Source organism: Euleptes europaea, chromosome 21 (genome assembly GCF_029931775.1).
Source record: "Euleptes europaea isolate rEulEur1 chromosome 21, rEulEur1.hap1, whole genome shotgun sequence".
NCBI lineage: Eukaryota > Metazoa > Chordata > Lepidosauria > Squamata > Sphaerodactylidae > Euleptes > Euleptes europaea.
The window spans coordinates 4,793,254-4,905,722 of record NC_079332.1 but is presented as its reverse complement, the minus strand read 5'-3'; the positions used below and the strand labels follow the sequence as shown (position 1 = coordinate 4,905,722).

The 112,469-nt window shown below is 50.4% G+C and overlaps 3 protein-coding genes and 1 non-coding gene across 4 annotated transcripts in view; 1 reads left to right on the top strand and 3 right to left on the bottom strand.

Annotated features, from left to right (window-relative positions):
• Window positions 1–493: 493 nt before the first annotated feature.
• On the bottom strand, window positions 494–13,904 carry ANKS3 (ankyrin repeat and sterile alpha motif domain containing 3). The gene is made up of 16 exons (XM_056866380.1): window positions 13,735–13,904; window positions 11,856–12,054; window positions 11,503–11,624; window positions 10,552–10,633; window positions 8,818–8,953; window positions 7,579–7,737; window positions 6,606–6,734; window positions 6,200–6,321; window positions 5,902–6,063; window positions 4,736–4,860; window positions 4,072–4,213; window positions 3,620–3,792; window positions 2,612–2,697; window positions 1,726–1,809; window positions 1,432–1,526; window positions 494–584 (listed from the first exon to the last, which is right to left on the bottom strand). The coding sequence occupies exons 1-15, from the start codon at window positions 13,902–13,904 to the stop codon at window positions 1,444–1,446; spliced, it is 1,974 nt and encodes a 657-aa protein (XP_056722358.1). The 3' UTR covers window positions 494–584; window positions 1,432–1,443.
• A 7,824-nt stretch (window positions 13,905–21,728) lies between these two features.
• On the top strand, window positions 21,729–72,625 carry DNAAF8 (dynein axonemal assembly factor 8). The gene is made up of 24 exons (XM_056866574.1): window positions 21,729–21,857; window positions 23,103–23,216; window positions 24,614–25,101; window positions 25,737–25,861; window positions 27,534–27,675; window positions 29,484–29,630; window positions 32,563–32,658; window positions 33,895–34,254; window positions 34,618–34,762; window positions 44,739–44,933; window positions 50,629–50,784; window positions 52,940–53,137; window positions 55,346–55,462; window positions 56,594–56,738; window positions 57,078–57,318; window positions 58,513–58,610; window positions 60,068–60,222; window positions 63,080–63,218; window positions 64,713–64,844; window positions 65,500–65,721; window positions 67,610–67,942; window positions 69,338–69,400; window positions 70,621–70,674; window positions 72,357–72,625. The coding sequence occupies exons 1-24, from the start codon at window positions 21,729–21,731 to the stop codon at window positions 72,623–72,625; spliced, it is 4,263 nt and encodes a 1,420-aa protein (XP_056722552.1).
• A 24,160-nt stretch (window positions 72,626–96,785) lies between these two features.
• On the bottom strand, window positions 96,786–96,857 carry TRNAC-GCA (transfer RNA cysteine (anticodon GCA)). Its single transcript has one exon. It is a non-coding gene; the product is annotated as a tRNA-Cys (tRNA).
• A 15,055-nt stretch (window positions 96,858–111,912) lies between these two features.
• SBK1 (SH3 domain binding kinase 1) overlaps window positions 111,913–112,469 on the bottom strand; it is a 3,938-nt gene continuing 3,381 nt past the window's right edge. The window contains exon 3 of the mRNA XM_056866271.1: window positions 111,913–112,469. This exon is cut by the window's right edge and continues 245 nt beyond it. Within this exon, the coding sequence (XP_056722249.1) occupies window positions 111,926–112,469 (544 nt within the window). The 3' untranslated portion in view covers window positions 111,913–111,925.

Below are 112,469 nucleotides of genomic sequence, written 5' to 3'. Positions count from 1 at the left end.
GGTTGTGGGGAACCGGTTGTGGGGAACGTGCCCCAAGTCGATGAGGAGAGACCCCCGCGGACACCGCAGGAGACCTACCACTTCAGAACACCGAACCACTCCGCAGAACCAATTTGGTGTCTCTGCGTGGGCCCCCTTCCATTCTTGCGCCCCCTTTCTCGTTTGTACTTTGAACTGCGACCCAATGGGGCGGGACCAGGGAAGGTTTGTCAGCTTCGCGGAGGTAACAAGGAAAGAGCACTCGGCTCCAGTCATTCCTCATGGGGGCGTACGGTGAAGGGGACTGAGAAAAGAGAGACACCCCCCCCTTGCTAAACGGGATCCTGTGCAATGCCAAACCGCCTTCAGCTGCTCACTCAGAGCCTCCGGCCTTGAAGGGGCACACTCACAGCTCTTCTGGCTTCCGGCCGGGACTTCGACCTGTCCCCACTTTGCCCAGCAGACTGGATGTCCCTCCCGAGCAACAGCCCGCCTCCTCTCCCTTGAACCGATGGCTCTCGGGGCAGATGGTCAAGCGGCTGTAGTGCTCACGCTCTCAGGCAAACACAGCTTCCGGGTGGAAGAGTCACCCGACGTCAGAATCCCTGCGAAGAAGAAGTAGTTTGTTTTTATATGCTTTTTCTACCCCTTCAGGAAGAATCAAACCGGCTTACAATCGCCTTCCCTTCCCCACAACAGACACCCTGTGAGGTAGGTGGGGCTGAGAGAGCTCTAAGAGAGCTGTGAGTAGCCCAAGGTCACCCAGCTGGCTTCGTGTGTAGGAGTGGGGAAAGAAATCCAGTTCACCAGATTAGCGTCTGCCGCTCCTGTGGAGGAGCGGGGAATCGAACCCGGTTCTCCAGATCAGAGTCCACCGCTCCAAACCACCACACCAAGCATCAGGGCCCTTCAAAGCGTCAGCGAATGTACCACCTGGATCAGAGCCAATCGTTCAAAGTGGCAAGCACATGCAGGAGGAATGAAGCGCCGGGCAACATGGTCTGAAAGGGATGCTGTAAGGGCAACATTTTGGGGCTCAGCTGCACGACCCATTTTAAACCCCACTTTCGCAGCCCTCCGTTTTTTGTTTTTTTTTTGCAAGGATACCGAGACAGCTCGGGGAAGGCTTGTCCATGTAGCGGATTTAAAACAGGGATCAAAGTCGCCCCGTTATCGTGACTCCCCATCCGGGAATCCCAGATATCAAGACCACCCAAGGGACAGAGTTATCACAGTGCTTTCAACAGAACTGCAGCGCCTGAAGAAGAGTGGGAGTGAGTCTGCTTGAACCGGGTTCATTAAAGGGTAGCACAAAGGTGTCTGTGCTGCTGGTTTTGCAAATTTGTCCTAATAATGTCACAGCAGGGCAAGCAAAAGGAATCAGAGCGCTCGCCAGCCACTATGCCACTAGCCAGCTGGACCCGGATCCACCGTCGGACCGCCCCCACTCACCTTCCTCTGCTGCTAGGGCTGCTTCCGGGGGGCCTTGCCCTTCGGTGGACTCTGGAGCCTCTCGAGATTTTGGCTGACAGAATGAAGGGCTGTCCCTAGGGAAACAGACAAGCTGTTATCACCACAGGTTCCAGAGGACAGAGATGTTTTCCAGCAGCCAGAAGGGGCATCGACACACATATGGGCCCGGGCATTACTCTGCGGGGCCTCACAGGAGTGGCCCCTTCCTGCTCATCCGCCATCGCAGTGGTTAAGTGAAGGGAGCGAGCATCTGACGACCTTTTCAGACCTTACCCATTTCTCCCACATGCTTCTCCAGAAGAGTCGACAGCTCGGGCACGCTCAGGGCTTTCAGGGTGGAGGGCCATTCCGCGGGATCTGGGAAGAAGAGAACGAGTAGAGAGGATTCTTGGCCTGTCAGCAGCGGGTCCCTATCATGCCAAACGAGGAGGTGAAACAGGGAGAGGGTGGGCAGGTTAGGGCTGCGAGTTCAAACAGGGAAGGCCTGCAGGTTGAATCTGGGCCCCAGTGCAACTTTATTGAACACACTGAACACATGAAGCTGCCTTCTACTGAATCAGATCATCAGTCCATCAAGCTCAGTATTGTCTACTCAGACTGGCAGCAGCTCTCCAGGGTCTCAGGCAGAAAAAGGGTCTTTCACATCACTTACTGCCTGATCCTGACTGAAGGTGACAGGGAGTGAACCTGGGACCTTCTGCTTGCCAAGCAGATGCTCTGCCACTGAGCCACAACCCCTCCTCTGGGAGGGGGAAGAGGAAAGAAAAAAACCCTGCACGTGCTCAGAGGCACTTCTCCTTACTGTTATTTCTCAAGGGAGAGATCCCTGGCCCTTACTGGCCCCCACAATCTCAGCCCCGCTCCCCCTCTGTCAACACGCTCCTACCCAACCCTCCTCTGCTCTTTATCTGGCCCTTAGTGGATTTCCCAAATCTGAATCTTAAGACGCGGTGAAAAGCTATCTTTGTGATTTCACTTAAGGAGAGAAATCCGTGCCTCCGTGCACTGCTGCCGGGAAAGGGCGAGGTAGAAATCTAATAAAATAAAAAATAAAAATTTCCATATGAACAAGCAGGCCTCCAGGGGGGGAGAATGTCAGGGGGGCTGTCGGTCTTGGGGGGAAGCCGTTCTCCGCAACAGCTGACGCCTCCCCACTTACCAGCTCCCACTGGTGCTTTGACCTCCATCAGCCGGCCAGCCGCATGTTCCTGAGCCAGCCGAGAAGACAGCTCTGCCTGGCAGGCCCTACCAAAAGAAACCAAAGGCCCTCAAGCGGGTGCTGCAGAAGTGGACAGAAGCCACGCGAATGAAAGCCGGGACTGTACCAGCGTGGTTAAGAGCGGTGGTTTGGAGCAGTGGACTCTGATCTGGAGAACGGGGTTCGATTCCCCCACTCCTCCACATGAGCGGCAGAGGCTAATCTGGTGAACTGGATTTGTTTCCCCACTCCTACACACGAAGCCAGCTGGGTGACCTTGGGCTAGTCACAGCTCTCTCAGCCTCACCTACCTCACAGGGTATCTGTTGTGGGGAGGGGAAGGGAAGGTGATTGTAAGCAGGTTTGAGTCTCCTTTAAGCGGTAGAGAAAGTCGGCATATAAAAACCAACTCTTCTTCTAAAACATACACTTTAATGTAATAACAAGAATAGTTCCTTTTTTTTTTGGGTAGAGTGCCCCAAGACCTGACCTGCACAGGCCAGGCTAGCCCGATCTCAAGTCAGATCTCGGAAGCGAAGCAGGATCGGTCCTGCTTAGTTCTTGGATGGGAGACCACCAAGGAAGTCCAGGGTCGCTATGCAGAGGCAGGCAATGGCGAACCACCCCTGAACGTCTCTTGCCTTGAAAACCCCATGGGGGTTCCCATAAATTGGCTGTGACTTGGCTGTGATATAAATTCACTGCGACGCATTCCAACCCCCCGCTCCACACAAGACAGTTCTCTTCAGAGACGGGTTTTAATTTGTCGTGCCGTATTTTAATGCCCCCCGTTTTGTATTTTATCGTGGACTTGTTTTGGACTTGGCTCAAGACCTTTGGCCAGAGGAGCATAGTAATAAAAGGGAAGGAGCGCCCTCAAGCTTTAGCATTTTGCCTCATTAATTCCACAGGGACAAGAAGCCTGGAGAAAGTTGAGTAAAGCGGGGGGGGGGGGGGGGAGAGACTCACTGCATGTGCTCGAGCAGGGTCCCTGCCTTCCAGGAGACGGCCTGCATCTCCCGCAGCTTGGCCTGGGTCTCGCTCCAGGCCACGTCCCGCTCCATCAGGCAGCTCTCGGCCACGGCACGCAGCTCCTGCTCCTGGGACACCTGGCCCTTCAGTGCTTCTACCTCCTCACACCTCTGCAAGGGATGCATGTGAGTCAGCAGTGCCGTGCAAGAGGGGCCCGCCTGAGAACCGCAGGCTCCTCTCGTGCTTCGCTCAAGGGCAAGAGGGAGGGACGCACAAACCCAGCTCGGTGAGGGCTCTCCGACGCCACGGAATCGGACGTCTCAAATATCTAACCGTAGGCACCCCCCTTTCTCTGAATGCCCGAAGCCGCCTGACTTCCATCAGCCCACCCCCCGCGTCCAGAACCTGCCAGGCGACGTGACGGCCAGTGGGCCTCACGGAGGACTGACCTTGTGCAGCTGGATGGCCAACTCCTGCATTTCTGCCTCCAGGCGATCAGCGTAGGCCAGCTCCAGGGCGTCGCTCGGCGGCCGGGCGCTGCTGTGCCATCGGGCGATGGCGGAGGTCATCTTCCTCTTCGGTCCGAAGAGGCTAGAGGGGAAGCGGCAGCGAGGGGTTAGTGGCATGCCCGTCTCGGCGTCTCGTTGCTTTCTTCTTTTCCTCCTGACCCCCCTTTGGCTGCCTGTTAACAAAGCTAGAGAAAACCCTTTCGTTCGAACGAAAGGGGCAAATACCAATCCCTGCCTTACAATGGCCCCACCCACTTTGTGAAAAGCTTGGCAGGTGCCCCAAGCGAAGTATCGGTGGGCACCATGGAACCTAAAAGCCCCACACTGGGGAACGCCATACTGCAATCTGCAAATGGAAGGATAAAAACTTCTGGAGGTAGAGAAATATCCCAGCATAAGTTGTAACGTGTCTTCCCCAGGAATACTTCTTGTGAGAAAGCAGGCTGCAACCAAGAGCCCCAGAAGTTGCCGGGCAGATGTGACCCAACAGGGCAGGCGGATAAACGGCTCTGCTGGGGAGCCACATCTGGGGAGGAAGAGATTCAGCGGCCAAAGCCTCCTTCTGGCTCGTGGGGGGGAGGGGAGTGACGTGTGGCAGACTCACGTGATGCCGATCTCCTTCAAGTCGCTCTCCGTTAAGGTCAGGAAAATGCGAAGGTCAACGTCTTGCTCTTCGAACACCGGCAGGTACTTCAGGCAGCCGATCTGCTCCAAGAAGGCGGCAAGGTCCTGGTGGCCATCCACAGCAAGCAGAGAGAATGCGAGAGACAGAGAGAGAGAGAGAAAGAAAGAAAGAAGAAAGGCACAGCTCAGTACTGGATGGCCCTTGCTTATATCAACCTGCGTCACCAGTGGTTTCCTGGGAGCTCAGACTCTCTCCCCACGATGGCTTCTCTGATGCCAGGAGGATTGCGCTAAAATCTGCAGCACTATGAACAGGGCATCTTTGAGGATGCTGGTGGTTGTTCCGAGGGAGAAGGCAGCCCCCCCAGCCACCATGTCATTTGACCAACGCAGCTCTGTTTCAAAGGACCCTCGTTGGGAAAGTGGCCGTTTCCCCTATCGTGTGCCCTATTATCTACATTCCTTTATCTGTGTTTTTTTAAAAAGAATATTTCATTGCATTCCTATGCCTGTGTTTGTTTTAAAAAAAGATTTGGTTGCATCCAAAAGGTTTCCACGGCCGCTATTTTGTTCCCGTTGCATTCAGTAGTAGAAGAAAAAGAGTAGGTTTTTATATGCCAACTTTCTCTACTACTTAAGGGAGACTCAAACCGGCTTACAATCGCCTTCCCTTCCCCTCCCCACAACAGACACCCTGTGAGGTAGGTGGGGCTGAGAGAGTGTGACTAGCGCAAGGTCACCCAGCTGGCTTCGTGCATAGGAGTGGGGAAACAAATCCAGCACACCAGATTAGTGTCCACCACTCATGTGGAGGAGTGGGGAATCAAACCCGGTTCTCCAGATCAGACCCCACCGCTCCAAACCACCACTCTTAACCACTACACCACACTGAAATGCGACTTTGTTATGAACTCGCTTATTACTCCTGGCACATTTCCCCAGCCAAAGCAGCAAAGATGCTCAGCTGCATCCTGGAGGGATGTGCTCATCACCTCAGATTCACTTCCTCCCCACTCCACAGGGTCCTCGTTTTTGTGCCTGGCTAGATGGATGGTGCACACTTCTAACAGCACAGTGTCTTGCACCCGGACGCTGGCCTCCAGCTCCTCTTCCAGGATAGTTTTCCAGCCATCTCACGGTGGTTACCTGGGGTCCCGTGTAAGGCGGCGCCTCCAGCTTTGGGGGCGCACAGGGCTGACTCGACACCCTGGGCCTATGGGGCCGGCGGCTGTCACCATCGTGGTTCTTCGCCCTCGCGGAGCTCTTGGCGTGTTTCCACTGGGAGAGTTTTGCCGCGTGGTCAGAATCCTGTGAAACGCAAAAAAAAAAAAAAAAAAAGCGGCACGCTTGGGGGGAACAGGAAGACGCCACCGCACAGAGCTGCAGGGGAGGCATAGAACAACATCCGAGTCCAGCAGCGCGTTCGAGATCGACCACGGCCTACCTCGTTGCTCTCCATGGAGCCTTCGCTGCCGATCCCCACTGCTTTGGGCAAGCTTTCGCTGCTGCTGCTGCCGCTGGTGGTCCGGATGGCGGCCAAGTTATTGGCGAAGGAAGAATTATCCTCTGGGAGGGACAGAAGGGAGGGGACAGTGAGACTCCACGGTTTGAGGCCTATCAACTGGAGGCTAGCGGATCATTTATCCGAGGGGGGAAACCGACTCTGCTGCCATCGAGAACGCTTATGAGAAGGGGTCACTTGTCACTGACCTGGATTTTGAGACATTCTTGGATGTTTCTGGGACCGAAAGCCCGGAAGGGAAATTGAGATGACCCAAAATAGCAGGCTGGATCAGCGGAAGCAGAGGTGTAGCCTTCCCCCCCCCCCCACAATCCCCGTGGGGCTGTACCTCGGCTGCTGCTGCTTTCCACATCGTGATCGTTGATGGGCGAGGTGACATCTCTGTACCGGAGATCTCCCCCTTCAGTGCCGCTTCCTTCGTCGCTGAAGGTCACGTAGCCTTCTGGAGGGACCTGCTCTGTGTGGAATATGGAGAGAAGGAGAGAGAGAGAGGTGAACAAATGAACCAAATGCCTATTAGGTGCTGTGGAGCACAGGCAGGATGGTGCTGCTGCAGCCGTCTTGTCTGGGGGCTTCCTAGAGGCACCTGGTTAGCCACTGTGGGAACAGACTGCTGGACTTGATGGGCCTGGGTCTGATCCAGCATGACTTTTCTTAAGTTCTTAATACCAAGATGCATTCTAGTCATTCACTGTCTGGCACACCTTGTCAGGGAGTGGGGTGGGGGGAAGTGTCAGGACAACTGCCCAACTGACTGAGAAAGGCAACGTCCAGAATGGAAAAAAAATTCAAAAATTTAGAACGTGGAGAGGAAGACGAGTAATGTTTTTTGCTGGCTTTAATACGTGTAGCTGAGTTTGTTATCTTTTATTATTATTACTTTTATTTGTAACAGTATGCAATTTTGATTGATATTTTTTGTTTCTTTGTTTCTATTTCTTCCCCCAATTTTATGTACGTATGTAATTTTTATGTGTGTAATAAAGTTTAAAAAAAAACAACTAGTAAGGGCTGATGAGCCACAATTTGAACACTGCTTTTTTATGAAGAACAAACCATGCACGTTAGCTGCTTTTCTACAACACACCGGCATCAATGTACCAACACAGCTATGTTAACAAGTTCAGAAATGGCAAGGGAATTGGAATCCAGGACACCCAGGCTCTAGTCTGACACGAACTGTTGCCCCACGCTTCCTTGTGCATGCAGACCCTGAGTTCTCAGCAGTCCCACAGTACAGCAGTGTGTTGTCCCAGTGTCGAGAGGGACATCGTGGGACGGGAAACGGAGCCGCGACTCACCATAATGTGACCGGCTCCTCCCTCCGATCCTGACTGCTGTTATCTTGGCCAAAGCGTGGGGCCCTTCGTGGATACTGGGGCCCTTGGACTTGCGGGCCGGTCTCTGCCTCTGCGGGGCAGAGTAGGATTCGTCCGAGGAGCTCAGATCTTCGTATTTTCCTGGAGGCCCAAAAGGAAAATGGTCAGCATGGGTGATGGGAAAGACCCCTGCCTGAGACCCTGGAGAGCCGCTGCCGGTGTGAGTAGACAATACTGACTGTGATGGACCAAGGGTCTGATTCAGTATAAGGCAGCTTCATATGTTCCTCTTTTCCTGCTGCCTTCAACTTTTCCTAGCAAGGTGACGCTTGTCTTCTCATAATGTGGCCAAAGTACGACAGCCTCAGTTTAGTCATTTTAGCTTCTAGGGTCAGTTCAGGCTTGATTTGATCGATAACCCACTGATCTGTTTTGTTGGCGGTCCGCGGTATCCGTAACACTCTTCTCCAGCACCACATTATGAAGATACCTACTCTCTAAAGCCCCTGTGCAGATTACCAAGGGAGAGTCTGATAACACGTGGAGGGGGCTAAGAGGCTTGAGGCTGAAAACTGGTGGTGGGAAATGCCATCAAGTCACTGCTAGCTTATGGCTACCCCGTAGGGTCTGCAAGGCAAGAGACATTCAGAGGGGGTTTTGCCATTGCCTGCCTCAGCGTCACGACCCTGGTATTCCTTGGAGGTCTCCCATCCAAATACTAGCCAGGGACAGGGCTGAGAACGTATGACTGGCCCAAGGTCACCCAGCAAGTTTCCATGGTGCGAGAGGGGATTCGAACCTGGGATTCCCAGTTCCTAGTCTGACACCTGAACCACTACACCACACTGGCTCTCTTCACTAGTCTAGCTTCAACCGGTACAGACTGGACGTTTACTCATAATATGCTGCTCTTTCTTTTTTTGCTTTTTTAATTTTTTTTTCTTTTTTAGGGAATACAGAAAGGAAAGAAGGGGAAGGGGAAAAGTTTGCATCCGTTTGCAAAAACGACATTGTCTCAATCATTGAAAAAACGCCATGCTCACAACAGAGAAAAACATGACTTTAAGGGGAGGAGGAGGAATCTGTAAGTCATAAAAGAAGAGTTCATCTTCAGTATGGTAAAAAGACTGAAGAAACCAAGAGGTGAGACAAAAATCCTGTCGAAGCAAGGCATGCCCCCCTCTTTCTGACAAGGAGCTCTTATAAAGTATCTCAAGTTACCTGGGCCCCTGCAAAGAACCTTGGGCACGGGGGCCATGTGCAAGTCGATCAGCCCGACAATCTTGGTGTATCTGTACTGCATGGCCAAGGTCCGCGCTGTGGCCCCCGTATTGTCTCTCATGTCCACTCTCACGCCCTGCCGGGAAGAAACACACCAGGGAAGTTCACAAGCAGCTCTGGAAGGGATCCGTGCGGCTCGAGGACCCGAAGGGTCCATTGGTAGATACAGCACACAGTAGAATACACCAAAGAACACACATTCCTTGTATCTTCTAACCACTACCCCACCCAACGTCTCATAGAAGACCCAGGTTCCAATCTCACCGAGGTGACTGTGGGCCAGTCCCTCTCAGCCTATGCTACCTCACAGGGTTGGCATGAGGATAAAATGGGGAGGGGAGAACCACGTGGGCTGCCCTGAGCTCTTTGGAGGAAGTTTGTGCCTTCCAACTTTCCTTAGCATTATTGTCTTTTCTGGTGATTTTGGTCTTTTCAGAGGAAGGGCAGGAAAAATTTAAGAGATGCTGACTAAAACCTTCCTTTTCCACCAGGTCTTTAACACTGGCTTTTGCAATCTGCTTCTTTACAAGACGTTTTAAATTCTGATGGCTGTTATAGAAATGATGGAACATTTTCCTTTTTTAATTAACTTCAATACCAAGGGTTTCCTTGTGCTCGCTGAGCCTGGCCTTGGCTGGGGAGGGTGGGATGGTAAGTCAAAATAATAAAATATAAATAAATAAAAATAACTCTTTGTCAGTGACCTGTGATGGATCCAGAGGGTTCATTTTGCTGTGGGCCAAGGCGGCTGCCTACTTTCAAAATTCACTTTGGGAATATCGGAACGCAGCCAGTAAAGAAAGGGGCACTTCAAGCTAGAGGACAAGAAACGTGGAAAATTAAGTAGGTGATAAAAACTGGCACAGTTCACCCAGAGAAGAAAAAAGTGCTCATGAATAAATTGTACGCCAGAAAGACTGTCTGCCAGATGATTCTCAAGGGGGTTGTGGCTCAGTGGTAGAGCATCTGCTTGGCATGCAGGAGGTCCCAGGTTCAATCCCCGGCATCTCCAGTTAAAGGGACCAGGCGAGCAGGTGATTTGAAAGACCTCTGCCTGAGACCCTGGAGAGCCATGGAGAGGGGCCGTGTCTCAGTGGCAGAGCATCTGCTTGGCTTGCAGAAGGTCCCAGGTTCAATCCCTGGCATCTCCAGTTAAAGGGACTAGGCAAGGAGGTGATGTGAAAGACCTCTGCCTGAGACCCTGGAGAGCCGCTGCCGGTCTGAGTAGACAATGCTGACTTTGGTGGATCAAGGGTCTGATTCAGCAGAAGGCAGCTTCATGTGTTCAAGAAACCCTGGATGCGACATTGAAGGTAAGAATGTTTCCAGAGACTGTCACAGAAGTGAAAATGGGAATGGAAATGATTTGTCAGACTGGCTCATTATCTCAACAGGGAAGGGAAGGAAAAGCCAGTGTTTCCATACAAAGCTTTCTAAAACAAATGTTTACAAAGAAGAACGGAGGGGGCTTCAGTCTGGGTAACAGAAGTGAGTCGGAGAAGGGACAAGCTGGCAAAAGAAGTTTGTGTGGACGAACCATCTCTTTTCTCCCCTATTCCAACCCCCCGCCCCAAAGTCAGAAGGAGAGGCAAGAAATATTATTGGCAAAGGGAGAGCCAGGCCTCTTCACACAGAGGCTGGGGCAACGTCGCCTGGGACTGAGAAAGCACTTACATGATTGAGAAGATACTGGACAATGATCTCGTGGCCAGAAGCTGCCGCTTCCATCAGGGGGGTGTATCCACAGAGGGGCTCCCTGGACAACAAAAAGAGAACAGCCCACACGCCAGGGCTGGGGTCAGGAGAGGTGTAGGTAGGGTCACCAGGTACACGCTGGTCGCACACAGAGAGAGGCTCGTCAAGGGCCAACACCAGAACACAAATTCGGAGTTGCTTGGTTCCAACATTGTACTGTGGAGTTAAATAGTTAAATTGTGGAACTCCCTGCCCTGGGATGTGGTGATGTCTGCCAGCTGGGAAGGCTTGAAGAGGGGAGTGGACATGTTCATGGAGGAGAGGGCTATTCATGGCTACTAGTCAAAATGGATACTAGTCATGATGCACCCCTATTCTCTCTAGTATCAGAGGAGCATGCCTATTAGGTGCTGTGGAACACAGGCAGGATGGTGCTGCTGCAGTCATCTTGTTTGGAGGCTTCCTAGAGGCACCTGGTTAGCCACTGTGTGAACAGACTGCTGGACTTGATGGGCCTGGGTCTGATCCAGCATGGCCTTTCTTATCTTCCTTCCCTCCTTCCTTCCTTCTCTCCAGGACCAGACGAGCGTGCCTATTATCTTAGGTGCTGTGGAACACAGGTAGGATGGTGCTGCTGCAGCCGTCTTATTTGTGGGCTTCCTAGAGGCACCTGGTTGGCCACTGTGTGAACAAACTGCTGGACTTGATGGGCCTGGGTCTGATCCAGAATGGCCTTTCTTATGAGCACACTGGTTTGGCTTCTGATTCGCCCACCCAATTGTGAAGACAATAAGGCAGCTTCCCTGCTGTTGCATTTTCCCTTCCTCTAGCTCCATGCTGCTACGACGGCAGGCAGGCTGGCTGGCTCGTTCAGCTCAATGCGCACACCGACGTTCCCCCGCAAAGCAAGCTGCTCCTTTTCTCCCTCACCTGCAGTTGGCGTTGGCTCCGTTGTCCAGCAAGAACTTCACCATTTGCTGATGGCCGGCGCTGGTGCAGTGGAAGAGGGCAGTCCAGCCGTGGATGTCCTTCATCTCCAGCTCGGCACCTTGCTGCAAAAGAGACACAGAGGGGCGGTTATGGGTCTGCTTCTCCCACTCCTGTGCCACGGAAGACAGTGGGGGAGGGAGGAAAGCCAGGATATACAACCACAGACTGGCGTTCCCTTCACGCTCTGGGCAGCAGCAGGTTTATACCCACGTCTAAAGTGGTAGAGAAGGTCGGCATATAAAAACCAACTCTTCTTCTTCTGCCTCTTGAGGTCGCCAGCGCTTGCCCCCTACCTGAAGAAGCAAGTCAGCGACTTTCTCGTTCCCACAACTCGAAGCCAGCATGAGCGGCGTCTGCCCTTCTGGGGTCGGTACGTTCAAGTTCGCGCCGGCCTCCAGCAGCAGCTGTACAATGGCGCCATGGCCGATGTAAGAAGCGTACATCAGAGCGGTCCAGCCACCCCGGTTCCGCCGATTCAGATCCAGGCTTCCACTGGAAGGGACGGGGAAGAATTAGTACCCCCATGGGGAGCGCACGCGATTGGCGCATTTCTGGTGCTAGAGAAACTGCGGCCAGCGTGGTGTAGTGGTTAAGAGCGGTGGTTTGGAGCTGTGGAGTCTGATCTGGAGAACTGGGTTCGATTCCCCACTCCTCCACATGAGCAGCGGAGGCTAATCAGGTGAATTGGATTTGTTTCCCCACTCCTACACACGAAGCCAGCTGGGAGGCCTTGGGCTAGTCACAGCTCTCTTAGAGCTCTCTCAGCCCCATCTACTTCACAGGGTGTCTGTTGTGGGGAGGGGAGGGGAAGGCGATTGTAAGCTGGTTTGAGTCTCCCTTAAGTGGCAGAAAAGTCGGCATATAAAAACCAACTCTTCTTCTTGTGTTTTTACATTTTCAATGGCCTACTTTTGTTTCTCGTTTGGTTCTTCTTCCCAGCATGCCAGAGGTATTACCTGATACCAGCAAGCCACACCCCGTGCTTCCTGAAGTCAGCTAAGCATCCTACAGTTGTTCTATAGAATGCAGACAAGACTGAGCAACATGCGTGTAAAGTGCCGTCAAGTCACAGCCCACTTGCGGCGACCCCTCGTGGGGTTTCCAATCCAAGAGACATTTAGAGATGGTTTGCCATTGCCTGCCTCTGCATAGCACCCCTTGTCTTGCTTTGGGGCTTCCCATCCAAGTACTAACCAGGGCTGACCCTGCTTTGCTTCCAAGGTCTGACGAGATCAGGCTATACCATGTTGCCTTCCCTCCCAGCCTTAAAAAAAGATGCATTTTTCTCCTCCCATCCTCCTTCTTGGTTTCTATTATCTAGCCTGGTGAAGCGTTCCGGAGAACTTGAAAGGTGGCACGCAGTTTTGTGTCACTCGGGTTGGTTCTAAGAAAAGACATCGCACAGCTTAAAGTCTTTTGACATATCAGAAGGTTGGTTTTCTAACCCTGCTCTGTTGAACCACTTCAAAAGGGTCTCACAATTTTTAAAAAATTTCATCGACTCTCTTTGGTAGGTGTGTGTGTGTGTTATGTGCCATCAAGTCGCTTCCGACTCACGGCGACCTTATGAATGAAAGTCCTCCAAAATGCCCTATCTTTGACAGCCTTGCTCAGATCTTGCAAATTGAAGGCTGTGGCTTCCTTTATTAAGTCCATCCATCTCTTGTTGGGTCTTCCTCTTTTCCTGCTGCCCTCAACTTTTCCTAGCATGACTGTCTTTTCCAGTGACTCTTGTCGTCTCATGACGTGACCAAAATACGACAGCCTCAGTTTAGTCCTTTTAGCTTCTAGGGTCAGTTCAGGCTTGATTTGATCTAGAACCCACTGATTTGTCTTTTTGGCGGTCCACGGTATCCGTAACACTCTCCTCCAACACCACATTTCAAAGGAATCTACTTTCTTCCTATCAGCTTTCTTCAACGTCCAGCTTTCACACCCATACATAGTAATAGGGAATACGATGGCATGAATTAATCTAGTCTTGGTGGGCAGTGACACATCCTAGGAGTACACACATTTAATGATTAGGTGTTTTAATATTATTAATATTATTGATGACTAGGTTTTATACGACAGATTGTAATGGGGCTTTGGCCACAGACGATGTACTTGATGCTGCTAAAGATATTGAACAAAGAGCATAATTTTCCTCTCCAGGCTTTTACTCCTTACCATTGAATGCAGGCCTGCACCACCTCCTGCTGGCCGATGGAGGCGGCTGTGTGAAGGTCCAGTGGGACGTCCAGCTCCTGGTGACCGGCCGCCTGACCCAGCCCGTGCCACATGGACAGGCTGCGGTCCAGCAGCTCCGACTCACTGGCTTCGTCGCTCAGTTCCGACATAGCGGCCTGGTGGGGAGGGAGGCAAAGCAAACGGTCAGGCCTTTGCTGCTAGCAGGAGTAAAGGTTCTTGACATGAGTTAGGCCATTTTCTGGCTACATGTGAAGTCCTTGGTTCTCATGCTTGTAAACTCTGTGTACAGTTTCGCTTGTCCTGTTTCCCACAGCTGTGCTCTGATGTTTAGTCTTCCTTCCTGGGAACCGCTTATCTCGGGATTGCTTAGCCATGTTTACCTTCACAGCCTGTAGTGCTTTTAAACATGTAATCTGCCTATGTTTTGCCATTACCAGTCTCACCTGCCTGTAGGCAGTCAGTCCTTTAATCCGTCTTTTTGCTCTTAATGAAGTATTACTGCTTCAGAGCTACCTGCCTGGATGAGTTTGCTTAAGGGATGCTAGGGACAGATGCCTGATCCTGACACAGTCAATTACTCGGGACCAAGACCGTGCAGTCTCCAGTAGGGTTCTCAGTAGGGAGAGCCAGCGTGGTGTAGCGGTTAAGAGGAAGAAAAGCTGGTTTTTATATGCCTACTTTCTCTACCACTTCTCTAAGGAAGACTCCAACTAGCTTACAATCACCTTCCCTTCCCCACAACAGACACCTTGTGAGGTAGGTGGGGCTGAGAGAGCTCTAACAGAGCTGTGACTTGCCCAAGGTCACCCAGCTTCACATGTAGGAGTGGGGAATCGAACCCGGTTCACCAGATTAGCCTCCACCACTCATGTGGAGGAGTGGGGAGTCAAACCCGGTTCTCCAGATCAGACTCCATCACTCCAAACCACTGCTCTTAACTACTACACCACGCTGGCTCTTCCATCAGGGGCTACTAGTCTTGATAACTAGAGGCAGACTGCCCATCTCGAATCTGAATACCAGGGCTGGTAACTTGCCACTGATTCAATTATTTTTGGGTTTTGCATGGTCATAAGATAGGATGTCCTTATTTCACCAGAGAGCCATTCCTTGTTTACGAACAGTGGGTCAATGAATTGGGATTGGCTACAAGCATAAAAGCGACAATTAAAAAGGATATGCACAAGGGATTCAGTTTCACCATTCTCGCAGGGGCAAACTCTGTCCCCAAATGGGATTTTGTTAAATCTTCCATATAGCAAGACGGAGGGTAGTGCATTTAGCCTGGCAAGCATTTATGCTCTATGCTGTTGTGGTGCAGTTAGACACGTAAAGTATAGTGCTATATGTTGTCTATTTGGCCAAGGCTCCCAACTCAAGGAGGGCTGGTACCTTTATGTTATGTTTGTTGGCCCTCTAGGAAAAGTGGCTAACTGCTGTATGAAACAGCACTAGGCAGGCCACTGGTCTGATCAAGCAAACGTCCTCTTCTGTTCTTAAACCCCTGGCTAAATTACCACTTGGAGAAGTGACAGAAAGGGTTCCCCGAAAGCTCACATTACCAAACGTATTATTGCTTCCATTAGGGAAATAAAATTCAGCCTTCTAAACCTTTGCGCTGAAATCACTGCCTGCCACTCAAGAGCGGCGCCCCAACGCTGCGGCGTTAATAACCCCATTGATAGAGAAGGGCTCTTGACTCTGTCTGGGCAGCCCATTTTCAGGGCTTATGGGCTAGCATAGCAAGCAAGTCTCGGGACTGAACAGAAAATGCAGCTCCCCACCCGGGATCAGTAAGAGAGCTAAGGACAAAAGGAAGGCAGAAGAGAACATGGAACATGACAGACTGAAAATCTTAGAGCGAGAGAATGAATAGAGGCGGGTGTTTGGGGGCAATTATGTTAACCTTGTTCAGCCAGTGAACCTTTCATAACACGTAGCACTTAACTGCTCGCTAGTCCATGTAAACATGCCAAATTTGCTCCATGAGTTTCTGAAGAGCAAAGTACTCTCTTTGGGAATTCTGAGGAAACCATACCACAAACAAATAAGACGCCTGCCAGTTAATCCTGAATAATCATCATTTTGTAGGTGGTAGCTATTTAGCTTCTTTCATTTCAAGGCTACAATTTAAGCATCAGAAGATGGAGGCTTTCTCTCTGGGAACAAGTGCTTCTCAAGTGTTTCCATTCTTCAGTACAGCCACTTAACTACGCTTGACGCTAAAGTACTTCTCCCTGGCATCATTCAGTATTGTATTGCAATCTGGCATTACACGAAGGGGCCTCAAATGAAAAACGTCATCCATCGCCTCTTCTTTTACCCTGCAATGCTTTCCAGTTTCCAGAAAATAATTGTTTGCCTTTCCATCCTAACCAGCCAACTACGACTTGCGGTTCCCCTCCAAACCTGAACTGCAATCTACAGTCGAACCACAATTTATGATTCTGGCTTGGAAGAGATCGACAAACCATAGTTAGCCAGTTTGGGCAAATCTGTGGTTTGCTGACAAATCAGGACACGTGCCAGCTTGAAGCCTGTTTGTGCAGCTTGCGTTACTTCTGAACCAAGACTACAATGTAGTTACGCAGAGAGTAGTTACTCAGCACAGCAAAGAGGGGTAACTTTCATATCAGATCCAAATCCCTACTTCCCCGGCTGCAATGAACCAAACGCTAGAGATCAGTTCACACAACTTTCAGAATCTAATCTGACCCTCAGGGAGCTGTCCAGCATGGGTATGGGCTATAAGTACCATAGTCAGAAGTATGTACTCCTCCCTCAAACGATGGAGTGACCCTCAATACAGAAAGGGGAAAATACAAGCGATTTCTAAGCACAAACACTTTATAAGACCAACCAAAAGCAACACTTCTGAGCAAACGTTTTGAGTTCTCCAGAACTCTTCATTAGGCTGCATTTTAAAAAAGAAGAGGAGCCCCATGGCGCAGAGTGGTAAGCTGCAGTCCTGGAGTCCAAGCTCTGCTCACGACCTGAATTCAATCCCAAAGGAAGTTGGGTCAGGTAGCCGGCTCAAGGTTGACTCAGCCTTGCATTCTTTCTAGGTCGGTAAAATGAGTATTTAGCTTGCTGGGGGTAAAGGGAAGATGACTGGGGAAGACAACGGCAAACCACCCCATAAAACAAAGTCTGCCTTGGAAGCGTTGGGATGTGACGTCACCCCATGGGCCAGGAATGACCCAGTGCTTGCACAGGGGGGCTGCCTTTACCTTTACTGTGCATTCCCTCACAAAAAAGACGGGGACCCAAAAAGACGGGGAGAGCCACTGCCGGTCTGAGCAGACAATACTGAGTTTGATGGACCAAGGGTCTGAGTCAGTAAAAGGCAGCTTCAAGACCAGGCTCAAATCCCCACTTGCTGCAGTACCGGGACAATCATCCTCTCTCAGCTTAACCTACCTCGCAGGGTTGTGAATGAATGAATTTTTTTAATGGCTGTCGGCCATCACAATTTGCTAAAACAAAGAAATAAAATACAAACACAATAGATTAGCGAGTAAAATATTAAATAACGAGATATACTAAAACATTTCAAATTTAAAAGAAAGGTAGCTGCTTATTCCGATACCGCGTTAGACCTTATTTTCTTTCGCAGGGTTGTGAGAATAATTCCCAGTGGGTAGCCGTGTTAGTCTGTCTGCAGTAGTAGAAAAGGGCAAGAGTCCAGTAGCACCTTAAAGACTAACAAGAATATTTCCTGGCGGGGTATGAGCTTTCATGAGCCACAGCTCACTTCTTCAGATACAGCTAGAATGTGAATCCATCTGTCTTTGAGTTGAGGAGAGTGAATTCAGACAAGCATTAGTATGTAAATGTTGTAGAAAAGGGCAAGAGTCCAGTAGCACCTTAAAGACTAACAAAAATATTTTCTGGCAGGGTATGAGCTTCCGTGAGCCACAGCTCACTTCTTCAGATACAGCTAGAAGGTGAACCCATCTGTCTTTAAGCAGAGGAGAGTGAATTCAGACAAGCATTAGTATGTCAATGTTGTAGAAAAGAGCAAGAGTCCAGTAGCACCTTAAAGACTAACAAAAATATTTGCTGGTAGGGTTTCGTGAGCCACAGCTCACTTCTTCAGATACAGCTAGAAGGTGACTCCATCTGTCTTTAAGTAGAGGAGAGTGAATTCAGACAAGCATTAGTATGTCAATGTTAACAGTATGTACATGTGAATAGCCGGCGTGATGGGATTAGGTGTGGTATGCAGAAGAGTCTGTGATGTCCGGGGGAGAGATGGGTGTGGAGAAATCAGCATTGGTAACGAGCCATGAATGCAAGGTCTTTATTCAGCCCAGGTAAATGCAGTGACTTTAGTTTGAATATCAACTGTAAGAACAGAGGGTTGTGAGAACAGAGCAAAGAAAGAACAGGGATACTCTCTCTCTCCCTTAAAATGAACAAAATATTACACCGTCGTTGACGTTTGGATAGTAAACAACCGACAACCCTGACAAGCTAGCTTTCTACGTGCAAGGGCTTCCCCCCAAGTTAACTGGTCTGAAGCTCCCCATCTCGGCCCGGGGTCTCCTCGCCCCTCAGAAGACTCCAGCTACACGGCCGGGACCCGTAAGGCCAAGGCCTGGCACCGGGAGCCCCAGCAAAAGGAGGCCCCCACAGACCACCCCTCAACCCGCCCTTCGCCGGTCCTCACCTCTTCGCCTCAGTTCACCTCAGGTGAGAAACGCCTTCACTTCCGCCGCGCAGAGGAAGGCCGGAAGTGGGGAAGCCGCTGTTCGCGCCCGGGGGTGACCCAGCGCCTCCTTGAAAACTACAACTCCCAAGCCACCCGCGCGCAGGGCGCGGCTGAGTACACCGGCCAATCAGAAAGCAGAGGTGCCGCCCCTCCCCTTGCTTCCCTTCACCCCCGCACTGAGGAGTTGGACAAACAACGGAACGGTCTGTCCCCCGCGCGCGATCGGGGTGGGCAAGGTCCTGGAAGAACCAAAAAAACAAAAGCGGGGGGGAAGGAGAGAAAAAGATTTTTAAAAATATATATTTGATCGGCTCTGTTCAGAATAAGTCGCCGGGTGCCTTTTTTCGTTTTTCTTAATCTGTTGTTGGAGTTTTATGCTTTGTGGCAGGGCGAATGAAGCATGAACCTTCCGGGATTTAAAAAAAAGGGGGCGGGGCGAACCGCTGAAAGGCGCCGGTTGCGAGAGGTTGGGCAGTATTCGCGGGGAAGAGGAGGAAAGAGGCGGCCATAAGGCCAGAAGTGCGAGGTCTGAGGGAGCGGGGGACGATGAGAGAAAAAGGGGTGTATATATGGGGGCGGGAGGGTAGCGTGTCCCGTCTCTTCTGCCCCCTTTTTTTGGTATCTCTACAGTTTCAAAGGGGGGGGGGAAATACCCCAACTGCCGTTGGCGTCTGGTTGCCATAGAAACACGGGAGGCGGCCCGGCGCGCAGGCGCCGTTGCCATGGTTACCGCCCTCCACACTTTCCTCCCTCCCGAGGTCGGTGAAATGAGCATCCAGTTTGCTGGGGGGGGGGGGGTAGGGTGGTTGCCAACCTCCAGGTACCGCTGAGATAAATATACACAGGTACTAAAAATAGTCTGGCTGAGGTAAAGATAGTACAGGCTCTCAAATAATTGCAAAAAAAAAAACATGTATTGACGAATACAAACGTGAAGGTGCTATAACGTGGCAAAGGAAACTTATCAACTCTAAAAACGGACTCAATACAAAAAGGTAGCAAAAGCTACTTGAGAAACAGCAATGATATATGTACACTTTCAACATGCCAACTGTAGTAAAGGACAATTCATAGGTTTCAAATCCGAGTTGGGAAAACTCAGTACATAAGTCTCTTATTTCATAACAGGAGGGAGATTGAAGTCGGAACGCCGTCTGGATGCTTTGCGTTTTCGCCGCCACCGGGGGTGGCTTCTTCAGCTCTCCGTGTGCAGGGAGGCAAAACTCCTTAACTATCAAAACGAATACTTTAAATCTGGAAAATAAACGCGATTCTCAGCTTGTCACTACTTTCTCCCAAAGGGTTGCTCAATGCATGTTTTTTTGCAATTATTTGAGAGCCTGTACTATCTTTACCTGAACCTCCAGGTACCAGCTGGAGATCTCCCGCTATTGCAACTGATCTCCAGCCGATGGAGATCAGTTCACCTGGAGGAAATGGCTGCTTTGGCCATTGGACTCTATGGCATTGAAGCCCCTCCCCAAACCCCGCCCTCCTCAGGCTCTGCCCCAAAATTCTCCCGCTGGTTGCAAAGAGGGACCTGGCAACCCTACTTGGGGGTAAAGTGTAGACAAGTGGGCAAGGCGATGGCAAACCACCCCTGTAAAGCATCGTCTGCCTAGTCAATGTAGGGATGGGACATCACCCCGTGGGTCAGTAATGACCCGGTGCTTGCACAGGGCTGCTGCCTTTACCTTCACTGTGCTTTCCCTCGCAAAAAAAGATCATAGAATTATGGAGTCAGAAGGGACCCACCAGGATCATCTAGTCCAACCCCTACACAATGCAGGAAATTCACAACTACCTCCCCCACACACACACCCAGTGACCCCTACTCCATGCCCAGAAGATGGCCAAGATGGCCTCCCTCTCATGATCTGATTTGGGGGGACCCAAAACAGCTCACCTCGTTATCTTCCCTTCCCTTTCGTCCTCACAGCAACCCTGTGAGGTAGATTAGGCTGTGACCGGCCCGAGATCACCCACTGGTAGGATTGCCAGCTCCAGGCTGGAAAATTCCTGGAGATTTGAGCGGTGCTTTCATCATCTGCTCTGCTCTGCTCTTCTCAACAACAACTACAGCAGCAGAACCACCTTTATTGGCATATATGCAATTAATGTGTGTGTGTGTGTGTGTTAAGTGCCGTCAAGTTGCTTCCGACTCATGGCGACCCTATGAATGAAAGTCCTCCAAAATGTCCTATCTTTAATTAATTAATACAGGGGCTCAAAAACAAGGAGAACAAAAGCTAGGACCAGATAGGTTTGAGGGGTGGAGCCTGGGGGGAGTGGGGTTTGGGGCAGAGTCAGGATTCGAACCTGGATTCCCCCAAATTGTAATGCTATACTCTGAGCACTGTATAGGGTTGCCAAACTCCAGGCACTAGCTGGAGATCTTCTGCTATTAAAACTGATTTCCAGCCAATAGAGATCAGTTCACCTGGAGAAAATGGCTGCTTTGGCCATTGGACTCTATGGCATTGAAGTCCCTCCTCTCCCCAAACCCCACCCTCCTCAGGCTCTGCCCCCAAAATCTCCAGGTATTTCCCAACCCGGAGCTGGCAACCCTAGCACTATACCACTCTGACTGTCATCTAGGCCCTGGTTAGGCTGCAGGTAGTGTGTTCTGCTTTTAACCCTGGGTTTTGTGTGTGTGTGTGTGGCTGATAGAGCAATCCTAAGTAGGTCTACTCAGAAGGGAGTCCAATTTTATTCAATGGGAATTACTCCCAGGACAGTGTTCTTTAAGAGCTCAACCTATGCCTTCTTAGTGCCCATTCCTGCCATCTTCTTTGTACTGGCTCTACATCTTAACCACATTAACTGTCGGATGAGGAAAGAAAAGCTACTATATTACTCTGGCGCTCATCCACTAGTGCTCAAACCACAAATCAAATGATAGTAGTCTTATTTTCTTTTAGCACAGGGGTATATTGTCCCTTTGCCAAGAAGCTTGTAGAAGCAGATGTAGTAAAATGCTTCCTCCCCTTGAGCCGGGTTTCGGCCAGGGCGGGCGGGCTAGAAATACAGTAAAATAAATAAAATTGTGTTATCCTTCCCATTATGTGAGATAGGTTTGGCCCAGAGATTGTGACTGGCCCTTGGTCATCTGGATTCATGGTGAAGTAGGGGTTTCATCCCAGGGCTCCCACCAGTTCAAGATGCTCCAAATTTATCGGTGCAAACTGACTTGGCTTTCTTTTTTAACACTGACCTCTGAAGCTCTGCCTTGACGGAATCTGCTTGCTGAGGGCTTCAGATGGCCTCTGAAGATCAGAGTGTGGAAAAATGGGGTCTCCCAGACCTACCGATGGCTTCTTTCCAATGGGGAGCAGCCCTGTCTGCAGTGAAGGATCAGATCCCATCCATGGACTCTGACATCTCAACGGTAAGCGGCGCTCATTCTCAAAAAGAACTGCCCAGTGCAGACCTTGGCACATGCAGTATTTCCAAGAAAGTGGCTTGTGATTCGTCATTTTCCATTGCACAACCAGAATTAAGGAGGGCAGGAGGTTCATTCCCAGAGCCAGAGACAGCACTTGCCCACCTAGAGGCAGCTCTGGAGTTGCAGTTTGAGATAGCCCTGGAATCAGACCTGATGGCAGCAGGGCCTGATCTAAAGGTAACTTAACTACAGTTTTACATTATGTCTGACCCAAGTCCCTGTACAGCCATCTAAAATTTCAGGAGGTTTCATGGCAATAGCAATGACATCTGACATTTGAAAAGGTTTGTGGACTGGATGCATAATTCAAACTGAGACCAGACATTGCGTTGTTTTTTAATCAGCAGGGTTTATTACTATAATTTTATGGAATTGCCTTGCGTTGTTTTATTGATTTACAGTTTAAGTATTTATTTGACTTATAACCCGCCCTCCTTAACAAGCCGGCTCAGGACGGGTAACATCATTTTAAAAATACAACAATATACAATATAAATATACAGTAAAATCCATAATAAAACCATCAGTAAAATTTTAAAAACCTACCATGGTGGCACACAAGTCTAAAAGCTGTAGGGGACCGTACAGGTGGCAACCCTTTGCTATTTGTTGTTCCCACTAAGGGAAAAGCGGGGGGAGGCCAGTAGATGGTATAAATAATATGAGCAAATATAGGCGGCTGTTCTCAATTGTAGGCCTGGTGGAAAAGCTCTGTCTTGCAGGCCCTGCGGAAAACTTTCAGATCCCGCCGGACCCTGATGTTACCAGGCAGAGCATTCCACCAGGCCGGAGCCAGGGCTGAAAAAGCCCTGGCTCTTGTTGAGGACAGCCGCACGCTCTTAGGGCCAGGGACTACCAGTAAATTTTCGTCAGATGATCTTAATGTCCTTCGGGGGGTATACCATGGATACTGACGTTACTTTCTTTCATGGAGCTTGGGGGGGGGGGGCTATATAATGAGGTCACTTAACGGAGGTTCCCTGAGGCAGCAGATTCTGTGGGGTTGCTTCCTACTCAACTGTTGTCCATTTGACTGTTGCCTCTGCCAGGGAACTGGAGGTGATGGTCTTTCTTACCTCCTCATGTATCCTAACCAGTAAAACACTTGGACAATTGCCAGGCCCAAAGTCCTTTCTTGGCGTCATTGTTACCCCATGGGTCTTACTGTTTCTTTCTGTTGTTTGACAGTCCGACGATGATGAAGACAAGGAGCTTTTTATCTTCCAGCGGGATCTGTCCAACCTGATTCCTGACTTGTCCGAGGAACTGGAAGACTTTTCTCTGGATGAAACCGACTTGCAGGTCACTGATCCCTTCTACTGCTGCGGGCCACGGCCACATTTCCTTGTAGCTCTTTTGGGTTTTCCCCAGAAATGATGTAGTGGTGCAGATGGCTTTGCCCCCCCACCCATGTCTCCTCTCCCAACTGTCCCACTGGTTACCAGGCATGGTGTGACAACCCTAGTTGGGACAGTTACAGGGGATGCTGATTTGCTAAAGAGGCTACAGTGCATTTTGTCACTCATTTTAACAGTTCCTATGGTGTTCCCCCCCCCAGTTTGGAAAGCATAACACCAACTTCTTATTTTATTTATTTTTTTGCCCTTGGATTCCTTTCCTAGACGAGTCTGGAGGTGCGTGTAGGAGTTTGTTCTCTTGTGATAATTTTGATGTCAGAATGACAGCCACATCCTCACAAAATGTGATGTCTTAAAGTCTGTCAGACTCATTGTGGAGTCAGATACTGGGGGGTAGAGCCCCCTTCCTTAGATGCACAAAGTGTATCCTCTGCTGGCAGAAGGCATTCGCACATACACAGATTTTTATTTGTATTTGAAAACGGGAGGGCCGTAACATTCTATAACGCGTAAGGGACAGTTTATGACAGTTCCCCTCAAATGTATATGAAACTTTACCACCATGGCGGGCTCTCGCCGCCACTGCCAAGCTTTGCTTCCTCTGACCTGCCCCATGCCTCCCCCATGGGCTCAGCTTGAGGGCCAGAGGGGTTGGTCGGCACCCCCTTCCTCTCATCAGCCCCCTTCCTACACATCCTGAAGGGGATAGCCAGGAGCGTTCCGATTGGTTCCTTCCCTAGCCCTTTTAAAGATGGTGCAGCAAGCTACGCCTGCCCTCTTGCTGCTCCCAACTCCTCACAAGAGATCAGCCTCCACCAGGCATAGGGGAAATTTCTCCCACCCAAGACATCTCTTGCGTTTTATGGCCTTTGGGCCCCATTGCGTACCTTTATTTTTCTAAATTCCCACATTATGTGGGTGGGTGTTTGGCTTCAATCCCCACGGTGTCCCTGACTGCATGCCTTCATTTTCTCCCCTGTATGAACAACCGCCATTCACTCTATGGAGAACAGCGGAAAGGTGCGCTTAGACACAGAATAGTGGAGCGAAACCTGACCTCCACTGATAAGAGTGAGTAGCTTAGTCACTGCTGAGATCCCACAGACATCCCGAGCAGATAGAGACGTTTTGTATCTTCAGTGGTTTTTGTAATATACAATACCCTCCCACACCAACGCCCGTTTCCTCCATCATAATGGCAGGCAATCTGCTGTTTATAATAGTGGGAACTGACATGCAATTATTGGATGCCATTATGTTTGAAATTGCAAGCCTTTCTGATTTGGAATACCTGTTCTTTCCTTTATGGAGCTGTGACCTGTGCCTTTTCTGTACCTTCAGAAGACATTCGCATTCATGAGACAACCGCGAGAGCTCTGGAATGAAGATTTAGATAGCTCATCTTTTCTGGAAGGAGAGAGTGTGTCTCAGACTGGATCAGAGGGACAAGTCATACTAGATAGAGATGGCTTTGGCCTTGGGATCAAAAACTCACCAAGTGAACGAGACATGACTTCATCGGAGTTTGATCTGCGTAAGCCTGAATCGGAAGAGGGCATCTCAGCAGCCCTCGGAGAGAAGAATCCAGTGGTTAAGAAAGGCGATGAGATTTGGGGTTGGACCCCCGATAAGCTGCCATCAGGATTGCCTTTTTTCAGTGAAAAAGAAAAACCAAGTGAAATCAGTAGTGAAAAGGAACAAAGGAAATTAATAGAAACAAAAATTCTCTCCAAGGTAATGCCAAAAAACAATAACAACAACTTAGGAAGTATGGTTAAGGAGGAAAGTGAGCAGCCTGCTATTTCAGCCAAGAACCCCCAAGAGATGACGTTTGCCTTAGAAGTATGTATGGCTGGGTTTGGTTTCCTTTTGACATCAGTCATAGTTTATAGGCAGGAAACTCGTAGTCTTCAATGGTCTAACATGAACTGAATATGTCATGCTGAGTTCTCTTCTTCACCACATCCCTGTGCAGTTGGTTATGTTGAGAGAGAGAGAGAGAGAGAGAGGGTGATTGGCCCATGATTACATGGCAAACTTCATGGCTGCGTGGGGATTTGAACCCAGGTCTCCCACTTATTTCACATGAACGCATGAAGCTGCTTTATACTGAATCAGACCCTTGGTCCATCTAAGTCAGTATTGTCTACTCAGACCGGCAGTGGCTCTCCAGGGTCTCAGGGAGAGGTCTTTCACATCACCTATTTGCCTGGTCCCTTTAACTGGAGATGCCGGGAATTGAACCTGGGACCTTCTTCATGCCAAGCAGATTCTCTACCACAACCCCCGTCCAGCCCTTGAACTATTACACCACACTGGGAATTAGGAACTAGCTTGATTTATTCTGAAATTTTACAGTATTTTGAATATTTGATTCTGTGAGCAATAGAAGAGGAAAGGAGCATTCCTCCAACCGGTGGCAATCAGAACCACCTCTCGAGTTTGGAAGCATCACTTTAGCCAGTCTGTTCTCCCTTCAGGACACTGAGAAGTGGGATCTAGACAAGGTTCTGCAAGACCCGGAGATGCAAAGCCAGACTACTAGGAGCCAGACAGCGGAGGAAGCGGCTTTCCCTTCGGTGGACCACGGTGAGATGATCACTTGAGTTTGCTGGAAAATGCGTATCCACCATTTTCAGTGCAGTAGAGCGTCGACAGAGCAGACATGAGATTACAAGTATGGACCGTCGCCGTGATTCTGACCCAATAGGGGAGAGAATCTGGCGGACGCAGCCCCTGCCCCACCTCAAAAGCCCACCTCTTTGGGAGAATGGGGTTGTGCTGCCGCACACGTGCTCCAGGCATAGCTTGGGCCTGTGCTTTAATCCAGTCTCACTGTATTTTGTGCCAATCCTCAAATCACTCCAGAGTGAGGGTACATTGTAGCAGGATCTGAAACCATGGCTTGAAGTAGGCTTATTAACCCCAGTTGGTCATAACCGCTGTTTGTTTGTTTGTTTGTTTTATATAAGGGGTACAAAAGGAAAAAGGGAATGGGTAAGCATAAAATAAATCAGTCTGGAAATAAAACAAAAAGAGAGCATCATAAACACCACAGCTAGTTTTTCAAATTAATCAAGCAGATTACCTATTGGCACTAATAGCTTTGGCTTTACTAAGATTTTACTATATTTAAAGAGTAAGTATCCTGAATATTTTACGACTGAATATATAATTGTCTACTCTGCGCTAAAGAACCGCCTTGTTGATCTACAGCATTTAGTTCTTGGTGTTATTTCGCTTAGCTTTCAACCTCTATATATTTGTAAAACAGTTTCCATTTATCGATAAATTGATCAACAGTCTCCTCTTCCGTTACATTCATCATATGAGTTATTTTGGCCATGGTTGCATACTATTATCCGCAGTTTTGTATGACTTAGGAATGCCAGGGTGCTGGGTTGGATCCGATGGCAGAATGAAACCCTCTTGCCTCCCCCCCTCCCTTTGCAGCCTACTGATCTTCGCGAAATGCTACTCCTGGCGGGGGGAGAGATACATGACCCTGAGAAACAACACTAGGGAGATCTGCAGTGGGAAGGGGGAATTGGTGGAAACTGCCAGTGTAGACTGGACCCAACCCTCTGGTTTCATCCTGACCTGTCCCCCTCAGACTGCCCTTGTGGCTACAGGGATGCCTAGTCAGTGCGATGGAGGTTAAGCCAGCATTCGTCAAGACAAACCCGGATCAGAACGATAATCCGTGAGCTGAACCCTGCTTTCAGATGTTGATCGTAGTTAAAATAAGCCGCAGTTCTGTTTCGTCAGAACCGAGTCACAACTGCTGCATTTAAATGACATGCTGTCTAGGCTTTTAGTATTGAATACATGATGCTCCCTTATACTGAACCAGACCCTTGGTCCATCAGTATTGTCTACTCAGACCGGCAGCGGCTCTCCAGGGTCTCAGGCAGAAGTCTTTCCCATCACCTACTTGCCTAGTCCCTTTAACTGGAGATGCCGGGGATTGAGCCACAGCCCCTCCAGTATTGCTGAAAGGCTACCTGTTGGCAATATCTTTCACCACATCCACACATTTCTTTCCCTCCCCAAATGGCTTCCTGCATTGGCCTGTTCAAGTGGCAAGCTCTGATTTTAATTCTCCCAGCACTTCTTGTTGGACAACAAAACGTTTTGTTTTTTTTGCTGTCTCATCTGCCAATTCCCACTCCTGGGGGGGAACTTCTTGCTATTGAAATGCAAGATGAGGTGATTCTCTTCTCTTCTCTTCTCTTCTGTTTTTTTTTTTTTTTGTCTTCAGATACCCGCAGGTCTGTGTCACAAACGAAGCTCATGGGAAAGCTGAAAGAGCTGTGTCTGAAGCAGTCGAGGGCATTTTTCATGCACCGAAGGCAGCGGCTGGCCAAGCTTCCCCATTTAAATGAAGGACAGGGAGATGGGAGGTCAGTTCTCCCAACTTTTCCCGTGCATCCATTGTCAGTGCTTATGATTCCGTTTGCCCAGAAATTAGTGCTGGTTCAGGGCTGGCTGAAGGGTGTGTTGTTGGTTTTTTTTTTTTTGCAGTGATAAGTAAGGCTGGGCTTACTATGGTGGTTGGGAGACTGGGGGGGGAAAGGTACAAAATGCCCCATATCTAGGTTGATTCAGTGAGAGAGGGCTGAGAAGTCCACCTGCTTCCTGCTGTTTTGCTCTCGGCACGATTCCCGTGATCTCGGAGCTTCAGTAACGCTGATGGCTCTCTAGGAATCTAAAACTGCTCTTTTTTTAAACCCTTTGCTCGGCTTGAAATCGCAGCATGTGTCCTCCTGCAGTGGCAGAGCACTTGCTGTGTTGTCCAAGTAAGCAAGCGGTTAAACTGAGCAACTGTGGCTTACTAGAGAAGCATTTTAATCTCTTCGGTGTTGATTAGTTCCCTCCCTCCCTCCTGAGAGGGTCTCTTTCTTCTGCAAATGTATTGGGTGGGGAGCAGGGTGTGAGGAAGTCCTTTTGAAGTGAGGGCCTGTGGTGTTCTCAACAGCCCAGAGTGAGGCAAGCCACCTTTGATGTTGCTGAGGCTTCCAGGGCACGTTCACATGAACACATGAAGCTGTCTTATACTGAATCAGACCCTTGGAGAGCCAGTGTGGTGTAGTGGTTAAGAGCGGTGATTTGGAGTGGTGGAGTCTGATCTGGAGAACTGGGTTTGATTCCCCTCTCCTCCACATGAGCGGTGGAGGCTAATCTGGTGAACTGGATTGGTTTCCCCACTCCTACACACGAAGCCAGCTGGGTGATCTTGGGCAAGTTACAGCTCTGTTAGAGCTCTCTCAGCCCTACCTCTCTCACAGGGTGTCTGTTGTGGTGAGGGGAAGGGAAGGCGATTGTAAGCCGGTTTGAGTCCCCCTTAAGTGGTAGAGAAAGTCGGCATATAAAAACCAACTCTTCTTCTTCTTGGTCCAACAAAGTCAGTATTGCCTAAGACCGGCAGCAGCTCTCCAGGGTCTCAGACAAAGGTTTTTCATGTCACCTGCTTGCCTAGTCCCTTTAACTGGAGATGCTCTGCACTGAGCCAATGCCCCTCCCCATGTTCAAAGTTTCAGATATTCCAAAAGCAGCACAAGAGGCCGGGTGCCTTAAAAGTAGTCCTAGACTCCGGTGCTCCTTGTCAGGGAAGAGTTACGGCTGAACGAGTCTGAAAAAGACTTAAGCTTGGAAGCTTCCGTGGGAGGGCTGGAAGCCATGTGAAACCCTTTGTCGTGCCTGGATCCTGCTACAGTTGAAAGACCCCCTTTTCCCTGTTTCCATCTTCCTCTGACTCGCCAGTCTGACAAAGGGCAGGGAATACCTGGACTCCCCTCTTTCATTCCTAGATCCAGCTCATGCTGAGAGCCCCTCTCTCTCCAGCTTCCATTGCCAGAGGAAGGGCAGGAAACAGTTAGCAGAGAATCCCTCCTCTATGAAATAGTTTTTACTGAATTATCACATCGGTGCTTTTATTTTCTGTTGATTCTTGCCAGCTCTTCAGAAGCCTATTTTGGCTGAAGAGCAGGACAGAATATATCAACATAAATCAATAAATAGTGTAGACACCCCTGTTACTGACAATCCATAATGGGAAATGGATTGCTATCTTCTTTGCGAGGGTGTAGGATTACGGCAGTGAAGTGATTGCAAATGTCAATAGACATTTTTTAGTTCTAGCAAGAGATGTCTTTTGCATCTTGTGTCCTGAAGACGGATAATGTGTTGGCACAATGATTTATGTTCTCAGAGATGTTCCCATCCTCGGGCTGCTGACAAATGGTCAAAGCTCCACTCCAATGGAATTACAATATACTCCAGAACCACCAACTGTATATATCGATTTAAGGGACGCCAAATCACAGAACTGTGACTTATTGGCCGAAGAAACACAAAGGTAATTACCAGTGTGTAATGTTGAGTATGTAGCAGAAGCAGCTGAAAAGGGAAGACCTTTGTACACTCCTCCTCCCCCCCCCGCCCCCTCAAAAAATGTAAAGAATAAAATGAAGAAATCTTCATCTTGCAAATTGGTATGCACTGGTAACTTGTGTGTTCACCACGACTCTGCGTGACCTAAAAGATTTCCGATCAGAAATCATCTCCTGGCTGCCTTTCTGGAATCTATCTCCTCCCCCTTCAGTTAGGTCAACCTTTGCATTTAATAGGGCAAAATCATATTTGTCCCAATCCATATGCTACATCACACCCATCCTGTGTCCAAGGCTGATTTAAAAAAAAAAATCTAGGATGGTTTCCGGGCTTGACAGGTCACCATTAAGACAGCCTTTAATGGGAAACTGAAGTCCAGGAGAATCTCCGAAGAGAGGTCGTGCTGGGAGAAGCTGCTCTGAATTCTGGAAACTGCCACTTTTCACAGAGATGACTCGTTCTGACGGAGGATCTCAAGGGAGCTGATTATTTGTTTTCTTCTCGCGAGGCAAAAAAGAAAAAAAATTCCCACCATAAGACTAATAAAGAGAGTTAAAAATGGGCCCAAGGACAATATTAATCAAGAGTAAAGAGGAGTCTGCTGTAGACTTCAGGCAGAGCCACTTAATTACATCGCCGGTTATTAAAGAAAGAAGCTTTATCATAAGCGATAAAGATCAAGTTGTTCTTTGTGCATTTGGCTGTAATACTCTGGGGATAAAAAATACTGCAAGGAAGGTCTTCTGATTGCTTAAACACTGTGTCTCAGCAGAACATGGAATGAGATATTCCTTTGTAGCCCCAACTGCTTGAAATCGCATGGAAGGCCTATATTACAGCAGCGTCAAAGCAGTGTTTGGGGAGGCTTGCTGTTCCCTTCATTGTGAGTATAGGCATTCGAATTCAGTTTCAAGCATCTAGGGTCCCAAGGTGAGATAAGCCACATGGCACTGTGACCAGGGTGGGTGGTGGGTGGCAGCCCACAGAACTAACCAAACAAATTTTGAACAGAAGAATCAAAGTCAGAGACCCACCAGATGGGACAATGGCCATTGTAGTACCCAGGATCTGACCACCCTCACCTAAGAATTTTTTAGGGGGTGGGGGGAGACCGCTGACGCTTGTCCAGATAAGAATTCTTTACTAACCCATTGGGGAAGTTGAACGGTCCTTGAAGGGAAAACTTGGGAGGCTGCATTGCACGTACTACCAGCTGCCAAGGAAACCCACGTTTTATAAAGCATTTCTCTTAAGTAGTAATGGAATAGAGTAACAGCAAAGAGACAAGGGGAGAAAATGAAAGGAAACGAACATGTAATTTTTTTTCAATTTCACCCTGTACGCCTTTTCCTTTTTCTAACTCAGAGGTCCCCAGCCTTTCTGAGTTTGTGGGCGCAGGGTGGTGGGCACAACCCTAAAACGGCTACCAAAAGAGGTGGAGCCAACCACAAAATGTCAGCGAGTGCGGTAACGCATAACTCTAATAGCGATTCTTCGACAATTCAGGCAGAAGCTCAGCTTAAAAAGATCCCTCTTCCACGAATCAAAAAAGCAAACCATGTTCTATCAGTTTTTGCACACCTCTGCAGGGCAACCTGACCCCGCTGTGTGGTTGTTGGTGACAATTGCAATATCCCTTTAATAATAGCGACGCCTGGTGGTCTAACGCCTGCTGGACTACTCCCTCCTTCCCATTTCCTCTCCTTGTGTGGCTGGACGAGAACTGAGCACACTCCAATATTTCCCTGCCGATAGCGAAGGCTCGATGGTGTGTTTGTGACTGAAACATGGCCAAACCGTAGAATTGGGGATTCTTCAGGTCTGGAAAAAAAGATGAGCAAAAAAAAAACAAAAAAAAAACCCTCCCATGAATCCCTGGTTAGGAGTGAATGTGTCCGGGGATGCACGAGAGGCCGTTGGCAGTTGAGCCCCTGTTAAAAGAGATTAGATGGCCATCTGTCAGCAATACTGATTCTGTGACCTTAGACAAATGATGAGAGGGAGGGCATCTTGGCCATCTTCTGGTCACTAGGGGTGTGGAGGGGGGAGGTAGTTGTGAATTTCCTGCATTGTGCAGGGGGTTGGACTTGATGGCCTTGTGGTCCCTTCCAACACTATGATTCTATGATTCTAAAAGTGTGTTATATTGGGGGCGGGGGGGGGAGATTAACCTCATCAAGCCCCCTCCCCGAGGACTTACAGTATCCTGCAAGGGGAGGGGGATTTCCCATTCGTTTATCTCCCCTGCCGTTCCTCAGGGGACCCCTGTTTACGTGACATGAAACTGTTCTTGTTAGGAGACAGGACAAGTCTTCTCCGTTGAAGCAGAGACTCTTCTGGGCGAAAACGCATGGTCACTAGCCTCCTTTATTCCCGGTTTCAGCCTGGATTCAGCCAGGATCGAACGCATGTCTGGCAAAAATGCATGCGTTCGATCCTGGCTGAATCCTGGCTGAAGCAGGGAATAAAGGTGGCTAAAGCCCCGTGGCGCAGAGTGGTCAGCTGCAGTACAGTCCAAGCTCTGCTCACAACCTGAGTTCGATCCCAACAGAAGTTGGTTTCAGGTAGCCGGCTCAAGGTTGACTCAGCCTTCCATCCTTCCGAGGTCGGTAAAACGAGTACCCAGCTTGCTGCTGGTGGTAAAGGGAAAATGACTGGGGAAGGCACTGGCAAACCACCCTGTAAACATAGTCTGCCTAATAAACGTTGGGATGTGACGTCACCCCATGGGTCAGGAATGACCCGGTGCTTGCACAGGGGACCTTTACCTTTTTAAAGCGACCATGCGTTTTTGCCCTCTGTTGCAGCCTGTGTGTGTGGGTGGGTGGGATTGTGGCAGTGAACAGAAATAGCAAAGGAAAGGGGAGAGTAATGAGCTTTCTCATTGGTCTTTGTAGCTCGAGTGACAGCTCCACAGACAGCGAGGAAGATTCGAAAGCGACGGGCCAAGAAAAAGCGAAAGAGGGAACGGGAGACTTTTCTCAGCTGTCACGGTACGAAACAAAGCTCTGTTGTTGTTTTCCACGCCAGGGGGATTGTGTGTTCAGTCAGCGCAAGAGGCAGGTCCCGAATAACTGCCAGCTTCCAGCTGGTCGGAAGGAGAGAGGGGTCGCTGCTTTTTCGTCCCAGCACGATTTGGCGTGGCCCGAGGTTTTTGGCGCTGAGCCACCCACGTGGTCAGGAAAGAACTTCCCAAAGCACCTTCTTAAGACAGTGGTCTATTGCAGATGGGTTCCTGCCATGCCATGTGTCAAGCTCTATCCCCCGCTGCCTGAGAAAGGGTCCCAAAAGCTAGCTTGCTGCTTTACGACCCGCAGTCTGTCCTGGGAAGGGGATTACTGCTGCTGTTTGGATTTTTCCCGGAGAGCAGACCCCTCGCCAAAGACCTCGTGTGTTTCGGAAGGCCTGTTCAAAAATAAGTCCTTTGCCTTGATTTCGAAGTTCATTCGAGTGAACGTTTGCCGTTGGAATGCTTTCTGAACGCGCAGCATTAGGACAATTTGTGTTTTGTTAATTTGCGAGTGCCCTTGAGCACTCTGAAAAAGGGGGGGAGGAGATTGTAGCTTGTGAAAGAAGAAGAAGAGTTGGTTTTTATATGCCGACTTTCTCTCCCACTTAAAGAAGAATAAAACCGGCTTACAAGCCCCTTCCCCTCCCCACAACAGACACCTGGTGAGGTAGGTGGGACTGAGAGAGCTCTAAGAGAGCTGTGACTAGCCCAAGGTCACCCAGCAGGCTTCGTGTGTAGGAGCGGGGAAACAAATCCAGTTCACCAGATTAGCCTCCGCCACTCCTGTGGAGGAGTGGGGGAATCAAACCCGGTTCTCCAGATCAGACTCCACCACTCCAAACCACCGCTCTTAACCACTACACCACGCTGGCTTCAGATAAATCGGTGCATAATCTGGGAGCTGCATTCTGCAACCAGTGGCGCATTCTGTGCTTTTTCTGCACTTGCATGGTATTGTAATGTACCTGGCAGTGACTTGACCAACACCCTCCAGTGGTATGTGTTCTGTCACAGTACCTGCACACCTTCAATTGACCTGCCAGGCCAATTAGTTTCCACAGAGCTTGGGACTTTTCGAGAGCATTTCTCATCAGGTCAACTCAGAATCCTACTGAGGTCTGGTCAAGTGGGGTTTACTCCAAGGAAAGTGTTCTTAGGATTGCACTGTTAGTTGCTATTCTTAGCCAGGATTTAACAGGTCTTCCTTTCTCGAATTTAGCAAAGATTGCACTGGGAAGAGTTTTTTGCTGCAGCAGCTACGCAACTTTCGCCGAAGGATGTCTCAAGTTCCTCCGAAGGGCTCTGGAACGACCCCCCAAGACAAAGAAAGGAGGCAGGATCTCAAAACGATGGAGGAAACTGGTCCCCCGAAAGCCAGGGACAGACATTGCTTGAAACTGCGGGGGCTGGCCTCACTCGGCTCAGGACGTTCGGACTCCATTGCAAACAGCTTCCCCTTCCTTCAACACGTTAACAGCAAGACCAGCTCCTTGAGAGATCGCAAGAAAGAACTTGGGGAAGGGCCGCGTTCGGAGATAACGCGAGCATCTTCAGAAGGTGAAGGCACAAACTTCCCAAGGTACCATTTGAAAACGCTTGGCACAAACAGTTTTTAAACCCTCTTTTATAGTAAAAGACCGCTGTAGATTCCCAGATCTCTCTGGTTTTCAAGTAGGAGGTCAGGCCGCAAATAAACTTTGTCAGATTGGGCCAGTTGTCCATCCAGCTCATTGTCTCATCTCCTTTGACTGGAGATCCCAGGGGCCGAATCTGCCACCTGTGACGTGCAGTGCAGGTCCCCTAACACCAGGCGACTTCAGGGAAGCCCGGCGTAGGGCACCAGAAATGGGAGACAGTTGGGCGAGAGGTTTAAAGGAGGGCAGGGGCGTATTCTCTGAGCAGTTCCCGAACCAACGGAGTTGCCCACTCTTGCGTCTTGCAGGGCAGAAGAGAACCAGAAAGAGAAGCAGGCCCGAGAGAAGCAGAGGCGGCAGAGACTCCATGATCAGCTGGAGAGGTCGAAGCCGCAGCTCTCCATCACTGGGAAGCAGCCCATGGCGGAGCAGACACCTGTCTTGTTCCATGCGGTGAGTGGCACAGCTCTGCCGAGGGACCTTTCCCCCCAGAGATCTCCTGGCATCATTCTCCTGCCTTGCCTTCTGACCCCAGTGGTTTTCCTCTGGCACTTTTTCCAAAAAAAGCCGAAGCTTTGAGGTCATCCTGGAGAGTCTTCTTGTTGGACCATGCCAGGCATGCTCCCTCTCCCTAGAAATGCGCAGACCCGGTTGCTGACTCCGGGTGCCAGATCAGCTCCTGGATTGTCTTCTGTGCAGGCCTCTATAGAGTCTTCTACGTCAGCTGGAGTGATCTGGAGCGTGGGGCACCTCTGGGTCTTCATGAGCCTAGGCCCCTGAGTCAGGACTTGGAGTCAAGGTCATGATGGTGGTGGGTGGAAAGCGCTGTCAAGATGAAGCTGACATGGCCAGCGCCATAGGGTTTTCAAATCAAAAGACGTGGTTTAGTGGTGTAGTAGTTAAGAGCGGTGGTTTGGAGCGGTGGATTCTGATCTGGAGAGCTGGGTGTGGTTCCCCACTCCTCCACATGAGTGGCGGAGGCTAATCTGGTGAACTGCATTTGTTTCCCCGTTCCTACATATAAGGCCAGCTGGGTGACCTTGGGCTAGTCACACTCTCAGCCCCACCTACCACACAGGGTGTCTGTTGTGGGGAGGGGAAGGGAAGGTGATTGTAAGCCAGTTTGAGTCTCCCTTAAAAGGTAAAGAAAGTCGGCATATAAAAACCAGCTCTTCTTCTACTGTTGCCTGTCTCTGTGTCATGACTCTGCGATCGCCCTTCCTTGGTGATCTCCCATCCAAGTACTAGCCAGGGCTGACCTTGCTTAGCTTCTGATATCTGATGAGATCAGGCTAGCCTGGGCCATCTAGGTCAGGGCAAGGTCACAACAGGGTATTAGAAGTACTTAGGATTAGGAAGGGAGGATCTGACACCTTTTTATCCTGCCCCTGCAGGATCTCAGAGTGGTAAACGCCCTTCTCCTTTTCCTCCATTTTATCCGCACGACAGCCCTGTAAAGCAGACTGAGTTGAGAGTGACTGCCCCCAGGTCCAACCCAGTGTGCTTCTTTGCTGAGTGGGGATTTGAACCCAGGCTGCCCTCATCAGAGGACCAGGCAAGGATTAGGGCAACTTGGGTTTAAATCCTTGTCTGGTCCTCTGATTATTACAGCATTTTATATTTTTCTTCCTTTTGAATCTTGCCCGTGTGACTCTCCCATTCATCACGATCACTTCGAACGCCGCCCTAGAGTTCGGGTATTACTTATTTATTTATTTTTTACAGCCCTGCATAGTTTCTTGTCATTTTCATACCTGATAAGCCCGACGCCCTTCTTCTTTCATCTCGGTCATTAATAAAGATATCACCCAGTCGATTCCAGGCCGCTTTTGCGATCTGGCCCAGGCAGCTGCCAGCCTCTTAGCACTTTCCCACCCGGCTTGCGATGCGCGAGCGGCGTTTCCACCTGACAGATCCTTTATTCTTCATAAACATCTATTAATAAAACATTTAAGCGGAAGGAAGGGATGGCCTCTCTTGGCCGTACATGGCTCTCCTTTTCTTCAGAAGGGCCCAGAAGACATTGTGACAGCAGCACTCTTGGTGTCTAGGATTACCACAGTCACTCTTGCTTTCCCCCTCCCCCTTTTCTGGATGCACTCTCATATTGAAGACTTAAATTGTTTTGACATGTGAAACCAAAGCAGTCATAATTTGGCAGCTGTGTCCCTTAGAGATTTGGATATGAGCATGACTAATAGAAATACATACATATATATTTTTTTCTAGACACAACATTTTCAAATGTGCTATTTTTAGTAGGCCTAACCCAGCATTTTCCAGACTTCTGATGCTAGAATCACACGATTCCCCCCCCCCCAAAGAAAATAGTAGGCACACTTCACCCTTGCACTTCATACGATGCTGTTTGGTGTGGGTAAGGATTATTACCCTTAGAACAGCCTGATCCAGCCATGACTCCCTACTTAATCTGTGATACCTTAATGAACTGTAAGAGATGTTTAGTGTACTGCAAAGTTTGTGACATATAGCCTAGAACCCTGTTTTTAAGTGCACTGCTGGACTAAGGTAAAGGTCCCCTGTGCAAGCACCGGGTCATTCCTGACCCATGGGGTGACATCACATCCCGCCGTTTACTAGGCAGACTTTGTTTTATGGGGTGGTTTGCCAGTGCCTTCCCCCGTCATCTTCCCTTTACCCCCAGCAAGCTAGGTACTCGTGTGACCGACCTTGGAAGGATGGAAGGCGGAGTCAACCTTGAGCTGGCTACCTGAAACCAACTTTCATCGGGATCGAACTCAGGTCGTGAGCAGACCTTGGACTGCAGTACTGCAGTTTACCACTCTGCGCCATGGGGCTCCTATGCTACACTAAAGACATTCCTTTTCATAGTGTTACCCTTAACCTCCCAGGTTTCCAAAGGAAATTAGAAAGCCAGTGTGGTGTAGGTGTTAGGATGTAGAGCTCGGACCTGGGAGACCCCAGCTTCAAATCCCCCCTCCAGCTGCAAAGCTGACTGGGTGACCTTGGGCCAGTCTGACACTCCCTGCATGACTTACCTTGCAGGGTTGTTGTGCGGAGAAACGGGAAAACAAAAAGCTGCACGTGTTTTTTTTCTGCACTCCTTGGAGGAAAGGAGGAAAGTGTCTGGGTAGATGGACACAAGCCTAGAGCAGCAACTCGTGCAGAAACGCAACATGCATCTGCTGATTCTAAGGCGTCTCTGTATTGGGGGAACCAACTGATTCCACTGGTGGTGCTCATTGGCAGGGGGCTAGCATAATTACTGGCTGACTGGGAACAGACACATGCAGCTGCCTTATGCTGAATCAGACCCTTGGTGCATCAACGTCAGTCTTGTCTACTTGGACCGGCAGCAGCTCTCCAGGGTCTCAGGCACTGACTTGCCTGGTCCCTTTAACTCAGTGGTTCCCAAAGTGGGCAGTACCACCCCCTGGGGGGCGGTGGGATTACCTAGGGGGGCACTAAGAGGCAAGGAGGCAGCAGGAGGCACTACAGGTGGACTCCTTCAACCGTGTTGTTGGATAGGGTAGGGGGCGCTGGGGTTGAGTTTGTGGAACCAAGGGGGCGGTGGCCCAAAACGTTTGGGAGCCACCGCCTTAACTGGAGATGCCGGGGATTGAACCTGGGACCCTTCTGCATGCCAAGCAGATGCTCTGCCACTGAGCCACGGCCCCTCCCTAAAGCGAGGGTAGTTAATCATACAGAGGTGCAGTAGGCAATATCCTTGGTAGTGGGTCACTTTGAGCCTTTAACGAAATAATTTCTTCATCATGACATGCTAAGTAGCTCTGATGCACTAACTGGTGTGAACCTGCAGTTTGAGAAATACTGCCCTAGACATTTAGACCAGGAACATGGAAATCTTTCAGGCTGTTCATAATGCACCTTAGTAATTGAGCTGAACAGTAATTACACTGGAGGAGCTTGGAAGCTCTTCGGTGGCTAATGAAGGTGCTTAGAAGTAACACGCTCTTTCTTGTTGGGTTTTTTAAAAAAAAGAAAAAGTACATTAGCAATTACATTAATGGCCTCGGCTCCTTTAGGGAAATCTAGACTTTGTGGTCTTTCTCTATCCTTAGCTTACCCCTCCGAGCTTCCTCTGGAGGTCTTCTTCCCCATTCTTTTGTGGAACCACTCTCCGTTTCAGTTCTCCTTTTGGTACTGTGTCAATGGGACCGGGAATTCAGTGCGGTCTGCTGGGCTAAATTGGGAGCTGCGCAGACTCTGTGTCCGTTTCCGCACTGACGTGAAGAGAAATCTGGTGTGCTGGCCGGCCGAGGGGGAACACTCCGTAACTTGCGCAGATCTGGATTTCAGCAGGATGCAGAGTAAGTCGGGCTTGCAAACAATCACTCTCCTGGCCACCTATGGTGATTGTGAATCAGTTCCAGGCGACCATTTGAGGAACACACTGCAAAAGATGGCTCTTTTTTCCTTGGAGGATTGAAATGACTAATCAAGCAGTTGTGGGTGCTTAGTTTGCCGGTGAAACCTTTGTAAGTTTTATAGACTTAAGCTGCCTGCAGCCATATTTCCCTCTGAGAACTGATGTGTTTTTTCCACCTACAATGGGGCCTGCTTTGCTTTTTCCTGTCCTCTTTCCCCTCCTGGCACACGTACCGTATCTGGCTTCATTGTGAACCTTTGGAGTCTGGTTTTTGACTTTCGGGACATTTTAAAGCACCCCTTTTCAAGCACCTGTTTATCCAGTGCCACCTTTTAAATAAAAAATCCATTTGGGATTTATTTATACTTTTTAAAAAATCAGGCCATGAAAGCTTATAGCTTCATGGTTGTCGTGAAGCACAGCCTGCCATCATTATGCTCAGCTGGAAAGCGGTGGGAGAGAGATGGTTTGTGCTTTTCCACAAGGGTAGCCTATTGGCAGTCTTCACAGCCGCAGGAGAAGGGGGGGAGGGAGGTGACTTCATGACTGCCACAAAAACCAGCCAATCAGAACCCTACAGAGCTGCCCTCTCCTAGAAATAGGAATATCCAATCGCTCCCGGGCTTGATTCACTTTTCGACATAGAGTCTAGCCCAAGCAAGCTCACCCTTCAAATGCTAAAAATAGTGGCCTGTAATTTCCTGCCACCCATACTGAGTCCTGCTTCTCCCTCCCTGCGGAGGCAGTCTTTGTGGCGGTCTGTTTCTTGGGAGGAGGGGCAGGTACCATGCGAAGGGCAGGGTCGCCGCAAGATGGCCGCCATTAGGGGCAGGGCCAGCTCGTTTCTTTGCAGTCTGGTTTCCGTTTCTAAAGAACCGCGGGAGGGTACTCTCCCTGCACAGCCGTGGGGAGACGTTGCCGAGCTCAGAGGCGTAATGTGGTCCATGTCTATGACCCAGCCAAAAGCACAAAGCTGCGATACACCTGTGTGGCATCAGCTGTGCACATGGCTCCTTATTCCACCATTAGGCAGTGACCTGAAGTCCCCTCTGTCATTGAAGATGCCAGCGTGGTGTAGTGGTTAAGAGCAGTGGCTTGGAGTGGTGGACTCTGATCCGGAGAACTGGGTTTGATTCTCCACTCCTCCAGATGAGTGGCGGAGGCTAATCTGGTGAACTGGTTTTGTTTCCCCGCTCCTCCACATGAAGCCAGCAGGGTGACCTTGGGCTAGTCACAGCTCTCTCAGCCTCACCTACCTCACAGGGTGTCTGTTGTGGGGAGGGGAAGGTGATTGTAAGCCGGTTTGAGTCTCCCTTAAGTGGTAGAGAAAGTTGGCATATAAAAGCCAACTCTTCTTCCTCTTCTTCTTTTCTTCTTCGGAATTCCCCCCCCCCTTCATGGTCAAGAAGCAAGTGGATGCCAAGAAAGACACATGCCGTGGCAGCCCCGTTGGGGATTGCAGTTTTGAATGAATACATATCTTCCATGTGCTTACTGCTCAGTGAGCGCCTACATATCTGCTCCCTCATGTGTTATCTGCCACAGGACATGCCAGTGATTCTTGCAGCCTGTATGAGCAGCAGCGTCGGTCGCTGTGCACTTGTTGACATAACGCCAGATACTGGTTATGTGCAATTTCCCACCTGGAACTGATAGTGTGTGTGGGGTGGGGTGGAGTATTGCATAAAAAGGTCCAGCACTCTTGGACACAGTACCAGGCCTCCCTCCCAGAATGGCAATTTTATCAGGGAGCCACCAGATGGCCCCTGTATCTCACTGCATTGCCATATGCAATAGCGAGTCATTCCCAAAATAAAGTGAGCTCGGTTTATCGAAGCAGCTGCCTCGACTCAAGGAAGGCTGGTAAACAAATCTCAGGTGGTCGAGGGTGCTGTCAGTCAACAGGTGGCAAGATTTGCGCCCGGGATCCTCTGGGCCCAGGCACACATTTGGGTCAAAGGTAAAGGTCCCCTGTGTAAGCACCAGGTCATTCTCGACCCATGGGGTGACGTCACATCCCGACGTTTCCTAGGCAGGCTTTGTTTTGCGGGGTGGTTTGCCGTTGCCTTCCCCAGTCGTCTTCCCTTGACCCCCAGCAAGCTGGGTCCTCATTTTACTGACCTCGGAAGGATGGAAGGCTTAGTCAACCTTGAGCAGGCCACCTGAAACCAACTTCCATTGGGATCGAACTCAAGTCATGAGCAGAGCTTGGACTGCAGTACTGCAGCTTACCACTCTGCGCCACGGGGCTCAGTAATTTCATCACATTTGGAGGTGATGAAAAAAACAAAGCAAAAAAAAAAAAGACTTTCTTGGCACCTACAAGGAAGTCAGGCCACGAGAGGTTCTCAGCAGAGAGTTCACCTTTATACTTGTCCCTATGTGCCATTGCTTATTGCTGGCCCTGCAGGTCTTAGAATGTGGCTGTTATACATCCTTTTAAAAAAAATTGCAGTGAAGTCTCAGCCAACTTATGGCGACCCCGTAGGGTTTTCAAGACAACAGACTCGAGGTGGTTTGCAGTTTCCTGCCTCTGCATATCGACCCCGGACAGCCTCGGCGGTCTCCCATGCAAGTACTAACCAGGGCCGACCCTGCTTAGCTTCTGAGATCTGACGAGATCGGGCTGGCCTGGGCTATTAGACATCCAGAGAGCATTAGACACCCAGAGGGAACCATTTGGGAAGACGGGCAAAGCTTTTTTGGGCTGTACCAATTGAGGCTGCAGTGGGGAGTCCGCACACTTTGGCGCCATTGGAAAAAAGCAAGGCTATCCTTCTCTCTGGGATGCTAGGAGAAGCGGGGAGCAGTCTTTTTGGGAGGGGGAACTTTCAGACGTGCCAGCATACACCCTCTGCCTAAATCGGTAAAGGTAAAAGTAGTCCCCTGTGCAAGCACCAGGTCATTCCTGACCCATGGGGTGACATCACATCCCGACGTTTACTAGGCAGACTGTGTTTACGGGGTGATTTGCCATTGCCTTCCCCAGCCATCTTCCCTTTACCCCCAGCAAGCTGGGTCCTCATTTTACCAACCTCGGAAGGATGTAAAACTGAGTGAACCTTGAGCCAGCGACCTGAAACCGACTCCCATCGGGATCGAACTCAAATTGTGAGCAGAGCTTTTGAGTGCAGTACTGCAGCTTACCACTCTGCACCACAGGGCTCTTACCTAAATTGGTACAATCCACAAAACCCGTTATCCCCTGTTGTTTGCTGCACGTGCCGGTTGGGCTACAGCATCGGCGGAGGCTGGATCCAACAGATGCCATATATCTTGGTCTCAGTTGTGCCTCTGCCAGTTCCCAATTATAAAAACAAAAATGGAAAAGACTCCCGAGGCTCCCCGGAATCCCAGCTCTTTCCCTGCTTTCTTTGTCTAGATGTAATTTTAAACAGCCTGGCTTAAAAATATATATGTGACAAATTGAGTCGGATCTGATTAAAGTGAACTTTTCGCTTCATTATTGAAGACAGCAGGGATGGAGTTTGACAGAACGAACCAGTTGCGGCTTGGGGGGGGGGAGTTAATGTTGGTAAGAAAATGAACGGCCTGCGGAATTTCGGCAGCGTCGATTTAGGTGACCGGCAGAGGTCTCCACGGACCGATCCATCCTGTTGAACTGTCAGAGAGGCTGGAAAGGGAGGCAGGGAAGCAAACCTTCCCTGGCGAAACCCATTTTGAAGGGGTGAGGGGGACGGAGATGGAAGCGCTTGTAGCCTTGCTTCCGACCAGGGCAGCGGGGTCTTCAAAAGCTCTTTCAGCTGGCCGTCTCAGTGCACGTGCATGAGGGAACATTCCTGTCCTGCATGAGCCGGGAGATAAGACACACCAGATGGGTTAGCAGACAAAACGAGCTCCCAAAAGCCTGAATCCTAGGCAGCCATATGTATCCATTATTTTATTGCAAAATTATGAGCTGCCTTTGTCCCTTGAGAAACTCAAGGCGGCTGACAATCTAAATATGAGCCGGGGATGGCACAGGGAAAAGTGCAGATGCAGCTGGAGACATGTGGAAGGTTTTTTTTTACTATAGCTAATCTCCCGGAAGGCCACACTTCCATTTGAAATGGACTCGCTTGTGCAGCTGGGCGATCGGCCGCAGCGAAGATATTCAAGACACTTCCGGATGCATGCACGTATGGCCATCTAGGAGCGTGGCCGTAGGTTCTGCAGCGACGCTGGAAGGAAGAACTGTGCAAGACTCCTGCCTGGACCAAGAGGCCAAAGGCCTCTACCTCTTCAAAGAGAGAGTGTTTTGGTATGCTGGGGCGGAAAGAAATAACCAAAATGTGGAGCACTGATCATGACGAATTGTGTCCCCCACTCCGTGAGCAAATGCCCATAGCAGATTGCCTTTAAAAAATTGTTGATACAGGCTGGCCTATGAAACTGAGATCTTGTGCGGTGGACATTGGCAGCACTGTGCACCCCACAGTTCTGAGGAGACCCTGACCGACTCGTTGCCATTCTGAATTAAGAGATGCTTGTTCTTACACAGCATGATGTTCCATGTGTGAGCCGTACATAAGCACTAACTTCGGCCTTCGATAAATAACGCCAATAAAGCGCATCTGCCTAGTTTATTTCACTTCTGCTCATTGCAGGGAGGGGCAAAGAGTTATGCGTGGCTCCCCAAACCCACCCTCTTACTACTGTGTCTTCAGAAACCTCACCAGGCAGTGCCCATATGAGCAAACGCATTACCTTAAATGTAAAGATGGGAAACTTGTTGATTATAAAAGAGAGAGCTAAAATGGAGAGGAAGCTGGATTCCGCCTCCAGGCTTGGAGCTTTTCTGCGGTGCCGTGGAATCGCGGTGAGCACCCATGCGCTTGAGGAAACGGGCTTCAAGGACAGCACGTCAAGCATTTTAATATCTGCTGTTCTGTTTTGGCAGGGCTTCTGAATCGCTTATTCTGCAAAGGGGAGTTCCGTCCCTTGCCTGGTTGCAAATCTGCGGTAGTGTGCAGGCCCAGGAAATCCGATAGATTGGATCCTGCGGATCTGTTCCAGTAACAGTGGCGTTTTCCTCTGGCACGAGGTTGGTAGAGGGATTCTTGCTCCAGAAGAAATGGAACAGATCCACGTTGTCCAACCCATTCCCGTTCTGACAGAGTAATATTTTTCTGATCAATTACCTCCGAATGTTTAATATGCTGAAAACCGCCTCTGTTATAGAATACAAATTCACAAGTGAGGAGCGTTAACTGGATGGCCATTTTGGGCAGCGCTGCTCGCCTTTACACTGTCAAATGGTGTCTTTAATTTCAGGATGCCTGGCCGGTTGAACACCAGTGTGTGCCCCTCCCCTTCTCACTGACAAAGCAGTTCTCTTCACAGTTCCAGGTTTTATTTTACAACTTCACGTAGAACTTCAGATCCACTAACAGATGGTGTTGTCATTATTTTAGCCTTCCCTGAAGAATGGAGAGGAACATACAGCTGACATTTTCAAAATGTCTTTATTGAGTGGCACAATTTAGATGCATTTCATTGGAGAGATTGACATAATTGCTAAGCTTATGGACAAGGGAAGTGTGTGTGGGATCTGTAGGGATCTGTCACATTCCAGTTCCCCGCATTCGGGCAGCCTAATTTACCGAATTTGTTTGCTCATTATGCAAATCAAGTGCAATAATTGTTTCAGTGTCTCCTGGTTCCTTTTTGTCCTAGAATCATAGAGTTGGAAGGGCCATAGAGGCCATCTAGTCCAACCCCCTGCTCAATGCAGGATCGGCCTAAAGCTGTGGCTCAGCAGTAGAGCCTCTGCTTGGCATGCAGAAGGTCCCAGGTTCAATCCCCGGCGTCTCCAGTTAAAGGGGCCAGGCAAGCAGGTGATGTGAAAGACCTCTGCCTGATACCCTGGAGAGCTGCAGCCATTCTGAGTAGACAGTACTGACTTTGATGGATCTATACCAGCATTTCACCAGTCTTCCTATCTTTAGTCTGAGAGGTCTGTTCAACATGTCAGCTTTCAGGCATAGCAACAGCATGAGCAGATTTAACGAAATGCAAAAGAAGGTTGTCTTGATGTCCCCTACTCTCTTTGAACAGGAGGCCTCCTGCCTCCCGCCGGTCAGCATGCTGCCGGCCCTGAACGGCTTGGGAAGCCAGAGGCTTCAGATGACCGTCACGCTGTCCAGCTGCGGGCAGGTTTCCCCGCCTCATGAGCAGAAGGGCTCCTTCACAGAAACCTCCTCATCAGCTGCCAATGTCTACCCGGCGGTTGTGACCTGGCTGCTTTCCCTGGTAAGTGTGAGGGCTGATGGGAAAACATGGCAGCGGTGTTGGCACCACAGGTGGATTTTAGAGCCATGTTTTTTTTGGGTGGGGAAGCAGCTCTACAGCTGGGAGCGTGAAATGTGGGCGATATCTATCAAAATTGGGAGGTGTGTACATTGTAGAAGCATATGATAGATAGATAGATAGATAGATAGATAGATAGATAGATAGATAGATAGATAGATGCAGTGTGGTGTAGTAGAAGCATATTATATCTATATATTTATATCTATCTATGTCTATCTATATCTATCAATGCAGTGTGATGTAGTGGTTAGAGTGCCAGTCCAGGAAATGTGGGCGATATCTATCAAAATTGGGAGGTGTGTACCTTGTAGAAGCATATGATTGATTGATTGATAGATAGATGCAGTGTGGTGTAGTAGAAGCATATTATATGTATGTATTTATATCTATCTATATATCTACATCTATCAATGCAATGTGGTGTAGTGGTTAGAGTGCCAGTCCAGGAAATGCGGGCAATATCTATCAAAATTAGGAGGTGCGTACATTGCCTGCTCTGCCTTGGAAGCTTGGGCAGTCACGTGCTCTCAGCTTAGCCTACCTCACAGGGTTTCTGCGAGGTTACCACGGGGGAGAGTAGAACGGCGTAAGGGGCTTAGGGTCCCCGTTGGGGAGAAAGGTGTGTGGGGGGTATAAATGAAAAATCAAGATCCCAGGAGGGGTGAGGCATTCCCGCTTGTTTAATCTGAAAGCCGAGGGGAGAATTTGCAAGTGGGGAGACAACGGGAGGGGGAGTTAACACTGACCCCCCCCACCCAATCCAGATCATCCCCACCTCAGCTGCTTTTGGTGGCTAAAACATCCATCAAGGGGATGTGATCCTGGCTCCCCAACATCATGTGTCTTTTGGTGCTCAGTTCCCGCTCTCTTTTGGGAGAAAAATATTTCCAAATTAGTTTTTTCTTTGTATCCCCACCCCCTTAATTCGGATTATACTTTCTTGTCCCCTATTGGCCAGGCTGCAGAGGTTCAGCAGCAGCGTGCCACACACACACCCTTTTCACAAGAAGTGCAGAAAGGGTAGCCTCTGATCATGCAATGGGAGAGCTCTCTCCAGGGGCCCCCTTTACGTGCTTGCGTTCACGTGCCAGATCAGAAGCAGGAGAAGAAAGAGGCGCCTGTTCTGTCCATTTCTTCTTGCACAAGAACGCCACGCTCTCTGGTCCGCTGTCACGGGGGAGAGGGGAAGGGGTTGGTCCCCTCCAGGATATTCCAGGTCACTTAAATCCTCGCGTTTTAAATTTAAAATTTAAGATCTGTAATAACGCTTTCACTTACAACGATGTAAGGAGAAACTCGCTGACAGCGGTCGACCCAGTTGCCCAGTAACTAGATGAGATGCTGCAAGATCCTTGATTGGCTCTTCCCAGTATTTTAAGAAGAAATTTGCAGATTCATTTATATCAGGGCTATGGTGCAGAGGGAGAGGAAATTTAACCTTTCTGGTTGTGGTGCAAAGAACTTTCAATTCATGGGTTTTTAAGGCAAGAGACTAACAGAGATGGTTGGCCATTGCCCGCCTCTGCATAGCAGCCCTGGACTTATTTGGTGGTCTCCCATCCGAGTACTAACCAGGACCTTCCAGATCTGGCAAGATCTCAGTTTACACCACCACTTGGCTGTTGTTTGCCTTGGAAGGGAAAAGAGACAGGCGAGGAAATGTCCTCCCCCTCCCCTTTCCAAGGCTAATAAAAGCTCAGGAGGCTAAGATGAGTTTTTGCCTGGTGAAACTGCTCAGAGGGGAGCATTGAATGTTGTTCCAAACGCTGTTTCCTTTTGAAAGAAAACAAAGAATGCTGGGAGGATCCAGTCACTAGAGTTGCCAGCTCTGGCCTGGGAGATTACTGGAGATTTGGGGTCGGCACCTACGGTGAGTGATTTGAACGAGGGGATTGCACCTAGAATCTGTGGTATACCATAGAGCTTGTCCTCTGCAGCTGCCTTTTTCTCCAGGGGAACTGATCTCTGTAGTCTGTAGATCAGTCATAATTCCAGGAGAACTTCAGGCCGCACCTGAAGATCTGCAACCTCGCCAGTCACAAGTCTCCCAGAGTTTTATCCAGTTTGGTCCCGAGCTACCAGCTTGCTTCCAGTGTTCCGGCAAACAAACGCAAAGCGTCATTCTGATTGAGAGCCGCTCGGTAGTTCATTAAACGAATTAATTTGCTAAAGTGATTGCCTAAACAACTTTGATTTGAATGTCTTAGGCTGCAAGGCAGAGCTTGGCACGTGTGCGTTCCATGGCGCTCAGTGGGAGAGTTAAAAGCAAGTGTGGTGCGTGTGGCAGGAGTGGCAGGCTGAGACCTGGGTTCCAAGCCCTATGCAAAGATCACTAGATGGCCACAGGCCAGACAGAGCCGGACCTACCTCGAAAGATTGTTAGTAGGATATAATGGGGTGGGGAGGTTGCCCTGGATGCTGCCTTGAGGTCCTCGAAGGAAAAGCAGGATCACAGCAAAATAAGTAAGGGTGTATAACTATGGCTGGGTCCCCTTTGTTTCCCTCCCTCCACTTTCATATTGAATCATAGAATCATAGAGTTGGAAGGGCCACCAGGGTCATCTAGTCCAACCCCCTGCACTATGCAGGAAATTCACAACTACCTCCACCCCCAGCGACCCCCACTCCATGCCCAGAAGATGACCAATATGCGTTCCCTCTCATCTTTTGCTTAAGGTTATAGAATCAGCATTGCTGACAGATGGCAATCTAACCTCTTCTTAAAAACCTCCAGGGAAGGAGGTTTTTACGCTACCTGCCCCCTGTACTGTCATGTCCCATTATTATAGCATTTCTGGTTTGCCAGATCTCAAGATTTGCCTCGAAGCTCAGGGTGAGGTTGACGGAACCGAGGGGGCCATGCCGTTTTCGGCTGGGCTCAAGAGCGTCTGACCTCCCCTCGCATCCCAGCCTCCACCCCATCCCGGGGTGGGGGGCTTACAATCCTCTCCAGCTGCTTCTCCAGCAGGCAAAATCGCATTTTTAGTTTCCGAGTCACGTAAAAGGAGGGGGGGGGAACAAGCTGAGGATAATTAAATGTGACGGGTTAGAATGGAGGGGAGGCTACCCCCCCCCCCGCTTAATATCAGGAGTCGGTTGCTAATAAAAATATGTAGTCAAAGAGAGGTGGCTTTTTTTTAATTGGCTTTCGTTTCAAAGCAGCCGTGAAGAGTTAATAAGCGAAAGATCAATGTAATAAATAGCTATTTCTGGCAGGAGAGAGTCATAAGCGGATCAATGACAGCAATCTCCTGCAATTGTAAGCGACGGCTCTGGTTCCCTCGAGTTGCTTGGCAGAATACAGCAGGGAGATACATGGACAGACAGGCGCACAAACAGACAGGGGGGCTTGGGCCCAACCAGAGGAGGGGCTAGGAAGTTGCGGGTCCCAATTCCATTATTAGGCACGTGGATTTGTTTCCCCCTTTTAAAATGGTCCTGGTATGCATTTATATTGAACGCCGAAGCTGCCTTATATTGAATCAGACCCTTGGTCCATCGAAGTCAGTATTGTCTACTCAGACCGGCAACGGCTCTCCAGGGTCTCAGGCAGGGGTCTTTCACGTCCCTTACTTGCCTAGTCCCTTTAACTGGAGATTCCAGTTATTGAACCTGGGACCTTCTGCATGCCAAGCAGATGCTCTACCACTGAGCCATGGCCCCTCCCCTAAAAGTCTGAGTGAACACATGAAGCTGCCTTATACTGAGTCAGACCTTTGGTCCATCGAAGTCCGTATTGTCTACTCAGACTGGCAGCGGCTCTCCAGGGTCTCAGGCGAGGTCCTTCACATCACCTACTCACCTAGTCCCTTTAACTGGAGATGCCGGGGATTGAACCTGGGACCTTCTGCATTCCAAGCAGGTGCTCTGCCACTGAGCCACAGCCCCTCCCCAAGCATTATAAACTTGGTTCTCCCCCACCCCCTTTGAAACAGCAAATGATGGACATGGGCGTGTGTAGCTTTGCAAGGTAGGCGAGTGAAAAGCTTTGTGGCTGCTCATTCCTCGTGGCCTTATTTGTCAGGCCGCTTTAGAGTCTGTTTCAGACAAGAGCTTTAAACCGAGTAGCCCATTTTGCTCCCATCATCAAAGACAGCAACAAGGGAAGGCGGTGGAGGAAACAACCAACCACCTCTCCTCCTCGTTCGGAGCGAAAACAGAAGGCGGCTGATGAGCTTGGGCCGATTAGCATGCATTACTGGGGGGGGAGTATGAAGCCTCGCCGAAAGCCATGCGCCGTCTCCGTACAACAGGATAATCACTTAGCATTGATTTTTAGCGGAGCTTATCGACCCCATTAACGTCGATGAAGGCAAATGTACTGTGTAGCCTGGGCAGAGAACATGAAGTCGATGAGAACTCATTGTTCTCCTCCTTGCTGCAGGAAACCGCTCGGAGTTACGGGTCCCGACTCTCTGTGATTCTGTGATTTGCTGCGTCCCTGCCTGGGTTCTCTTTCTCAGACACTCTAGAGCAGTGGTTCCCAAAGGAGGCAGTACCACCCCCCTGAGAGGTGGTGGGATTACCTTGGGGGGCACTAAGAGGCAAGGGGCAACGGGGGCGCTAGAGGTGGGACCCTTCAACTGTGTTGTTCACTAACTTACAATCGATCAAGCTATGGCACCATGCTGGCCAATTTGGTGGAAACTATCCGAATTCCACCCCACCCCCCCAGACTTTGAAGAGCTGGTACCACTGGATCAAGTTCATCAGTTTTGTTGAATAAATTTCAACTAAAATTTTTTAATTTGATTTTGAATAGATGCGCAATTAATGGTTACTGTTTTTAAATTTTGTTATTATCTTCTTTAGTGCGTCATGCAAACCCCTATTTTGAATAATGCTTTTTATAGGATAGGGGGCGCTGGGATTGAGTTTGTGGAACCAAGGGGGCAGTGGCCCGAAAGGTTTGGGAACCACTGCTCTAGAGAATTGATTGCTCTTGGGGGGGGGGGGAGATATCCAGCTCCAGCATATGACAAGTTGTCAGTGGCTCCCTCAGGCCAATTTCCCCCTCCCTCTTTCCCCTTTAATTGATACCGTGCACCCCCTAGGTAATGATCTTGCTCACTGGGCCATTTTTGTGGGGCATTTTCTTCCCGTGTCCCCCCTGCCTCGTTTGAGCATGGCCCCATTTCACGGCCTTACTAATAATAGGCCCAGATCTACCAGCGTGGTATAGTGGTTAAGAGCGGTGGTCTGGAGTGGTGGACTCTGAGCTGGAGAACCGGGTTTGATTCCCCACTCCTCCACATGAGCGGCGGAGGCTCATCTGGTGAACCGGATTGGTTTCCCCACTCCTACACACAAAGCCAGCTGGTGACCTTGGGCTAGTCACACTCTCTCAGCCTCACCTACCTCACAGGGTGTCTGTTGTGGGGAGGGGAAGGGAAGGCGATTGTAAGCTGGTTTGATTCTCCCTTAAGTGGTAGAGAAAGTCAACATATAGAAACCAACTCTTCTTCTTGTTGGATCATTCTCTAGAAATCCTCACCACACCTTGCTGTGTGGTCTTGTCCTTTAGCCGTTCCGCTACTTAAGTGAATCGCTCCCCAGGTGTTCTCTGAAGTTTGCACTTCTGACCCAGTGATTTTGTGGTTATGACTGATCCATACGAGTTCAAATGCATTTACAGGTACCCTGTTTGGGAAGTAGAGGAGAGAGCGAAGCTCCGTTCCATGTGTTGGGACTGCAGCAAGCTTGGCAGAAGGGCGGCCTGGCGCTGCAGGCTTGCTTAACCCCAGTCTGCGAGTCGGATGGACGGAGCACGCCCGGACCGCAGAAACAGAAAGTACGTTGGGGATATCAGGCTGTGTGTCTGACGAATGGAGTGTCCCAATTGTGCGTCTTGATTCCAGTTATGTTTTTGCCTCTTGGGCAGGTGGCATCGATCAGAGTGCCGTTGACACATTCTCTGGCGCATCAACTGCCAACTTTCGGGGTTTGTTTGTTTTTTAAAATAGGTTTTGTTGTCACGGGCAATATGCCATAATGGAGAACATCAGTTCATCAATGCACCAAAATACAGTAAAACCAGACGTCGGATAAAACGATGTTCTAGTATCTCCTGTGCAACCATCTTGGGCGAACTGTGTGCTGCTGGTGTTTTCCTCTCATTACAAAGGTGCCTTCAAGTTCCTTTCCAGCAGCACTGAATTCTGTCGTTCTCGGGAGGGTTTTGTACAGCTAACACTCAACACCAGATCTGATGGAAAACACACACACACACACACACACACACACACACACACACACACACAAATCTTTCCAAAATGTCAATGGCCGCAAAGACAAAAGCAAACAAACCCCTCCTCTGGCAGCGTCTCCAGGGAATTTTTTCAGCTGCTGGGTTTAATTCTTCTCTCCTCCTCAGTGCTGGCAACTGTGCAGCTTCTCTGTGACCTCCTTAATCAAAACTTCATTTTAAAAAAATCTGATGTGTTTATCTCTGGAAGTATCTTCTAGGGGAATCAGTGCCTCCTGGCTCCTTTGGCTTGGCTCGCGGGCATTTTAGGGGCGTGGATTTATGCAGTCACCTTTCATCCAGTAACAAGGTCCCTTGCAGGAGAACCAGCGTTTCAAAAACCCGTCGTCGTTTTTTTCACCCGCGTAACCCTCTCCAGTTAGAAGGATGCGTATCCTCTTTTACATTTGACATTATTAATTCATTTTTATTTGACCGTTCCTCCAAGGAAGGCAGGGAAGCATGCAGGGTCCCATTTTACCCTCACTGTCGCATGTCCCTTCCTCGGGGGCCCTGATGTCACAGCTCCAGCTTTTGGTGCTCAGGCCGGACAGCCACCTGAGCTTGGGACCCCTCCCATCCCGCTGGTACCTTGGAGTCCCTCCGGCTGCTTGGAGCTTGTCTGCAGATGTTCGGATGAGGATCCCATCACGGATATTCTCCACACTTCACCCCCCCCCCATCAAGTTGCAGCTGACTTCTGGCGACCCTGTAGAGCAGGGGTGGGGAACGTCAGGCCCGGGGGCCGTTTAAAGCCCGCGAAATCATTTGGTCTGGCCCTTTGTGGGTCCTGGCAGATCTCTAGCTCAGAAGGATCTAAGACTGGTGATCCACCCCCTCCCATGGACAGGAATAGCCTCTATTCAAGGCGGATGTGAGTTTGTTTTGCCGAGAAAAGGAACCTTTTTTCCCCCTTGCAGAAGAGTCGTTAGCTATGGAGCTGCTGGGACCGCCCAAGAAACTGTGTTAACCCTTTCCCACCTGGGCCATGGAGAGATGTATTCCCTCTGTACTACAAGAGGGCTGATGCCCGGCTGGTGCAACAGACCATCCTGTGCCACCAGGTGGGCGAGTGCGCCACCAGTTGGATGCCTGCCTGCCCGTGCCGGGGGGGGGTGTCATCTGGGGCAACTGCTTGCTTGGGGCTTGGTCAGCTAATTTTTAAGTGGATAATTTTGTATGGCCTGAAAATGATGTTTTAAATATCCAAATGGCCCTTGGCGGAAAAAAGGTTCCCCACTCCTGCCGTAGAGTCTTCAAGGCGAGAGATGTTCAGAAGTGGTTTGCCATTGCCTCCCTCTGCATAGCAAACCTAGACTCCCCTGATGGTCTCCCATCCAAGTACTCACCAGGATCAACCCTGTTTAGCTTCTGAGATCTGACAAGTTCAGGCTGAAACCTCCGTTATTTCCTGCCCCCCGTTTTCTGCATAAAAGCCCCAAACACGTTTGTCTTGTAAGCAAGTTACCCCAACCCCTTCGACAGCAACATTTTTTCTTCCACGCGAAGGCCCTCTTTAGGGGCTAGCTGGACGGGCTGGTGTTTGGCGAGAGCAAATCTGATTAAATACAAAGGGCCCAGGATACAGAAACCGGCTTGGAGCTGAATCGTATGCCAACCAATTCACCTTTGAGTCCCAGCTCGCCGTTTTCACCATTTTACCGGAGTTTGGTTCCTAACCACAGCTTTCACCTTCTGGCAGCTCAAGGAAGAATCCCTTGAGAAAACATCTCTGTTCTATCAGCGGACCTCCCGGTTCCTCTCCCAGACTTCTCTCCGGGACGTGACTTGGTGGAGGGCCGAGCTGGCCAGTCGCCTGCAGGATCAGCCACACCCCTTCCTTCCCGATATTCCTGACATCTGCCTGAATGCCATCGCTGCCGTGGACTCAAACCCTCAGGTGACGCTTCCACCCTTGAGTATTTCTGGGACATGACAAACCCTGGTTTGTTCACCGTAGTTAGCCTGAACTGTGGCTTTGCATAGCGTGTAAATGCCAGCCTCCTGGATCGTTGCCCAGCACAGCCTTCCCCCAGAGATGCACACTCCCTTCCTTTTGGGGGATGGAGCAGAGGGTCACTGGGGGAGGGGAGATAGCTGCGCAGAAGGTAGGACTAGATGACCCTCAGAATCCCTTCCCTTCCTGAGAGCCAGCATGGTGTAGTGGTTAAGAGCTGTGGTTTGGAGTGGTGGAGTCTGATCTGGTGAACCGGGTTTGATTCCCCACTCCTCCACATGAGTGTCGGACGCTAATCTGGTGAACCAGGTTGGTTTCCCCACTCCTACACAGGAAGCCAGCTGGGTGACCTTGGGCTAGTCACAGCTCTCTCAGCTCCGCCTATCTCACAGGGTGTCTGTTGTGGGGAGAGGGAGGGAAGGTGATTGTATGCTGGTTTGATTCTCCCTTAAGTGGTAGAGAAAGTCGACTTATAAAAACCAAATCTTCTTCTACTAAGTTTCTATGTCTGGCCAGGGCACATACAACGAAGCCCGTTGAGACAAACTAGGGTTTGAAGGGTCACCTGTGAGCAGCATCCTGGATGCGCAACCTAGCTATGGTTAAAATAAACCAGAGTTTCACGTTATTTCTGAACCGAGCCGCGCAATACACTTTCCCACACGAACCTAGCGATGAGGGGGAGGCATCATTCCCAGTGCAAACCAGCCCCGGGGCGCCTTCCCTGCTTTCATTTCACCTCCCTGTATTTGAAATTATAATGTTATGCGTTTTGTGGTTCCTCCACATGGCTGTACATAATGTTTCATTTCTGTCTCCGAGATATTGACTCAAACAGAAGAGTGGCTCCAGGTTTCACTTTAATGATATTTAAAAAAATTAGTATTGTCTCTTTTCAGTCTCTCAAAAAAAATTTTTTTTTGGCAAGGCCTTCAAGGTACAAAAATCAATCAGTGCGTCTCTTAAAGCGAGCAAGAAAATGAATCTTTGCTGAGGGCTGGTTCCTTCATTGCATTTTGTTCTCAAGGAAGGGATCCCTGAGTACAAAACATACTTCCATAGCATCCTTTACCAAGGCGGGGCCTCCGCTGAATGACAGCTGGAGAGCTGGCGTGGTGTCGTGGTTAAGAGCAGTGGTTAGGAGCGATGGACTCTAATCTGGAGAACCAGGTTTGATTCCCCCCTCCTCCACATGAGCAGCGGAGGCTAATCTGGTGAACCGGGTTGGTTTCCCCACTCCTCCACATGAAGCCAGCTGGGTGACCTTGGGCCAGTCACAGTTCTCCTAGAACTCTCTCAGCCCCACCCACCTCCCAGGGTGTCTGTTGTAGGGAAGGGAAGGTGATTGTAAGCTGGTTTGATTCTTCCTTAAGTGGTAGAGAAAGTCGGCATATAAAAACCAACTCCTCCTCTTCTTTGCTGTATAAGGGAAAAAAGTAAGACCAATGGATGGAATAGTTATGAATGCATGATGCTGCCTTATACTGAATCTGACCCTTGGTATATCAAAGTCAGTATTGTCTACTCAGACCAGCAGCGGCTCTCCAGGATCTCAGGCAGGGGTCTTTCACATCACCTACTTGCCTGGTCCCTTTAACTGGAGATGCCGGGGATTGAACCTGGGACCTTCTGCATGCCAAGCAGATGCTCTGCCACTGAGCCACGGCCCCTCCGTTATCTCCTTGAATGGTGCGCCAAAGTCTGTTGCCTCACCTCGCGCGTGGGAATGATTAGTAGAAGGTAGCTGAGGTCTGTCTGTTTATCTGTAAACAGTTTGGGGGAGCTGTCGGAACATTTGGTGGTGAGGCTTTTGAGCCCCACCGCCCGTGAGCCTCCAAGCGATCCCTTTTGCACGCGCGTGACCCCCGCCCAAATCGACAGGGATCCGGAGCGTAGTTTGCTGGATCAGGTCCTGCCCCAGGTGAATTACAGCTGACTGTGCCATCGGTTGGAGCCAGCTGTCCCTCGCGCCAGGCCAGCTGGCACAGAAATGGCTGAGGAAATGAGGTGCCGGTGACTAATGCCTGCGCTGTACCATCGGTTCTTATGCTTTCCATCCTTGGCATTCGCTCCAGCTGTTTTTATTTCCCACCATGGCTTTGAAGAGCCGAGATAATTCGCAAACAGCAGCTCTCCTTTTGTGCGTTTCAGGTGGTGGAGGAAGCCTGCGCGGTGCCGGTTGGGTTTTACTGGCAGACTGTGGAGACAGATGAAATATATTTCCCTGGCAGCAGCGACATCGGAGAGAGCGGTGATACAGCCACCGAGGTAAAACGCACCCAGCCCAAACCCCGTGCTGGCTCTGGAACAGTGTAGGGAGCTTTGACCAGTTCCAAACTTGGTGGGGGATATTGACCTGCATCTGACGAGAAGGGTTGGGCATGGTCCAGGCCATCCCCCTTGCTCCATCGTACAGCCAAGGGCCTTAATGTGGACAAGGTGTCCCTTTCTGCCAATCTGGGGCCATTCAAAGGTTATTGGCACATAGAAACCAGCTGCCCCATACCAAGTCAGTCCATAAAAACAAGAGACATCAGGCCGCCTGGCCCGCACTTCGTCTGGCTTCCTTTTAAGCCTACCCAACTGCCATGGCTGTGAACCGAGGCCCTGCTTTGGGTAGTCCCGCTTTGTGAGATTGCAACCCGGGAGCAGGCCTTCTTGGTTGTGACCCCACAACTCTGGACCTCTCTCCCCCGGGAAACTCACCTGTCCCCTTCTTTTGCCATGTTCCACCAGCGGGTGAAGACTTTGTTTCGATCGCCGTTCCCTCACTGATTCCTTCTTCCCGCCCAATGTTTTAATGGTTGGTTTGATGTGGTTTTAATGGTTCTTAGGAGCCCCGTGGCGCAGAGTGGTCAGCTGCAGTACTGCAGTCCAAGCTCTGCTCACAACCTGAGTTTGATCCAACGGAAGTCGGTTTCAGGCAGCCGGCTCTAGGTTGACTCAGCCTTCCATCCTTCCGAGGTTGGTAAAATGAGGACCCAGCTTGCTGGGGGTAAAGGGAAGACAAACTGGGGAAGGCACTGGCAAACCACCCAGTAAACAAATTCTGCCTAGGAAACATGGGGACGTGACATCACCCCATGGGTCAGGAATGACCCGGTGCTTGCATAGGGGACCTTTACCTTTTTAATGGTTCCTAAGATGTGTTTTTCTTAAGTATGTTTTTTAATTTGTTAGTCAGTTGTTGCTGAATTATTTTGCGCGTTCTTAAAAACAGCCATTTGCTCTTAACGTTCCATTTCCTGCATTTGGAACGGTTTTGCAGATTAATCGATGAGGGCTTCACGGAGAGAATTTGGAAGGGGAAAGCACCCTTAACCGGAGTGAGAAGCGGCTCCTCTCCTTCTGAGTGCCTGAACTGCCTGTGTTGTTCTGGCTTCCTCCCCCCCCCCACAGGTTGCTATGGTACTGCTGTTTGAAACCCTGCTCCGAAACCCCCTGGCGGTCCACCACATGTTCCAGCTGATTTTGGCCTCCAGTTTGGATATCTGCGGACTCCGCCTGCTCTACCCCCCCTACAACATCTTGCTGTCTAGCGCAGGTAACTGTCTGGCACATCTCCCTTGGTACTGCAGCGCAACAGTGCCGACACCCCTCTTTTGAGCAGCAGATCTCTTGGCATTGTCCCTCTCCGCGTGGTGGATTCCAGCTTTGTGTTTCTATTCCATTTTTTAAAAATTCCATGCAAGTAGAAAACTGGCGTGACGGAGAGAAAAATTCTGCCCCCTCTCTTTTGCTATTTGGCGGGCGAATGCGTGGCGAATCCTGACCCTCCCCCAGGCCGTAACGGTGAAGCAGAGTCGAGGGGACTGGCACAAAAGAAGTAAAGCCAGGGCCGTCGCATTGTGCCGCCTCACCCACCTGTTTTATTCTTCCACAGTCACGCTGCCGCCTTCTCATGCACCAGAGAAAGAGCTGCCCGTGCTGGCTCTGAGCCTGAGAGGGCCTAACGCCCGCGGGGTCCTGCAAGATATTGTGGGCCCTTCCGACCCCCGCCTGGCCAGGGTGACTGACCGGCGCTCCATCAACGCCAAGTACTGCGCGAGCCCAGCCCAGCCCCTCGTCTACCTGCCTCGCACGGAGAGCCGCGTGCACAGAGAGCTCTGCGTCTGGTTCGGAGGGCGAGCGTGCTGCGGAGGGGTGCTTTGCAGTGGGGCCCACCGTCCTGCCTGCGGATGCGGCAAACCAAGGTGACTGCCCTCGGGAAGAGAGCAAACCAGGGACGGTGGATGCAGTGCCGGCCGGGGGCTGGGGAGACCTCAGTTCCGAGTCCCATCTCTGCTGCGGAGGCTTGCCGAGTGACTCCGGGCCAGTTGGTCTGTCCTGGCCCCAGCCCACCTTGCAGGGCTGTTGTGATGAAGGTGAAATGGAGGAAGATGGAACAGTGCATGCCTCCCTGAGCTGCTTGGGGGAAGGGCGGGATAAGAACTGCACTAAATTAATAAATAACAACAGGAAATAGAGATGGAGGCCCAAAGCCTTAAATGGCTTGTAAATGGGTTTCCGTTACCCTGGATATTAGGGGAAATCTTTTTACAGTAAGAGTAGTTCCGCAGTGGAATCAGCTTCCTAGGCAGGTGGTGAGCTCCCCCTCACTGGCGGTCTTCAAGAAGCGGCTGGACGGACACTTGTCAGGGATGCTCTAGGCTGATCCTGCATTAAACAAGGGGTTGGACCCTATGGCCTGTATGGCTCCTTCCAACTCTATGGTTCTGTTATTCTACCCACTCTGGTGCGCCGTGCAGTGCTGCCCTTCTGGCCAGCGGCTGATCAAAAGGCGTCAGCCGCAAGGATGACTCCGAAGGCTTTTAATCAAAGCGACAGAGACGGAGAAGTGATGTGAACAGGTATAATTTATACCTTTATCAGCTGTCTCCCCCCACCCCCCCGCACGCTGTGTTCTTTTAACGTCACGTCGGCAAGTCGGAAAGGATCGGGTTGGGTTCGGTACAAAGCCTCAACAATGCTAACCCCTCTGCTCCGCTTTAAGGTTTTATCTGCCGCGGAGACGTACTACATCCTGTGGTCTGCTTCAAACCTCAGCTTCACCCGAGTTAGTAACGCCGGCAGCCCTTCCTGCCATTCCGAAGCCTAGATTAGCCTGAAATTCTGTAGAAAGCAGAGGGCGGTGAGGGTCCAGTTTAATGAGCAAAGGGGGGACAAAGGGAGTTTTGACTCTTGAAAGCTTATACCCAGAAAATCTTGTCGGTCTCTAAGGGGCTGCTGGACTCAAATCCAGCTCTTCTGCTGCAGACCAACACGGCTACCCTCTGAAACTTCCTAAAAGCTTCCCCCCCCCCCTTTGGACTTCCTAGGCCCTCAGACCTTCAAGTGGATGCCAGCCAAGGAACGAGCAACTTGGAAGACGTAGCGCCATCCGAACCTCCGGCAGCCCTCGTCTCAACCACCAAAGGTTGTTCACGTGAAGTTAAATACTCTGCCCCCCCACCAAAAAAAGGCAGGTTCTTTTGCACTAGCGTAAGTTAGGACGTAAGAGGAGTGCCGGAGAAAGCCCCGCTGGTCCAAGACACAGATTTACTTGAGCATAGCAGCCCCAAGATGCTCTTAGTTTCTTTCAGCAAGCTCAGCACATTTGTGTATCAATTTTGCTTCTATTGTGTTGTTTTTGACACACTTGTATATTGAAGAATATTGTCCTTAAGAATGGTTGTCATAGCTAAGCTTGATGGACTTCGTTAGTTGCCTTTAGCCTTGCTTTTGTAATTTATGTCTCCATGTTTGATGCATTTAGCCCTACTTTGATGGGTTAATTTATTATAATTGTGACATTATTATACATTGTTGGCCACTGTGCTGTTTTCATTTCATTGCTATAGTTCATTAAGCAAAGCTTTACTAGCCTATAGATATTCCGAGAGAGAGGGTTACGGATACCCTGGACGGCCAAAAAAACAAATCAGTGGGTTCTAGATCAAATCAAGCCTGAACTGACCCTAGAAGCTAAATTGACTAAACTGAGGCTGTCGTATTTTGGTCACATTATGAGAAGACAAGAGTCACTAGAAAAGACAGTCATGCTAGAAAAAGCTGAGGGCAGCAGGAAAAGAGGAAGACCGAACAAGAGGTGGATGGACTCAATAAAGGAAGCCATGGCCCTCAATTGGCAAGATCTGAGCAAGGCTGTCAAAGATAGGACATTTTGGAGGACATTGATTCATAGGGTCGCCATGAGTCGGAAGTGACTTGACGGCACTTAAAACACACACATACACAGGGAGCTTATTTATTTATTTTAAGCAACAACTTCTCAAGTCAGGACAAGTGAGCCTGCATGGATCCTCTCGCTTCTGGGATTTGGCAGTCTTGTCTTGCCAATGGTTGGTGGGCTCCTCTGAAGCCCAGATGAAAGATCAGGGACAGGAACACCCTCCTAAGCTTCCTTTTTACCCCTCGCAGAGAAATTGCCATGTCTCCTAACTGCCCCGATGCATGAGTCTGATCTTTCCTCTTTAAAAAAAACCCAGTGATTAGATATGAGACGTATTACTAATTCACGCCCCGGTACTGTTTGGAAGGCCTTTGCGGAATTAGCTTGCCGGTGAAGAACCTCCGTCATAAATAAATCGTAAACCAATTAGCACTCCTTGGCCCTCTGCCTGGAGCTGTCCGCGGAGAACTTCCCAAAACGAATGAGCCCCAACACCTCACCCACAGTTATTCCATTGCTGTGGTTTCATATGCCGGCGAGGCCATGAAAAAAATGAGCATGACCGGGGTGGGTGGGGGGAACCTTTTGCCCAACTTTCCAATCAGGATCAGAAGTCGCTTCTGAAAAGGTCTCTGCAGCAGCACAAAGAGCCACTCGGACTCAGTTAGGTGACCTCCTGATGCTTATTTCCATTTTCCTAGGCGACATTATTTTGGTGGCCTCGCCCGCAGTGGCCCCTTACGCCTATGGCAGCGTGATTTCCACATGCACCCGGAGAGGATTCGTTCTGCAGGGAGTCAAGCAGCTGCGGCTGTCGCCCAAGAAAGCGTCCTTGCTCGGCGTGCCTGAAAACCAGGTAAAGGGCAAGAGGGAACCGGGGCAATGCCTTTGGAGTCTGATCTGGAGTCTGATCTGGAGAACCAGGGGGAGTCTGATCTGGAGAACCAGGTTTGATTCCCCTCTCCTCCACATGAGCGGCAGAGGCTAATCTGGTGAACTGGATTTGTTTCCCCACTCCAATACCCGAAGCCAGCTGGGTGACCTTGGGCAAGTTACAGCTCTGTTAGAGCTCTCTCAGCCCCACCTGCCTCACAGGTGGGAGGGGAAGGGAAGGTGATTGTAAGCCGGTTTGAGTCTCCCTTAAGTGGCTGAGAAAGTCAGCATATAACAACCAACTCTTCTTTTTGTATGGATGACACTGGTCTTTCTGGGGCCCTCCGGCATTTCATCCATTCCCCTGTACTCCCACGTACGTCCCTAAGGGGAGGTGCCATGGCTCAGTGGTAGAGCATCTGCTTGGCATGCAGAAGGTCCCAGGTTCAATCCCCGGCATCTCCAGTTAAAGGGACTAGGCAAGGAGGTGATGTGAAAGACCTCTGTGTGAAAGAGAGTCAGCATGGTGTAGTGGTTAACAGCGGTGGTTCTACGGGGGTTACCGCACTTTGTATTCCCAGCGATGTATTAAGAGTTTGAAAATGTTATAAAAAACATCACTTTAAAAGGGTTTTTGGATACCATGGATTATAAATGGTTGGAAGACGTGTTTCACAGCTAAAGGGGCCAAACAAAGTGCGAACAGTATTTTTTATAACATTTTCAAACTCTTAATACATTGCTGGGAATACAAGTGCGGTAACCCCTACGAATGGGAACCGAGCATATGTTTGATGTGCATAACTGGTTGGGTGGACGGGTCCTAAGTGGTTACCGAGGTAAAAACCCCCGCGGTTGCCTTTTGTGGGATGAGTGGGGGCGCACCATAGCTAACCTTCCAGGAGAATGGATTTTAGGGGATATATATTAACACTTGGGGGTTTTATCCAGAAAGCTCCAAGAATATTTCTGGAGGCAAAGGCAGTGATTCACTACAGTGATTCACCACAGTGTTTACGCCGGTTGTGTCAGGAAGTTGCCGCCTGGTGACGCGAGGGTGGGTGGCTGATCCGAAAAGTTCCTCTTGTTGCCTTTTCATCCCAGACAACTTTAAATGTCTACAAGTTTGTCATCAGCAACACAGGGTCCCCCTCAGGAAAGCAGCTATCCAGGCTTGCCAATTTTGGTGCCTGATCTCAACAGACTTCTTGCAAGCCCAATATGGAGATGTTCTCGAAGCGGATAACCAGATCTTCTCTCAGAAGCGAACAAGAGAATATTCTTACATGTTGCCATGTGCTGTGTGTCAAACAAGGCGTGATGACGAGAGGGCTGCTGTCAGGATGTCTCACGTCTGTTTTCAGAGCTAATTAGCAGGTCCAGGTGGCCTCCCATGTCTCTTCCGTGATGTCAGTTGCCCCTTCCATGATGTCAGTTGCCCCTGGGGCTGTGGGAGGAAGACAGGAAAAGAAAGTTACGGCACCTCTGCCTGTCTTCCTCCCACAGCCCCATGGAGCTAATTGCAGCTTAGCCAGAGCAATTTAACTCATGGTAGAGACACGGAAGGAAGAGTTTAAATACCCACCACCACCTGGGGAGAGGCCACGGCTCAGTGGCAGAGCATCTGCTTGGCATGCAGAAGGTCCCAGGTTCAAGCCCCACTATCTCCAGCTAAAAGGATTCAGGTGGTAGGAGGAGAGGGTTACGGATACCGTGGACAGCCAAAAAAAACAAATTAGTGGTTTATAGATCAAATCAGGCCTGAACTGACCCTAGAAGCTAAAATGACTAAACCAGTGGTTCTCAACCTTTTTTGCTCCATTCCCCCCTTTCATCATTGTTCAGAATATAATTCCCCCCTTCCTACTCTAACTCAAAATAAAAAACAAACTACAATTTTATAGATCATAAATAATCTACAGGACAACACACTTTGCTGAATAGTGGTCCCAATTCCCCCCACCCCCTAAACCTTAAAATTTTCCCCTTGTTGAGAACCCCTGGACTAAACTGAGGCTATTGTATTTTGGTCACATTATGAGAAGACAGGAGTCACTGGAAAAGACAGTCATGCTAGGAAAAGTTGAGGGCAGCAGGAAAAGAGGAAGACCCAATAAGAGATGGACGGACTCAATAAAGGAAGCCACGGCCCTCAATTTGCAAGACCTGAGCAAGGCTGTCAAAGACAGGACATTTTGGAGGACGTTGATTCATAGGGTCGCCGTGAGTCGGAAGCTACTTGACGGCACTTAACACACACACAGTAGGTGATGAGAAAGACCTCGGCCTGAGACCCTGGAGAGCTGCTGCCAGTCTGACTGGGCAATACTGACTGCCATCGACCGATGGTATGATTCAGCACAAGGCAGTTTCAAATGGGTCCATGTTCCCCAGCCTTCACAGAATCACACGAGTTTGCTACTTAACTTTAAAAAAAAAAGACAACCACAAAACCCCCTGCAAAATATCCTAAACCCAGATCTCTCACTTCTCTCCTAGTTTACTTTTTATTGTAAATTAATGTTTTTATAACTTAGCTACCCAGCTCACTCAGTATATGGCGCTTCCTTACAATGACATCCAAGCTCAGCATAACATTCAGGAACCGCATGTAGTTTCCTCCCTGCTGTGCAATTTAACCTTTTAAAATCAGCCGTGGCGGCAGGGGAATTTGTATGAGGACTCCTGTGCTTGGGGAAGGGGGGAAGTTAGCTGTTTCCCCCCCCACGCACACTGTTTCCTCAATCAAGACAACTCCCTCCCCTCCAAGGGTTGCCATTATCCTCAGGAGGCAAAGAGAGGGTTCCTTCCTGCTACCTACCGCCGCTTCCTGTCTGAAGGATTGCAGCGCCAAATCTATCGCGCTCCTGCCGGCCGAACACCTGGAAAGCGCCACTGTGATATCGCATGACAGTGGTCCGAAAAGACCATGTAGCCTGCTGGTGCCATCAGTGTACGTGTGGGCTGTTGGCGATCCCTGTATCGGTTTCACCCCGATAACACAAAAGCGAGCCCAATTTCCGAAGGCTCCACTTTCCGCCGGTGTTTTTCTGCCGGATCATTTTCTCAAAGCGCGCCTACTTTGATGCACTAGTCTCCTGCTCTAGGTTTCTTTGTACACCTCACAATGCCCGAATAGGCGCCTGCGACACTGGAGTCCCCAACTCAGTAGAACATATCCTATTGGATTGCCCATTCCACAGCAGACCTCGTCATTTAATGCTCAGCCATCTGCCAGATCCTCGGCGTAGAAGATCAAAAAGGGATCTGACTCGCCTCCTTTTAGCAGATCAGGATAGTAACCTCACTGCTTTTGTAAGTAGCCTCCTTTTTAGCTACAGCCCTCACTGAGAGAATCTCCAAATATCATCTGGTTCAAGAGAGTTTAAGTATTTTATAAACTTCAATTTTAATCGATAAATTATCATTACTAATGAATCATAAGAATGATTTTAACCTATTTTTGCCAGCTGTTCAGCGTGTTTTATTACTTCAAGATGCCAGTAAAGGTATTGTATTGTATTGTAGTCTCCTGCTCAGTAACCGCACGCCGAGGGGAACGTCCCGGTGCTCGGTTGTCTCGATCCCTTCAGAGCCGAACCTCTTAACCCTGGGAATTGGTGGCTTTTGCCATGACAGGTGGCTGCGTTTTGCCCTTGCGAGGCTTCCGGTCCACTCGGTTGGAGCGGCTCAGGGGACAGCGGCCCCGTCCAACCCCAAAGACACTGCCTTGCATTGCTGTTGAGGAAGGAGAATGCCCGCCATCATGTCCCTGCACTGCTGAAAGGTAAAAACCAGCGTGGTGTAGTGGTTAAGAGCTGTGGTTTGGAGCGGTGGACTCTGATCTGGAGAACCGGGTTCTATTCCCCACTCCTCCACATGAGCAGCGGAGGCTAATCTGGTGAACTGGATTTGTTTCCCCCGCTCCTACACACGAAGCCAGCTGGGGGACCTTGGGCTAGTCACAGCTCTCTTAGAGCTCTCTCAGCCCTATCTACCTCACAGGGTGTCTGTTGTGGGGAGGGGAAGGGAAGGTGATTGTAAGCTTGTTTGATTCTTCCTTAAGTGGTAGAGAAAGTTGGCATATAAAAACCAACTCTTCTTCTTCCTCCTCCTCTTCTTCTTTGGCCACCAAATCCACACATTTCTTGTGCGTGTTTACACAGCCTCTGAAGTGGTGGGGTGAGGGGAGGCCATCCCATGTCAGAAGAACATCAAGTGAAGTTGCTGAAACCTTTCTAATAGCCAGGCCGCTGTTTTCGGCAGATTGCCACTAGAAGTCCTATCAGCTCGTGAGGATTTTCGCTGCAGAATATACTATTTCTGCTATGCATGTGCTGCGGTACACTGGGGTGTCACTGCTGCAGGCAACTGGGAACTGACCCGGAATAAATGTCACGTTTTGTGGCATTTCCACTATGCTATGCCAAAAATAGACTCTTCTCATGTTCTTTTTCCCCCCACCCTGCTTAGGGTTGATGAACGGACTGGGTGAGAAAGGCTTCTTGGTGGAGACGCAAAGCGGTTCGCCGCCCAGCCCTGGACTGGAACCCAGCCCGAGTTTTCACGCGGCTCCTTACACCGACAGCTTGTTGCAGGCCCTGGGTGCGTGAGGACAGAGCAGGACCTCAGATCCTGGCTGCGAAGCATGAGAATCCTAAAGCCTGAAGGAGGATAACGCAGCGGCTCAGAGACCAAAGGCAGAGCTGATGCACATTGCCCTGTGATGCTTTTTTTAAATGGCATTTTTGTTTGGGGCAAAATGCAGCCACTGTCCTTTGAATCAGGATAGGCTTGCGGGGAGGGGGCTTCTCTCCCCTTTCCCCTCACGCCATTTGTCTCCTTCTTTGGAGGTGTTTAAGCAAAGGCTACATGGGCCATCTGTCAGCAGTACTGATTCCATGAACTTAGGCAGAGGGAGGGAAGGAAGGGTTGTGTCAGTGTTTGGCTCTCGTGGCCCTCTCTGGAAGTCTGACTTCTACCCTGACCTCATGTGCAGAGGAGCATGTGCAAATGTATTACATGTCGGTGGTACTGCCATGGAGAAGCGAAGCAGCATTTTATCTTACTTTCAGATTGTTGTGCCGGTTGCACCATCAGTGCGCGTGGGACTTCATAGAGGATGATAAAGCAGGTCCCTTTCATGCAGACCTTCCATTCTAAGAGTTTATCCTGCATAGTTATGCATCGTGTTTCAGAGGCACTTGAGGGGGCTGTAAGAGAAGCGGTCTAAGTGTTTTTCTCGTCGTTCCATCGGCAGGTGGCAGTTTTTGCACTGTGCCCGACCCCTGCCACATCCCCCTGGATGTTTTACGCTCTAGGAGGTACGCCTCTGATCCTGATATGGAGCAAATCGTCCTGTTGACCCTGTCTGGGAAAGAAGCCCTGAAGACTGCGGGCGAGTTCCTTCACCGAATCCTTGCGCTCGGCTACACGAAGGAAGCGCAGGCCCCGGGTGATTCCCAACTCAGAGACTACGCAGGTATTTTTGAAATAGCGGCGCCCATTATTAAGAGAAGAGTAAGATCAGTGGAGTTCATTTGCTTAAATAATATTCCTCGCAAGTATTTATAAGCGGTTTTGTGGGGGTGATCAAACTCACATCCCCATCCTGGCAAAATACAACCCTTCTACTCACGGACCATAATGACAACAGAACTTCTAAAATGTGCATATTGAACTTGCCCTAATTAGCTTAACCTCTGCCTCAGGCAGCTTTCCGGTACCTGTATCTTTGAAAAGTGATGTCTACAGGTTAGGACCCAGTGCCCTGAAAACAAACATCCTCTTCGTCTTTTCACAAACTTTCCGGTTGCCACCCCACCAAAAGACTGTGACTCCTTTGCTCTGTGGCTGTATAGGATCCGTTCACCTGCTAGAGAATAAGAACACGCTGCCGTGTTTAACGTCGTACCAAATTCAAGGCGAGGGGAGGGATCTCTCCACAGTGCAAAGCCAGAGTGGCACCGTAATTTCAGGGCCATGTGAAACCCCCAAATTTCTAGCGCTTGTGCGGTAAGCCCAGTTTGCAAACACAAACATGAATAGCTTCCTCGTGCACGCTAGGTTGGTGATACAATCTCATTTGGATCTATAATTAATCTCCTTGCTAAGGAAGCATTATCAGTGATGGCCTAAAACCTATAATTATGTACTGTTCTGCTATTCTGACTAGGCGCTCTTAGTGGCGGTGGCGTTGTCAAGAAGTCCGTTTTATCAACCGTCTCTGAAATGGATTCTGATGCTTTCCCCACACACACACACTTCCTCTTTGCCAAAACGAGGCACCCTACCGGGTCTCTCCCCAAAAACCCATTTGATCTCTTTCGCTGTCAGCAAGCCCTGGCGGTGCCTTTTAAACATCAGGGTACCCAAAATCACATGTGCAAGAGAAAGTATTTTTCTGTTGGTGTACACGTGTGAAGAATAGAAAGGCCTGTACCAGATTTTTTAAACTTACCAAATACAACAAGGACTTTTAACATGCATTTTTTTAACTTGGGTTTTCATCGTCAACCTTTATTGCTCATTGACAGAGTCTTAAGCATTTACATTGTACAAGGGAAACAGTTTTACAAAAACAGCCTGATCCCATTTAAGCTCAGCACAGAATAGAACCATTTTGTCATGACGATTTTACAGAACTTGGTTTTTAAAAAATGAATTGTTAGGTTTTTTAAGCCACTCCCAGGTCTGAAGGTTTTCCAGGAAGCAGAGCTAAAACGTAATTTGTGAATTAGAAGGAAACATCATAAGTGAGAAGAGGGACAGGACGGTAGGGAGGGGGGTCTCCCGCAAAGGACTGCCATGATAAGAACATAAGAAAAGCCCTGCTGGATCAGACCCAGGCCCATCAAGTCCAGCAGTCTGTTCACACAGTGGCCAACCAGGTGCCTCTAGGAAGCCCACAACCAAGACCACTGCAGCAGCACCATCCTGCCTGTGTTCCACAGCACCTAATATCATAAGCATGCTCCTCTGATCCTGGAGAGAATAGGTATGCATCATGACTAGTATCCATCTTGACCAGTAGCCATGGATAGCCCTATCCTCCATGAATATGTCCACTCCCCTGTTATAGCCTTCCAAGTTGGCATTCATCATCACATCCTGGGGCAGGGAGTTCCACAGTTTAACTATAAGTTGTGTGAAGAATTCTAAGAATGAATTCTACGAAACGGGGCATGGGAAAGAAAATGGCCGCTGACCCAGCCGGGATTTGCCCGCTGCTCTTGGAGGACAGGAGGGCCCAACTTGGCTGCCCCCCACTCCAGACACCACTGATCCCACCCCCAAGCTGGCCCATCTTTCTCAGGGCCTGCCAGTCCTCATGATAATAAGTAGCAATTATTTTTCCCTTGTCTTGGCAGTCTCAGGCGGCCACGACCAACGATTTGAGCTTCTCGCACTGAAGTGGCTGCCCCGCCTCACTCGGACTCAGGCCAAGGAAACGACGCCTTTCGAAGTGGGCGATCAGCTCTGGCACGCGAGCGTCAACACTCTCGCATCAAGCCCCGCGCTCGTCTGCGCGCTCCGGAGGATTGGTGCCTTCGCGGCCCTCGCCGAGACCCTGGAAGCTCGAGCGCGGCCCTACGGCAAGCCAAGGACGGACTCCGGCGACCTTCAGCGAGTTATGTCATCGACCCCTGAGATGGCCTACCGGCAGGCAGTCCTCTTCTTCACTGAGGAAGATTTCGTCGGTGGTGGGTGGAATGTTCTCTTCCTTGCACGGAGCTCTTTAGTGGGAGATGGCCAGGATCGACCTAAGACTATTTTGGTACCCGAGATGGCAAATCCAATGGGGGGGCATGTTTTTAGGCGGCTCCTGTTCATTATAAGGAGAGCTTTATGATCTGCCTCTTCCCACTTACTTACCCTGATTGGCACCCGGACTCTGCCCCCCGAAGCCAGGGCATTGCCTCGTTATCGAGCAGACGCTGCTTGCCTGGGCACCTCATTAATTTTTTTTTTTTTGGGGGGTTGCCCTTTACATCCAGTTCCAGTGAAACGTTAAAATGCCAAACGAGATCCAAAGGCTGACGTCGTTTCTGTAATTCAAAAGTGTCTCCGCCAGCTAATTAACTGTTGACACATCGAAGACAGGAGATGGTGTGGCTGTAATGATTTGATACTGAAAAAAAGAGAGAGAGCTCTATTTTGTGACAGAGAGGCAGACACAGGCTCACGGTCTAGCAGATTGTGGTTCTGATTTCCTTTTAATGCCCCCCTTTCCCTGAGCAGTCAGAAGTCCCAGGGTGTCAGTGCCAGGTTATGGACGAGACGAGCCAAATAGGGGGGACTAAGAGGACAGCTTGCCGGGGGCCAGCTTGAGCACCCATGGAAGCGGGCAACCATTGTGTTTTGCATTCATGTGATGTTTTGAGAGGAGGCAGAAGGAATCTTTGCCTGGGGGGGCGGGGGGGGGGGCTCAGCATCCTTTCCTTTGATTGAAAAAGCGGACCTGACAGGCAGTAGATCCAGGACAGATGTGACAAAGCGCTTTTGCAGGCGGAATACGTAACTTTTTGTAGGGGAGGGGCCGTGGCTCAGGGGTGCTCTGCTTGGCATGCAGAAGGCCCCAGGTTCAATCCCCGGCATCTCCAGTTAAAGGGACTAGGCAGGTAGGTGATGTGAAAGACCTCTGCCTGAGACCCTGGAGAGCAGCTCCAGGTCTGAGAAGACAGTACTGGCTTTGATGGACCAAGGGTCTGATTCAGTATAAGGCAGCTTTATGGGAGGGGCTGTGGCTCAGTGGCAGAGCATCTGCTTGGCGTGCAGAAGGGTCCCAGGTTCAATCCCCAGCATCTCCAGTTAAAGGGACCAGGCAAGCAGGTGATGGGAAAGACCTCTGCCTGAGACCCTGGAGAGCAGCTGCCGGTCTGAGAAGACAATACTGGCTTTGGTGGACCAAGGGTCTGATTCAGTATAAGGCAGCTTTATGGGTATAATTCAGTATAAGTCAGCTTTTCAGTATAAGGCCGCAGGGAGCCACTTCTGTTTTCACCTCTAGCCGAACGGAGTAGTCCTTCCAGTGGCCTCTGTGGGTGTTTTGCCAGCCTCTGCTTGTTCCTGACGAGCCCGCCGCTTCCCTTTTGTAGATCCAGACCGCCGTCCTGCCCTGCGGTACTTGCCGCCTCCTGCCAGGTGCTCCCGGTCCACAGGTATGTCCTGCGGTCATCCCAACTTGCCCACAAGGAAGACATCTTTTTCGCTGCACCCTGAGACAACTTCGGAAGGTTTCTCATTTGATGTCGCTTGCCGCCAAAGCAGTTCTCTTAGGTGGCAGCGGACCTGGCACTAACTTCTGCAGAAAGCCTTGCCGTCGTAGTTTTTAGTAATCGTCTTTTTCTGTAGCGCCATCAACGTATATGGCGCTTTAGAAAGCAACATAAGTGAATGCCAAGACCCCTGCCCCCAAGGAACTTCCAGTCCAAATTTTGATGGGGGTGAAGAGAGAAAACAAGCGATAGGGTGGATATGCACAAACAGCTGTCCGTCCTTTGTTTTAGTTTAGGGTTGTTACCTGCTCACCTGCTTCTTCAAGCAGCGAGAAGTTGCTTGGGGGGTTCTTAGTCGGGCCAATTCCCTTTGGAGGAGAGGGTGCGGCTTATGGCTTTTTTTGGTAGTATTTGCTTTATTGCTAAGTAGAGGCCAGGGGAGAGAGCCAGCATGGTGTAGTAGTTAAGGTGTCAGACTAGGACCTGGGAAACCCAAGCTCGCTGGGTGACCCTGGGCCAGGCACACACTCTCAGCCCTGACCCTGGCAAGTATTTGGACGGGAGGTCTCCAAGGCATACCATGGTCGTGACATGCAGGCAGGGAATGGTAAACTCCTCCGAACGTCTCCTGCCTTGAAAACCCTTCGGGGTCACCATACGTCAGCTGTGACTTGACGGCAAAAAAAAAAAAAAAAAAACCCAAAGAGGCCAGAGGAAGGCAAGGAGGCACTCCTGAAGGGCAGCAGAGCTTCTACCCCACTTCAGATCCTCAGAAAAGGAAGAGATCCCACACCCCTCAAGAGGCATCAGCCCATTCCCAGGGGAGGCTCTCTGCTTCCCTCTCCCTCTCTCTGCAAGGATCCACAGTGCTTTTTCTTTATGCATGTCTGTCCCCTTCTTTCACTTGGAATGGGGGGTGGGGGATCACTTCCTTCAGGCACTAACAGTTGGATGAAGCCATTTCTCAGCAATTAAGGCCCATTAAGGGTACATGATTTACAGCCATTCAGAAACCTGGCCATTCTTTTGTCCAAGGGTCTGGCTCCAGGCTTCCTTCCTTCACTAATGTCTGAACAAAGGCAATGTTTGCGACCATAAGCCCTCCGAGTGCTGCATGCTATCCCCCCCCCCCATACAAAAATACATTCACGCTTCTTTTGCAGGGATCTGGACTCAGGCGAGCAGCGCAGAGTCACTCTTCCGCTTCATGCAAGCAGGTAAGGAGCTGTCTCTGCTTTCTGGAGGGGAAAGGGTCAAAATGGGTGCTGTCACAAGATGGGCGCCAGGGGATGCTGGACCCGTTGCAAAAAGTTGGGAAGTGGCAAACGAGTTGTGGGAAAACCCAGCCCTCGTCTTGGGGAGGAGCCGTGGCTCAGTGGCAGAGCCTCCGCTTGGCATGCAGAAGGTCCCAGGTTCAATCCCCGGCATCTCCAGTGAAAGGGACCAGGCAGGTAGGTGATGTGAAGGACCTCTGCCTGAGATCCTGGAGAGCCATGGAGAGGGGCCGTGGCTCAGTGGTAGAGCATCTGTTTGGCACGCAGAAGGGCCCAGGTTCAATCCCCGGCATCTCCAATTAAAGGGACCAGGCAAGTAGGTGATGTGGAAGACCTCTGCCTGAGACCCTGGAGAGCCGCTGCCGGTCTGAGTAGACAATACTGACTTTGATGGACCAAGGGGCGTCTGATTCAGTATAAGGCAGCTTCATGTGCTCATGTAAGGTGGAGGGGAGGGGGAGTGCTTCAAAAAATCTGAACTTTCTGGAAGCTTGGAGATTGAATTGCCGTGGCCGGCTTGTACCTGCACAGTCACATTATGTGCCTGCACAGAGAACAACTCGATGAACCACAGTTACAGATAGGTGCAACCTTGTTTTCAAACCTCCCAATCCCCATCTGAAATGTCCTTCTTTGGGAGCATCATTTACTGTCAGCCATGCCCATGACTGAGAACTGAATACAGGTTTCTGGAACAAGGGTATCCAGAGAAACCACATATTGATCAATCTCAATTTTTAGCCTTCAGCATTGTCCTCAATACAAACACACTGACCGGCTCATCTCCCTGCCTTGTTCCCCTTGGTGTAGCGTGGCGCCGTGGTTTAGAGCATTGGTTTGGAGCGGTGGACTCTAATCTGGAGAACCGGGTTCAATCCCCCTCTCCTCCAGCTCTGAAAATGCCGAACGAGCCGAAGGAAAGGGGTCATTTGCCTCAGTGCCGAGCTGGCTACATGACCAAATTGACGTGACCCATTTCCTGCTGGGGGTTTCTCTCGCCGGCAAGACAAACGCCTCCTTGGGAACGATGCTGAAGAGATTCACAGGCTCCATGGCAACAGAGGCAAGGGAAAGCGTCCCTGCTAAGTCTCAGCGAGCGGCATTCAGATTCTTGGCCATGCATTTGTCTCTCGACCTCGGACAAGGCACTAAGTCTTCAAATTCCAAAAGAGGAACCCTGTCAACACTGTAAATTCATACACCCACAGGAGAATCCTTGCAGGTTACTGTACCACTTCGGACTGCACCACAAAGCATTCCCTCCATGTAGAAACCTTACACGCCCATGCACCTTCCGCAGTAGTACTGCTCAGTTGCAGGTTGCACACCTCACTGAGAGTCAGCGCGGTGTAGTTGTTGAGAGCGGCGGACTCTAATCTGGTGTGAACCGGGTTTGTTTCCCCACTCCTCCAAATGAAGCCAGCTGGGTGACCTTGGGCTCGTCATAGTTCTCTCTGAACTCTTTCAGCCCCCTCCTACCCCACAAGGTGTCTGTTATGGGAAGAGGAAGGAAAGGGGGGTTCAAGCCCCTTTGAGACACCTTAAAGGTAGAGAAAAGTGGGGTATAAAAACCTCCTCCTTCTCCTAACTTGTCCTGTAGCTTCTTCCGTTATTCTTTTGGACAGGTGCCGAGATCCTCTGCACCGTGCTGTTGATCAAGCCTGGCACGTGGACCCGCAGCCTGCCTCGGATCCTTCGAAAACTCTACCTGGAGAGATTCTGCCTGGTTGGAATGAAGCATCTCACCTTGAACACTGAGGACGCCAAAGCGCTCCTTTCCTCTGAAGACGAGGAGGTTTGTGGGACTAAAAAGGGGGTGGCACCAAGAGTACCAGAATTGATAGTAGGGTCAGATCTGTGTCTGGAGTTCACCAAGGAACTCTGGGAAATGTAGTTTGACTGAGCCGTCTTTGTTAGGGGTCAGTAGATTCTGAAGGGAGTAATGGCTTCCAAGGTTTTCTTGCTTGGGAGCCATGACGGCCGAACAGGTTTGAAACTAGTTCCAGTGCGTCTTGTGGAAGTGCCTTCTCCGTGAGGCTCACAATGATCTCAGGAGTGTGTGTGTGTGTGTGTGCTCCTTACTGATTGGGAAATAAGCTTCTGGTAGCTGCAGCAATCAGGCTGTCCTAGAAAAGCCCCTCCCCATGATCCAGAAGCTTTACTCAATGTGGGTGTCTGAATGTGCAGGAGAAGCAGGGGTCAATGTTGAGCTTTAAGAGCATAAGAAAAGCCCTGCTGGATCAGACCCAGGCCCATCAGGTCCAGCAGTCTGCTCACACAGTGGCCAACCAGGTGCCTCTAGGAAGCCCCCAAACAAGACGACTACAGCAGAATCGCCCTGCCTGTGTTCCAAAGCACCTAATATATTCGGCATGCCCCTCTGATCCTGGAGAGAATGGGTATGCATCTTGACTAGTATCCATTTTAACTAGTAGCCATGAATACCCCTCTCCTCCATGAACATAAGCTTTAATCAAAGGTGTTTTTTTAAAACTCTTTGGAATGGGTTTAGAATCATGTGACATCTCCCTGCTCTCTCCCCCCCCCCCCCACTTTCAGAGACTGTATAGCCCAAACACAGAGTTGGCTTCTCAGGGTCAAAAGCGACAAGGTACCAGAGCATAGAATAGAATCATAGAACCATAGAGTTGGAAAGGACCACCAGGGTCATCTAGTCCAACCCCCTGCCCAATGCAGGAATTTCACAACTACCCTCCCACCCCACACCCCCAGTGACCCCTACTCGATGCCCAGAAGATGGCCAAGGTGCCCTCCCTCTCATAAACTGCCTAAGATCTCAGAATCAGCATTGCTGACAGATGCCCATCTAGCCTCTGCTTCAAAACCTCCAGGGAAGGAGCGCTCACCGCCTCCCGAGGAAGCCTGTTCTACTGAGGAATTGCTCTAACTGTTCGAAATTTACGACTGGGTTTTCTCAGCATCTTTCTGGACTCAGGGCCACCTGGAGAATGAGAGAAGGATATTTGACCCTTTTAGTTCACACTGGTGATACCCCTTCACAGAAAAGAAGATGGGGAAAAGCCAGGCCCCCGTCTGTTATTCAAAAAAGCGCTTAAAAAAAAAAAAAACATGTGGGGTGGGGGGAGAAACAAGCGCCAAGGGATTTAAGCATCCTCTCTCTTCCCTATAGGGCAAAATTCTAAACTGGGGCTGCGTGGCCCATAATTTGACGTCAGAGGACTCATAGAGGTCTGTGGTCTCTACAAGCGTGCTTAATTTCTTTTAATCAGCCACCCCCCACAAAGCTATCTGAGGTTTAATGCTAATCTAACAAAGCACCGGCACAACCGAATTGCAGCGTCAGAATGAAGCCACTGTCAGAAGACTCTCCCTCTGCCTTTTCAATTAAGGCGTGAGGAATTAGGGGGGAAACGATCCGCCAAAGTTGTCAGAGGCTCTGTGCAACTCCAGACGCGACAGTCGCAGCACCGGAACATGATAAAGCGAGGAGCGGGTCTATTTTTAGCGGGTGGCGTTTGCTCGGGAGGGCGGGCATGAAGTCCCCACGGGCCGCCAGCCCTGGGTCCCAAGGTACGGTCGGAAGGGATGAAACGCAGCGGCCTTGCTGGAGCTCATTTGGCACGGGTCAGAGCAAGGACGGGGCTGAGAGAGCTCTCAGAGAGCTGTGACTAGCCCAAGGTCACCCAGCTGGCTTCATGTGTAGGAGTGGGGGAAACCAACCTGGTTCACCTGATTAGCGTCCGCCGCTCATGTGGAGCGTGGAGAATCAAACCCAGTTCTCCAGATCAGAGTCTACTGCTCCAGACCACCAATCGTAACCACTACACCACGCTGGGTCTCCATGTACTGGCTCCACACCACATACTGGCACCACACGCATCTTTGCAAGCATGCATTCCTCGTGCATGAACATGTTTTTACAGGGATGCACGAAACATCTTCGGAGTGGAGATGAAAACTGGTTCTAAGGTGCTGCGGCCAGCAATTCTCAGGAACAAGTGCGCATGCGTGCGCGTTTGCACACATTCCGGCAGAGGTCTGCCTCTTCCCGTTCATGCCGCAACCATCCTTCTTTATTCGTCAGAACCATTTCTCTCCTGGCTTTCCTAAATAAAATGTACTCAGAGCAGCCGGCAGTCAATTAAGGATGTCTCGGTACAAACAATCAACAGTATGAGCTGCAATTACGGAAGAACGGGAGAAAGCAGGCGGCGAGAAATCCAACAAATCTTAACAAACCCAAACAACCGAGCAGAAACAAACAGATCAACCAAATGCCCGACAAAGAGAAGTTCTCCCATAATACTAGAACACGGGGTTATCTGCTAAAGCTGGAGTGTGAGAGATTCAAAACAGATAAAAGGAAGTATTTTTTCACACAATGCATAGTTAAATTGTGGAACTCCCTGCCCCGGGATGTGGTGATGGCTGCCAGCTTGGAGGGCTTTAAGAGGGGAGTGGACATGTTCATGGAGGAAAGGGGTATTCATGGCTATTAGTTGGAATGGATGCTGGTCATGCTGCATACCTGTTCTCTCTAGTATCAGAGGAGCATGCCTATTATTTTGGGTGCGGTGGAACACGGGCAGGATGGTGCTGCTGCAGTCTCTTGTTTGTGGCTTCCTAGAGGCACCTGGTTGGCCACTGTGTGAGCAGACTGCTGGACTTGATGGGCCTTGGTCTGATCCAGCAGGGCCTTTCTTATGTTCTTATGACAAACAATAGGTAACAATGAGGCCAGGCGAGCCAAGGTGTGGTGACACATCCAAGAGGTCCCTGTCTACCTCACCAAGTGACATGATAGACACATGGTTTGGGGAGAGTGGACAGGGAGAAGCTTTTCTCCCTCTCCCATAATGCTAGAATGTGGGGTCATCTGCTGAAGCTGGAGGGTGAGAGATTCAAAACTGATAACAGGAAGTATTTTTTCACACAATGCATCGTTAAATTGTGGAACTCCCTGCCCCAGGATGTGGTGATGGCTGCCAACTTGGAAGGCTTTAAGAGGGGAGTGAACATGTTCATGGAGGAAAGGGGTATTCATGGCTACTGGTCAAGATGGATACTAGTCATGATGCATACCTATTCTCTCTAGTATCAGAGGAGCATGCCTATTATTTTGGGTGCTGTGGAGCACAGGCAGGATGGTGCTGCTGCAGTCATCTTGTTTGGGGGTTTCCTAGAGGCACCTGGTTGGCCCCTGTGTGAACAGACTGCTGGACTTGATGGGCTTTAGCCTGATCCAGCAGGGCTTTTCTTATGTTCTTATGAGCATGCCTATTCTATCAGGGGCTGTGGAACACAGGCAGGACAATGCTGCTGCTGTGGTCTTGTTTGGGGGCTTCTTAGAGGCACCTGGTTGGCCCCTGTGTGAACAGACTGCTGGACTTGATGGGCCTTAGCCTGATCCAGCAGGGCTTTTCTTATGTTCTATGTTCTTAAGGGTCAGGGCTTTCTGCTGTGTGTGTGTGTGTGTATGTATGTATGTAAAATATAGCTTGCTTCACTCAGCACAGTTCCTAATCAAGGCCAGGGGGCTTACCCACTTCTACCCTGAGCTCCTGGAATATAAAAAGCGGTATATAAATGTGACAGACGAATGAATGAGCCTCCCATTTCCCAGTGCAGGGGTATCAGCTCCCTGAGATTTGTGGGCTGCAAGGAGGGCAGCAGGCCCACTCCTCTCCCTGGCGTCTCTGGTCCTTGGCAGATGCCCGTCCATGCTGATCTAGCATGGTGTAGTCCGCAGCATGGTGTAATGGTTAAGAGCGGTGGTTTGGAGCGGTGGGCTCTATCTGGAGAACCGAGTTCAATTCCCCACTCCTCCACATGAACGGCAGATGCTAATCTGGCGAACCGGGTTGGTTTCCCCACTCCTACACATGAAGCCAGCTGGGTGACCTTGGGTTAGTCACAGCTCTCTCTGAACTCTCTCAGCCCCACCTACCTCACAGGGTGTCTGTTGTGGGGAGGGGAAGGCAAGGCGATTGAGACTCCTTAAAGGTAGAGAAAAGTGGGGTATAAAAACCAACTCTTCTTCAGTGCTGGGCTGGATGCAGGCATTGAGGCTTCAGAATCCACAACAGCCCAGCCCCCCTCCCTCCTCGCCCCCATCCTTTTCCTCTTAAGCGCTGGTGGAGGGCTTCCAAATAACTCCGCCTGGCCCTTGATATCCAGTCCATAATGTAGTGCACGGATACTTTGTTGTGGCTTCCTAATCGTATTAACCGTAACGGCACTTCTTGTTGCAGATGGCAAATCGATAGCCATGTTTAATTTCACCACGGGCACCAGGGTCAAGTAAAAGGCCCGGAGCACTTATCAATCCGGGCCCTGGAATTACAGCCCGATGAAATGCAGTTTTACTTTGCAAAGGCATCCCTGTGTGCCTCCGAATCTCCTTTCCCTGGCAAGTAACCTCAGATCTTACCTTAGATCTTGGCGCCTTGCATCCCTGCAGACTCGAGGGACGCTTAGTGCATTACACTTTATTCTCTACAAATGAAGCCGTGGGAAGGAAGCGGCATGTGTGTTTTTATCCAGGTCGGGAAAACTCCAAGGTACCTTGTTATGTCACGCTTTTAAAACGCAGTGCCGACCTCTGGAATCTCAAGTAGTTTTATTCACTGACTTAAAAACAGTAAATATTTTGAGATTTTATAACAGGCCTAAAATTCTAAAAAACGGCTGCTGGCCCCTTGGATTTGACATTAAAAAAGCAGCTTTCGGAGGAATGTTTTTCACAGACGGCCTCCCGGCCCACTGCAGCCCTGTCATGGCCAGCTAGCCGAGTAGATGTCAGATGTGCCCTTGTCTGGCATCACCACTTCCATCACCCAAAAAGTACAACCTGTCTCCGCTCTTTCACACCTCAGCGAGTCCCACAAGCCAGCTCTGGGCTGTGTCCACTGAGACGTTGGAATGATTCTGCTTTTTTCACAGCAAGCAAGGATTTAAACTCAGGTCGCCCTCTAACCGCCGCACCAAAGTGCCTCTCCAGTACTGGACATAAAACCTTTCCAGCAGGATGGATATTGTGCAGAAAGGGGAAGAGGGAACAAAAAACAAAAAACCATGTGAGAGCCAGCGTGGTGTGGTTAGGAGTGGCGGATTCTAATCTGGAGAACTGGATTCGATTCCCCACTTCTCCACATGAAGCTTGTGGGTGACCTTGGGCCAGTCACAGTTCTCTCCGAACTCTCTCAGCCTCACCTACCTCACAGGGTGTCTGTTGTTTGGAGAGGAAGGGAAGGCAATTGTAAGCCACTTAGAGACTCCTTAAATAGTAGAGAAAAGCGGGGTGTAAAAACCAACTCTTCTTCTAGCTGAGGCTACGATGAAGAATCCCAAAGTCTGCATTTTTGAAACTGACACCTGAAAGCATTACAGAATCTAATTTGTTGGGGAGGGGCCGTGACTCAGCAGTAGAGCATCTGCTTGGCATGCAGATGGCCCCAGGTTCAATCCCCGGCATCTCCAGTTAAAGGGACCAGGCAAGTAGGTGATGTGAAAGACCTCTGCCTGAGACCCCGGAGAGCTGCTGCTGGTCTGAGTAGACGATACTGACTTTGATGGACCAAGGGTCTGATTCAGTATAAGGCAGCTTCATGTGTTCATGGCTTTACTTATGTTCTGGGGAGGGGCCGTGGCTCAGTGGTAGAGCATCTGCTTGGCTTGCAGAAGGTCCCAGGTTCAGTCCCCGGCATCTCCAGTTAAAAGGACTAGGCAAGTAGGTGATCTGAAAGACCCTCTGCCTGAGACCCTGGAGAGCTGCTGCCGGTCTGAGTAGACAATACTGACTTTGATGGACCAGGGGCCTGGTTCAGTAGAAGGCAGCTTCATGCGTGTTCATGTGATTAGATGGTAGTAGGTACCAGATTTCGAGATAGTACTGGTGGAGAGATACCTAAAAACTGGCTGCTCTCCCTTTGGAGATGCAAAAGCTGGCTCCTTTATTGCCCCTTTTTCCTTTCCTTCCTAGAGCCTGCGGGCCCAGTCTGCCTATCTCACCTCTGGCCCCTCCCTGGCGCTGTGCCTTCAGCGAGAGAATGCGGTGAAGAAGCTTCTCGACCTACTCGGGCCTGAAGACCCGGAGCGGGCGCGAGCGGCAAACCCGTCCTTTTGGAGGGCTCAGTACGGGCTCAGCTCAGTCCAGAACGGGCTCTACGGTGAGTCTTGAGAACGCACAGAAGGCCCCGGTTCGAAATCGCTTCTTATTGTCGCTGTTGCTGCTGCTGCTGCTATCATGCTGTTGTTCTCAGCTAGAGAAGTGGGTCAGCTGCCATCTTTCCTTTTGCTGCGCGTCCACGGAGCGATAGCTGGAGTCAGTGCGCTTTCAGTGATTTCGGTACGGTTGCAGGAGGCGGACAAAGACGTGTTCTTTCCACCTGCATTGGCAGGTGTCTTTGCCACCATCACATGGTGATATCACCTCTTTTTTCCACCAGCAGAAAAGCTGGTGGGATCTGACCCGTGACGGCAGCTTCCGAAAGGGCCGGACCACGTACCTATTCTGACCATGTAGGTCAGCCTTTAGTGAAGGGTGTGGCATTTCCCCTTCCCCATCTAAGTTTTATTCGAGGGTTTGGCTTCACCTCCCTGGCGTTCCTCAGCTCCGAAACCAAAGATGCCTTCCTCCAAAGTGCTCAACTTTGGAGAGGAACCTGACGGTGTCACCCTTCTGCTAATTGGTTCCTCCCCTGATCTGCCAGGCACCCCCCATGATCTCTTGAACACATGAAGCTGCCTTATACTGAGTCAGACCCTTTTGGTCCATCAAAGTCAATATTGTCTATTCAGGCCGGCAGCGGCCCTCCAGGGTCTCAGGCTGAGATCTTTCACATCACCTACTTGCCTCGTCCCTTTAACTGGAGATGCCAGGGATTGAACCTGGGACCTTCTGCGTGCCAAGCAGGTGCTCTACCACTGAGCTAAGGTCCTTCCCCTAAATTTTTTTAATACCAATCTGAGGCACAAATTGCACCTGAACACATGAAGCTGCCTTATACTGAGTCAGACCCTTTTGGTCCATCAAAGTCAGTATTGTCTACTCAGACTGGCAGTGGCTCTCCAGGGTCTATTCACATCACCTACTTGCCTAGTCCCTTTAACTGGAGATGCTGAGATTGAACCTGGGACCTTCTACACGCCAAACAGATGCTCTACCACTGTGCCACGGCCCCTCTTAGGCTCTGCCCTTCAGATTGGAGCCTCAGGAGGTTGGCAGTCATGCCTCAGTCGAGCGCCTTGGCAAATTAAGCTACTCTGGGGTTTGCAACTTTCTTTTGTGAGGCTTGAACCTTGGAAGGATTGGTTGGGAAACATGGGTCTACCTGCCCATATAAAATGCTCCCTTCTGCCGCTGGGCCAGGGGCATCAAACCCAAGGAGAACAAAGCAGGCATTTCTCTTTTGTTAAAGCGAGTGAGCAAATATATTCTGATATGCATATTTACATAGAAAGGGGGGGAAGTCTAGATAACATTATGTTGGGAGAAGGCATGGAAATGATTTCATTTCTTGATAGCTCCGCTGCATTCAGCGGCTGGAACACACAGACGGCTTTGCTCGAGACCCGTTCCAATCTCCCCGCGCTTTATTACTTAGCGAGAAAGAAGGTGGCAGAGATGTTGTGCTTGTCTGAAGAAGCCGAGTCATAATAGAGCAAAGCCCAAATAGCAAGGAGACCATGAAGCTGTTCTCGGGCATAATAGGTTTAAACGTTTGCTGTTACAGCAGCATGGAGCAGCGGCCCTTTCGAGCCATTTCTTCAGGACTCTGTCTGCCATCAATCTTCCCAGGAGATGAGCGGGAACGGAGACAATGTTTAATTCATAGCCTGATAGAATCATCTCTTTGTCTCTGTTAGGCTCTGTATCTTATTGTGTTGCTGTCCGGGACATTCAGCTGTTCTTTCCAGAAGGGCTGTGTGGGGCTGATAGCCCATCTTTAGAGGAAAAAGAGGTAGGATCTCCATCTTTCCTGGTGTTTTTTCCCTGGCAGCTGTTGCTTCGGAACATCTGCACCCCAGTGCCTTCTTTTATATACATTATTTTGGTTGCCCTGCCCCACCTAACATGACTGGCTGCCATAGGTTTCCAGCCAGATGCTAAAGACCAGAGAATCTGCACCATCTCTGTTATTTACGTATTTATTCATTCATTTAGAATATTTCTATGCTGCCCCTTCAGAATCCCGCTCAAGGCAGCTTACAGTTAAAAAACACAGCATGCAAAACTGCATGCTGTTAGAGAGCCAGCGTGGTGTAGCGGTTGTGGTTTGGAGCGGTGGACTCTGCTTTGGAGAACCAGTTTTGATTCCCCACTCCTCCACATGAGCAGCGGACACTAATCTGGTGAACTGGATTTGTGTCCCCACTCCTCCACATGAAGCCAGCTGGGTGACCTTGGGCTAGTCACAGCTCTCTCAGCCCCATCTACCTCACAGCGGGAGGGGAAGGTGGGGAGGGGGAAGGTGATTGTAAGCCGGTTTGAGTCTTCCTTAAGTGGTGGAAAAAGTCGGCATATAAAAAACAATTCTTCTTCTTCCAAAACAAGCTATTAAGAAGGGTGCGTGCCGTGTGGATTCTTTGGTGCTTACACCATTTACATGTCACAACACTGAAATGTCATGCACCACTCAGCCACAGTTAAATCTTTTCGATGTGGTTAAATGTAGATATCTGTGTTTCTGTATTTGTTTTTACCATAAAGAAGCTGTGAGTTAAAAAACAAACAAACCTAGGGATAACTTTACAGGATGTATTGATACATACTCAAATTTTTCAATCCCACGCCTGGAACAGGCTGGTGAGGTAGCTAACAATAACATAACAATAAAAATATAAATACATTAAAGCCCATTATATCCGCAAAATATTCTGCAGGCCAACTGTCTTGCCGATCATTATGTGTCATCGATAGCCCTTGTGCGTTTAAAGAAAAAACCCCTTTTAATATAAAGTTTTCCACCAGCCAACTGTGACAGCAGTTCAACCCACATTTACCTGGAAGTAAGCCCCTCCGACCAGGACTTAATTCCGAGTCGGCTCGCCTAGGCTTATGCCGCGCAAGTGTCCAGAGGGCCAGCCAAAGGGCTGTACAACATTTTAAAGAAGGAAAGGAATTCTTGAGGCAAGAAGTTCCGCAGGCGTGGTGCCAGCACGAGAAGGCCCCTGCTCCACGCTCACCCTGAGCTGGTAGCAGAGCAGGCGATGCTGAATCAAACCTCCTCAGAAATACATCGTGAAGAATTTTCTGCCATCATGACGTGGACTTTCTAGGCTGGCAGTTGTATGCATTTGCAGCAGTGCCATTACAAGCCCTTCTTTAAGCTTGGCTATGCAAGTCATGGTTAGGAGCCCCGTGGCACAGAGTGGTAAGCTGCAGTACTGCAATCCAAGCTCTGCTCACAACCTGAGTTCAATCCCGACGGAAGTCGGTTTCAGGCAGCTGGCTCAAGTTTGACTCAGCCGTCCATCCTTCTGAGGTCGGTAAAATGAGGACCCAGCGTGCTGGGGGCAAAGGGAAGATGACCGGGGAAGGCACTGTAAACTGTACCGGGGAAGGCACTGTAAAGTCTACCTAGGAAACGTCGGGATGTGACGTTACCCCATGGGTGAGGAATGACCCTGTCCTTGCACAGGGGACCTTGACCTTTATGCAAGTCATGAGCTGTTTCATACATCTCCCAGTGTTAGATTCTAGTGGCTGGCAGTGTGGTGTCAGAACCGGTTCTCTGGCTAAGCCACACAAGCAAATGTCTGGGGCCATGGGGGCGGGAGCGCCCTGTGGGGTTTGCTCCCAACGGTGAGCAGCACATGGGGGGATGGGCACTGGCTTCAGAGCATGCGGCTCTGCCGGTGGGTTTGAGCTTGGCGCAGACCCGGCCCCCAGACGTGCTGGAGGAGGCAATGGACCGACCTTTGCTCCGGTCCCCCAAACCGGCTCCATTTGTCATTCCTCTCTCTGCCTTCCCTCTGCAGATCGCCACCGTCGCATCCGATCCCCTACTCAGCCTGGCAACTGGCAGACGGTGCAGGCTCGTAAAACGTGAGAGGAGGACGCCGGTCGGTTCGTGGGGATCTGAGCAAGCCCAGCGTCTGGGTAAGGAAACGTGGGGCTTGTCCTTTTCAGGGTGGGATTGTCCAGGAAGAGCTGGGGCAAGAAAACAGTTTGGGGAGCTGCCGGCGGATGAGACGCCCGTCCAGTTAGGAAAGAGGCTTGGCCGCTAGAGGGTACTGTTGTACCCCATGAGGTTGGTGCTGGCAATATGTTCAGCCTCTCTGTGAAGCTCCTCTCTCACACAGGCAGGCGGACCATTAAACGACAAGGTGAAATGCTCCCAATGGCCACCATCGATTGAGTGTTAAAGATTTCCTTATTCCAAAACGGTTGTAGTGACAATCCTTCCTTACCCGAGGCTCAAGCAGAGGCAAGGCTGCTTCTTCCATCTAGAAAATGCCTGTTGCAGGCTTGGGGCAGCATCAGTTTGCCTAGGGGGTCAAGCGTGGAGAGGAAGTTTAACCCATTAATCTCCACTTTTGCTATTTGAAGCTCCCCCCCTCCCTGTTGTTAGCATTTCAATGAAGAAAAGACAGGTCTTTTAAAGTCTTTTTAGCTTTACAATGCTAATAGCAAAGCAGGGAAACTGGTTTCGAGTAGCATTTTACAAAAGGACCCAGACAGGTGATTTCCATCTCTAATGTTTCTGCCTCTGGGCGAAAACACAAGGTCTCTTTAGCCTCCTTTATTCCCTGTTTCAGCCAGGATTCAACCAGGATCGAACACACATTCGAACACACGTTCGATCCTGGCTGAATCCTGGCTGAAACAGGGAATAAAGGAGGCTAAAGCGACCATGCGTTTTCGCCCTCTGTTGCCTAGTTCCCACTGAAATGGTAAGCCTGTGTCTGGGCTGTACCACCCCAGATTGCAGCTAAGGGCCCTTCGAACAAAAATGGGCCTTGACCTATAAATCTAGCTTCTCAAGGAGGCTAGAATCTTCATCCTCCTTGACATGCTAATTCTTTATGTGGAGGGAATATTTTTTCCACGGGGTAGCGCACAATCCTCTGCCCACCCCTTCCCCTGCTGCCACAGTGTGGCCTGAGTACTGCCGAGACCTAGGCTTCCTACCCCACTGAGAACTTGACCGGTGTCTCTCTTCCCCTTTGATTGACTTCTGCAGCAGGCAGTGGCCGTCTCGATCTCCTCGGAGCCATGTTTGAATGCTTTAAACCTGGTCTGGGAGAGCTCAAGGCGGCCCTGCAGGGTTTTGAAGTAAGTGTGAAGGCAGGCAACAAAGAACCACTTCAAGAATTTTTTTTAAAAAAATCTTTCTTCTTCTTTCTCCCTCCAGAACGACCTCATCTTGCCGCACTCTGCCAAACTACTTGCTTGGTTCTTCCCGCGGCCATGGGCCAGGGGGCAGGGCGGCCCCCATACCTCGAGCTTCTGGAAGAGCTGGTTGGCAAGGACTTCCTGGTGACGGGGGTGCGGCTCACGGCGATGAACCACTCCCAGGCCCGCTTCATCGCCGCAATCCTGAGGGGGGCCGAGAGCGAGGTATGAGCTTCCACGAGTCACCGCTCACTTCTTCAGGAACTGTCCTAAAACTAATTCTTCCTCCCTGCGAGGACCCTCACCATTTGCAGGGGGTCCCTTCCCACCATCATCACAAATAGGGAAACCCCGAATACTGGGAGGCAGGGGGCACTCCACTGCCTCCCATTAGCCAAGCAACCGCATTTCCCGCAAAAATTTAACCATATATAATAATTATTATTATTAGAAGAAGAGTTGGTTTTTATATGCTGACTTTCTCTACCACTTAAAGGAGACTCAAACCAGCTTACAATCCCCTTCCCCTCCCCACAACAGACACCCTGGCAGGTAGGTGGGGCTGAGATAGCTGTTACTAGCCCAAGGTCACCCAGCTGGCTTCATGTGGAGGAGCGGGGAAACCAATCTGATTCACCAGATTAGCCTCTGCCGCTCATGTGGAGGAGTGGGGAATCAAAGCCGGTTCTCCAGATCAGAGTCCACCGCTCCAAACCACAGCTCTTAACCTCTATACCATGCTGGCTCTCAGCATGATGAGACGACGGCTCGGCGGGAGCAGGAACAGGCTAGCGCCCGCGTCCCCCAAATGAGTGAAATCGCGAGTCACGACTCCATGAACTCAGAGGGTCTACTGCAAGAGGGTGCCAACAGAAAGGGCACTGTGAGCCTTTGGGGGCGGAGCAGGTTGGTTCTCGGCAGGGGGGCATGTGGCGGCATGACTCCGGGGCACGTCTTCACCCTCGGCCGAGACGCTCCTGCAGCCCTCTGCCCTGAGTCACCCTGTCCTTTCTCTTCCAGCATTCTGTGCTCGCAGAGGGCCCCTGCCTGGTGCTGGCGGTGCAGCGGGACAACGCCGTTGTTTGCTTCGAAGCCCTGCTGAACGGGTAAGCGTTCCCCCCCCCCCCCCGTGGCTGTTCCTGTCAATCAGGTTCCGAAGAGAGCCTAAACATTGCCAGTCTGCCAAGCCTGCCTAGACACCTGCCTCTGGCGGAGGACAGCCAGATACCCTGCCACATTTTACAAGCAAGGAGCCAACGTCTCTGTCAGCCTCAGTAGCTGTGTTGTTGTTTTTTAACATCCATTCCCTGAATCTGCCTGAAATGAACCCTATTAACTTCAAAGTGGCCAGACTGTGTTGGGAAACAGAGCTAAGCAAATGTCCCCAAACCTTTCTGGGTGCGCATTTCATTTCATTTCTTTAATCCCATCTGTCAACCGCCCGGGAGCAGCTTCCTGGCTTCTGTCTGTCTGCCTCCTCTCATCTTTCCTTCTCTTACGAAGCACGCTACCTGGCACAGGTGAGTTCACTCAGTTCTGGTGCGTGATGTCATTTCGTTGTGATTGGCCCGAGGTCCGGGAGGTGGGGAGGTGCGGTCTTGTTGCCAGGGAGGCCCTCTTTCCATCCGGCTGTCTCTCTTTGAGTTTTTTTTCTGTCTGATGCCTGCATATGGCTCGCTCAGAGATGCTCCAATCTGGGAGGCCCCTGTCTGTCTGTCTGTCTGCTGCCTGCCTGCCTGCCTGCCTGTCTGTCTGTCTTGGTGCTACATCTTCCTGATGCCAAGAGCGTGCTTTTATTTTATTTCAGTGGACTTCATGTATAGCCCGCCTTTCTCCCTGAGACTCAAGGTGGATCACCCGATATAAAACAGTTTGGCCAGGCAGCATAAAGCATCTGATAAACAGTGCAGTAGGACTAGGATTACAGAGCTTGGAAAGAATGCAAACAGGGGGGGAAATACCTAAGGCACCACATGCCATAATGCAGAAGGTGGGTTACAAAAGTAAAAGAATGCAGTAAAAGGAAGGCGAGACATTGCAGACCACTTGTGCCTTGTCCTGAGCTGGGGGAAGGGGATGGCCTAGAAGCTGCATGGTCGGTGCCATCCTGTCCTGAAAACAAAAAAGACATTTTGGAACACATCGACGAGCCCTTGGGCCAGCGTGGTGTAGTGGTTAAGAGCGGAGGACTCTAATCTGGAGAACCGGGTTGGAGTCCCCACTCCTCCACATGAAGCCAGCTTGGGTGACCTTGGGCCAGTCACGGTTCTCTCCGAACTCTCTCAGTCCCGCCTACCTCACAAGGTGTCTGTTGTGGGGAGGGGAAGGTGATTGTAAGACGCTTTGAGATTCCTTAAAGGTAGAGAAAAGCAGGGTATAAAAACCAACTCCTCTTCCTCTTCTTCTTCTCAGTATCACCACCCTCACCAGGCAGCAATGAAACTCATGCTGTGTTATCTGGCTTTTTGCTCTTGCTTTCTTTTCCTTCGTAGTGAGGAAGAAGAGCCAGCGCAGTGTTATTGGTTCGTGGGCTGGGCCAGGATCCGGGACCCCCCCCCCCGAGGTTCAAAGCCCCATGCAGCCGTGAACCTCACTGGGGCGGGCACAGACCAGTCATTCCCTCTCAGCCTAGCCTACCTCACAGGGTGGTTGTGAGGAACCAAAGCGAGGGAGGGCACAACTGGGCATGCTCCTAAGAGCTCTTGGGAGGAAAGGCAGGATAAAAACGCGGAAGGTGCTTCTATGTTTCTGCCCCTGGTCTTGGAGTCCTGAATGGACCCCGTCTTGTTTCTGAAAAACCAACACCTGCAAAATCGTTCATCGCTCCATTTTTATTTTCCGTTTTTTTTATAGACCCCTGCTATGACTTTCGGTTCCCTCACTGATAGGCTGTGGCTCAGTGGTAGAGCATCTGCTTGGCATGCAGAAGGTCCCGGGTTCAATTCGCGGCATCTCCAGGTAAAGGCACTAGGCAAGTAGGCGATGGGGAAAGACCTCTGCCTGAGACCCTGGAGAGCCCCTGCAGGTCTGAGTAGACAATACTGACTTCGATGGACCAAGGGTCTGATTCAGTATAAGGCAGCTTCATGTGTTCATGTGTCTCTCTCCCCTCCCCATGTTGCCAATGGGCACGTTGATTAGATGCCGCAAAAGCATTATTTGAGTGTATTTACGTTTGCATCCGTATGCTTTGCATGTTGTGTTTGGTTACAAGGCTGGCCACCCTTGCAATCAGGTCAGAGGGGCAGCGACCACCAGTGGCTGGTCTTTAGCCATCTATGCCACCTGGCAGCAGCTCTCCAGGTCTTTCCCATTTCCCACTACCAAATCCTTTTAACTGGAGATGCCAGGGATTGAACTTGGGACCTTCTATGTGTCAAGCAGATGCTCTACCACTGAGCCATGGCCCCTCCCTGAAGCACATCCCGTCACGGACTGATGAGCAAAACTAGAGAGCCAGCATGGTGTAGTGGTTAAGAGCTGTGGTTTGGAGCGGTGGAATCTGATCTGGAGAACCGGGTTTGATCCCCCGCTCCTCCACATGAGCGGCGGAGGCTAATCTGGTGAACTGGATGTGTTTCCCCACCCCTACACACGAAGCCAGCTGGGTGAGCTTGGGCTAGTCACAGCTCTCTTAGCCCCACCTCTCTCACAGGGTGTCTGTTGTGGGGAGGGGAAGGGAAGGTGATTGTAAGCCGGTTTGAGTCTCCGTTAAGTGGTAGAGAAAATCGGCATATAAAAACCAACTCTTCTTCTTAGACCCAAATTTTTAATTTCAGCTCGCAATACTTGGTTGGTCTTTCCTCCCACGTAGCAACCTTTTTTTCAACACCACCCAGCAGCCTCCAGGCAGATTCTTCCTGATGATCCTTTCTTTGCCTCCCACATCAGAGGTACACTGCTTCTGAGCATGGGAGTTCCACCCTTAGTCAGCGTGGCTAACAGCCACGAAGCTCAGGGAGCCACGCTGATCTCTCACGTGCATCTTTTCCCGATTCGGGTCGATCCCGCGCTCTCGCTCCGTCTTCTCTCCCGCCCCCTCGTCGCCCCGGCGCTTCTTGATCGCAAAGCCAAGGTCCCCTCCATTATTTATCAATATGGAGCCGTTTGATGAGTCAGCATCACTGGAGGGCTCTTAGTTCCGGAGGCCACAGAAGAGGCAGGTTCCAAGCGGCGGAGCGAAAAGCCCCTCTCTCAAGGACACAGAAAAGGGGCGCTTTGAGAGAGTGCCTGCTGAGGGTTGCATAGCTACGGGGATCGGCAAAAGAAAGGCTCCCTTTCAGAATCCGCCCGCTGAATCAATACGCTTCTTGGGGGTGGGGGAAACCCACCAAGTTCGGGGCGTTTGCTGTGAACAAAAATCTCTACATCAAAGATCGGCGCTTTTAAGTTTAACCTCTTCGGTTCCTCGGCACCAACGGAGAATCGCCGGGGATGGGGTGGGGGGAGATTCCACCCTGCCCTGAGCCTGTAGAAATTTCAGGCTAAATCAGATGGGGTGCCATCGTTGTCATAGATCGGAAGCAGGAGCCAAAGGCGGTCACTGCAGGGAGATTCCCCCACCACCACCACGCCAGCAGGGAAGCCTCTTGGCCACAGTTGGGCCTGAGCACGACAGGCCGCTCTCTGGGCAACCCAAGCGAGGTTTCCAAGTCAGGCTTGCTAGCTGGTCTGAGCAACTTGGGAGGAGGGGCTTCTGCCCTCTCCGGGTTGAGAAATTCCTGGAGATTTAGGGGGGGTGGAGCCTGGGGAGGATGGGGTTTGAGGAGGGGAAGGTAGGGTATAATGCCGTAAAGCAGCCATTTTCTCCAGGGGAACCGAACCCTGTCACCTGAAGATCAGTTGTAATTCCAGGAGATCTCCAGGCCACACCTGGAGGTTGGTAGCCCTAGGTTCGGCTTCCCGTTAGAAGGAGTACCTCACATGAAGCTGCCTTGTACTGAATCAGACCCTTGGTCCATCAGAGTCAGTATTGTCTACTCAGACCGGCAGCGGCTCTCCAGGGTCTCAGGCAGGGGTCTATTCACATCACCTACTTGCCTGGTCCCTTTAACTGGAGATGCCGGGGATGGAACCTGGGACCGGCATGCCAAGCAGACGGCCACAGCACCTCCTTGCAAGTCACTATCTCCATTCTTGCCAAGATTGCAAATGTGCCCCTGAGCCACTCCCTTTCCGACTGCGAGAGGCAGAGGCTCCAGTAACCGAACATTCCTCCGCGAGGTTCCCAAATGTAGAAATGTACCATGCCGGGGAAAACTCTAGGCTGCGACCCTGTTTCTTGACATGCCAGCTCTCCATGTGCGGAGGTGTCTTCAGTCACAAGAGCCCCGCTTGGGGGGTCTGAACCGGTGGGGCAAAGACCCCAGTTTACTCCCTCCAGGACGACTCTGCGGGGGGGGGGGGAGGAAAGGCAGCCAGGTGGGCCGCAAAATAAAACCCAACTGGCGTAGGCATCCCCTTTAGCCGTTCCGAGCCGATTAATTCTTGTCATAAGCCACCCCTGGCAGAGCGGTGTCAGGTAAGGACACGCCGGCGTCTCCCGAGCTTTTTTTCGGGGTAGTTTCTTCTCAGAGCGAGCATGCGTTCCAAGCTTGTCAGGAGCACTCGGTTTTTTTGGTTGTTGTTGTTCCTTGCTGCAGAGCCCCTAGGGGGAAGCGGCCGGCCGGGCTTTTTCCAAAGCAAAGGATACGCGGGAATCCCTCTTGTCCAAATAAGTGGAGTTGAGTGGGGAAGGGAGGGTGGAAGCAGTTTCTGCAAAATGCTGCTGGATTCGTGGCGATCACATGACAGGCATCGAGGAGGAAAGTACGCCACTCAGGTCCCTGGAAAGGTGAACTGAGTGGAAAGGGAGGGCGGGAGAAAGCCATCTCGGTCCTGCTTCCAGAAACCCCGGGACCATTACCTTTTCTGTCCTGCCTTTCCTTCTTGGAGTTCAGGGAAGCGAGCATGGTTCTCACCCCCCTGTTTTATCCTCCCAGCAACCCTGTGAGGTGGGTTAGACAAAGCTTGGGATGCCGCTTTTATGAGCAACTTAGATCACGTTATCTCTCTCCCCTCTTAACATATAAATCCAATGCCTCTGTGTCTGACATAATGCCTTTTTTATTAAGTGACAAGGATCCCAAGGCTACGTTGTCGGTGGCAAGATTTATTTCAGTCCTTATATCCTTTAAACATTAGATTTACGCTGCTCAAGATCAATGGATCAAGGAGCTTCTAAGGGATAAAGAAAAGGTTAGACAAAGTGGATCAGCGATGCAAACAGCCCTTTTAACATCATCTGTGTGAACAGAACATCAAATTATGAATTCTTTACCAAACGATCGATAAGGCAGTTCACTCCATCCTAATCTAGGATAAGCTTCAATTTAAATGCCTGCTTCTGGCAGCAGGGGGCACCAGTAATCCCTCTTAAGTCTCCTCACTAATTGGTTCAGCCTTAAGAATCCTAGGGGCTCACTACTCATTACAGTCCTCCATGAAAAGCAGCGTGGAAAGGGGTGGCGCGTACAAATTTACATCTTGTGGGGAGGTGGGGAGTCCCAACGCATAGAAACTAGCATGCTAAGCAAGTTGGAATCCCTTTTCCTGAGATGCTGGTTTTCTGCATGGAGGGATTGTATCAAGCAATCTCCTGCTGGCCATCTGAAACGCTCCCACTGTTGGCATTGATGAGCGTTTCATGCAAGGTGTTAATCCAGTACAAAAAGGTACCCAATCGACATTCCCTTTGAGATTCGGCGTTGAAAGGCAAAACGGGTCCCCAATGAATTCACATCTATGTTCTAAAAGCAAGGATGGGGTTTACCTAGTTGTCTTTACGTTTTTATCCTGCCTTTCCTCTAAGGAGCCGAAGACAGCAAGTAGGTCTCTCCCCCTCCTCACTGTGTCCTACAGCAACCCTGCAAGGTAGTTTAGGCTGAGAAAGTGCCCAGCTCAAGACCATCCGGCGAGCTTCCGTGGCAGGTGAATCCAGAACTCTTTTGTTCATAGTCCAGCACTCTAACTAGCACCGCGCTGGCGTTGTTCAGATAAGGGGAAGGAGTCACACACCTGAAAATCATACGGGCTCTCTTGCAGGCCGAGGATCTTCAAAAGACTGCCAGTCCGCAGAACTCGACCACGGTGCTTTCCGATCCCTTCTTGAATGAGTAGCTCTCATCCTAAAAACTGCTGTTTAAAATTTCACCTCCGCTTTCTTTCCCCCCTCCCCCCCCCCTCTTCTTGCTTTTCTCTGTGTTTCTTATTACAAGGCAGGTCATCACGGCAGGTCTGAAGGATTGCTTTTTTAAAAATCTACTATCCATTTCCACAAAGCTCTCCTTGACCCCTGGACTGAGCCGGGTGAGGCGGTTCATTGAGCAGATGCTCGGCCAAAGCAACTGGTAGAGACCGCTGCCCTCTCCACAGCTTAGTTCATCTCCAGGCACTGACAGATTCTGCCGCCATTTAATGTTTGTGTTTTTTTCTTCTTTATCTGCCCCCCCCAGCGATTACTGTCAGAAACAGCCTGCGTTGGATTGCATGCAACATCTTCTTTATCCGAAAACCGAGAAACAGGTAAGTCCAATGCTTCCGCAGCTTATTCACGTGTGTTTGTGTGTTTTTTCCCGTTTCTTCTTCCGCTGCTAATTCTCAGAGGGTTACCATCTTTTTTCCCAAGTCCAGCCCTCTGCCTTTAACTGTAGTTTGATGCACAGCGGGTTAGCGAGTAAGGCCTGGGCTATCGGTTGTCTCCACACCAGGAAAACCGCCGGGCAGCTGTTAAAAGGTACAGCTGCTGCGAAAGAGGAAAAAGTTGGCAACACGACTCCTGCTACAGTTAGATTGACCACTAAAGGGTTTTTGGGTATCCGCATTCTAGCAGCCCGATAAGCTTAGGTTGGCCGGAGGTCATCAGGGCTTGGGAGCTAAGCAGGGTCCGCCATGATCAACACTTGGAGGGGAGACCACCAAGCGTGAGAGCCAGCGTGGTGTGGTGGTTAGGAGTGGTGGTTACGAGCGCTGGACTCTAATCTGGAGAACTGGGTTTGATTCCCCACTCCTCTACATGAGCGGCAGACGCTAATCTGGGGAACCGGATTTGTTTCTCCACTTCTCCAGATGAAGCCAGCTGGGTGACCTTGGGCTAGTCACAGTTCTATTAAGAGTTCTCTCGGCCCCACCTACCTCACAAAGTGTCTGTTGTGGGGAGGGGAAGAAGAAGAAGAGTTGGTTTAAATGCCGACTTTCTCTACCACTTAAGGCGGAATCAAACCGGTTTACAATCACCTTTCTCTTCCCCTCCCCACCACAGACACAACAGTCACCTTGTGATGTAGGTGGGGCTGAGAGAGCTGTGACTAGCCCAAGGTCACCCAGCTGGCTTTGTGTGGAGGAGCAGGAAACGAATCCAGTTCACCAGATTAGCCTCCACCACTCATGTGGAGGAGTGGGGGAATCGAACACAGTTCTCCAGATCAGACTCCACCGCTCCAAACCACCGCTCTTAACCACTATACCACGCTGGCTGGAAGGTGATTGTAAGCTGGTTTGATTCTTCCTTAAGTGGTAGAGAAAGTTGGCGTATAAAAACCAACTCTTCTTCTTCAAGGAAGACTGGGGATGATAAGTGGAGGAAGGCAACGGCCAATGGCCTTTGCTCATTTCGTGCCTGGAATGCCCTCAGGAAGGGGCTGCCGTGAGTTGGCTGTGACTTGGCGGCACATTTGTCTTATCAGCATTCTGCTGGGCACCATGCAGAATGGAGAAGAGGCATGACCCTCGGCAGTGTGAGAATGTGCACAATCGTGCAGACTTGCCACATTTGATTTCAGTCAGATGCCTAGAGCCGGCTCAGCGGAAACGTGCCTCTTCTGACTTTCAGCAGGAAGCTTTATTTGTGCTGCGCGGATGGGCTGGCCCTCATGTCAGTCGCAAAGCCACCAGCAAAGCCGGTTTGATTCTTCCTTAAGTGGTAGAGAAAGTCGGCATACAAAAACCAACTCTTCTTCTTCTATATCAAGACAACAATAGCCACACAAGACGGAGTTGGGAAAGAGCCAAAAATTGTACCCCCCCCCTGCTTTGTCACCTGGGAAAGTTCCAAAGACATGGGCTTTTCCGTTGTGGCACCCGGACTATGGAACTTCCTTTTTTGGGTACCAAGTAAGGGCTTGTTTTGTTTTCTCAAGCATTTTCAGTAAATTGTGCTTTGATCGGGGAGGAGGCAGAAGCAATTGGGGTGTGACAGGACCAACTGAGGCACATATGTGTCTTTACAAAACCGGGGTGTGAACGCATCCTTAAATCACTGCATGCCCGCTGAGACAGAAGAAGAAACCGCCTCCCAAGATCGCCTCTCGAAGAAAGGACGTGGGATCTTTGCACGCCCGCATCGTAAAGGAGTGTGCAAAATGCCAACCTCTGGCGTGAGGGCTAAGACAATATTAGCCGTATCAGCAAATAGCAGGATTTGAGGTCTTAAATCCGCCCGGCTGGAAATGGCTCGTGCGGGCACAACTGCGGCGCTCCGTTGAGGAGGGTCACTGTCCCTGGGAAGCGCCTGGGAAAGAGGCTGTGCGCGTTCTGCCTTCAGCGGCCTGCTCCGCGGGAGCTGTTTGGCCGGTCTGAGCGCCCAGGCCTGTGAGTTACGATTGGGTTGCCCCTGCCAGAGGTGAGGCAGCACCCGCTTCTCCAAAGCTCTGTCAGAAACAATGAATTGGAGGAGAGCAGCCCTTGCTATTATCGAGGGTTCTAAAGAAACAAAATTTTAGTTATGTTTAAAGTGCAGCGCCCAAGCTCACGTGAATTATTTATATGGAAGGGTTGCCTCAGTGTCCATGCAGCCCTGTAATGGGTTCGTGATAATCTCACTTTATTGTCACAAAAAAACTCCCACAAAATGGTATTGTCTGCAGTGTGGTTCACTTTGCAGTTACAGTTTTATAGAATCATGGAAGGGAACAACAGGTTCATCTAGTCCAACTTGCACAATGCAGGAAACTCACAACTACCTCCCCCCCCAAGCCTTCAGTGACCCCTACTCCATGCTCAGAAGATGGCCAAGATGCCCTCCCTCTCATGATCTGCCTAAGGTTATAGAATCAGCATTGCTGACAGATGGCCATCTAGCCTCTTCTTAAAAACCTCCAAGGAAGGAGAGCTCACCACCTCTGGATAATTAACAGGAAATCTATGATACCTTAATAAACATACGAGCACAATCATGTTGATTCAAGCTGTAAAACCTGCTTTATTAACAGACATGACTAAATTGACAAACCAAAGATCCCCCCAAAATGTGTTTTTAAATTTTGTCCATTCTAGTCTACAATTTCTGGCTAGCGGTTAAAAGCTTAGCAAATTTCTTTTGCTTTTTAATCATTTGAGAAGCATGCCCCTGATACTTTTAAGCTGGAAAATACAATCATACCTTTAAGACTACTAAGAGCAACTTATTACTGGATCGTAATTTGGACAAGCGGGCTTTGGAAACCTTGCCTTGACTGCCAAGGGGTGGAGGTTAAAGGTTGCTGGAGGAGCTGCTAAACATGCTCAGAGCAGCATGCAGTTGCAGCTCACGCGTTTTCAGGTGGCTTCTTCAACAACGGTGAAGACACGAAGCACTTCTAAAATGGCTCTGTCAGGAAATGGCCGTGGTAAATCTTCTCTGGATATGTGCGTTTGTCCAATACAAGCCGCTGTGTTCGGCAAAAGTGACAGGCAGCAATAGCATGAATGGTCTTTCTGAACATGTAAGCATCACCCCAAAGTAAAATTTCTGATTCTCTTCTGATCCTGTCGCCCCTCGTGGCTAAAGATTAATTTCCTGTAATGGGTTATAGCTCGAAGGATTCTCATCAGCTGGAAATCTTGAGTGGGGAGGGGGGCTGACCCCCGGTTTGCGACTACAGATTCCAGAGGGATGGCCAGTCAAAATGACCCCCCCAAAAAGTCCCGTGGCACCTGAAACGCCTTTTTAACAGGGCAGAAGCTTTTTTGTGGACGAAAGCCCGCTTCGCCAGCTGGGTGAAGCGTTGCCTTCAGTCAGCTGAGAGAGATTGTTGCGAAGCTGCGAAAGGAAGAGAGGCAGAGGCACGGGTGGGGGAGTAATTGCCGAGAGAGGCCAGAAGGCCCATTTTTCCTGGACCATGAGTGTGCGTTGAATGACGTTGCAGAGCACCGATAAAAACCGGAGCCAGCCAATCCAAGTCAATGTGGAATGCTCCTCACGAGTAATTGCTTAGCGCTGAAAGCCTCCAGACGCATCATGACTCTTCTCTTTTGCTTTCTTACAAGGCGGAGGAGCTGCTCTGTTGCCTTTTTGACTCCCTGACCTCGGACAGCATCCATAGGATTGAAACCTACGGTTCCGACTCTAGCCCAGATCTGCCTGCCCACGATACTGCGGGGTTTTAAAATCTCAGGGTGACTGGTCTACGGCTGACCCTCCCGGACTTTGAGAAAGCATAAGGCAAGCAACATGGCAGCTTCACTAATAAAATTACCAATTTTAAAAGCTCTAGGTGTCTCGTGCCTTGTGTTTGTGGCGTCAGCGAGTCTTTTGCCAATGGTTCTCGGCAGGCTGGATAAATACTCCCAGGCTGAATTATTCACAGGCTTGATAAATCGATCTTTTGAAGTTGGCACCGTTGGCCCATCCTTGCCTCTTGTTGCCTCAAGCATGCAGAAGGTCCCAGGTTCAATTCCCGGCATCTCCAGTTAAAGGGACTAGGCAAGCAGGTGATGTGAAAGACCTCTGCCTGCGACCCTGGAGAGCCTTGGAGAGGGGCCGTGGCTCAATGGTAGAGCATCTGCTTGGCATGCAGAAGGTCCCAGGTTCAATCCCCAGCATCTCCAATTAAAGGGACTAGGCGATGCGAAAGAGCCTGAGACCCTGGAGACCCTGATGGTCTGAGTACTGACTTCGATGGACCAAGGGTCTGATTCAGTAGAAGGCAGATTCGTGTGTTCATGTGACCTCATCCCAGTGCCGAGATCCTGATCCAGTCTAGGCACTCCTCCCTTTCCTCTTTGTGGCCGCTTTCCCGCGTTAAAATAGAAAATGCCAGGAGTCCCCGGCTCTGATTTTCCACATAGCAGGTGGGCTTGGCACCTGAGCGTTGGCAGAATGAAGATGCAAGGACATGAAAGGCTCCTCCTTTGGGTATCCGTCCACCGTCCGGCTGGCAAAGGCACCTTTGCCAGGGCCAAGGGTGGTTGTAGCTTTGGGAGCGAGCCCTTCCCGCTGTTCTCTGGAAGCGAGCTTGGCTGTTCGATTCGAGGGCTAGGGAACATGTCCCTGCAGAAGCTCCACTGCCGAGTCTGTTTCCGACATGGAGGGGTCACGCTGAACGCTGCGCCGTGAAAAGCTCTGCCTGCCAATTCCTGCTTAAGGCAGACCGCAGCTGAAGGAACAGCAACAAGAGAGGCTTTCAATACTGGTGCAGTTCTGTGGCGACGGGAAGCGCTTCGGCTGCTGGGTTTATATCTGTCAGGCAGGAGTTTTAGAAGGATAGAGCAGCCGTGCCAGAAAATATGTCTTTATTTTGCTTGTTTTTCTTCCCCTGGCACGGCTCCTGTATCCTTAGAAGAGAGGGAGATTCATTTCCAAACGGGAAACTGACAGACGCGCACGTGTGTAAATGTCAACAGCTTTGATCCTTCAGGAAGAGGGAAGCGTAGAAATGCACTTAGGTAGATGAAGCAGCATTCTTAAAGCCTCTTTTTTCCCCTTTAAAATAAAAAGAGGGGGCACCTGGATTTGAACCAGGGACCTCTTGATCTGCAGTCAAATGCTCTACCACTGAGCTATACCCCCAGATGCTATGTAACATCTCTCTAAGGCTAGTTATGGATACTGGTTCTTCTTGGGTGTTTCTTGTCATGCCTGTTCAGTACTGCGCTCGTGGCCCACTGACACTCTAATTAAGTTAATTATAATTAAAGGATTAATTATAATTAAAGGATGGGGTTCCAGAACTGGATCATCAGTCTCATCGCTCCTTCTCATCCTTTGGGGACAAGATACAGAGGCCTGATGCCACCTCCCCAGGCTGGGTTCAGCAAGCACGGTTCCCACTGCAGCCCATCAAAGGGGAACTGGGGTTCCCACCTTAGCTGCAGAACCCGGTCAGGGTATAAGGATGAAGCGCTATTGATTAAGGTAGCCATGCTGGCTCGGATGATATTGTCCGACCGAGCTCTTTGCAAGCAGACAAATGCCCGCGGGTGGACCAAACGCAGTCCTTCCCGAGCTGCTTCGTGATCCTGACGATCTCTTTCACGGGACTCGGTAGATATCCCTGCCTGGGTCTTTACCTTCCCAAACTCAATCTCCTTCAGCCCCACCAAAGATCTCCTGACCTCTTGACGCCAGGAACGGGGAGAAGATCTGCTGGTGGGTAACCGACCAAGTTCTGGGGGACCGGGGAGTCCCCGGCAGAGATTCTTGCCAAGACCTTGATCTGACCTTCACACGGCGTTTCTCAAATTCTCACCCAAGCATCTGGTCTCAGGGTCATTTAATGGATTATTTGACTGGTATCTTTATTCAGAGAATTTCTGTGCTGCCTCTCCCATGACACTTTATGTGTTTCACAATATCCAAATTCCTCAAGGCACCTTACCTCTTAAGAGACCCTAAGGATGCATTTCTTTCTTTACAGACTTACAACACTTCCCCACACAGGACTCTGTTCATTTCTGCCACTTGCATAGGGTTGCCAACATCCAGGTGGGGCCTGGAGATCTCCCAGCATTACAACTGATCTGCACACTACAGAGATCAGTTCTGGAGAAAATGGCTGCTTTGGAGGACGGGCTCTATAGAGTTATACCCTGCTGAAGTCCCTCCCCTCCGCACACCCCACCCTCCCTTGACTCTGCCCCTAAATCTCCAGGAATTTCCCAACCTGGAGTTGCCAACCCTACTTACACCCGGTGGTGGACCTACATTTTTGGGGCCCTGAAGCTTGAACTGTTATGGGGGGCCCTTTGCAACCAGCAACAATAGGGCAACGTCCAACAAGGACCAAAGGGCCTTGCTGCCTTTGCAAGGACCTTGAGGCCGAAATGCTGGAGAACAGGGTGGTGGGGTGGAGTCCTTGAAAACGGGCCATTCAGTGCAGAAATAAAACTACAGAACTATTAAGCCATGCACCATGAAGGATTTGAGGATCCAGCTGCCAAAATGTAGGCTGTGAATAGATTCTGGCAAGCTCAGGGAGCCCTTACAGCTGGGGGTTTGGGCACTGCAAGCCCCCAAGAAAATTTTGAAATTTGACCAATTACAGGGACATTTTCAGGCCACATGAAATGGGTATTAGAGCATATTCTAAGGTCAATATTAAGGACTTCAACCCATTGTCTTATGATTCTATCACTGAAAAACTCCCATCGATTTTGTTGAGAAATTCACTCATTAAGAAAAGTTGCTTCAGGGGGCCCCTCTGGGATTAGGGGCCCTGAAGCTTAAGCTTCATTAGTTTCACAGTAGATCCGCCTCTGCTTACGCCTTAGCTCGCTTCCTGGATGCGGGGGGGGGGGGGGACTCCCTGCCCCAGGATGTGGGGAATGGCTGCCAACTTGGAAGGCTTGAAGAGGGGAGTGGACCTGTTCATGGAGGAGAGGGGTATTCATGGCTACTAGTCAAAATGGATACTAGTCATGATGCATCCCTATTCTCTCAAGGACCAGAGGAGCATGCCGAATATATTAGGTGCTGTGGGACACAGGCAGGACAATGCTGCTGCAGTTGTCTTGCTTGTGGGCTTCCTAGAGGCACCTGGTTGGCCACTGGGTGAACAGTCTGCTGGACTTGATGGGCCTCGGTCTGATCCAGCAGGGCCTTTCTTCTGTTTCTATGAATACTAGTCATGATGCATACCTGTTCAGTATCAGAGGAGCATGCCTATCACATTAGGTGCTGTGGAACACAGGCAGGATGGTGCTGCTGCAGTGGTCTTGTTTGGGGGCTTCCTAGAGGCACCTGGTTGGCCACTGTGTGAACAGACTGCTGGACTTGATGGGCCTTGGTCTGATCCAGCAGGGCTTTTCTTATATTCACTCTCTCATACATTAAACTCCTGCCCCAAACCCGCCTCTTCCACAAAGCCCTGGCTGAAATAAAACCTGTGTGCAAAAAAAAAAAACACTTTTGTGCTCGAGTCATAAAAGATGAATAACGGTTTGAATTATGAATAGAGCGGGTGGCAAAAATAATAATAATTCCACCCTCTTTTGTAACAGTAGGATTTGGGGTCAACCTGCTGGGATAGAACAAACACCAGTCATTCTGGGCCCACCTTCACGTAATCAATGCATGGAATGTACAGTTGCGGGAGGACGTTGAGGTGTTCAGTGTACCTGCTCCATGATTCCTGGCTGAGGTTGCAGGCACCCGCTTTCCCAAGTGGACCACAGTCGGGAGGTTAGCTAATCTAATCAATGCCCTTCCTTACACTGTAGGGGGTGCTCATGCACCCCAGCCAGTTTGGGGCCCCCAATTTCATGGCAAGGCCCTAATAGTTTAAGGGCCCGTGTAGTAGTAAAACCCAGTTTGGTACCCTTCTGGCTTAGCATCTGTTCAGCTTTTCCCTCCAGGCCTCAGGTTTTCCAAATCCCCAGGAAGAGGGTGGATTAGAGAGTGCAAATCAGGAACTGCATGATTTCTATAAGGCTCCTTGGCTTGACCTATCGGAGAACTGGGTTCGATTTCCCTACTCCTGCGCATAAAGCCTGCCAGGTGACCTTGGGCCAGTCCCAGTTCTCTCCGAACTCTCTCAGCCCACGGGGAGACAGGCAGTGGCAAACCATCTCCGAACGTTTCTTGCCTTGAAAACCCTACAGGGTCCACCATAAGTCGGCTGCAACTTGACGGCGCTTCCCACCACCACCACACCCCGGGAGCGGCTGTCACTGAACGCCTGGCTTTCCCTCTCAACCTTGAGAGAAGACAAAGAGGACATCTGCCACCTCTGTTGGGACTGGAATTTACAAGGATTATCCAGAACAGAAATTGGAAGTGGCCTCCAGGTAGGAACCAAATTTAATAATGTTATTCATCCCACACCATACAGGCTGGTGCATTTCCAGTAGAGCAGGGGACAAACCGTTAGGTTGCCACAATGAGATTGGTGGTTGTTTGGAGCAGGGCCTTACCAGCTGTGGCCCCCAGACTGGAATTCCCTTCTGCACGAGATTCGTCACACTCCCAGAAACTCAAAAAAATGATTTTATTCCAGGGGAAATTTAAAATACCGGCTGCATTTTTTAAAAAAAATTGAGGTTTTGTTATTTTGCTTTTGTTCTGCTGCCAGTTACTGTTATCGATCTTCCTAGGGTATGGGGTATTTTGGGGGGAAACTTGAAACAGAAAAACAGAAAACATAAACATAAAACAGAAACACTGTATAACTATCAAATGGTGTTTCTATTTTATGTTTTCATGACTCTGGGTGCTATTGCGCGTTTGGAGGGCCAGACTGAGAGACCTGGGTTCAAATCTCCGTGCTGGTACAACGTTCACTGGGTGACCTTGGGTCAGTCGCGCAGTCTCACTTGAACCTACCTCCCAGGGTTATTGTACAGATAAAACGGAAGACGGGACGAAGGATGTTGTAAGCTGCTTTGGGTCCCCATCGGGGAGTAGGGTTGCCAGCTCTGGGTTGGGAGATTCCTGGAGATTCCTGGAGGGAAAGCATGCCTGTGTGAGAGGCTGACTTGGAAGGAGAGACTGGGTTTATGGTGGAGGCTTAAGAGAGCAGGGTTGTATTCCTGGAAGACAAGAGAGCGGGGTATCGTATCAGGTAAGAAAAGCAGCGTGTGGTCGTGAGCGAGCCATTCAGTCCTCAACTTAGGGCTGCCAGTTCTTCGCCACCGGTGGGAGGTTTTTGAGGCGGAGCCTGAGGAGGGCGGGGTTTGGGGAGGGGAGGGACTTCAATGCCATAGAGTCCAATTGCCAAAGCGGCCATTTTCTCCAGGGGAACTGATCTCTATCAGCTGGAGATCAGTTGTAACAGCGGGAGATTTTCCAGCGACTGCCTGGAGATTGGCAACCCTACCTCAACTGGGTCCGTTATCCGGGGTTTGGACAGTAAGGAGCGCCTTCTCCCGTAACACCATCCCACGGATAGCCCAGCGACAGAATCTGGTTGCCTGCCGCCCGAGCCCCCGTTTACCCCACGCCCCCCACCCCAAGCTCCACGCAAGAGGATTCGCCAGCTTGAGCCAGGGAGCAAATGAATAACCACCAAGAGCAAAGAAGGAGACTTTTTTGGGGGGGATCGGGGTGGTGGTGGTGGTGGGGATTGTTAGCTTCTGCAGCTGGCCTGAACTCGCAAACAATTCATTTAGATTATGAAAGCCAAAAAAAATTGAGATCAAAACAAGCCCGATGTTTGCTACCCAGCCAAAGAAAAGGAATGGAATTTAGATTAAAATTTATGTCAAATCACATCAGCTTCCCTCCCTGTTTTGCCTCCCTTTCTTGGGAGGGGAAGCCCAGAGCTTATTGAACTTGCACACAGTTGTATGTCAGAGTTGCCGGCTGATCAAAAATAGGGCAGCCAAAGAGACCAGGGTTTTTGTTGTTTTTGTTTGCAGAAAAGCAGAGGCCACGTTTGTTTCCTCTCTGCTGTTTGGTTTTTAAAAGCTGTTACACCTTCACTGAGTATACAGAGTTTGTGCCAGACTCTCCCTCTGGGCAAGGGTTGCCAGCTCCGGGTTGGGAAATACCTGGAGGTTTTGGGGGTGGAGCCTGGGGAGGGCGGGGTTTGGGGAGGGGAGGGACCTCAGCAGGGTATAACGACACAAATTCCACCCTTCAAAGCGTCATTTTCTCCAGGTTTGCTGATCCATGTCGCCTGAGGATCAGTTCTAATTCCGGAAGATCTCCAGGCCTTACCTGGAGGTTGGAAACCTTACTCCACCACTGCTGAGGGCTATTTAGCGCAGGCTGTGTACTTGTTTCAAACCGCCTGCAGGCCATACTGTGGCCTTATATCACAACTCTATGCACCATTTAGTAAATGTGATTGTGAACACATGAACACATGAAGCTGCCTTCTACTGAATCAGACCCCTGGTCCATCGAAGTCAGTATTGTCTACTCAGACTGGCAGCGGCTCTCCAGGGTCTCAGGCGGAGGTCTTTCACATCATCTATTTGCCTAGTCCCTTTAACTGGAGATGCCGGGGATTGCACCTGGGACCCTCTGCACGCCAAGCAGATGCTCTACCACTGAGCCATGGCCCTTTAATCTGTCAGGGCTGTTTTAACCTATTTTATGTGATTTTATAGTCTTACTGTATTTTTGTGATTTATGTGAGCTGCTCTGAGCCCTGCTTTGCTGGGGTAGGGCAGGCTATAAGAATGATTAAATAAATAAATGATAATTCCGGCCTACCTTCCAGGGCTGTTTTAAGGACTGCAATGATATAAATCTGTGCAAATATTGAAAGAACTAGCGCTATTAGTTCTATTGGAGAGCCAGCGTGGTACAGTGGTTAAGAGTGGTGGTTAGGAGCGGTGGACTCTTAATTGATCCCCCACTCCTCCACATGAGTGGCGGATGGTAATCTGGTGAACCGGGTTGGTTTCTCCACTCCTACACATGACGCCAGCTGGATGACCTTTGGCAAGTCACAGCTCTCTCCGAACTCGCTCAGCCCCTCCTACCTCACAGGGTGTCTGTTGTGGGGAGGGGAAGGGGATTGTAAGCCGGTTTGAGTCTTCCTTAAGTGGGAGAGATAGTCGGCATATAAAAAAACCCTCTTCTTCTTCTTCTACTACTACTACTACTACTACGATTCACAAACAAACGCCACAGCATGGGACGAGCATCACCCCGCGGCAGCTTCCATGCCCCATTTCCGACTTGCATGCCAACGGGGGCTGGAAGACAATGAAACGAATATGCTCATCAGCACAAGGGCAGCAGGTTTACCCCAAGTGCAAAGACGCAGCGCTTTTTTCCCCTTAGACCTGCGGCAGTCGCTTCCGCCAGGCATTCTGGGTCACCTTCAGCTCCCGAACACTTTCTGGCAGGGCTGAACATCGATGTGGCGATCTGAAGTGACAGCGCCTCGCGCGGGATGACAGGCTTTTCAGTCTCCTGCCTCCAGGCGCCTCTTGGAAACCAAGGGGGTCAAGGCACAAATAGTTGGGGCTGGTGGGTGGCAGCGGGTTTTTGAGATGGCACAGTCATATGTCAGGGCTAGGACCGCCATTGGCTCAACGAGGTGCAGCAACACCGTGGGGGCGAACTCCAGACTCATTAGGGAGGAGGACCCTCCTGGCCCCAACACCGTCCTTCGCACAGCCAAACCTATACCCTCCAACGTGTACAATTTGACCGAGGGTTCCAGTTACATCATCCAGTTGGCTGAGTATGAAAATTTACGTCTTCAGATTTGGGGGAGGGGGGGTGACTCATCGACGCCACCCAATCGCTTTGATTTTTGGCAGGCTTCAAATATGAACTCGCGAACGCTGTCAGCTGCCAAATGCAATCAAATACAAATACCGATAATTAGCGAGTGATCTAACAAATGCTAACTATTTGTATATAATACATGTCAGCGATCAAAGACAGTCACATTCTGCAGCGCCGTGGGCCTGCCAATCATCCTGGGGAAAATGTGAAAAGTCATTGCAGGTCAGCTGCTGGGCAGGGATTGTGCGCTACCAGGCTTGTTGTCACAGTCCGGTATGGCTCGGCGCACGGCCTGTTCGCCAGCCGTGAACGAAGAGCCGGTTTTTTTCCACGGATCAGTTCGCGGACACTTTCAACCCGTTCTTCGGATTGCAGATTTCTATACCCTGATCGGACGCGTAGAGTCCCATCACAATTGCACTGGGGGTGCGCATAGCACCTCGGTGATGTGACAGTCCACCCATGCCCAGAAGGAGCCTTCTTTGGCCAAACGTGATCCTGGGCTAAACTCTGCTCGAGCCACACCTCGGATTACGGCCTGCCGGAGATCTCGGCTCCCTCCCTCCCTTGTCTGGCGCTTCAGCCACGCAGGGAGTGTGCATCTTTCATAGCCTTAGCAAGCCCCAGCAGCTGCAGTTGCCATGGCGACTGGCAGAGGCCTGCAGGGTGCCAAAGAGCCTTGTTCCACAGAATCCATGGCAGACAGCTTCAAGCCGGGAGGGCGGGGGTCCTTTCCGGGGCTGGAGGAGGCTCGCTTGGACTCTGCGCGGGCCAAAAAGATCCAGGACACGGAATCCTTCCTTTCTTCAGCGGTCCCTGGAGTTTTTGTTGTGGAAGGGGAGTGGACATGTTCGTGGAGGAGTGGGCTATCCGTGGCTACTAGTTAAAATGGATAGTAGTCATGATGCAGGCCTGTTATCTCCAGGATCAGAGGAGCATGCCCTATTATATGAGGTGCCGTGGATCACAGGCAGGACAATGCTGCTGCAGTCGTCATGCTTGTGGCCTTCCTAGAGGCACCTGGTTGGCCACTGTGTAAACAGACTGCTGGTCTTGATGGGCCTCGGTCTGATCCAGCAGGGCTGTTCTTATCTTCCTTCCTTCCCTCCATCCCTGCCTTCCTTCTTTCCTTCTCTCCAGTATCAGAGGAGCATGCCTATCACATTAGGTGCTGTGGAACACAGGCAGGATGGTGCTGCTGCAGTCGTCATGCTTGTGGCCTTCCTAGAGGCACCTGGTTGGCCCCTGTGTGAACAGACTGCTGGACTCGATGGGCCTGGGTCTGATCCAGCAGGGCCTTTCTTATGTTCTTCTGTAACGTCCACCCTGTGGTTTTACTTTTAAATTTCTTTCAGAATCAGGCTGCATGGGCAGGCATTTCATATCAAGGGTATACGGGCTAGCTTGACATTCCATGCAAATGCAAGTAATATGAAGCCATTTTTTAAAAAACAAGAAGCCAGCACTTGGCTGGCACCCCCCTGGGAGCATCAGGAAACTGGCGTCATGGCGATGTCACTTCTGGGTACGTACCTGGAACCTGTAGCAATATATATGCCATGTGTTTGGTGCATATATGTGCAATTACCTTATTGCATGAGGGTTGTTTTTTTTAGTGCTCTATTCAGTTTGTTATTTCGGTTCTAACATTTGAAGCCAGCTGTGCTTCATTAGCCATCAGCTGCAGTCGCACGAATCACAATTATTGTGTCGTGTGGACCCCGCGCGGGGGTCCCGGTTCTGGCAGATGTTGCCTCTGCACGAGCGGAACCCGACGGCAAGTCCCGCAGAGCGCCCACATGTTCCGCAGCGCTTCTGCGGGAGCCGCTGGAAACGTGAACCGGCCCACCGTGACGGATGTTGGGGGCGATGAATTGGCTACCGGGCAGTGGTAAAAGGCTCGCTACTCCACAGGCAGAAATGTGGCAGAGGAGAAAGAAAACGATGACCCCCGCGTCAGAGCGGTCTCATTATAGCTCCCCGCCAGAGCTGCGGAGGGTGAGAGGAAATGCGCTACCAAAGGCCTACAAGACGAGATCAGAGAGCACAGGACCAGGTCAGGCTGGAGAAACGTGGAGAGCCACATGCGTGCATCAGGGCAGCTCAGGAGAACAGAGGCCGCCTCCGGGGCACAAGGTGCCAAGCTGTCAACGCCGGGGGGCTTTCATCTGAATCCAGCCTTATGCTCTGCCAACGGCATTGGAGACACTTGGGGGGACAGCCTGTGCCCCTCCTTTCCAATTTGGAGCATGCCAAAGAAGGTGGGACTGTCCATCGTACCTGCTGTTAGCCACCGCCCCGAGAGGACGACACCACCTTCTCTACTGGTTTCTCCTGTCCACACACCCCACCCTCCCTCATCCCGGCCACACAGGCCTCCCAATCGCCCAAGAAGGCTGTAATGAAATCTGCCCTTAATTAAATCCGGACTCATTTGCATAATTGCCAGGAAATTGAAATTAGCCCGGCGACGTGGCCAGAATACACCTAGGGTCCAGCTACAGACCCTGTTGCTAGGGTAGGTGTGTGCGTGGGCCGGTTCAGTGACTGTTACAGAGCTATAGAAGGATGACGCTGGAGTTTCCCACAATGCACCAGGGCGTGCCTGTTTATAGGAGAAAATACAAGAGTGAACGTCGCATAGTAGGCTAAGGAACTGCACTGTGGTTTAGAGTGTTGGGCTAGTATCTGGAAGATCCAGGTTTGAATCCCGACTCGTGCCATGGAAGCTCGCTGGGTGACCTTGGGCCAGTCACGTGCTCTCAGCCTAACCTATCTCACAGGGTTGTTGTGAGGATGAAAGGGAAGAGAGGAGAATTGTGTAAGATGCTAAGGGTCCCCACTGGGGAGAAAGGCAGGGTATAAATAAATGAACCAGGGACATCCCTGGTCAGGTCTCCACTCAGCCACAACTTCAGTTCAGCTGAGCATACATGCCGTATTTTCTGTAAAATAGCAGTTTTCTGAGCATTCATGCTGTGCTTTCCATAAATAGTTTCGGAACATAAGAGTGTACTTTACCGTAACTAGTGAGTTTCCAAGCCTACGTGAACCCATGAAGTTGCCTTATACTGAATCAGACCCTTAGTCCATCAAAGTCAGTATTGTCTGCTCAGGCCGGCAGCGGCTCTCCAGGGTCTCAGGCAGAGGTCTTTCACATCACCTACTTCCCTAGTCCCTTTTAACTGGAGATGCCAGAGATTGAACCTGGGACCCTTCCGCATGCCAAGCAGAGGCTCTACCGCCGAGCCACAATGCGGTACTTCACCATAACTGTTTGCCGAGCATATGCGCCATACTTTCCCATAGCTAATAAGTAATCTCAGCCAGCTCCATGTAAGTGCGTGGGGGAGGTAGTTGTGAATTTCCTGCATTGTGCAGGGGGCTTGGACTAGATGACCCTGGTGGTCCCCTTCCAACTCTATGATTCTATCTATGATTCTATATGTGGGATTCGGGAGGAACTGGTCTCTTGGGGCAGGGACCGTCATCAAAGCACATCTAATGTTCTTACGCGCTGCTCCTCCCCCACCCCCCATCTCCAGATGAACGCAGGAATTCTCCAGAAAGCCGCAGCTACTGTGTTCGTTCACTGTCCCTCCGGCAGCGCTCTGCGCTCCTGGAAGAATTGGCTCAGCTTGTCGCCAGGCTCGCCCTGGACCAAGGAAGACACGATATGCATATTCATGACGAGCTGGGCCAAAAACAAGCGCACAACATAATGATGAATATGAAGACATAGAATTTTAAATTACGAAGACTGTCAGTAATTCTGCTTTTATCATTGGTTTTTTTCTAATAAAATTAAAAAAACAAACACAAGCGCACAACAGCCGCCTGCCGCGTCTGCGCTGCTGCCTCTCCCCGGATCTAGCCTTTACAGAGCCCATATCAAAGCGTGATCTATGCAGCACGCTGCGTGTGGCGCTTGATGGTTAAACAGGAGGGGGGTTCTCTCTTTTTTTCCCCACAGGCAAGCGCAGAAACCTGTTCAGAGACCCAGTCCTCGGGCCTGGAAGCCACTTCTGCATGCCAAGCAGATACTCTACTGCCGAGCTACAGTGTGGTACTTCCCCGTAACTCTTTGCCGAGCATACGTGCCATACTTTCCCATAGCTCTACTGAGCCACAGGCCCTCCCCTGTTAAGAACACAGACCAGCTCTTTGTTAAGCCCCTAGTGTCATGGAAAAGGGGATCTGGCTGCACCGTTTCTCCCCCGCCGCCGGCACATGGTACCAAATATGTCCAGCTACATGCTGGGAAGAACTTGGCACTGGAGGGGCCGTTTCCTCTTGGAACAGCGTCGCTCTATTTATTTATTTATTTATTTATTTATTTAGTGTCTCGCCTTTCTCCCTGGTGGGTACCCAGAGCGGCTTACATCCTCCTCCTCCTCTCCTCCCAACAACCTAGTGAGGTTGGTTAGGCTAAGAGAGCCAGTGTGGTGTAGTGGTTAAGAGCGTTGGTTTGGAGCGGTGGACTTTAATCTGGAGAACCGGGTTTGATTCCCCCACTCCTCCACATGAGCGGCGGAGGCTAATCTGATGAACTGGATTTGTTTCCCCGCTCCTACGCACGATGCCAGCTGGGTGGCCTTGGGCTAGTCACAGTTCTCTTGGAACTCTCTCAGTCCCTCCTACCTCACAGGGTGTCTGTTGTCGGGAGGGGGAGGGAAGGTGATTGAAAGCTGGTTTGGTTTTTCCTTAAGTGGCAGAGAAAGTAGGCATATAAAAACCAACTCTTCTTTTTCTTCTAAGAGTGTGCGGCTGGCCCAAGGTCACCCAGAAAGCTTCCATGGCAAAGTGGGGATTTGAACCTGGGTTTCCCAGATCCTAGTCCCAACACTTTAACCACTACGCCAGACTGGCTCTTACTTGCATAGCAAGACTATACTACTATGTACAAGCCGACGGTTTGGGTTTATGTACCTTTTTTTGAAAGATGTTCCCCTCTCTGGAAGGGCAGTCCCCCCCACATACACACTCACAACTTTGGAAAAGCTTTACCGTTTCAATGCTATGACAAGAACCTCCCATTTTGTTATGTCTTATCTCCCCCTCCTCCTTTGTTTTTTGCATTTTTTTAAAAAATCTTCCGTTCCAAATTTTTGTCGAGTTTTTTATTTAAAAAAAACAAACAATGCTTTTCTTCTCAACAGTGACAGAAAATGAGGTAACGTATGTTCGACACGGAAAAACCTCTTAACAGAGGGGACAGGGGGGTCCGAAAGTGGACAGCCAACGGAACAAGGGTATCGAAAAACGCCCCACGCTCGCGCGCCCAAGCCCTCCCCCGCGTATGCCCACCCTTCTCCCTCCATTCCCACCAAAACCAACTGAATTGTAATTTTTTTTTTAAAAAAAGGTCTATGTGGTGTACTTAATCCTTATCTACATTATTGCGCAAAAGATCAAGGACAGTTGGGACCTAAGGCATAAAGGAGAAATTGCGGCTAATATCTAAAACCTGTGCAATACCTAGTTTCTAAAAAAACTCTAGCCTTGGCTGCCACCCCAACCCCTCCCACCCCCCATACACACACAAGATGGCGGGGCGATGCCAAGAGAGAAGGGGGAAGAGTCGGTCGCGTCCTCTCCAGAAGACTCAAGTGTGGACTGGCAAGACATACAAGATTGATAAGCCGGGTACGGAAATGAGCAGTGGGTCTATCAGGTCGCGCCAAAGAAGGTCATGATATTTAGTGGGGGGGCCCTCTCAGAAGGAGAGCTTGCCTGAAAGGGCAGCAAAGAAGGCAGTTAGGGGGCATTCCTCGCACTCCCCACCCTCTGCATCTCGTTGTCCTGCCCGGAGGATGGTACAATGGTTAGGTTTACGCCCGCCCGCGTTAGGCTGCCCTGTATCTGGGGCGTACGGACAATGCAGGTTGACGAATTCTGCGAGGGTGCGCGGGCGGTTGGCACGGGCTGTGTGGGGAAACCCGCCCTCGCTTTTAACACGCCCAAGCACGCACAATAAATCTGGTAAAAACCACCTGCTGGGTGGTGCCCTCCTTGAGTTGGGCAAGGGGAGAGGATGGGTAGCAGGCGCCCGTTTTGTGTCGGGGTGTGTGTGTTTCTGTTTCGTTTGTCTGTTGTAAACTGCTGTTGCTTCAGAAATAGCATTTATAGCCCTTTGAGCAGAAACTATGGAGCCTGGGAGAGGAGAAGGGGTCGATCCCGCCCCCAACCCCCTACCTGGGGGTGCCCACGGTCTGTTTGGTGGAGGGGCAGAGGTATCTCTTAGGGGATATCAAGGACCGAGTTGGCTTCCTCTGTCCAATTCTACGCTCTCCCTGCCTCGGGTAGAAAAGACCGGAAGATGATGTGAGATATGGGGGGGGGCCCCCCCGACACTGCCAACGTTCCTCACAGAGAACCGCCGCAGTGGTCAACCCATTTTTTTAAAGAGTTCTCTCTGAGGCAACAGCCAATGAGTCAAATCCCTCACAAACACAGGTCAATGTGGATCAAGTCAATGGCGGAGGTCCGTATTGGTCTAAGCCCTTGGTAAAGGAGGGCATCTCATTGGTAGGAGACCCCTTTTGTGGCTGGGGGGAAGCCCCTCACTCCAGATCTCCTAAGCCCTGGTTTAATTAAAAGCAGACCTCAGAGCACACCCTGCTCCTTGCCTCAGGGACAGAACACATGGCCGACGGCCAGACTTGTTTTCTTTTTTTAAATCCGGGCTGACATTTCTTCCTCGGTGGCGTACCCACAGTCAATGTGTCTATCAGAAAATCCCACCGTGGGCAATAACTGTTCTCTTAGAGGCGCAAGGAGTGTGCATTCCAGCCATATCAGATAGTTCGTAGTTTTTAAAAAAAAAAAAGTTTTAGAAATGCTGAAACAAACCTCTCCCTTTCCCCCTCCCTCCCTTAAGAAACACCGCCATGGGTATACCGTAATTCCCAAGCTGATTTTAAAAAGTCAGCCCAGATAGAAGGGTTGTATGAATTGAGCCCTTGGTGTCATACAGTTAAGGGTGTCCGTTGGGCAGAGTGTGGTTCTCCCTTCGCCCTCCTGGGCTGCTTATGCGGAGGGCTACGCTTTTTCAGCATCCTACTCTGCCCAAGCGGGGCGGCTCAGCCTCACGTGAGGATTCCCACCGGGGAAGGGGAATAACCCTTTATTCCCGCCGAGTGTCCCACCCTCGCTCGCACATTAGGGGTGGATAATGGCCCCAGTCCGAACGGCTTCCACCTTGGCCCTCTCCGTTGTAGGCCTGAGCGCCCAGCCCGATGGGTAGGCCCTTGGGAGCAAAAGGAAACGCCTCTTTCCTGAGGGGGTGACAGCAACATGGCAAACAACCACAGTTGACCTGACAAACCACCACGTAAACACACACACACACGTGACACGGGAGACACTTGCTACATCAGTGGCACCAATTGCTTCCCTGGCAGAACTACAATATCCCAGTGTTGCTCAGATTGTCCCGTCTCTATACCTCAGTCACACTGGGGAAGCGCCAGTCAGGAAAAAATAAAGACCGCTCCCCACCACTGCCTCGGGAAAAGATACCGCCATGGGTTAGTTCAGGCCTAGCACCTCAGCTGAGCTAGTTGGGCTTTCTGAACCCTCTGGGATGCCCCAGAAACCTCCTCAAAGTTAGGACAACGAACCCGTAAAGGGACGTCCGTCCGTTGGGGAGACCCGCTTCCCAGACTCTGCCTTGAGGCCTCCCCCGGCGCACCAGGGTCAAGGGCCTATCTCGTCTGCAGGGAGTTCCCTTCCGTCACGCCGCAGCCTTTGTGCGTCCGCGTGCTCCCAGAGCCAGGAGATAAACATGGGTCGCGCTGAGCAAGGGGTCGCTGTAAGACTCGGCCGACCGCAGGGTCTGTGTGCCGTGAACGCCGTGGCCTCTTTGCTCGGCATCTGCCCCGTTTATATCTCTGGGCCTGGCGACCCTGAAAAGGAGCTCCCTGCCAAGCCAGTGGTCCCTTCCCACCCTCCCCCTGCCACTCAGCATTATCAATTATTATTACTTCTTGGCAACAGGCCCCCACCCCTCCAAACAGAAACTACCCCCACTAGCAAAAAAGAGAGAGAGAGTCCAACTCGCTGGCTTCGGAAAGGACGGAGCGAGTTCACCAAAATGTTGTCCATCCTCGTGCCAAGTAGTGTTCTCACCAGCTGCCAATCAATCAGGTCCCTTAACTCAGCTCCTTGGCTCTCAGTCTCCGTGAGAGGGACAGCCTTCTCCCACGACGGCCTTATCCCACCGACTGATACATTTTGCATCTTAGGATTATTGAGTAAAATGAGAATTTTCTTACTTTTTGTTTGTTTGTTTGTTTTTTGCTTTGAAAGACATGGATTCTGGTCCCTTTTTGCCCCCCCTGTGAATCAAAGGATTTCTGCAAGAATCCTGCCCCAAAGCAGGGGGAGGGCACTGCAGTACTGACATCTCCGTTGAGGGCCGCGAGGCCCCTAAGGGGCCAGCCACACCCTCGTCAGACGCAAATCTCGATGGCCGTGGCAAGCACCATTTGGCCTTTCCCTTTGTCTTGACGCCCGTCAGTTCTGTTTCCGCCCCCTGGGGAAGGCAGGCCAGACTCTGAGCCAGACAAGCGGGAGATGCTGCCTTCAGTCAGGATGGTCCTCTTGAGCGGCGTCGGGGTGCAAGCGCTGGTTGTCTCGTGGCGGTGTGGGCCGGCAGAGAGCTTGTCTCCGGTGTGCTTGCGGGAGCGGTACGAAGGGCGGCGGCGCACCTCCGACATCAGATCGTACTTAATGAAGAAGAAGACCTCCTTCACGGGGCAACGTTTCTCAGGGTCAAGGGCCAGCAGGCGCTGGAACATGCGTAGTGCATTGTCCGTGAAGCGGCGCCACTGGGAGGGCAAGCCCGCCAGGCGCCCCTTTTGCCACCTCACAAACTCCTCGAAGAACGTGTCCGAAGCCGAGGCCGCTTCCCAGGGAAAGTTGCCCGTCAGCACGCAGAAGATGAGCACCCCGAAAGCCCACACGTCGATGCTGGTGTCCACAGTGAAACCCTCG

What these genes read in the sequence shown, in the direction of transcription:
- ANKS3 (XM_056866380.1), bottom strand. Translation starts at nt 13,904, where the DNA reads ATGTCGGAACTGAGCGACGAAGCCAGTGAGTCGGAGCTGCTGGACCGC. An exon ending in GAGGAGCCGGTCACATTATG is followed by an intron (nt 6,735 to 7,578) that starts GTGAGTCGCGGC and finishes TATTCCACACAG; the next exon opens with AGCAGGTCCCTCCAGAAGGC. An exon ending in CAAAGCACCAGTGGGAGCTG is followed by an intron (nt 1,810 to 2,611) that starts GTAAGTGGGGAG and finishes TCTTCTTCCCAG; the next exon opens with ATCCCGCGGAATGGCCCTCC.
- DNAAF8 (XM_056866574.1), top strand. Translation starts at nt 21,729, where the DNA reads ATGGCCTCTGAAGATCAGAGTGTGGAAAAATGGGGTCTCCCAGACCTA. An exon ending in CCGTGGACTCAAACCCTCAG is followed by an intron (nt 53,138 to 55,345) that starts GTGACGCTTCCA and finishes TGTGCGTTTCAG; the next exon opens with GTGGTGGAGGAAGCCTGCGC. An exon ending in CAGCTTGTTGCAGGCCCTGG is followed by an intron (nt 64,845 to 65,499) that starts GTGCGTGAGGAC and finishes TTCCATCGGCAG; the next exon opens with GTGGCAGTTTTTGCACTGTG.